Below are 122,375 nucleotides of genomic sequence, written 5' to 3' on the forward strand. Positions count from 1 at the left end.
GTTCCCAACCCAGCTCCCCCAGCCTCTCCTTGCACCTCGGCCTGGGTGTCTACCCACCATCCCTGGGCTCCCTCCGGTGTGGGGGTGTCCCAGTAGTCCCTGGGAACCCAAATCTGGATTCTGCATCGAGATGCAGCCCTGCCCAGTGCCAGGCAGAGGGGATAATCCCCTCCCAGGGCTTGCATGAGCAGCACATCTCTTCTGTCTGGAGGGGAGCTGGACGGCCGGGTATGGAGTCATCCTTCCCAAAAGTGGCCAAGCCTGTCCAGGAGGAGAGCTTAAGGAGGTGGGGCAGGGGCTGGACAAATAGGGGGGGAAGGCCGAGGGAGAGCCGTGGGCTCGCGGCTTGTCCGGAGAGGCACAGAGGGGAACGGGAGTTTTGGGAGAGGAAGGACCTCTGAAGGACCAAGAAAGGTTTATCAGGCTCCCTGCAAGCCACTGAGGGAGATGAAGGTGAGCCTGGAGGCCAGAAGCTGCTTGTGAGGACACAGGGACAGACCTGGCTGAGTCCTGGCTGCCCCTCATGGGGAGTGTCCCTGGTGGGGTCTGGCTTTGCTGTACCTGGCGCGTTCTGGGGAGGAGCAGAAGGTCTGTGCAGCTCTGTCTGCAGAGTTCTGTGCATCTCAGCTCTGGTGGCACCAGGGGACTCTGGGGCTGTGTGAGCTCTGCAGGGAACCACGGCATGAAGGTCGTGAGCTGGGCTAGGGACAGGCAGGTTTTGGGGAGCAGCTCCCCGGCTGTGGGGCTCCGGGGCGGTGGGAAGGAGCAGGTGACCTCGGGGGGGTCACGGGATGAGTGTTGGATGCCCAAGCTGGAGTAGCAGGGAAGCTGAGGGAGACTCTCATCATTTCTGCTGGTGGAGGCTGCCCCTAGGTCAGGTTGGAGATTAAGCCTGCTTTGTTCTCTGGCACTTCTCAGCATGGGTTTTGCTCTCTTTCCTTGAAGGAATGCCCGACTTTGCCTTGTCAGGTCCGTGCCCGGTGCTGCCCGAAGGGTCCATCGGGGCAGGGAGCTCCTAACCCAGCATTGTGCCACCTCTCAGTAGCTGTCAGCAGAGCAGCCTCCTTCCTGCAGGACCTTGGCTGGGGGTGGGGAACAGCACCCAAAGGCCCTGTAATTAAACAGAGCTCCTGCCACATCCTGCTCTTTCATTAAATCCAGGAAAAAGCCCAAACAATAATTCTGCTGGTGAAAACCACAACAAAAGTGTGTCCATCCAAGCCAGAGGCGCTTTGCACTGACAGAGGAAATACTCTGCTCAGCAGTGATTCCACCCCAAACCAGGGCGAGCAGGAGGCTGGGATGGAGATTCCAAAGGTCCCTTCCCACCATTATTGCTCTCCTGGCAGGAGGAGGGGTGATGGGTGGGGCTGGAAAATGTGGTTGAAGGGGCCCATGGACTCAGAGCCATCGTGGAAGGCTGATTGTCACCCCTGCCCACGGGAGACTGGCTTTGCACCCTTTGGATTCCCACCCTTGGGATGTCCACGCTGACAAAACTCAGTCAGTGTCAGGTGAAAGTGGTATTTCTGCCTCCTTACCTGGGTGAGATCTGCCCTTTTCTTTCCAGCCCAAGCGTGGTCCCTGAGCCCTGTCCCTGAGCCTGGTGCTCACACGCTGAGCTGGCAGGTGTCACCAGCAGGGACCTACACCTGGCAAGCCGGGATGAGCAGCCTGGCAAGCCCAGAGCACAGGCACAGCAGCTGCAATCCCTCTGCCAAGGAAGGCCAAAAGTGCAGCTCCCAGCTGGAAGACGCCACAAGGCCTGTGTGATCCCGGTGATGGGGACACTGCCCAGCCTTTAGGATGTGGCTCTTTGCTGCTGAGCTCCCGGGGGCTTGGGGTGCAGTGTCCGACTCATCGGGCTGGAGAGGAGCACTGGGCTGTGGGACTGGGGAGGGACTGGGCTTCCTGGTGTTGATGGACAAGTCCCAACCTCTCTGGGTGTCTTTATAAGCCCAGAGGATTGGTCCCCTCGATGCCACAGACTGGTTCCCTCGGTGCCACCAACCCCTCCGACTGCACGGAGGGCCTGGAGCAGCAGGTCAGGTCGATGAGCAGTGTCTGCTCTCCTTCTAGCCCAGGCTGGTGCTGAAAGAAAGGATCCCAGCCGAGTGAAGAGGCTTTATTTTCCCTCCAGCTGTGCATTTCGTGTGCGGAGAACTTGGTGGTCAGACGTTTTCCTGGGTCTGCATCCATCTGGGCTCTCTGAAGGGGATGGGGTGCAGGGACTTGCTTGCATTAGCCAGGGCTGGTGCCTGGGGAACAGCAGCTTTGAGGAGGAGCAGGGACCACCTCTGCTCTCCTCCACCCTGGCTGCCTGTGCCCTGGGACACCAGGAGGAGTTGCTTCTGTCACTGCTGAATCCTGGCTGCCAGTGCTCTCTCTGACATCTGTGGGCTCTGTGGCACAGCTTGGTGTGCCACTGTAACATCTGGGTGACGCTGGGGTGGGCAGCAGAGCCTTCGGCATGGGGGTGACCTCCAACACGTGGGAAATCTCAGTGCCAAAGCTCAGGAGCTGGGAGAGGGGGCATTGGGAGGGGGAAACACTCATCACAGAATGTGCAGGAGCCACAGAAACCACAGGCCTGGCATGGGCTGTTGCAGGTCATGGAGCAGAGGGAGGTGTCCTTGTATGTGGTGAAGTGCAGGGTTGGGTGCAGATCTGGGGGAGATGGACCACAGGGGCAGAATCTGGCAAGGATTTGATGCCTCTCTGGGCAGGGGATGTGGCCTCAAGGGAAAGAAGCCCTTTCCTAAGTGACAAGCTCAACAAGAGGATGCAATTGGTGTGAAACTCCTGTGGGTTTAGCAACAAGCAAACAGCAGCGAGGATCATGTTGTTCTGGCATCTCCTGATTCCTGAGCAGGCCTGCCTCCTCCGTCCCTTGTAATCCACACTGAAGTGATTATTTCAGCAATTTGGTCAGTCCCTGATGTCCCCAGGCATGGCCTGCAATGTCTTGCCTGCGTCTGTGTGCAACTCAGCTGGGTGAGGAGGCGGCCACTGCAGCTCCTGCTTTCCTGCTGTCCTGCCCACCTTCCTTCCACACGCAGGTTGGAGAACCAAAAGCATCTAAATGTGGTGATTGGCACTGAGCCCAGCCTGCAGTCGTGGCCAGTGGTGTTGGGCAGCTGGGCAGGACAAGGGGAGGTCAGGTTTAGTGGTGTGGTTTGCCTGCAGGAGCATGGGCAGTCCGACCTCTCCTCCCCTCAGCCACCAGAGCAGCTTCACCCCAGGACATCCCTTCTCACCTGCACGTGGAGATGGAGGCACCGAGGTGGTGGTGGTGGGCTGGAACACAGAGCAAGGCCTGAGTTAGCACTTTGTTTTCCTGGGTGAGAGGGAGCTTTTCCTGTGACCCACATGGTGCTCTGCAGTGGGGGGGGGGGGGGGGGGGGGGTGTTCCCATTTTCCTGAGCAGCCCAGGAAAGCTTTCCATGCAATAAGGCTACTGGGAAAATACACTCTGGGAGGCAGAGAGCCATCTTCAGCTCCTGCGACTTGATCATCAGGGAAATGGACTTCGGAAAATCTGTCCTTGAGTCTGGAATGCCTTGGGCTGGGTGCTGTGGTTGGCAGGGCGATCCAGGAGCACCTGGCAAGGAGCTATAAAGCATCCAAGGCAGGGATGGAGCAGGGAAGCTCCTGCAGGATGGAGCTCTGACACTGCCCCTCCTTTTTGGGGGAGGATTCTTCCCCTGAAATGCTTTTCCTGAAAGCCTAAGGACTTCCCTGGGAGCACCCTGATGCTTATCCCAGGCAGGGGGTGGCGGGAGGCTGCTTGTCCCACACTGCAGCTGGAACTGGACTGAATGGGAATGGTCAGCAAGAGAGGCTTGGGGTGGGTTCCAAAGTGCACAGGGGGTTGTAGACACCTGCTCCCTGTGGCAGCATCAGGCTTGGGCTGTGCTGGGGCTGCACGGTGTTCCTTGTGCCTCTGGAGCACCCACAGCCCTGCTCAGCCGGCCCCGCTCTCCCTCAGGTGCTGCGGATGGGTGAGATGTGGCTGCTGCTGGTGGCCCTGTGCCTGGCCCAGGGGCTGGAAGATGCCATCCCAGGTGCTGAAGAAGTGTACAACCCTGAGAGGTTCATGAACATCGTAAGTGCTGGGAGGGCCACCACCCCCTGCAGGACCTGTGTGTGGTGTGCCCAAAGTCCTTCCCAAGGGACCAGCTCTGCTCATCCCACCCCGACAGCTTTACCTGGCCTCGTCTGGGGGGCTTGGGACATCAAAAATCCCCCATATTGGCACTGGTGTCACTCACTTCATGCCCTCAGCTTGGGCTTGGCCTCTCCCTGCTCTTCCTCTAATTCCTTCCGATGGAGGTGACACCAGGGAACATGGGTGACACCGGGGAATGTGGGTGACACTGGAGAATGTGGGTGACACCAGGGAATGTGGGTGACACTGGGGAATGTGGGTGACACCAGGGAACATGGGTGACACCGGGGAATGCGGGTGACACTGGGGAATGTGGGTGACACTGGGGAATGTGGGTGATACCAGGGAACGTGGGTGACACCGAGGAACGTGGGTGGCAGGAGAGGGTGAAGCTGAGGCAGGCACAGGGAGCTGGGTCCCCCTCTCCCCTTGCACCCTTGTCCCTGCAGAGCCAGAAGATCCTTTTCCATGGGTATCCCAGCGAGGAGTACGACGTGATGACAGAGGACGGCTACTTCCTGAGCCTCAACCGGATTCCCCATGGCAGGGGGGACCCCAGGCCCTCAGGTGGGCTCAGCCTCACCAAGGGGGGACCAGCTGTGACCCTGCCCGCTGCCCAGATGCAAGAGGAACCAGTGGGAATGCCTGTGCCTTCAGGCATGGTTTGGGCAGCTGGAAGAGGGATGAGGTGTTTTTTCCTGGCTGCCTTGAGCTGTCCCTGGGGATTCAGGAGCTCAGCGTTGTGTTTTGCTGCACCTGAGAAGGGGCAGTGTGACCCAGCAAGCCCCAGTGGCTTCTCCCCTGCAGCAAACCCCTGGTCCAAGGTCCAGGCTCAGGGCCTGGGATGGCAAAAGCCCCCCAAACACAAAAAAACACTGGCATAACCAGGGAAACAATGGGAGAAGGGAATGTTTAATGTGCAGCCTGCAGAAAGCAGTATCAAGATGCACAGGGGTGTTTTATTTCCATATGGGAAAGGCGTCTTCTTCTGTCAGCTACCTGATATCTCCTCTTCCAGGATCCAAGCTGCCTGTGCTGATAGTGCATGGGTTTTGCCTGGATGGTGGTGACTGGGTGGACAATTTCCCTGACAGCAGCCTGGCCTTCATCCTGGCGGACGCAGGATACGACGTCTGGATCGGGAACAACCGGGGCAACAGCTGGTCCCGCCGGCACCTCAACCTGTCCATCGCCTCCGAGGAGTTCTGGGATTTCAGGTCAGAGCCCACCAAGGACGGGGCTGGGGTGCTGGGCTGTCAGCGCTGAGCCCCTGGCATCCGTGAGGGGTTGGGAGGTGGGAATCTCCTCCAGGCTCTCTCTTTGCCACGCAGCTTCCACGAGATGGCCATGTACGACCTCCCGGCCATGGTGGGCTTCATCCTGATGCAAACTGAGCAGGAGAGGCTGTTCTACGTCGGCCACGCGCAGGGCAACTCCCTGGGTGAGTGAGGAGGGGGAGGAGAGGGCAGTGGGGGGGAGCAGGGCAAGAGGCATCAATGTCCATCCCAAAGTGGAGGCTGTGTGGGAGGGGTTTGCCACGTCCTGCCCGTCTATCCCAGGCTGTGCTGGCACCCAGGAGTGGTTTTTTTGTTCAAACCCTGCACCTCAAACACGGGGTCTGGGGTGAGCTGGGGTTCTTGTTGTGATCTCATCCTGCTTTCCAGGTTTCATAGCGTTTTCCAGCTTGCCACGCCTGGCTGAGAAAATCAAACTCTTCTTTGCCCTGTCTCCTCTGTACACCTTCCACCACGTCCGGGGTCCCCTGCTAAAGTTAGCCTTTCTGCCAGACCTGGCACTGAAGGTACAGGAGGGGTCTGTGTGTTGTTACTCCCGAAATCCAGGGGCTTTTGGCAACTCCTGCCCCCTGCATTGCCACTGTGCACTGACCCTGCGCCTCTGGTGGGTGCTGGAGCTCCTGACATCATCCCTCGTGCTCTTGCAGGGACTGTTTGGAACCAGAGAGCTGGTTCTGGTGGGGAGGAGGGAGAAGATCCTCCAGGCTGAGATGTGCAGCAAGCCACTGGTAGCCGAAGCGTGTGCCAACGAGATCTTCCTCGTTGGAGGGTATGACTGGAAGAACCTGAACCTGGTGGGTGCACCAGACTCTCCGTCCAGGTCACAACCCTCTCTGGTCTTCCCAGACACCTGGAGATAGTTAATGAGACACAAAAATGAGTGTAAATCCCCAAAACAAGGTGCAAAAGGCAGCGGTTATTTGGAGATTTCCTCCAGTGGTGTCGGGGTGTTAAACCTAACAGAGTCTTTGCTAAGAGAGAATCACTCGTGCTCTCGTCCCTTAGGGAAAGGAAACTCCTGCCTCATTCTCAGCTGACATGCAACAAGTTTACAGAAGAAAATAACCAAAGAATGACTGGACCAGTTGTATTTGTACTCTAAAATACTGATTAAGTGGCTTGCCTTTGAAAGCTACTTGTAGCTCTGAGCAGAATAAAGCTGCTAAAGAACAAAGAGCATGTAACTTTTATATTGCAGTGATAGGGAGAATGTTTGAGGTTTTTTGCCTAGACAGATTCTCATCCTTCCCAACTCACTTTGAAAATACTTTCTTTTTCCCGTAGAGCCGGCTGGATGTATACATATCTCATTTTCCAGACTACACATCAGTAAAAACTCTTCTGCACTGGGGACAGGTAGAGACTCTGATTTTATAACTACTTTAACTTTTCTTTCTTTTCATCTGTGAACATGGTATTTTCAAATGCTGCTTCATTCACTCTGGAGACGGGTAAGGAGGTAGAATCAAAGCCAAGAGATAAAAGGGATTTTTAAGCTGCAGCACCAAGGTGTCTCAAAAGCCACAGCTGTCGAGGGGGCTGATCCAGGGCATTACCTGGATTAACCCTTTGCCTCTGCCTTCCAGACTGCCAAAACTGCGGAGTTCAAGCAGTTTGACTACGGGCTGAGAAACATGGAGAAGTACAACCAGGTGAATGGGATGGGGCTGGCTGGGATCGGGATGGGCGATCACATCCCATCCACCAGAGCCCCAAATAACAGGAGTGCTTTTCTCCTTCCCAGCCGATACCGCCCTTTTACAGGATCGAAGCCATGAGGGTGCCCGTGGCCCTGTGGAGCGGGGGGAAGGACCGGGTGAGTCCCCCTGTGGAGACCCAGCTCTTGCTGTCCCGCCTCACCAACATTGTCCACCATGAGCACTTCCCCGACTGGAACCACTTTGACCACCACTGGGGCCTGAACGCCCCACAGCGCATGTACAGGCGCATGGTGGCCCTGATGGAGGAAAACCCATGAATCTGTCCATGAATCCATTGATTGAATCCATTGATTGAACCCATCCATGAATCCATCCATGAATCCATTGATTGAATCTGTCCGTGAATCCATTGATTGAACCCATCCATGAATCCATCCATGAGCCCATCCATGAATCCATCCATGAATCCATCCATGAATCCATCTATGAATCCATCCATGAATCCATCCATGAATCCATCCATGAACCCATCCATGAATCCATCTATGAATCCATCCATGAATCCATCCATGAACCCATCTATGAATCCATCCATGAATCCATCCATGAACCCATCCATGAATCCATTGATTGAATCCATCCATGAACCCATCCATGAATCCATCTATGAATCCATCCATGAATCCATCGATTGAATCCATCCATGAGTCCATTGATTGAATCCATCCATGAACCCATCCACGAATCTATTGATTGAATCCGTCCATGAATCCATCTATGAATCCATCTATGAATCCATTGATTGAATCCATCCATGAATCCATCCATGAACCCACCCATGAATCCATCCATGAATCCATCCATGAACCCATCCATGAGTCCATTGATTGAATCCATCCATGAACCCATCCACGAATCTATTGATTGAATCCGTCCATGAATCCATTGATTGAATCCATCTGTGAATCCATCTATAAATCCATCCATGAATCCATCTATAAATCCATCCATGAATCCATCCATGAATCTATTGATTGAATTCATCCATGAACCCACCCATGAATCCATCCATGAATCCATCCATGAGTCCATTGATCGAATCCGTCCATGAACCCATCCATGAATCTATTGGTTGAATCCGTCCATGAATCCACCTATGAACCCATCTATGAATCCATTGATTGAATCCATCTGTGAATCCATCTATAAATCCATCCATGAATCTATTGATTGAATCCATCTGTGAATCCATCTATAAATCCATCCATTAATCCATCTATGAATCTATTGATTAAATCCATTCATGAATCCATCTATGAATCCATCCATGAACCCATCCATGAATCCATTGATTGAATCCATCCATGAGCCCATCCATGAATCCACTGATTGAATCCATCCATGAATCAATTGGTCGAATCCGTCCATGAATCCATCCATGAATCCATCTATAAATCCATCTATGAATCCATCCATGAATCCATCTGTGAACCCACCCATGAATCTATTGATTGAATCCATCCATGAATCCATCGATTGAATCCATCCATTAATCAATTGGTTGAATCTGTCCATGAGTCCATCCATGAATCCATCTATGAATCCATCCACGTGCTGCCCCAGGATGGAGGAGCCACCCGTTCCCACCTGCCTGGGGACACGGGCTTTGTGTGAGGGATGCCCTCCTTAAAAATGCCTCCTGTGCCTCTGTTCCACACTGATTCAATGCTTTTAAAAGCAATGCTGGGATTTCTGCCCGCCCTCTGCGAGTATTGAGATTGCAATAAAGTCTTGCAGCACGGCCAAGCTCCGGCCCTTGGCTTGCTGGGCTTGCTGGGTTTGCAGGAGATCCGCTGTGTTGGAGTTTCTTCTCAGCCTTCGCTGGCTCGGAGCATTGCCAGTGCGAATTTTAACTCCAGGAATCGAGCGCGTGCTGCGGTTTGTGGGTTTAGGCACGGGAGGGGAGGAAAGTGACCTTGTGACAGCCACTGGTGGAAAGAGGCCACATCTGGCCCGGGGGGCTCTGAGCTGGGCACAGCTGGCAAAGGGCAGAGAAGCAGGAGATTCTCCTCACCAGATCCTCCTCGCTGCGCTGAGTAAAGTTCAAAACCTGGTAATTTGCTGGTGATGAAATGTGCGAGGAGAGCTCAGAGAGGCCGAGCCCTTCCTCACCTCACAAATCCACCCAGCTATCCCTCTCCAATCGCACAGCTTCTTGCCAAGCTTTTCTTGCTCATCCTGTTTAGCTCCTTACTGTTGAAATGAAAAAGAAAGTCAGGGCTAGAGGAGTAAATTTCAGCCACTCTGTTTACCCTGGAGGGGCTAACTTGTTACTGACTCTCTGGAATCAAAGGTATATATGTTTTCATTTTTTGGCCTAGATTTGTGCTGCATTAAACAGGGCAGGAATTGATAATGCCATGACTTAGTTTTGAGCTCTGGGGACAGCTGGCAAGGCTGAGCATCTCACTTTCTGGATTCTACCTTATCAGCAGGACTGCTCAGAGATAAACCCTGCAATCACCAAAGCCATTCATCTCCCAGCCTGTAGGAGCAGAGCAGCCCAGCACCAGGATGGGTGAGTCCTCTGTCTGTGCCTTTCACCTTGCCAGGGATGGGAATGGCAGGGTATTGCCAGGGCTGGCATCAGAAAGACCATCTGCATCAACAGGGCATCCTTGGTGCAGCCCAGTGACCAGAACTGAGCTACCTCTATCTTGTCAGCAACTCCAGGACTCTGGAGAAAAAGCTCGGAGTGAAAACCCGATTAGGTGGATGATCAGAAAGAGCAGCTCTAGGTTTTCCAAGACACAGAGATGCTGGTGCCATCTCCCCACCTCGCTGATGCCTGCCCAGCCAGCAGAGCCACTCCTCAGGTGTGGTGGGCACGCTCGTGTTCAGCCCAGCAGCCCCATCTGTTCATTATATGGGATTCGTTTATTCTGTTTATTGCAGGTTATTTATGTCAGACCCATCTCTCTATTACACGTGCTGGCCAGCAGTGGTTTGTGGAGCTGTGCAGGATTCTGCCTGCAAGTCTCTGCACGTGGCAGATGACACCCACAGCAGAAGGTTTTAGGATCTCCAATCCAAAGAAAATAAAAATGCTGACGGTCTGGGCGGATTAAACCTCAGTGGGATTAATTTGCAACCTCTGCATCCCCCGCCTTTTAACAGAGAGATAAATATGTTTAAAGGATAAAGCATTGCTCTCTAACCCAAACTGACGTCAGCTGAGCAGCTTGTGGGGCTGCAAAGCTGGGCTCAAAGCGTCATAAGATCCCCGTAAGGAAGGCAGCTGGTGGTGCCACCAGCACCAGCACCAGCACCAGCACCAGCACCAGCACCAGCCACACTGAGGGGCTCTGCACAACACTGAGCCCAGCTCAGGCTCTGCAAAGATATTCCAACCTCTGACCTGAAGAGGGAAAGGAGAGGGATTCACTTCGAAGTCAGTCTGCCAATAGATTGCCTAATAACAGGTTGGCAAAAGTAAGGAATTGGCACACGGGATTGGGAGGCTGTTGCCAGCGATTTGCAACACAGTCCTGAGGCTGAGGAGGGTGGGTCACACCTGTGTTTAAGGCTGCACCTTCAAACAGCACACTTCAGGTGCCTTTTTCAAGTGAAATGAAGCCAGGCTCGTGTTATTCCACCCACAAACCTGTGAGAACTCAGAGTCCCGAGCACTGGTTTATATTGCTTCCCAATTCTTTCACAAACGAATCAACCTGCTCACCGCACCAGAGAAGCTCAGGAGCCCAGGGCCAGCAGGTCTGGCTGTCCCGGGTGCCGCATCAAAGCCGGCTTGCTCTCCCAGGAGCCCCGTGGCAAAAGGCTGTCTGTTTATTTCTTTGTTTAGCCTTTTCTCTGGGGACGCGTTGGCCCGCCAGCCCCGGGACAGACCTGCTGGCTCAGCAGGTGTGGAGCCAGCCTTTCCCACCAGAGCAGCCTGCAATGACAGAGCTCCTGTCCCTCTGCAGGGCGGTGATGGCCTCACTGCACTGCCCTGCGGTCCCTGGTGCCTTCCCAGTGCTCCCAGCAAGGGCCAGCAGGCCAGACTGGGCAGCTGGGCAGGAGCAGGGTGGCAGCCCACGGTGGCAGTGTCACCGGACCTGCCACAGGAGCGGGGCTGGGAAGAGGTCAGGGCAGCCACGGCCCCTCCAGCTGGGACGGGACCACGCGGGTGCCAGGCACTGATGGCAAACAGCATCAGGAAAACCCTCCCAGAGTGGTAATTTGGGACTTTTGGTCTGCACTGTGTATCCCAGCTGCCCGGGTGCCCATTGGGAGCGGAGGCAGGGAATGCTGTGTCACCCTGGGGTGTCCCCCCCATACAGTCCTGACCCCAGGGGACGATTTGGGGGTTCTTCACTCATTTATTCCTACACCTCCTGGGTCCTGCCACGTGCCACATGTCTCATCTGCAAATGTCTCCCGCTGCTGGCAGCTGATTTATTTTCATTCCAGCCAGGATTTGGGTCACAGCTTTGTTTCAGGCTTTTAAAAGGGAAAGAAAATGTTTAGGCACAGCAAAAGGAGACAAAGCAATCAAGGAAAAGCCCTTTTGTCCCCATGGCAAAATACCAAGCGAGGCCGCATTTTAAAATTTTTTTGGTTTTTGGCTTTGGGCAAATTGTTGCTGCAGAACTGGAAAGAGAATGGAAAAAAAAAAAAGAAGAGATGTGTTTAAATAGGATTAACTTAAGCAAGAATTTGTACTACAGAAAGATGCTTAGAGAATCTCATAAAGACAGAAAAGCAAACAATATCCAAATCCGATAATCTGATCACCCGATAAAATTTACAAGTAATTTTCTTAGTAGAGAGAAAAGTATTTACTGGAAATGGACTGTCTTGAACAAACTGAATAAACAGATTAGGTGACGAGCATTACCTAAAAAGACAATTTTACAGAAAGCTTCCTGGAATGAGGCAGAAGCTGCATACTTGGGGGGAAAACGGGTGGAAAAAGACCAAAATCGTGAGTTATTTGCTGCCATCGACGTGGCTTTGTGATACACCAGGACACTGTAACAAATGCGAGCTTCTTTGCACAAATAAATGTCATCAAATTCTCATTTTGCTTGCTGCCTTTGCTGCTCAGAGGAGAAAGGCTTAGGGCAGGGCAGTGAGGGAAGCAGCAGGGGAACACGGTCCCCCTGGGAAGCTTGTCCCCAAAGGCCACTGCAGCGGTCAGCAAGGCCAGCACGAGGACGTCCAGCACCAGGGAGGAATCTCTGTCCTTCGCTTCAGCCAAGCAAATTATAGCCAGGAATTCTGGCAGCAAAAATAACCCACAGCAGCACTTGGAACGGCTGCTCTCCTCCAGGTTTATTTTCTGGCGTCCCCCAAACCTCTCACTGATCTACGCTGCTTCTCAGGGCGATGCCGATCTTCCAGGAAATTTTAAAGGAAGCACAACAGACCGAAAATCCGACCCTACACCAGTGCCTGATTTTGAGTAATTTCTCCATGAAATATTGCTTTGCCTCACAGCTGGATTCTCCCTCCCTGAAAGCAGCTGGTTCTTCTGCTGGTCGCACCACTGAGGGGTTTATCTGAGGGCCTCAGCATTTTGGCTGACGGGAGCAGCCAAATATTTTATTGCTGTAAAATAACTGCCCTTCCTTCAGGCTAAAGAAAATAATCATCGACACATCACGGCACCTCTGAGATCACCACTCAATCTTATCACCTCTCAGATAAACCCTAAGACGCAGACACTTTGTGAATACCCTAACCCCCCTTTTTTATTTGGACTTTACTCATTCTGCACCAGAATCACATGCTGGACTGCCTGACTTGTAATTTCTCTTCAGGATTCATTCATTTCTCACCTCTCGGTCATTGAAAGGAAAAAAAACCCACCCAAACCCAGCCACATTAAAAATGTGATTAATTACAATTTTTATTGAATTCAAAACCACTGGTACTGTTTTATCTCTAGGGAGATGTACTTCTAGTACCTGAAGGGAGAAAGATGGAGAGAAACTATTTAAAAGGGCCTCAAAAACAGAACACAGGGAATGGCTTCCCACTGCCAGGGGGCAGCGATGGATGGGATATTGGGAAGGAATTGTTCCCTGGCAGGGTGGGCAGGCCCTGGCACAGGGTGCCCAGAGCAGCTGGGGCTGCCCCTGGATCCCTGGCAGTGTCCAAGGCCAGGCTGGACATTGGGGCTTGGAGCAGCCTGGGACAGTGGGAGGTGTCCCTGCCCATGGCAGGGGTGGCACTGGAAGAGTTTTAAGGTCCTTCCAACCCAAAACATTCTGGGATCCTAATTCTGGTGTTTTTTACCACAGATCTGCTGGATCTCTTTCTGATCCACCTTGATGGTTTTAAGCATAACAGTGCCAGACCTGAGACAGCAGTAATGAACTTTGTGTCACTGATAAAGGCACAAAAAAAAAAAAAAAAGAAAAAAAGAAAATAAAAAGGAAAAAGAGGAAAAGAAAGGGGAAAAAGAAAGGCAATGCAGTGCCAGCCAGGAATAGCACGAAGGCTCCTCCCTCCACTGTAGAGGGATTCCTTGTGGACCAGGGGCATATGATACCCCTGAAAAGAATGGACAACCCAGGGTTGCTGAGGAAAAGCCCCTGAACAGGCCCCTGGCTGCAGGCAGCTCTGAGTCCTTGGCAAGGTATACAGCTGCCTGGCTCCCCCTCTGATTAGAGGCCAGCTAGAGGGACTGGGCGTGAATCTTTGCAAAAGTAGATATAAGTTGGCATAGTTGAACAATAAGGGGAGAAGGATGCTTAATCCTATCGGTGTACGTGTCCTTTATGTGGCCAGCTCTCCGGACTCAGTCCCTAACGCCCCACCCTGTCACTGCTCCAGTTAAAAGCAGAATATTTTAATCAACTATATTCAGGTGTTCCAAATAGAGAGAAATTTCAAATACCCCCAGAGACAGCACTAATCTTATGAGATAAACCAGCAAAAAAAAAAAATTGTATCGAATCAAACCAGCATCTTCACAGATGCTTCTTCATGATGTCAAGGATTTCCTGGTACAGAACCTCGGTGGCATCGAGGCCCAGCACAAAATCCATGTGGTTCCAATGGGGAATCAGCTTGTGGTGGACCAGGTTCTTGACCTGGGGGAGGAGGAGGGCGGTGTCCTGGGGGTCGGCCAGGCAGTCCAGCCCCGCGCTCCAGATGGCTGTCGGCACCTCCATGTCCTTCACGTCGTAGAGCGGCGGCCCCACCTGAGGAGATGGAGAAGGAGTTGCTGCTGGAATGCACCAGATGATGCACTGTGCAAGAGGCATCGCTGCTCTTTGGGCACAGAGGGAAGTAAAAACCGGATCTCCTTTCTTCCAGAAAGGAGAGAAACTTCAGTAAAGATGCAGCGTGGCCTTGTGAGCTACAATTTAGTGAGCGAATTTAATTAAAATTAATTAGCCAATTTTTTCTGCCCGGCTAGAAGTTCTGGTTCTGATACTACAGAAGGATTTGATGAGGAGGCAGAACTCTGGCTGCCCTGATCTAATGCTCTTGGATCCTCCTGCTCCCAGCAGGAGGTTGGGCTGGGGACCTCTGCAGCTCCCTCGCAGGCAGCCCTGCCGGGGTTTGTGGTGACACCTCACACAGTCACCAGCGCTTCCTTCAGCCCAGTGACAGCAGGGAAGTGCTTGGCTGCAAGTTCTTGACATTGAAACGCCTCTGGAGGGCTGTTTCAGCTCCACACCCTCTGGAGGGTTGTTTCAGCTCCACGCCCTGAGGACTTGCCGTGAGGTGATTTGTCAGCAACATCTCTTGTTACCTGAGGTGTAATTAATCCAGTTAAGCAGCACGCTGCGTTCTGAACAACTTTTCCCGTTTAAGGAAGAAAGAAGCTTTTTTTTTTCTGTTCTAAGGCTTAACCACTATTTCAGAGACGAAGTTTTTCCCAATATTCAGCCTGGTGTAACCTGAGACCGTTTCCCCAAGTGGAAAGCGTCTAATGTTTCATCCCACTTGAAAGGTATTGCAAAATAGAGCTGAGGATGGAAAACGCTGTTTTTCCAAGCAGAGATCCTGACTTGCAGCTTGTGAAGAGAGGAACACATTAAAAGGAGCCACAGGAGGCATGAATGGGAAGAGACCAGGGGAAGGGAAGGGTGTGGCCATCAGAAGCACCTCACCTGTCTGTAGCGAAGGCTGTTGTACATGTGCCCCCCGTCAAAGGCTCTCAGTGCCCCTCCATGGACTCCCTGCAGCAAATTCAGACATGCAGTGGTCTAAGTGAGATCACAGTTCCCTGGGGGTGCAGTCAGCCCTCAAAAGTCAAACCTCAGAAGCTGGGTTTCATCACTGAACGGGCAGGGTTTTTCAAGTGTATCTCACAGGTCTGGCCCTAGGCCCAGAATAAGTAACTATTGTCATGGTTTTGGACAAATGGACAGACATTATGTTTCTGATGTTTGTGGGTAACACCAGGATGGGAAGAAATCAAAAGGTTATAGAAAATGGGTTTGGAACCCTAAATATTCCTTGTGGGCTGGAGAATTGGCCTGAATTGCACAAGCAAAGGGGAAAGGAACCTCTGAAGGTCTCTTGTCTAACTGGAACAGGACTAGCAGCAATACAAGGTTCAGGGTGGCTGTGGCTTGATCCCTCCTCTGAGCAGCAGCACTTCAGAAAATGGAGTGTAGGTTCTTGCTACAAACCCCACGAAGTTCTTCTGGGGTTCCTGGGCAGGGATTCCACCCTGGGAAGGAGCTGTGCCCTGAGTACAGCCTGTGGCACACGCCTCAGAGAAGGTGCACGGACTGAACCCACGAGCTACAAGAAATTGTGCAAATTTTTAGCTTGGGCAAGAGAAAGGAGAACACAGCTGCAGTGTCAAAGGGCTCTGGTGGTGACTGTTCTCATGCCCACAAGGGGAAGAAGGAGAAATAATCAGCTTTATCGGTAATAAGCTTGATTGGCTGCTGTCCAGAAGAATCTCTGCCACTAATGGCACTTGGGCTGCAGGGCAGGAGTGGAGCTGGTCTGAAACGAGACCCCTGGAATGTGCCTGCTGTGGATGCAGGGTACTCAGCCCCAAGTGTTCCTCTTGACAGATCCACTCCTTTGGCGCCTCTCGGCTCAAAAATCTGCCGAGCGTTTTGTGGAGGCGTGAAAACAAAACATGCAAAGATCTGACAAGGGTGTGTCTCGCAGCAACCAGCACAGCAGGCTCCCCACGAGGGACCAGTGCCACTCTGTGTGGCACGGGAAGGAACCTGGGAAGGCTTACCTGCAGCCAGTGGATGATGTTCTGGACTGAGGACCCCGCCGGGCTGTGTCCCGCGTACACATCGAATCGGCTCTGCGAGGACACGAGCACATTTTACAACAGGATTCACCTGGCTCTGCAAAACAGGGCACTGCCAAGGCTTTGTCCTTCAGAAGGACCCTCTGCAGATTTATTCCCACATACCATGTTTGTGTTCTTCCAGTTAAACCCGAAAATCATAGCCAGGATGCCCTTGCAGACCTTTGAGCAGATGCAGAACCTGGAGAGGAGCAGCTGCCCCAGGGCAGTGTGTGGTAGGAACTCCCTGGTGCCGAACATCTCCTGTAAAATTGCAAACGTTCTCATCAAAAAGGAAGTCTGGTCGTGCTTTTCCCCAAGGCACCACCACTTTACAACTTCTATTTTGTCCCTGTGTTAAGGTTGCCCGTAGCGAAGCCTCCCTTGCACCCCATTAAATGCTTCTGTTCCTTGTTTTCCATGGGCATGATCTCTTACATTCATGGCAGGGCTCAATCCACAGCCTCTGCATCAGTTTTATTCCCCAACATTTTGGCTCTGATTCTGCCAGAACATTCTGGGGAACAAATTCAGGACAGGACTGGAAGGTTCTGTAGTGAGATGTGTGTTTTTCTTCATTACGAAAGCGGAGCGCAGAGCTCCCCTCTCTGTAAACAACCTGAAATATTCCACAGGTAATTTCACAATCCCCATGAAAAACTACATTTTGGCTGGGCAGAACATAGTGCAGACCAACCTTAAGCCCGTAGTCGGAAAAGAAGGCGAGCTTTCTGAACGGGCTCTGAGCAAATATCACCGTGGTCACGGGTGCCAGAGCCAAGAACACCTTGATTTTCTGAGCCAGCTGGGGCATAGTGGAAAAGGCTATAAAACCTGGGAGGGGGAGGGGGGAAGCAGAAAAAAAAATGGTTTACTCTTTCAAGGCACTCATGCTCACAGTTTAATTTCAGTGGGTGATGTTACAAATCTCAGAGGGGATGGAGATATCTCGTGCTGTGGTCAAAAGGACCCACTCACCTATGGTGGTGCCTTGGGAATGGCCGATATAATACAGCTGTTTCTGTCCTGTTTTCTGCTCGATGAAGCTGATCATGGCTGGGAGATCGTACTTAGCCATCTCATCGAAGCTGCAGAGGGAAGAGCAGACATCCTGCTGAGAGGGGCAGCACCCACACCTGCACAGCCATCACCAGCAAACCACAAAACCAGCAGGGAGGGCAGGACCACCCCATGAACTTCTTCATCCTATGGAGTTTTCACATGGGGTTTTCACTCAAAATGGGTTGGATGTGCTTCAGTCCAGCCTGGTACACTCATCCCCCAGCTAGGGCAGCGTGGCCCTGACAGAATTCAGCTGTTCCTGAGATCCTCAAACGCATTTTACCTGAAAGCCCAGAATTCATCCCGTTTGGGAGACAGGGCCAGGTGTCTCCTGGACCAGGTGTTCCCTCTGCTGTTTCCTATCCAGACGTCGTAGCCAGCATCTGCGAGGATGAAGCCCAGGCTGCTGTTGGCCAAGTTGGTGATCCAGGAGCTGCCTTCTGCCAGGAGACCATGCTGCAGGAGTGCCACGGGTCTCGCACCTGCAAGACAGGCAGCACGATGGCTCTCTGCATTTTTAATGCTGTCTGGCACCTTTTGAGATAGTTTATGGAGTGCTATCCCCATGGCAGCCAAAATCTGTGGAGGTTTGTGTCGGTGTTCCCTTAGATTTCATTTAAAAAGCAACTGCGCCATTGTCTTGGCCTTTAGCCCCAAAATCTCTGGGAGTGCTGGCAGAACTTGGGCTGCCCGGGGAGCTCTGCAGGCAAACACGGAGGAGCCTGGGGATGTGATGGGAAAAACGCACTTTCTCATGGATCTAGCCCCCTCTCCCGGTTACCACCCCTCACAGGACAAGAGGATCCCCTGGAGGCTCCTCAGGGAGCACCAAACCAGTCTGCTGACCCATCAAAAAGCTGCAGGAGCACGTTTTGGGAGCCAGGCTCCCAGGAAAAAACCCCAAGCTTTATGACCAGGATGGACGGGCTGCCTCTCTCTGCTGGGATTCCAGCCTGACCGCCAGTGCTCAGGGCTCCATGAAGGGTGAGGGAACATCCCCGGCAAGGGATCAGCCTTCCCTGCAAATCCTGGTCCGTCAGAACTGATGCTACAGATGCCAAGCCTCGGGGAGCCTTGCAAACCCTCTCCCACCAGCCCCGGTGTCCCAGTGAACGGCTCAAGGTGTGGGTGTCCTGTATGGCACCAGTTTTACCTTGGCAGCCGGCGTTCGCTCTCCCATGAGGAATCCTGTTCAGCTGAAGGATGTAGCCATCCTCTGTCACCACGTTATACTCCTCGCTGGGGTAGCCCCAGAAGGAGACCATTTCACTCTGCAACGAGAAGAAAGCCAAAACCGCCGTTTTCAGGGCTCCCCCAGGGAAATCCCTAGATGTAACACTTAACTGTCGTTATTTAATGCTGGCTGTTTCCCAGACACTTCCTGCCTCTGCTCCAAAGCCATCACACTTACGATGTTCATCCCTGCTTCCGGATTCTTAGGAAATCGGGAATTCAAGGGGCATTCCCCAGAGGCCATCCCGTGGAGCACGGACACCATAGCTAGAGCCAGCCACATCCTCGCTGCGCCTGGAACAACACACCCCAGAGTCAGTGCCAGGGAAGCAGGGGCGATGTCCAGCAGGGAGAGGAGAGATGTGGGCAGGGAAACACCCAGGTAGGACCCAGACTTGGCCTGGTGGCCTGGATGACCACTTAAAAGCATTAATGCACGTGGGGTGGCTCAGGAAACACACCTCAGCAGGGATCCTTCCACAGGGAGGTGGGACAGACCTTCAGGAATTCCCGCAAGAGGCCAGGCAACAATCCTTGCAGTGCTCTGCAGACCACTGGGAAATGCAAGAGGTTAAAATCACGGAATCACAGAATGGTTAGGGCTGGGAGGGGCCTTAAAGCCCCTCTCATTCCAACCCCCTTCCACCACCCCAGGTTGCTCGGAGCTCCATCCAATGTGGCCTCCTTCCAACACAAAAGGACGTGGGGTGTTACTTGTCCTATCAGTGACCGTGCAGCACCACTTCTCCACTCTCTCTTCCCGGGAAAGGGGATGGCCAAGAGGGAGAGCTCTGTCCCATCACCCTGCTGTTTGCATCACCTGTTAACACCACTGCCCAAGCCTCCCCAGGAGGGAGAGGGAGGACGAGTAAGATCCAGCACTGCCTTCTCTCCCTAAATAGAAATAAAATCACGACAAGAAAATCTCTAACTACTTGCCCTTCTTGGTCATTGTGAAAAAGGTGAGAATTGATTAAAGTTATTTCAGAGAAGGACATTTTTAAGTGCAAGTCTACATGCAAAATGGGGAGAGATGTATTTTCCAGCAGACCTAGACGTCCCTTAATGATACTGGGTTTAACACAGCTTAAAAACCCCTCACTCAGCGTGCTGGAGACTGCAGCTGCCACAGGAGGTGGTGGAGGCAGATGGGAGCAGCAGGTTCTGCACGCAGGTGCGGGCATCAGGTATCCCAAACAGGTACGGGAAGGTCTGGGCAGGGTCGCTCGCTCCAACAACTGTAGACATCAGAGACCACAAGGCCACTGGGCAAAGAAAAATCGGGCTGGACCAGCCTCTAGAACTGACCCAGCAAATCAGATTGGGGTCCCCTGTTCCGAGGCAAGCATGGGCCCTAAGTGCCATGAGCTGAGTGCCATTCCCAGCCAGGCTTAGGCCTGGCTCTGCCCAGGCTTTTCCCCCCACTCACCTGCACAGAAGTGAAGGCAGCCAGCCCAGCTGAGAGGCGGCACAGCTCCCGCAGGAGGACACGGGGAGATGTCAGCCCCTGGGGAGGATGGGCAGTGCAGGGAAGAGATGGCCAGCCCGGAGGAGATGGTGATGTGGCACACGGCGGTGGCAGAGGATGGGCTGTCACCCCTGGCTGGTGCACGGAGCAGTGCTCTGCATCCCTCTGGAGACAGCCCTATTTGAACTGGCTGCAGGGTGGGGTGGCAGGTGTAAACACCCTGAGATACAGAACATATACATCATTAGGTAACACCACAGTTTAAAAAGTGCAGTTGCCCAGAATTTGTTTGTGGAGGCCGGTTAAATACTGTTTAGGCAGAGTCAAATAACTCTGGATGTTCTGAAGTGATTTCCATTGATAAAGTGGTTTAATTGGTATTGCTGAAGAAAGTTTCCAGCTTCCCATTTCAGTGATGGTTTTATTTATTTACTACAAGAGACATAATTAAGTTATTGCAAGGGAAGATCAAAGTCTAAAATGCATTTCCAGTAGCAGATCTGGTTTAGAAGAGATGTTTCTTGTTATACAAAGATGCCACATGTGAGATGGAGATTAAATCCCAGGCAACAGACTGGAAACATCTGTACTGGGTCAGGCTGGGATGGAATTCCCATTCTTCATAGCACAGGGATGGGACACAGCCAATTTGCCATAGCAACTCTCCATACCTTCTTTCACTCCACCCAGTTTTCTCGCTTTTGCTCTCCCAGTTCCCTCCAGCTGTCCCACTTTGGGGTGAGGGATGGAGCCAAGGAGCAGCTCCGTGGGAGCTCAGCTGTGGGCTGGGGTCAGCCCACCACAACACCCTTGTTCTTCACACCCTTACTGGAAGGTATGAGGAGTCATATCCTATAAGTGCCTTATCCTACAAGTCCCCTGCCAACAGGGAGAGTTATCCCTCTCCATCAGCAGTGCCAGGGCTGGGGCTGCCTCCTGCCCTCCCTTCCTAGATTGTTTTGCTTTGGAAATCGCGGTGAAAGGTCAGTAGGGAAAGGTGTCTTCTGTCTGTCAGCCTGGAATGGGCCTGAGATGTGTCCAAGGCATGCACCCAGATTTGGCAGTTTGTCCCACTTGTATAAACATGCAGTAGAACAGGGGTTCGTAATTCAGAGGTCTGGAGGTCGAGGGTGACTTTTTTTTGGGCTACTGAAGCCACGCTGCACCGAGTAAGACACCTCTGACCTTCACCCTCTGAGGAAGCAGATAATGGAAATCTACACTCCAGGGAAAGGGCAGAGCAGCTCTGGTTGCACTCATCTGGAGGCACTGAAAGGGGCAGGAGCGAGGCTGCACCCCAAAGGAGTCCTGTAGCACCTCAAGAGCGGGACATCATCGTAGGTCTTACAAGATGCTCTGGCCTCCCAAGGGTCATGTGCAGCTCCTGCCGAAGCACCACCGCTGTAGGGCTGAATGGGATCCAGGAGAGTCCCTTGAACTTCACTGCATGGCCAGACGTGTAAACCCAGCTCCGTCCTGCTGCAGGCTCGCTGACAGTTTGCCAGCCCCCACGGATCATCTCCACATCCCTCTGCCCAGGCATTCCAGAACTGGACGTGGCCTCCAGATGTGACCTCCCTTGCACCAAACGGCCGGGGTGACAACAACCAGGCGGCCCCTTGTCCTCTCCTGTGGGCAGCCTGGGGTTCTCCATCCTTGCAGGGAGAGCACATTGTTGGCTCGTGTCCGGGTTGGTGCCTGCCACCCTTTCCAGAAAGACTGTTGTGCCACAGCTCCTAATCCGTGTCCCCATGCCCTGCCCTCAATCCAGGGCCCCCTGCCACCAGCACATACTTCGGGTAGGTGTTTAGCCCCAGAGCAGGAACATGTCACACATCCAGAGTTCTCACCCAACTCCTGCAGCCCTCTCTTGCATCACCCCTGCTTTCCTTGCTGGCAGTCCCCACGTGCTCATCAGGTGAGCACAGAGCTTTTTCAGTTGCAGTGGAACCTTCAGCACTGCCCATCATGCTCAAGTTTAATGATCAAGTTTTCTATAAAATTACTGCCAGGGATTCTGTCTTAATTCTTGGTATTTGTCTTTTGGCCTCAGTTCTTTAATTGTAATAATGTCTTAATATTGGTCTACATCTAATAGGTGTTAGAAAGCCTTCAAAGGACATGAGGTGGAAGGGTCTGGAGGAGCCACACGAGGAGCAGCTGGGGGCACTGGGTTTGTTCAGCTGGAGCACACCGAGGTCAGACCTCACTGGGGCTGCAGCTCCCATCTCTGCTCCCTGGGACAGGGACAGCACCCAGGGAGCAGCTGGAGCTGGGCCAGGGCAGGCTCAGGCTGGAGATCAGGGAAAGGCTCTTCCCCCAGAGGCTGCTGGGCACTGCCCAGGCTCCCCAGGGAATGGGCACGGCCCCGAGGCTGCCAGAGCTCCAGGAGCGTTTGGGCAGCGCTGCCAGGGATGCCCAGGCTGGGGTTGTTGGGGGGTCTGGGCAGGGCCAGGGGCTGGATCCATGATCCCTGTGGGACCCTTCCAACCCAGGATATTCTGTGGTTCTATGACTCTGTGACTGCCTTCCTGCCTGCTTCTACACGTAAGAAACTCTGCTGGACTCACCGGCACGCTGAGCTGGCAGTGAGGATCCAGGGAACCACTCAGTGCCATCACCCGTTCCCCAGCACCTCTCCCACACAGAACCGCTTGGTGGCCAAAAGGCCAAATATTTGTGAGGTTTGAGAAATCTCCTTTTCACAAAGACACAAGCAAATGGTGGTGACAATGCCCTGCCCAGCCAGGCAGAAGTACAACCCCACAGGTCCTCTAGGAGACAGCGGAATCTGGAGGAAGGGATCCACAGCAGGCAGGGAATAGGGCGAGGTGCCAGCTGGTGTCCTCTGCAGGAGGTGCTGAGGAGGGGACACAACGTCCTGAGACTTCTTTCCAGGGCAATGGTGTCAAGAAGAGAAAACCTCCCATCGAATGGGAATTCCCAGCTGTGAACTCTTACATGTTGGAGGGTCACTCACACAGTCAATCTTTTATTTTTCTTAAAAGAAAGCCCCAGACTGAACACATGTTCTCCTCCATGACTGCCCCACAACACAAGGGCAGGGGAGACAGGGGCTCCCAGCTCTCTCCAGAAAGTCCAGGTCGCCATGGAGCTCCCTTTGAACATGAGCATCACCAACACCTGCCTGTGCCTCAGGCACAACAAGCTCCACAGAGGGGACTTCACACCACACCTCTGCCAAAGTGTCGGGTTCTGGTGTCCCCCATACTGCAGTGATCCTGTCAGAAGATCTCTGGAACGTCTCGTCCCACCCACGCAGCTGGGTAAAGGTAGCAACCCAAATCCTTCCCCCAGCTGCCCACTCTCAGGGCTCTCAGGACGGGAGTTTGTGTTCCCAGGGCAGAGGCATTGCACGCGGTGTCACCACCCCTCAGCACTATCTGCTCTGCGCCCAGCATCCCGCTTTCCTCACACCGAGCCGTGGCTCCTTGCAAAACACTGGCCAGGTGTTGGAGACAATCCACCAGCACCTTCTGGAAGGTGCCACAGCCTGCTGGGTGGCACCTCCAGCTGGGCAGGGTTTGATACAGCAGAAGCTGTTCAGTAAGGGTGGGTCAGACCCGGCTCTGGAGCATGCCTGGACCACTGGCAGGAGTGTGTGACACAGGGATGTGTGTGTGACACAGGAGTGTGAGTGTGTATAGGTGTGTGTGTGACACAGGGATGTGTGTGTGACACAGGAGTGTGAGTGTGTATAGGTGTGTCCACCATAGGTGTGTGCCCATACAGATGTGTCTGTCCAGGTGTGTGCCCATACAGATGTGTCTGTCCAGGTGTATGTGCCCAGCACAGATGTGTCTGTCCAGGTGTGTGTGCCCAGAACAGATGTGTCTGTCCAGGTGTGTGCCCAGAACAGATGTGTCTGTCCAGGTGTATGTGCCCATACAGATGTGTCCACCATAGGTGTGTGCCCATACAGATGTGTCTGTCCAGGTGTGTGCCCATACAGATGTGTCTGTCCAGGTGTATGTGCCCAGCACAGATGTGTCTGTCCAGGTGTATGTGCCCAGAACAGATGTGTCTGTCCAGGTGTGTGCCCAGCACAGATGTGTCTGTCCAGGTGCATGTGCCCAGCACATATGTGTCTGTCCACGTGTGTGTGCCCGTACAGATGTGTCTGTCCAGGTGTGTGCCCAGCACAGATGTGTCTGTCCAGGTGCATGTGCCCATACAGATGTGTCTGTCCAGGTGTGTGTGCCCGTACAGATGTGTCTGTCCAGGTGTGTGCCCAGCACAGATGTGTCTGTCCAGGTGCATGTGCCCATACAGATGTGTCTGTCCAGGTGTGTGTGCCCGTACAGATGTGTCTGTCCAGGTGTGTGCCCAGCACAGGCGCGGGGTGTGTGCGTGGCCTCCCCGCCCCGCCCATGGGCGTGGCTCTCCCCGGGGGCGGGCAGCGGCGCGGGAGGCCCCTCCCAGCGCGGGGCGCGTCCGTGTCCATGTCAGTGTCCAGGGGGGTGTTCCTGGGCGTGTCGGTGTGCATGTCAGTGTCCAGGGGGGTGTTCCTGGGCGTGTCCGTGTCCATGTCAGTGTCCAGGGGGGTGTTCCTGGGCGTGTCCGTGTCCATGTCAGTGTCCAGGGGCGTGTTCCTGGGCGTGTCCGTGTCCATGTCAGTGTCCAGGGGGGTGTTCCTGGGCGTGTCGGTGCCCGTGTCGGTGTCCAGGGGCGTGTTCCTGGGCGTGTCCGTGCCCGTGTCAGTGTCCAGGGGCGTGTTCCTGGGCGTGTCCGTGCCCGTGTCGGTGTCCAGGGGCGTGTTCCTGGGCGTGTCCGTGCCCGTGTCAGTGTCCAGGGGCGTGTTCCTGGGCGTGTCCGTGCCCGTGTCGGTGTCCAGGGGCGTGTTCCTGGGCGTGTCGGTGCCCGTGTCGGCGGCGTGCGGCGGCCATGGCGCGGGTGCTGGTGGTGGGCGCGGGGCTGACGGGCGCGGCGGGCGCGGCGCTGCTGCGCGGGGCGGCGCGGGGGCAGGTGACGGTCTGGGACAAGGCGCGGGGCGCAGGTGGGTGCGGCGGGGGCGCGGGCCCGGCGTGTCCTGCGGGGTGTCCTGCGGGGTGTCCTGCGGGGTGTGGCGTGTCGCGGCGGTGTCTGACCGGCTGTCGCGCAGGGGGCCGCATGAGCACGACCCGCGCCGACCGCGGCAGCGCCGACCTGGGCGCGCAGTTCGTCACCTGCGAACCGGAGCTTGCGGGGCCGCGGCTCAGGTGAGACCCGCCCCGCCCCGCCCCGCCCCCAGCGCTCCGGCCCCGGCCCCATCCCTCTGATCCCGGCCGTGCCGCGGGTGGCGAGCGCGGGCTCGGCAGGGTGTGGTGGCCCGGCCGGGGGGCGCGGAGGGACCCCGGTGCTGGGGCTCGCTGCGTGCACAGGTGCCGTGCTTTCACCCCAGCCGACACCCAAAGCCCCGCAGCCGCCCGCTCGCTCCCCCGCCGGCGGAGTCGGGGGGAGGAGGGGAGGGGTGAAAGCTGGAAAACTCGCGAGTTGGGATGGAAGAGGCAGGGGGAGTAGCTGCGTGTAAAAAGGCAGCATTTGCGTGGAAAGCAGGGCAAAGGCAGGTGCGTTCCGGGCGCCTGTGTCCAGCGGCTGGAACGCTCCTGCGCTCCCCGCTGGAGTTTGTGCTGGCGTTCAGAGCTCTGGGGAGCTGCATCCATTCCTCTGCTTCCGGGTCACAGCGCTGACAGATCCATCACAGGGAGCCCTGCTCGCGGTAAAGGGCCGGGCCCAGTGCAGTGGCAAGGTAGTTTGTTGTTTTATCGCTGTATTTGTGCATAGCCAGCCTTGAAATGCAGCCTGCTAGAATTCGAAAGTCAGGCCGGTCTTAACTTTAGTCGTGGAAAACGGAGCGACTTTTCTCACTTGTGTGTTTGTTCCTTTCAAGCTTCTACGAGGAGCTTCTGTCTCACGGCATCCTGAAGCCGCTGACCGCTGCCGTGGAAGGGATGGTGGCGAGAGAAGGCTCCTGCAATTACGTGGCACCCCAGGGCATCTCCTCGGTTGTCAAGTACTATTTAGAACAGTCAGGTAATGCTTTTTGGATGCCTTTGTATGAAGGGAAGGATTTCAGTGGTTGTGTTTTTGACGGTGCCTTTGAATGGTCTCTCGGATTTAAATCCCTGAGGAGGGTGTTTAAGTTCCTTGTTTGAGGATGTTTAAGTTCCTTTGTTTGTTTATGTGTGCCTGGAAGCTGCTGGGATGGTGTCTGTGAGCTCTGTGAACTTCCAAGTCCTGCAGATATAAAAGTCTCTATACAAACAGAACATCTGCTGTGTAACTGGGGGCAGAGGGATGAGCTGCACCCTATGTTTTGGAGAAAGGACATGAGCCTGCTGGGTGGAGAGTCCTTTGGAAAAGGAGTTTAAACTTTCTGACTCCTGCCTTAGGTGTCGTGGGGCAGAACCACGTGTACAGTTCAGTGACTAATTTAATCCTGCTTTGAAAAATTTGAGCTGTAAGAGTAGTCAGGCTTTGGTCCTTCCATGCAATTGTTTTCATATTTTTTTTTAATTGGCTGGTTTTTTAAAGCCTAATCTTGTAAAAAAAAATAGCTATGTTCCTGCCCTCTGGCAGTGGGAAGCCATTCCCCCTTGTCCTGTCAGCCCATCCCTTGGAAATAACTCTCTCTCTGCCTTTTCCCTGTGGAATTCACTGCCACGTGCATTTAACTGCTGCTTTTTCCACGCAGGTGCAGAGGTGTCCTATGAGCAGCACGTAACTCACCTCTCTCTCCGGGATGGGAGGTGGGAAGTCTCCAGGAAAGCGGGGCCCCCGGAAGAGTTTGATGTGGTTATTCTCACCATGCCGGTCCCACAGATTCTCCAGCTGCAAGGTGACATTGTGAACAGTAAGTTCAGACCTCCAAATTGCAGGTATCTAATCCAGAATGGCAGTTGAGCATCTTACGTGGCAAAAAACTCCCTCAACAGTCTGAGCTGCTTAATTATCCCACCAGGACAGGGTGGAAAATGGTGGGAGGTGGGTGATTTCAAGGCCATATGTGTGGTGTGTGACCAGTAGTACCTTGACAGCAAAACCATCTAAATAGATGAGTCAGTTTTGAGTGTGATCTTTAATTTTTTTGCTGACTGCTAAAGCAGGGCTTGTCTTTGTGCAGCTTGAAAGAAGTTACTGGATTGAACAAGTTTTCTTGAGCATGTCTGTAAAGAGAAGTGTTTTCGTTACAACCTCTGACTTTGACCTTTGTGCCCAAGTAGGTAAATCTTCTCTAAGAACAGGACTTCTCTGCTAATTGCTGTTTTGTGAGCCCTCTCATTTCCCCTGTCCCTCTGCCATGGAAAGCAATGGTGGGCCTGGCACATCCTGTCTTTGCTAAGGTGGTCTGGTTAATAGTGAAAGAAATAAAAATAGAAAAATAGAAAATAGAAGAAAAGCAGAGGGAGTGTTTTTTCAGAGCCTTCCCGAGGTTCTGCTAGTTTGCATCTCAAGGCCTTCCCCAGCTGGCACTGGTATCTTTGCAGATTGTTTCTCTGGGGGTAATTAAATCCTTTCTTGTCCAGAAAGCAGGCAGGTCCCCTTCAGAAGATGTAATTAAGGTGAACAGTTCATTTCACTTGCTCTGGGGAGAGCTGGAGCTGTCAGATGCTTCCCACGACATCGTCTCTTTCACCGTCTGTGTAACTGCAGGATCGACTTTTATCTGAGGGAATCCAGCAAGTTTTGTCTTCTCCTCCCCTTCTTCCTGTTTCTCTTCCCCTCTCTGCCTGTTCCCTGTGTGAGACCAGCTTCCAGATGTCCTGCCAGCTGTTAATTCTGGATCTCAGGTTGTGGGAGTGACTCCCCATGCCCCGGAGTTCCTTGGCACGGGAGCTATCGGCATCTTTACTCCTGTTTCTTTGGGCTAAGAACTGAGGGGAAGAATAGGTGAGGGGAGTGTTAGGAGGGTGTTTCAGAGCCTGAGCAGGGTGCAGTTTCAGGTCTGTTTTGACTTACAGTGGGTCAGGTACATCACTGGGTGTTTAAATCTCAACCTGATTCCGACTGCACGTCAGAGAGCCGAGTTCTGCTGGCAGGGAAGGTGGCTTTTCCTGGACCCACCTCACTTGGGATTTAAGATGGGATTTCGTGACAGCTGCTGAGAGGAATAGGTGTTCTCTCCCCTCCACACTGACACTTTCTTGTCATTTGTATGCTCTGGTCTCCCAAATCCGGGGCAAAATCTGGCGGTTCTAACAGGAGCCGTATTTGTGCGTTCCCGGTAGCGATTCCAGCTGCTCCTGGAAGGGGAGGTTCCTGCTGCCTGTTGGAAACTTCCCCCCAGCTGTAACTGCGGGCAAGAGGGCTCCTGTTGCTGCTGTGGGATGGAGCAGGACATGTGCAGAGCTGGAGGAAGGAGGGGGCTTCCTCCTGTGTGGCCAGCGAGGGTCACGTGTGGCCACTCGGCCGCGGCGGGCAAGTGGCTGAAAGGGCAGAGTTTGGGAATACAGCTGCCTTCCCTGCTGGCCCTTACTGTGTAGAAGAAGGACTCTGGAGCTAAATGAGAGATGTGCCTGGGCAGGGCTTATCTCAGTCGCTGTTGTGGTTTGGGATGAGGAGAGTTAAAGGAGCGAGTTTTGGCTGTTCCTGCACAGCTCTGCTTTTCAGCCTTCGCTGCTTTGGTGTAACATCCCTGCTCTGGCAGCTGCTTCGCCAGGGGCATGGATGGGTTTGAACCTCCCCCACATCCCCCATGGTCTCCCTTCCCTTGCCCCATCTGAGGGTGCTCTCTGGGGTGCCTTTTGGGGGTCGGTTTTGCCAGGGGTTGAAGTGCTGGCTGGGGGCCTCTTGAGCCACTGAGGTGTACCTGGGTCTCCCAGCTCACAGCCAGGTGAAGTTTGAAATGGGTTTTGCTGAGGAGTTGCTAGCATTAATGTGTGGATAAAGGCTGTGAGGGAGGAGGAGTGAAGGAGCAGCTGGGCAGGGTAAGGGGTGCTTTGATCCATCCGTGGGGGTTGGAATTAGCCTTTGACGTTGGTGGGTAAAAGAGCCTGAGCTGGAGAGTTCAAATGACTTGCCAGAGGTGGGAGTTCACCCCTCCAGGAATTCACCATTTTCCTGTTTGAGGGAGGGGGTCTTCTGCCTCCCACGTGTTTTTGAAAACAATTTTCACTTATTTGCACGATATTCGGAAACTTAAGATTTTGAAATAACCTCTCAAATTTCACATCCAGTGGCAAAGTTGCTGTTTTAATACTTAAACTCGGCAGACTAAACTAGACTGGATGGTTTTTGTGTCCTTTAACCTCTCAGATGAGCCTGAACATGATGTCATTGTGAAGCCAAGTGCATTTAGGAGAAGACAGAATTACGTGGCCTTTGGCAACCTAAAATTACCATTTTATATGGGCTGTGTGGGAAATGATTGTTGCAGATTTGCTTCTCTCGTGAGTGAAAAGCCAAGTCTGAGATTAATGGAGAAGTTAGTGTGTGAACACACTCAATTTTTAAAAATAGATATAAAACAAAGAATGTAATAAATAGTGTGTTTATATACATATATATATATATTTTAAATCACCTTAATTTTCAACCTTTATTCATTCTTTCTACAGTTATCACCCCTAAATAGATGCAGCAGTTGCATATTTAGCAGCAGCAGAGCCAGAAGTACTTCCAGCATGACTTCTAGTAGCTGCTGGATAAAGGGTTAACTCCTTGCAACATGTTTGGAACAACAATAGGTGGCAGCAATCAAATGATGTTTAGGACATTCAGCTTGCACAGCTAAATTAAATTTACTGCACTGATTTGAGCTTTGCATATGCTGGTAGTAAATATTGGGGTTATGCAGGAGATAAAAGGGAAATGAATAAACGTTTCTGAGGTTTGTAACATCAGTTCAAGGAAAGGAATACATTTACTTAGAAGTAGGATCTTTGCAAATGAAAGGACAAGATTTTGTAAATGTTCATCATCCAGTAGTATTTCCGAGGTGCTGGACTGTTACATTGGCTGCTGATGTTAGAAGAATCCCGGATTTATATCCCAGATTCCATATGATCACCAAGCACTGTGGTTCTTTCTGTGCTTTTTCAGATCAGCTGGACAAGCCTTCCTGTCACTTCTGTTGTTTAGCTCGAGGCTTTTGGCAACACGGCAGTCTGAGGTCGCGGCGATTTGCCGTAGTTTTTTTATTTGTGTGCTCAGAACGTTTTCATTATGTCTCTTCCCCTGGCATTTCAAATTACACTTCTGCACGTTTAAGCTGCTAATAAAAGAGGATGGCTTGGCTTTTGTTTCGAGCCTGACCTATTTTTTTTTTTTTTTCCCCCATCTGTGTGAATGTCCCACATGTTTTAAATAATACAAGCTGATGAGAAGATACAAGTGAAACAGAGCTGTATTTGCGTGGGAAGGCTTTATGATGTGAGTTAGGAAAGCACAACTCTGATAATTTTTCACGAGTCACAAGTCCTTGCTGAGTGGATGTGTTTATTTTTGGATAGCACGATGATAAATTTGGAATTCTGTGGTTCCAGTTCCAAGCAATCTGAGCAGGGCTTATCCAGCTTGGAGCTCTCATTACCTAACAGATCTGAAATGTCCAGTGTAAACATGTACACTGATTTGTTAGTCGCTTATCAGGGAGCTGAGGCCACAATGTGGGAATATTTGGGCTTTCTGGAAACACAAGGGGTTCCTGGCCATGGTCCTTTTCAAACCTGTCACCCATCTGCACTGGGAGCACCCCAGTTCTGCCTGAGGCTGTGGCAGGGGAAGGGTCTGTGGTGAATTCGGGTGATCCCTGGGATGGGAGTGTCAGAGGTGGTGGCTGTGTTCCCAGGACTGCAGCAGGAACAGGGAGCATCCCTCTGCAGGAAACCCTCCTGCCCTGCCAGGCTCTGTTTGCAGGATTTGGCCCCCCTGAGCTTTTGGTTTGAAGCCGTTCCCTTGTCCTGTCCCTCCAGCCCTTGTAAAGAGTCTCTCTCCATGTCTCCTGTAGCTCCTTCAGGCCCTGGAAGGCCCCAGTGAGGTCACCCCAGAGCTTCTCCTCTCCAGGCTGAACAATCCCAGCTCTCCCAGCCTTTCCTCCCAGCAGAGCTGCTCCATCCCTCGGATCATGGCTGCGGCCTTCCTTTGGGAGGTTGCTTTTCTCTTGGTCGAGGATTTGGATTTGCTCCTGGAATGGTCTGACAGGCGTGAGGGAGGCAGGGAGGAGAAGGTGGGACTGCACATCTGGGGAGCAGGGGAGTGTCTGAGGAGGAGCAGCTGCCACCAAAACCTCTCTGTCAGCCTTCAAAGCAGGCAGAGCCCCTCTGTGTTCACTGCCTGCTGCAGCTCGGGTATAGCCTCTCTGAGGGAGTACTGCTAAAAATAAAGGCTGCTGGGGCTGGAATTGCACATCAGGAGGAAAAAAATCAAAGTAGGCCGTGTGTGTTCTTAAGCGTGTGTTTCACTTAGTCTGTTTTTAGGTGGTTTTTTAATATCTAGAGTGCTTATAATGGGCTTATTCTGCAGTTACTGAGCAGCTTGGAAGCCTATCAAACACACTGATCCCAGAGACCCTCTCCATCTGGGACATGTGGGGATTAACCCCCGTGTGTGTGAGCACGAGAGGCCTGAAAAGGAGAGTGAAATAGAATCTGTATTAGATAAAGGGCTACTTTGCATTTTGGTGTTGTCAGCTGGGGCTGCCTGCCTTGGGTGGAGAGCTGAAACTCTGATTTGACAGATCTCAGGGTAAAACAGAAGGAAAAAAGCCAGATGCAATGCTGGAAGAGCAAAATATGCAGCTTCTTGTCTTCAGGCTGGGTTCCCACTTCAGGGGAGCTCATCCTTTGGCCAGACCGGCGTGCCAGCTCCTAAAAGGAAACTCTGCAGAGAGGGTGAGTCCCACTCTGCCACAGCATCACCTCTTGGTGCCTGGAAACGTGGCCAAAGCATTTCTTCCAGCAGCCTGGTCCTGCCCTGCCTCCAGCTGCAGCAGCACCCCTGTCTGGGGGACCACAGACACACGGTCCCCCCGCCTTTCCCCCCAAAAAGGGGTGGGGGAGTTATTTTTAGCAGGCTCAGTGGTGTGATCCTCAGTTCACCATGTGGCCCACAGACTTGCTGGCACATTCTGCTCTTCCAGCAAGGGTAGGGGAGCAGCTCAGGGGCCGGGCGAGTGGCTGAGCCCTCTGCATGCTCATGATTCTGCGGTCGGAGTCCTAAGCTTGGGTTTCCTGTGCGGTCCCAGGAGGGATTCCAGAGCACCTGCACGTTAAACTGGCAGCAGGTGGTGCTGATTGAGCTGAGCTGGCTTGAAAAAAAAGTTACTTCTGACATGTAAGGCAGTGCTGCTTTTGTGTGCTGATGCTTTTTAAGTCTGCCTGACGTGGCTGTTTGCAATTCCTTGAAGCTGGACCTGCTTCTCTCCCTGGTTTGGCAGGGTCCTTCAGCACTGGGCACTTGGTCACAGACCTTTGTCGAGCTCTTTTGTGTCATTCCAGTCCCCAAAATAGAGAATGGGACCACAGACATGCTGGATCAGCTGAACACGAGCCCGTGTGCACAGACTGGGGTTTTTTTTCTGGATACTAAAGGTGATGGTATTTGAACACAGGACGTACTTGGAACAGAACAAATAAATGCTCTGAAGTTTGTTTATCCCAACAATAAACAGATACCTCTCAGTGTTTCCCAGTCTTTGGTTCTCTCCAGGGATTATGTTTAGATGGAGAAATCTTTCCAAAGCTGCTCTTTGCCATGAGCCTAAAAGGAAGGGGGGAAGAAAAAAAAAGTTCCTTGCCAAAAAATGAGACCAAACTGAGCAATTCTGAAACTTCTTTATTTGTGTCTTGTGGGACATGTCTTTTAGGAGCTGGTGGTTTCTGTGTTGTAGGAAGCTGGGATGTGCTATAAGATCTTATTCTTCAGGAAGTCCAGTTAGGGCATTTTTACCAGCCTTGAATTTTCAGATCCTGAATGTGAAGTGGTTTTGATGGTTGGTTTTGGGAAACAGTGATAATGTTATGTGTCACCTCTCCCTTTGAGTAAAATCCCTTTTTGGTTTGTTTGTTTGTTTGGAGTTTTTTCACTTGGGTTTTTTTTGAAAAATGTGTTTGGGAAAGCTCTCCCTCCACCAAACCTTCTGGGCACGCTTGAGAGAGAGAAATGTGCAAAGGTGACCACAGGCTGATTGGGATTTTATAGCCTTCTTTTTGATGTGAAATCTGCTGCTCAAACTACGGCTTTTATAGAGCTGAAAACGTTTGAAAAGTCTGGTGCAGGTTTGCAGGCAGTCTTTACATTTAATTGCTTGCTTTGGGATTTATTTATTTTTTAGTGCTGCAGTCAAATAGGCAGACACAAGTCTTCACTGGACAGCGCTTTTTAGATGTGTTCTCATAGCTTAGGCTGTGCCTCTGGACTGGATGGGGCTTTGTGGATTTCTAGAGGATTATTTTAATGGTTGCTGGCCACTCCCATCGCTGTAATTGAGAGCATTCTTTACAAAGATTATCTTTACCTCCCACGGACGCATCTGTGAACTTCTCAGTTATTTTTGCAGTCCACATCTGGATTAGAGCAGGGAGAAAAAAATATTAATTTTAAACCTAGTGAGGTTTTGGCCCCATTGAGTCAAACCTAAATTTTGCATGGAGCCTGCTGTCAGCTTTCCACACTTGGCATCATAACTTCTAAGAGTGTTGGTATGCTGTTGTATTAAAAAAAGCTTCAGGAATAACTTACCCTCAGACACCTTTTGTAGAAACCAAGTTCTGTTCCTTTTCCTGAGCCATCAGGCAAGGTGTAATAGATGGGTTGGGATTTACCTGGGCTGCCTTGGAATTTATTACTGACTGCCTTGCTCTTCCTTAGGGTTTGAATTCCCTGCTCTACCCGCCTTGTCAGAGATACTCAAAGCACTGTAACTGTTCTTTAGAAAAGGGAGAGCCCTGATTAACTCTGTTTGGGGACTGGTGCAGTTTAGGAAGCGGAACAGGCTGGGTGAGAAATGAAGGTGGGATTGGTCACCTTTATTGACTTAGCTGATGCAGCACCTCATGTTACAGCGATGGACTCAGCTGCTACAAGTTATTTAAAGTGTAAAGAACCTACTGCCTTGTTGAAATGGATTAAAGCTATCTCTTCACTTGATTTATTGGAAAGAACAAGGGACATGCAAATAAGGCTTTCCAGAGTCAGTCCTGGTACACCAGTAGCCTCTGATTCTACTCCCAAAGTCATCCTTTAAGAATACAGCTCTGCCAGGATGTGGCTGAGTGGTGCAGCTCTGCAAAGGCACAGAGGATAAGTGTACACCTCTCCATAAAGAGGGATTTATTGCTCTCTTCCAATTGGATTTATACTTTAGGGAGAATGGGGTGGATGCCTATGGAAATCTGGGGAAGTAAATTTTATTCAGTGAACTGTGTACAGGCAGCAAGTGGTTTAAGTGTCTCACAGGCTGTAAAGTGACTGCAGAAGGAGAAGATGGTGTTTGAGTGTGTAAAGCACAAAAGAAATGGATTTGCTGTCTGTTGCCACGTCCACTTCTCTCTGCACAGCAGGAGGTGTGTTTAGGAACACTGATGAGAAACCCTTTCATCTATTCTGATTTAAGCCACGCTGGTTGCAAAGCCAGCATTCACATTTTCTAATGGATATTACGCTCAAAACCAACTTGAGAGCAGGAGAAAAATGTTAACTTTGAAATGACCACTTGTCTTCAAGTGGCTGAACTATAGCTAGGATTTGTGTCCAACTCCATGGAAAAGATGGGACACTTTCCCTAAGACAGAATTTAGCAAAAGCTTAATTTTCTAGTCTGAAGAAAATGCCACATAATCCTTACTGAAACAAGGAAATTTGCCTCAAATTTGGGGTGTACATGTAGAGAATCATAGAATGGTTTGAGAGGGACCCTAAAGGTGATCTTGTTCCACCCCCTGCCATGGACAGGGACACCTTCCACTATCCCAGGCTGCTCCAAGCCCCAATGTCCAGCCTGGCCTTGGGCACTCATTGTAATAATTAAATACTGACGTTCCTTCTGTCCAAGATGCTGGCCCTTTGCAGATGTTTCAGAAGGCATCAGATAGTAAATGATACCTTTAGATGTCAGTGTAAGTCTGTTTGCCTCATGCTCATGCTGCAGGATCCTGGCCCCGTTAGCATCTGCACCCTTGGAAAGAGGTGAGCTAATAAATGACCTGTCTGTGTCAGAGTGCTGCCAGGGAGGCATTCTGGTCTCAGTTTGTGCTGCTTAACATACTGGGAGAGGTCATGGTTGTGGCAGGCTTTTCAAACTTCACTCCTCCAAGTTTTTGCCCCTTGGTTCAGAATGCTGGGTGGTGTCCCCAGCTCTCCCCTGTCTGCTGGTGACAGTCACGATGCCGTGTTTGCTGCTTCAGGCACTGAAACGCCAGCAGGTATTTGGAAAATAAATGTAACACATCGGCTCTTTTTTTTTGAAAACCCTTAGGAGGTGGTAAAATGCCTCAGCAATCCCACGGGGAAGGGGTCTGACAGTTCCTTGTGAGTAGCTTGAGGCTTGTTTGGGAAAAGGTTTGGCTTTCGTGTCTCGGAGGTGCTCAAAAACACGGGGTAGTTTTGGAACCAGTCTAAGGGGGATTTTCAGGTGGTTTCCTGGCCTGAGCTGGGGTTTACATCAATACTAATTTTAAGGGGTTTGGCTTTGTGTTTTTTGAGCCTGTGTAAATCTTCTGGCAGTGGAACTGTGCTGCTGATCTGTGTGTGTTTATAGGCAGTGAGAGACATTCTTACTTGGCTTCTTTTAAATTAGCATTTGTTCTTCTCTGTTTCTTTTTTGTCATGTTGCCTTCAGCCATACATCTTATCTCCCCACTTTCTGTTTTTTTTTTGTTATCTCTTGTATTTTACTGTAAAGTCAAATGTCAAGGTATTAGAAATTAATAACAGTTTGAGGGGGTTTAAGGTTCAATTTTAAGTGAGTACCTGCGTGGGGTTCTTTTCTTAATGGGATTTGCAAGGCAGGTAAGTCTGGACCGTGTTTTATTACATCAGTTTTCCTGCTTTGTATTTTTTTTCTTCCTCCTTGTCACATTTAGCTGTTAGAGCCAATCAATATGCCATCAATAAAGGCATTAAGGATTTTCCAAGAAACAGTTCCTTGTAGCAGGAGGAGGGGAGAGTTTGGCTTTAGAATACAGCATTTGGTATGATGTACTAATATCAAGGATTTTTTCTTCCATCTGGTATTTTTTTTCAGCCTCTGGTAGGTTGCAGCTGATCTGTCAGTAACTTTCAAGGAATCCTATTCTTATTTTCCCCCTCCACTGTGTCACATTTTGAGCAGTAGGATTTGTTTGCTGTGGCTTCCCTTCTTACAAGTGGAGACTGGAGAACCAGGGTTTTTAAGTTGTGCACTGGACTGTGTGTCTCATTTATGGAAGTTGCCAAAATGACGGCAGAGGAGGGGCCATTGGCAATCAGGTACAGCCTGTTTAGTTTATCTGTGCTTCCAGAGCGCGTGCTCTGCGTGCTTGGCGGCGTGTCTCAGTGCTTTGGAAAGGAGAGACAGGACAGAAAGTGAAAGAACATGTGATAAAACAAAAGGAACAAACCAGACAAGACACCCAGAACATGTGATCCAGTCGGAGCCACGTGAAACTGATTGTGGGCGAAGCATTACAAGTGTACACAGCTTGAATTTTATTTTATTATTTTAGCCATTGCTGCTAGTGATTATGTTTTAGGCAGATCTGAATACCAGGCAAGGAAGGTGCTTGAAAAACAAGCAAAAATCCCTGTTACTAATGGAAATTTAGTCATTTAACAGCATGGAGCTGTCAGAACGCTGCAGTGGGACTGTGGTTTGCACGACAGTGCAGCTTCAGCTTGGAGGGAAGTTCACCTTCCCTTTATCAGTGTCTCAGCCTGGGAGTCAGTGCTGACCACAGAGATAAACCCTGAGGAAGGTTTGATGAGGACTCCTGAATAACCTGCCCCTTCAGACGTGCTGCCTTGCTTTCTCAATATTCGTTTTTCCATCATTACACAGCTGCAGCACTGGGAAGTGTTGCTTTTGGGTTTGCCCTTTTTCTTGGGAGCAACCTGAATAACAGGTGAGATACCAAAGGAGAGGAGAAAAAAGGTAACACATGGTGGGCTTTGTTTTGTCCAAAATGTCTGGTGCAGGCCGAGGGAGGAAAACTGCTCGTGGGAGAGATCACTGCATAACCCAGAACTGGAAATTAAGCATTAGACAGAGCAAAGCTGTGGCACTTCCCCTTTGGTGTGTGTTTGATCGCCAAAAGAAGCCCTGCTACGAGGGAGAAATGAGGTGGTTTATCTTTGCTCCCCACGTTCCTGTGTCAGCCTCCCTCTGTCACCGAGGCACGCATTTCGACAGAAAAGAAGGAAGGAAAAAGAAGAACATGGGTTCAGTTATGGCCACGGCATGTCACAGGCATGTTTTGCAAAATGTGACAAAGAATTACATTAAATTGTGTTGAGTTTCATAGCTGACAGCCACACAGGGCATTGCTAAAGTTTTAGCTGGGAGGGCAAACTATAGAACTGTCTGACCAGCTCTAGAATAAATCTATTATTAAGTTATTTTTGCTAGAACGGTGGATTAGTGAATTGTTTTGGCTTGTTTTGTTTCCTCCCCATCATCATGAGGTGTCTGCTCTGAAAGTCATGGAAGTATCGGGCACTAAAACATCACAGGTACCAGCTGACACCAATTCACAACTGTTTCAAGGGAGAAAACAAGAGAGGAAACCAGATCATAGAATTCTTCAAGTGAAGGGTCCTGTGCATTGACCCTGCAGAGTGAATAAAGAAATGACCGTGTCTTTTATCAGTTTCTCATCAAACCTTTCTATAAATGTGTTTGCATTCCGAGCCGAGCAGGCAGCAAAAGGGGAGAGAGCTGAAACTTTTCCTTCCAGAGCATATGGTTTTATTTAGAGTGTGTTTCACAACCGTGACGTACAGAGACAGCGTTTACTTGTGCTCCACACTCCCACTCACCCACGCCACAAGGAAAGCTGCGCTCGGGCTTCTAATAAAAACAGAAAGAGTGCATGGAAGGAGGTGGAGATTTCTTCTGTCAAGCTGGGGATAAACATGACTTCACCAAACGAAGGAAAATTAACTTCTGTGTGGTAGGAGAAACCATACGCTTCTTGAGCATGCTGCTTTGCATGGTAGCAGGTGATTTCTGGGTGTAGAACAGTGCTGTATTGTCATCAGAAAATTCACTGATGATGGCATGGGAATGCTTGGAGAAACTAGTCCAGACATAGATATTGCAATGTGTGCGTGGACTGAAAAATCTGTCCTTGGATGAAGTTACTGCTGGCATGTTTTTTCTGCCACGTGATGTTTAACTTCAAGATGCTGATAAGCCCCAGCCTCTGGGTCTGATCACATCCACGTGCTGCATCTCTTGGTGCTGCTAAAACATCTTTTTTTAAGATTGATGGTTTAAAAGTTGTTTGTTTGTGTTCCCCTTTCAGCCTCCTTCAACATTTATGCATGTGACTGAACTGATATAAGAAGGGAAGTACAAGTACCTCAAATACAGATGTTGGTCTTAAACCTGGTGACTTTTATGTGGTGACAGTTTCACAGTGTTGGATCGTGGTGGAGGCACCGGGTTTGTCATGTACCTGTGTCCTTCCCAGAGTGTTCCAGTTTATAAATCCAGGTGTTTTCAGATTTATTCGGTGCAGGTGCAAAAGTGAATTCTCTCAGCTACCACTGTCTCATACTCACCTTTTTTTCTGCAATTTTTTTTTTTTTTTTTCCCATTGAGTGCAGGAAAACCAGAGTCTTACCCTGGCCTCTTCAGCTCGTGTAGGACAGGGTGGTGATTTGCAGTCTCTCTAAAGCCAGGGAAATTCCCCATGGAAGCAAATGGAGCTCTGGTCACATTCCAGACAGTGGATTTTCGCCACTTCCTGTGCAATATGGACTCTATTTCTCCATGAAGACAAAAGCCTTTGTTCTGCTGAGTCACACTCCAGAACAATAGACAGCTACAGAAGAGTTGATACGCTCTGTTTCTAGTTCCAGTTTTGACTTTGAAGTTCTCCCCTGTAGTCGCTTCTCTCTTTTTTTTTTTTTTTTTGGTGGATTGGGGTTTTTTTGGTTTGTTTCGGGTGTTTTAGGCCAGGGTTGCAGTGTGGTTCAGCAGGCACGTATTTTCTGAGCTCTGCTGCTGTAGTTCTCTGGTTGCAGAGATCACATTGACTGCCACATGCCCGCAGGTTCTGCCTCCTTCACCTAAAGCTGCCTTGGGAAAGTGGGAAGTGGAAGACAATGCTCAGCTTTCACGAGGCCGAAGCACAGCATCTCCCAAGGGGATGAGTAATAAGAAATTGTTATTTTTGAGGTGCCTCCTTCCCTGGTTTGACTGCTTTGGAGTCGTTGGGACACGTGTGAGGGGTGCAGGTTGGCAGCTGTGAGGGTAAGAGCAGGATACGATCCGTGAAAAAGGCTGTGATGAGGATGGTACAATGTGCCTGCAGCCAGCATGAGGAAATACCATTTGAATCTTTGGTAATATTTTTGGTAGTATTGCTAAAAACTAAAGCCAGTGGCAATTACAGCAGATTAGAAAAGGGTGTGAGTGTGGGAAAATGGCTGGGGGTGAGAGATGGGAAAAAGGAAAGGCCCTGTGGGTGTCACCTCCACGCTGCAGAGCCCAAACTTGGGGCTGATGCTCGCAGCAGCATCCCAGTGAAATTCGTGTGGTCAGTTCAATCCTGCTCCCTTCCCTGGAGGCTGAAGCCCATGGTGAAATAAAGCCCCAGATTAAGGTTTGCGCTCAGATGCTTTAATCCAACGTCTGCATGAGGTGGAGCAGATTGCAAATTATTCCCAGAAGAGATTTTAATGGGGTCTTGAGGGCTTTATCAATTTCTTTTTGAAACTTCTGGCACCTCACCTTTTTTTGTTACAGTGGCTGCTTGCAGCTTTATGATGTTATGTGTTTAGCTCTAGGAAAATCTATACTTGGAGAGGGTTTTTTTTCCCCTATTAACATCATTAGTGGGGTTTAATTAGAATTACTGCTCATGATACTGTTGGGCTAAGCTGATTGAAGCTCTTTGAATCAAAGGACAAGGGCTATTTTGGACTGCAGCAAGAAGCAAGACTGTGTTCCTGTGGGGAGGTATTTTGAGCTTCTTCCTTATCTCTTTGTCACTTATAGCATGTCCTTCACCAAAAAAGTGCCCTCCAAGGTTTGGCACATGTTTAGCTGCGATTCAGGGATTTGTTTTACTCAAAAATTAATTTTAAATTGAGTGCCTTCCATTGTTTGAGGTGAAGTTGGTAGGAGACAACACTGACCGAGTAACTGTGAATTCCTGGGTTTGGGTAATGATCTTGTGAGAACTTTGGTAAAGGAAAAAAAAAAAAAAAAAGCTCCAACAAAAATCAGGAACTATCCATGCAAATTAAAAAAAAAAAAAAAAAAGGTCCCAACAGAAAGAAGAAGAGGAAATGAAATATGGAATCCCTGAATTCAGGAATAGAAGGAAGAAGTGAGAAGCAGTCAGCAGAAAAAAAAGTCTGGTTATTAAAATTGATGGAAAATTAGAGCCTCTGAAAAACCCCAGAAGGATTTGCCAGTACATGCTGGATATCTACACAAATATGCAGTAATGCCTTCTCAGAACCCTGATGAAGTGGGGGTAAGAGAACCCTGGAAAAAGATATTAAAAAAAAAAAATCTAGATTTACCTTTAAAACTGTGCTGTCACAATTTGATCAGCAGCAAAGGAGGGGGATCTTGGATCTAGCAGTTCGTGCAGCTCATCCTGCTCACAGCTGATAGCCAAATTTCCACTGACTCTTCTATCATAACTAGATTTTGCCTCAGTTGTGCTCTTCCACCATAATGAGGTTTGAAGGGTGCAATTGCCTCTTTATCCTGGAAAGCCAAAAGAATGAATGAAATGAGTTTTGCGGAGCTGCTGAGAATAGTAAGGATAAATGAATCCAACTGAAGGTGGGGACAAGAAAAGTTGATTTTTTTTTTTTTTTTTTTTTTTTTGGCCCCCCCCCCCCTAGAAAACAAGTAGCTAAATTAAAGTCCAGAGGCTGTGTCCTCCTAAACCTGAATGTCACCTGTGTCACCACGGGCAGGATTTCAGTCAGTTGGAAAGCAAAAGGAATGGATGCCTGTGTAGTGAAAAGGTTTTGGCAAAGAGGAAGATGATGCATGTATTAGCTTTGCAGAAGAGAGAGATAATTACTGTTAACCATCTGATTTTTCCTTTCTTTTTCCCCTCCCCAAACTGTTACTTGATTAATATAATCAAGTTACAGTGGGAGCAATTGCTCTCAATTAGTCCTTGGTTTGCCAATTACAGCTTCCACTTCAGACTTGATAAAGGCAGGGGAGGTGAGTGAGCCTCGAAGTGTGTCTGTTCTCTGTGTGCAGGATCTGCTGAACTAATAGAGGGGATGGCTTCTCTCAGCAGCGTTGCCAAGCTTATACCCTGAGATGATCAAAGGCACAGCGACACAGTTATTTAAGATACCTTCATGTCTGAGAAGATTTAGCACTTTTATTTCTTGGCACAGTTCTAAATCTTTCCTAAAAAGACACTTCAGAGTAAATAAAAAAAAGCTAATTTAGTAGCCCTGACAAAACTGGTACAAAAGATGGCACAGCTGTGAGCTGGTTTGAAAAATCCCTTTAAAAACAAAACGTGCGCACGGTAATTTGAAACTTTAGTTACTAGGACGAGCAAGCCCCTTCTGTGTTTCTCCATGTGAAAACTCCTAATGTGTCAGGGTTTTGTTGTTTTGCTTTCCACAGTGGTAAGGCAAGAACTCCCCTGTCCATTTCTCAGTCTCAGCCTCTGCCCTGGGTGGCTGCAAGATTCCCAGCGCAGGGAGCCGTTCCTCACGGGCTGGCTGTGCTTGGTGCAGCACCCTCCTTCCCAGGGTTATTTTGATGCTGCCACTGCTGAGCAGCCGTGGCTTGATGTTAGCAAAATCCCAGGGCCACGGGATGGTTTGGGTTGGAAGGGATCTTAAAGACCATCCAGGAGTGGGGTTCTTTGTCTTGGCTGATGTTTGCCTTCAGAGCACAGGATTGGCAGAAGCTTATGGGATTTCATCAGAGTGTCAAACCCCCTCATTGACTGGGTTAGCGCTCTCTGCAGAGGAAATGTTTATTGTTGTTCCATAAACAGTTGTTTTTCCAGCAGGAACCTGGAATCAGAGACCTTTCAGTCTAATGGGCCCAAAGTTAAATTCTCAGAACCTGAGGGACTAAGATTTTTTTTTTTTTTTTGCTATTACAATAGCTACTGTTCAGTGAAAGGCCTGTGCCAAGATACTGCCAGGAGCACTTATCTGTCCTCAACAGCAAACAAAAAGTGGAGGCGGAAGAGTGAAATTAAAAAAAATATATATATTGTTCAGTCGAGATAGATTAATAGTGGTGCACGCAAGGCACACTTCCTTGTGGGTTATATCAGTTCTTTGTATTTCTGTATGATCTAAAAATGTCTTTCCTTGCCTTTTTTTTTTTTTTCTTTTCCGTTTGGGGAAATTGGATTGAGTGTTCCCTTTCTGTGGGAACAGTTGGTACCAAAAATGCTTCATTTTGCTATGTATGAACAAAAATGTTCATTTCAGGGCGGTGCAAATAGTGTGCCTTGACTGAGTTTTAGCGCTTTATCAGGGTTTTTTTTCAAAGGGGGGGATCTTTTAGGCTGGGGAGAACAGGGATCTCTGAGGAAGCCTTAAATCAAATGGCTCACTGGGGGTTGGAGTGCCTGGGAAGCTGAGGTGAGCTGTGCACAGTGGCTGCTGTCAGCGAGTCCCTCTAGCAAATGAGAGGTTTTGCTGTTGCCTTTTTGTGTACTGGAAGGATGATAAGCCTGTCCCTCATCCTGGAGTGTCCTGAGATGCTGCGGAGAGCAGTGGAAATGCCACCTGTGTTAATTAGTGCCCAAGGCAGAAAGGTTGTAAAAGAAGGGATGTGGACCTCTGGAAACAGGAGCCCTGGGGATATCAGAAAATCAGGGAGAATAAATTCAGCTTTGTGTAAATCCAGTGTTCTTAATGCAGAAGGCTGCAAAGCTTGGCCACAGGATGAGGTCCTCGCTGGAGGAGTCATTTTGGGCGTGTCTTGACCTCCCCAGATGCATCTCTAGATGGGCACTGATTCCACACACACAATTCTGCGTATTTTCTCTTGTTTTCTGGTGGTGCAGGAAGTAACCCAGCGCTGCACAGGGGTGGTTGTGTGTAAAATGGCCACATTTTAGCATGCTTTTATGAATTGTTCATTCCCACGCTGGGTTGTGCTCCTAAACCTCTCAGTGCAGTTTGTAGCGTGTCTCTTGTCTTTAGAGATGATCCTTTGTGAGATGTGCATGCATTGCAGGGCACCTAAAACATCTCCTAAAAGCTAAGTAATGAGCTGTAAATCTTCCACTCTGAACAGAAGACAAAACTGCCAGGTAGGAATCTTTTTTGTGGGGCCAGTGCTTAATTTCACTTTCAGTACTCCGAGTATTTTACTAGATCACTTGTAGTGGAATGGAAACCTTCTGCTGAGTTGTCATCAATAACGTTCTTTTTTAAAAAAAATTAGGAATCCTGGTAATTCAGACACTTCTAATTAGGCCTCATATCTCTGGTTCTATTTTTGGGAGGCATTTGGCTAGCTGAAAGTGAGTGTGCATAATTATCATGCCAGCTCACCCCTGGCACTGGTTTTGATGTCAGCAGTTTCACTCACTGAGGCTACAAGTCGTGAGTCATCGATTGTTTTAGGATTAGAAATCTTGTGCAAGGTTTGGAGAGGTTCACTCCGTGATTTGTGACTTCCTCAAAGTGTTTTTAGAAGGATGAAGACAATCTTGTGTGTTCCTGTGCGCAACCAGCACGGGGGATTGAGCATTCTGGAAGCTGTGCAAAAACCATTTTCTGGTTCTTTTTTTTTTTTTTGTCTTTTCCCTGGCATATTCAGGACTCTTACTGCCCAAGAACCTCAAAATATCTCCTGCAAAGTTTTCTCTTATTTTAATTACTTTTCATAATTTGTGGGGAATAGCATGGGCAAATCTCTTTCGGCTTTTTGCTAAATTTTATTCTGCCAATCCCAATATAGGGAGCATGCTAGAAGTGATTTTTTTTTTTTTTATTTCACTTTGTCATGGGAACTACTACTTTTTTTTTTTCTTTTTTAGCTGAGATGACTTTATTTGGTTGTGCTGTTTTGAGTTTTTCTGTTCAGATAGGTCATAAATTGTCTATTGCTTATCCTGAGCAGACCATTTGAAACAAAGTCCTGCCTTAGAACCCACACTATTACAATAAACAGTGCTGATGACTTTTGCTGGATAGCACAGGAATGCCGAGCAGGGAGAATCCAGCTCAGTATTTTGAAGGTGAGCCCCACCTGTGGCTTTAGTTTTCACTGGGGCTTTGTTTTTATTCTTTTATTCAAGTTGGTAAGGCACAGCTGTAGGCTAAACCAGATGTGATCATAGCAAGCTTTCAACTTTAGGCTATTCTGAAGAGAATGCAGGAAATTTTGGAGTGAATCCAGTGGGACTGGGGGAACAATCCAGCGATCAGGATGGAGGCTTCACTTTAGAAGGAGCTGAAAGATCAGCCTCAGATTTATTCATGCAGCCTTTAAATGCAGGCCTGTTTGGGCAAGTAATGAGAACTTTGAGCTGCCTCAGTGTTCCCTCCATCATGTGTGTGCACAACTTGAAAGCAGCAGTGTTATCTGAGGGTGCAGGCCTTAAACTTAAATTTTCAGTTGTTGATAATACCATCATTTGCATGCCAAGAACTGCTCAGCAAAGCCTGTGATGTTCCGGGTCACCTGAATCCCCTTTCTACTGGTCAGGTTTTGGGGTTTTGGAGTCTTGTCCACAGTCAGTTTGAAATCTGTGTCTTAGATCCCTCCCCTTGAAATTAAAAGGAATTCTGTGAATTGACAAGGTAGGGATCTCAGTCAAAGGTTGGACTTGATTTTGGAGGCCTTTTCCAACCTAATTGATTCTGTGATTCTAAGTGTTCAATTTTATTATTGGTTGATATGAAAACATGAAATAGCTGAGACTGTTTCGCCCCTGAGATCCCTCATGTAAATGTACAATGTATAAGTCAGGGCCAGATTGACTCTTCACTAGTTTAAGCCAAGTGCAAGTTCTCATAGAAAATTTAAAATCAGGGGTTTAGTGTAATTTACAGCTCTTCCAATGCTTCTGGGTAGCTTTTTGTATTTCATAGCGACCCGGAGGAGGTAACCTGGAGAGCTGTTGAATTAAAACTCCGGGCAGCTCTCCTACACAGTGTGAAAATAAGGCAGAAAGGGTGAAAACACTTCATGGTTGGGACCTTCTGGAGCAGTTAACCAGAAAAGCCAGCCAGCCACCCCGATTTAGGTGAGCAGCGCAGGCGTGGCCCCCAGGTGACAGTGACACTGGCAGCCTGGCTTGACAGGCAGCTTCTCTGTCTGGCAGACATCCTGGGGCTGCAGGAGCCTGAGGCTTGCTCAGACTGAGCTCTGTCACCCTGAAATGGGTGTTGCAGGGGTCAGGGACATCCTTGAGCCCTGCACAGGAGGCTGCTGGTGGCAGTCCAGTCTTCCACCATTCCAGGCTCCAAGCCCCAATGTCCAGCCTGGCCTTGGACACTGCCAGGGATCCAGGGGCAGCCCCAGCTGCTCTGGGCACCCTGTGCCAGGGCCTGCCCACCCTGCCAGGGAACAATTCCTTCCCAATATCCCATCCATCCCTGCTCTCTGGCACTGGGAAGCCATTCCCTGTGTCCTGGCCCTCCATCCCTTGTCCCCAGTCCCTCTCTGGCTCTCCTGTAGCCCCTTTAGGCCCTGCAAGGGGCTCTGAGCTCTCCCTGGAGCCTTCTCCTCTCCAGGTGAGCACCCCCAGCTCTCCCAGGCTGGCTTTGCATCACTGGGTATTTCTCAGGATGTTTTCATAAAATTCAGGAGCTGTTTTGTTTTCCTTGCAGGGCTTTAATTTGGAAGCTGGTTAGTATATCCGTGTGTGTATTAGTGAGCTGTCTTTGTAACCTTTGTAACCACCAGGAAGATGGGGCTGTGGAGGTTTTTCTCAAATAGCCCGGGAAGGTGAGCTCTGTGGAACAGAGGGACAAAATGAGCCCTGTCCCAGTGACCAGCTGAGTTCCCCCAGGGGGATTGCTCACCACACCATAGCCTGATGGTGGAATCCCCCTCCAGGGCCTTTCCCAAATCCTTCACTCTGACCACAAAAATAAAATAAAAGAAATAAATCCCTTCCCAGTCAGGCTTCCAGGAAGCTTGGGGCAGCAGGATCACAGGGCCGGGCCCTCCCTGGCTGGGCCAAGTCCCAGGTTTTGGCGGTGCAAATAACCCAGATTCTCTCCGTGGGCTGCCTGGCTTTCACCTTTCCATGCTCCCCACACAGAGCTCTCTGGAGGAAACGTGGTTGGGGTGATGCTGCCATTCCTCCCTCCTTCCCTCCCTTCACAAACTGGATTTATTTTAAACGGGGGCTTAGGCTGGTTAAACAGCTGCGTTTGCACTTCTCTGTTTTCAGGAGGTTTTTTTCCCCAAACTGTGGAATTTCTTACTCAACACGAACACAGCTCACGGGCCTTAAATCTACTGCAGGGACCATGGAAATTTGTTAAATGCATCACAACTTCCCCACAAAGCAATCAGGCTGTTTCTGTTTTTCTAGCTGAAGTGAGAGAAAATAATTATGCAGAATTTGAACGGCAGTAGGGTTTTTATTTTAATCTTCTCTTTCTGAGGCACAGATATGTGTTTCGGGGAGTGATTTGCATAATTTTTGTATTTAGTTTCTCTTGGTTACAGTGGAGGAAGTTTGCAGTTCATGGGAATCCCGGGCTGAGCGAGCAAAGGGTGGGAATTGTCTGGTTACAGAGCTGCGTGAGGCTGAAATCTGTCGTACAGAAAAAGACGTGGAATGTCACAAACTCCAGCTTGGATTATTATTCCAGTCCACTAAGCTATTGCTCCGAAGTAATGAACTCATAATGTGTGTTTTTGGTTTATTAAAAATGTATGTGACTTTTTGAACTTTTAAATAACACGCACACACGCTAGACAAGCCTTTGCTGTGCTATCACAATCTGGCCTCGCTGAGCTATTTATTGTTTGTCTGGCTGTGAATATGCTCTTTATGTGTGTTTAGTTCTTTCATGTTCATTGTAAAGGAGCTCCCACTCAGAAGCTCACGAAGCACAGACATCAGTGGTTTAAAAGAATGACTGTCTGTCCCTGCAGCGCTGCCTTCCAGAAAAACTGAGAGTAATTATACATACAGCTCCTGTGGAATGAGAATTGGGCACTTGATATTTCGTAAACAGAGATTTGCTTATCATATGAAAAGTAGGAGGCTGCTCAGTATTTTCACTTCTACTCCTGAGTTGCCCGAGATTCGGAATTAGGTTGGTTTTTTTTAATACAGTTTTTATCTGGGCTGTGAAATGTCCTATTAAGATGTTCGTTAATGTGTCTTTCATTTTCTGGAGCCCCACTGGATAAACATGAGCAAATGTTTAGTTTTGTCTGTTTTTACAAGTGACTTTGATCGTTTCACCGTTCCTGCAGTTTTCCACTGAGCTAACTTTGTATCAGTCAAATTTCTTTCTAATTACAGAATTCTTTTCAAGGAAACACACAAGACCTTCTTTTGTCTGTTGATTGTGGGGAGAATTGGAGAGAGAATAGGGTACTCATGGGAAAGAAAACAAAAAAGCATTCTTGGCCCAGGTAGATTTATTATTATTATTTATCATAAAAATCTAACCAAACTTCTTGAGTGGCCTGGCATTGTGGGGCAGGTAGAAGGAAGAGCCACTTGGCCACCTCCACTGTGGCAAATCCACAAAGAATTCAAAGTGGTGGGAAGCCAGCTGAGACCAGTTCAGTGCTGAGAGCCTGTGCTCAGACAGGGTTACTTCTTCAGTTCTGTTCTCGTTTTACACACCAGAATTTGTCAGCGGGACGGGGAGATCTGGTATGTTCTTAAACATGATGTCACCAAACCCAATGTGAATAAATATGTATTTCACTGCCAGGCTTTGGGGGGAAAGTGATGAATGGAAAACAAAAATCTCGTGGCTGGCTGAGGAGCAGGCCGTCCTTAGCCGTTCCAAACAAGTAGAATTACTGCATTTTCTCAGTAAATCTTAATTGTTTGATCCTTGTTGTGTGTCTCTTGCTGTGTCATCTGATGAATGCCATGAATTAAATATAGTGCGTTCATTTAAACCACCCACAAATAGTCCTTCCTCCCTATCTCAGCCCAGCCAGCTTTAAAAATAAGTGCTATGTGCTTTTATTTACCACATCCTGCACCGCATGACACTTCCAAGGATGGAACCAAGGAGAGCACATAGCAGCGCTGTTCCATGATTGGAAATTAGATTACAGATTAGAAAGCCCAGAGGGACCACTCTGACCAGATAAAACAGTCCCCTGCAGGCCATCAGACTGTTTTAATTGAGGCCAATCTAGAGAGAAACATCCAATCTTGGCATAAACACTTCCAGTGATGGATGAGCCAAAGGATGCTTGGTATGTTTTCGTGGGGAATTGCTCTGACTTGTGATTTTTCAGCTTTTGGGAAGGGCAAGAGGTCTTCCATTCCTTGCCTTTGATTGATTTATCTCTCCCTTTAAATCCTGCCTTGAGAGAAGCCTAGATTTAGCTGGCCAGTAGGTCTTGCTAGGCTTGCGTCGGCCGGAGTGAAAAGTCCTCTGTCAAATGTTTGTTTCCCAGACTTATGCAATCCCTGTGGGATTAAGTTGTTCCTTGGCCTTCTCTGCGTGGGCTGGACAGAGCACAGCTTTTCATCTGCAGGCGTGGTTTCCAAAACCCTTCGTGTGTTCTGCCCAGGGCTCCTTGCGTGTGGCAGCGCTGCGCTGCTTTCACCGGATAAACCCGGGTTTAAGTCACGTGAAGGTGTGCTTTACATGGCTGCTTCTCCTGCCATACTGTGCCTGCTGTCCTGCACGTTCCTGAGGGGTTTTGCTGGGGGGAAGACCAAGTACAAAAAGAAGTTGGTGATGGGGGCATTTGCAGAGACTGAGGGCAGACTGTGCCTGCGTCGTACCCTGGAAATAAAACCACTAAGCAAACGCCCTCTATTCGAAGAACCTTCAGCCTCTTCCTCACAGCAGGCTCCTGGCACAAGCCCCTGTTCCTTAAAGCAAAGCCCCCTTTGCTCCCTCCTCCCCTGCAGCTCGCAGTGACACTGAGGATGTGGCTGCATCCCTGGCGTGGCCACGCAGGATCTTCCCACAGTTTCCCCAGGGACAGGCGAGTTCTTTTGCAATTAACATAATTGACTGGGAAAGAATCCTGTTTGCCTGGGGATAAGGAACTGTGGGATTAAACCTAGACACATGGTGCACACGCTGGAATGAAGGCTGCAGAAGGACGGGAGGCTCTGGGTTTTGGGAACATTCCTGCTTGGAATAGGCGCCCTCAGTGCGTTTTACGCAGATTCTCGATTTCTTGGATAGAGGGACACTGAGGTGGTTTTTGCATTCACTAGACTCTCACTCTTGACCCATTTTACCTGCATAAAACAAATTCTTGTCATAAAGCATCGTTTTTCTAAAAGCCTCCTTTTTTTTTTTTTTTTTTTTTTTTTTTTTTTTTTTTTTTTTTTCCTGATGAGCAGGTGGTTCCCTGGTATACTTTGGGCAGAACCTGGGCTCTGAAGCTGTGGGCAGAAATGACTTTGGTGAGGCCAGGGTTTCACCCTTTATGAAAATCATGAAATATTGCTGACACGAGAGCTTAATTCCTCAGGTGCTGTTCCATCTCTCGTGGTGCTGCTCCGTGGGGAGTGCAGCGGGCTATTCCAGTGATCCCATTCCCAGGGGGCCACTGGAAAGGGTGGGATGGGGGAAAAGCCCTCCATGCCCAGGTCAGGGGTGCCTGGTGTGCTCTGCAGAGCCCGTTTGTTGTGTAAGCAGCAGCTCCACTGTTGTGGCGCCTGCTTTAATTAAGGCTCTGACAGTATTTCCATAATAAACCGTATTTTAAAAGGGTTTATTACTCAACTGTAAAATCTGCTGCAGGCTGGGACTTGGACTGGGAAAACTTCGTTCTTTAAGTGTTTCCTGGACTTAAAAAACTATCTTTTTTAAAAGTATGGCTGCAAAGAAATCTTTCTTTGATCATATAAATGAAACCTTTATTTATAAAAAGAAGAGTTTGCAGTCCTATAAACAATGCCTGTTGAAGTGGCTGGTGTTGACTGCGTTGCTTAGGGTATTTTTAACCATGAAATATCCATTATGGTCATTCTGTAATTTGATGTAATTTGAGTACTGATGTATTTTACTGTCTGTGTGATGAAAAGCAAAAAGCCTTGCTTAGGGCTGGGGCTTTAGTGCCTGATGGGTTTCAGACAGCAGCAGAAGAGAGGATTCCTGCCTGTTAATAACCTTCCTGTAAATCAGCACAAGGGTAGGAAGGGACAGTGTGTTAATGCCAAGCAAAACTGCGACTTCTCCCCACGTTTAGGATACACTTCTCCTGCTGTGCTCTGCTCTCAGCCAAAGGCCAAAGTCAGAAACTTAGAATAACATCTTTTAATGAGGGAAGTGCATTATGTATGAACTAGCAGAACAGACCAGGACATGGTTCTTGGGAAGAATTTTTTTCCAGATAACTGGCCAGGTTTCCCTTGTTTTGTTGTGTTATTCGGTTTTTTGGTTGGCCTGGGTTTTTTCTGGCTTCTGGTTAGTCAGGTGAGAAAATCCCTGCATCTTGGGGCTGAGCTGTAATTGATTTTCCCTTCAGTAACTGGTTGTTGAGAGGTTTCTGTAGGACCAGAACGTGTGCCAGCAGGATTTCAGCAGAATGCTCTGAAGCACAATGAGATTTTCCTGGTGTCTTCATTCCTCCAGAAGAAGTTTCCTATTTGGTTTGGCTATTTAAGTTGAAAAGCTCTGCTGTTATTTATTGTGAATGTGATAACGTTTAGCTGCTTATTCTGGATTATATTTAGACAGACACAACTTGATCGAGGGAAGAGACCTAATGCCCTGGAAGCCCAGACCACTCACTTAATGGGTTTCTGATGCCTTTGTGACAAGCCCAAGTCCCACAGAATGAAGGGATTTGTCGAAAATAAGTCGTTTCCAATCCTGGTGATTGAGAGTGGGGCTGCAAGAGTTTTTTTCTCTGGCAGTTTTTGTCAGAGAACTTTGATTATACCATGCAACTATTCAAAACTAGAAGTCTTGTTTTTGCAGCTATCATGATAGTATTTTTCATGTGGTTACAGTGGTATCAGTTTTATTCTGCAGCATCTGGGGGCTTTGGTTTTGGTTTGTTCTGTTTGGGTTTTTTTAAATCCAGAGTTAACAAGTCACCTTAAATTCTAAACTGCTTTGACCATGTCTGAAAAATTAAATATTGTGTTTTGTTTGCTAATGAGAGAAGCTGAAAGAAATGAAAAAAATAAATCAGAAGGCAAACATGCTTAGTTTCAAAGCCTGACCTGGGAGCTGGATGTGCTGAAGTTTGATGATCATGGAATGGTTTGGGTTGGAAGGGACCCCAAAGCCCACCCAATGCCACCCCTGCCATGGGCAGGGACACCTTCCACTGTCCCAGGCTGCTCCAAGCCCCAATGTCCAGCCTGGCCTTGGACACTGCCAGGGATCCAGGGGCAGCCCCAGCTGCTCTGGGCACCCTGTGCCAGGGCCTGCCCACCCTGCCAGGGAACAATTCCTTCCCAAGATCCCATCCAGCCCTGCCCTCTGGCACTGGGAAGCCATTCCCTGTGTCCTGGCCCTCCAACCCTTGTCAAGAGTCTCTCTCCATGTTTCCTGTAGCTCCTTCAGGTCCTGGAAGCCCACAGTGAGGTCACCCCAGAGCTTCTCCTCTCCAGGCTGAACAATCCCAGCTCTCCCAGCCTTTCCTCCCAGCAGAGCTGCTCCATCCCTCGGATCATCCTGGAGCCTCCTCTGGCCTCTCTCCAGCAGGTCGATGTGCTGCCAATTTAACAAAACAATCACAGAACCACACAGATTGGAAAAGCCCTCTGAGATCACCGGGTCCAGCCCTCAAACTAAGCCCTTCCCAGTCCAGCACTGCCCCACGTCCCCACGCTCCGGGGCTCACCCAGGGAGGTAGGTGGTCGGTTCTGCTGTGTCCCAGCGCTGACATGCGGCTCTCCTGCAGCAGATGGCAGTGCTCCCAGTGCTCCCAGTGCCTCCTGCACAGCCTGTCCTGCCCCCAGCTCGCCGTGCCTGCCTCCTGTCCTGGCCCTGTGTGCACATGGGCGATGGATCGCTGTGTTTCCCGTTCCAGGCTTTGCCGTGGGAAGAACCAGCGCTGCTCACGGGCCAGTTAAGGGAGTGGCACTGGCCTGCCTTAGATCCAGGGCTGGAACTGGGGAAGCTGTGTTTGGATCTTGGCGCACATCCAGGCTGGTGCAGGAGGGTGAGGGAGAGGGTGCTCCCCCCATGCCTCCAGAGTGAAGAGCTACTTCCTAATAGCTACTCTAAGCCTAATATCTAATTGTAACCTTCCCTCCTTCACTTAAGGCCGTTCCCCCTTGTCCTGTCACTCCATACTCGCATGAAAAGTCCCTCTGCAGCTCTCTTGGAGCCCCTCTGGGCTGCTGATATCACAGGAGAGGCTTGGCACAGGTCTCAGAAATAGTTTGAAGTTTGAAAGCAATCCAACACGTTTGATCAGTGTCTGTTCACTGACGTGTCCCAGGCTGTCCGTCGCGCTCTGTGTTGAGCTGGGTCGCTCAGGTGACAGTAAAGCACGTGTAGGTTCCCCTCTGGCACTGCACCAGAGAAATTCATTCAGGGTTTGCAGAAACCATCAAAGATGGAGCCCCTGTTAGTTAACCACCTGCTTTTGAAAACTTTTCTTTCCAGTTGTTGCCTCTTGAAGTGTTTTTCTGGAGCTGGCTGATCCTTTTAGTGATGGGAATTCTCTGTCTAGAGAAGTGCTGAGCTGCCTTAATTATCTCATCTCTCGGGCATCTTTTTCTTCCAGCTCCTTTTTAAGGTCAGAATTTGTCATTTCAGGATGCATCTGATGAGTATTGTACACAAATTTAAGCTCTCCTCCTCCTTGCTACTCCAGCTTCCTGCATGGAAGGTACAGATCGTGCAGGGCTGCCCACTCAGGCAGACTTTGTGCCATTAGCAAATTTCCATCGCCATTTACTTTTCAGCAATCAAACTGTTTGTACACTTTTAAGCTTCTTACCAATCTCTGCAGGAAGCCACTAAAAATACCCACTGGCAGCTCCTCACCCATTTCATAGGATCAGGGAACCACAGAATGATTTGTGTTGGAAGGGACCTTAAAAATCATCCCCTTCCAACCTTCTTGCCATGGGACAGGGGCACCTTCCCACCAGACCTGGTTGCTCCAAGCCCTGTCTGAGCTGGCCTTGAAAATTTCTGCATTTGCTGTGTTTTTAGTGTATTTTAGCATCTCTCATCTCCTGGTGGGCCTGAATCATTTTTCAGGTTGGGTTGTTTATTGCCTCAGCCTTTTTCTGAAAAGGTAGAATGAACTCAGAACTCGCTTGGGACTGGTGGTGGTGCAGAGCATTCAGTTACAGAATATAATAACTTTTTAAGGTACTTTTGGTGGAGAGATCTGTCATGGTTCTGCAGTTCAGAAGAGTAAATAAAACACAGCATATCTGGGAGGAGAACAGCAGCTCTCTGGATGATTCTTTTCAGCAGTTGCAGTGGAAATCTTTAAAGAGACTTTCAGACATTCAGCAGCGGCCAAGGCAATGTTAATTCTTAAACCGCGTAATCGAAAAGAAAATACCCTGCCAATTCAGTAAAAGGATTCATCCCATTGTTCCTTCTAAATTTAGGGAGACACAACATCTGGCATGGGAACGCACAGAAGTGTCTGTTAATCTCAGTTGTGAGCCTTCCTTCTAGTCTGCCTCTCTCTGGAAACCTCAGTTCTGTGCTTTCCTCGTTTACTTCAGGTTTCTCTTGATCCATCTTTCACTTGCTTTTTGAAAACTGGTTTTCCCCAAACTTTTTTTTTGTTTGTAAATCTGTTAACTCTGCTGTATTTTCCACTGTCTTTTCCTCCTGTCCTAGGGCCTTGTTTTTAATGTTATTTTCCCTCTGTACCTACTGCCTTGATTCCCATCTGCCCTTGTGCTTATCTCCCTGCTCCTTTATCCAGTTCCTTCCCTTTTCTCTCCTGCCTATCCCTTTGTATCCACTTCAGATTCTTCTGTTTGCCGTGCTGGAACACATCAGAAATTATGTTTTCCCCTCTCCCTTGCCCTTTTAGTTACTGAAATATGCACATAAGAATTCAAATGGGCTTCTAAAAATAGTAAAAGGATAAAACTGTTTGTTTCAGCTTTTCAGTCCTTGCTTTATTAGAACTTCTGGGAGGAAAGGCCCAGAAAGTCCAGAACTAATTCAGCTGCAGGGAAAAAACAACAACAAAAAAGTGAAATAAAACGCAGAAAGAAACGTAGCCATGATCTGTATGATTAAAAACCACCCATAATAAAACAAAAGCCCTGAATCTTGTGTGTGCTCTGTCTATGGGTAGTGTCACTGTGGCATGTGTAATCCTAAGTGGCGTTTTATATCCTGGGTCTCTTTATTTATGTGAGGAGGTTTGTTGTGTTTTTCACAGTTCTGGTGGTTGATATTAAATTAGTGAAGAATTGGTGTGAGTTCAAAAAAAGGAATGGTTTAACAGGGCTGTTTTTAGACAAGATGAGAGTCACGTAAATTGTAAAAAATCTGATGGATGAGAATTTCTTCCTGCAGGAAACGTCTGTCTAGGCTGGCAGTTGTCAAGTCCTGGCATTTTCTATTGTCCAGTAGATTCTTCTTCCCCAGCAAGAGGATTTGCTTTATAAGAGTGCTTAGGTGATTTTCAGATGACAGAAAATGGATTTGATTTTTTTTATTACCATCCTGTGCATGATATTATGGATGTTAAACTTTAAAATCCATCCAGATTTGGATCTGTAGATGTTTGTGACGTGATTACAAAGATCCCCAGCCCTGTGATGCTCCAGTGTTACGCAGCTTTATCTCAGGATGAGGATTCCTGAAACTGCGTGTCCCAAATTCTCCTGAACTAATTACTACAGTGCAGAAACCTTCTAAAAATAAACTTTCTGATTAGATACTAGGTTTCATAATAACTTTTCTCTTCAGAAAAGTTGTATTTTCCTCTTGAAAGAATGAAGTTTTATGGCTTTATTTCCTTCCCCATAAGTACTGGTAAGGCAGACAGGCACATTTACTGGCTGCTTTTAAAAAGTGTTTGGGGTGAATTAAAGGCTGACACAGGGAGCTATTGGACATGAGGAGGCAAACGATGACAATCAGAAAGCTTCTAGTGCCAGGTGGTGGAGTTCTGTGTTTGCACAGGCGCAGTTGTGGCGGGCTGTATTCAGCAAGTACTTGTTTTCTCTGGCGCTTCGGAGGGAAATGAGTGTCTGTGCCTTGCGTCACCTCTCTGAGCACCTCTCTGCCTCATACCCTACTCTCTTCCCTTCAAACCTTCTGCAGCTCCCTCCTGCTTGTCTTACAGGTATTGCCAAACCAAGCACAGTTCTCTTGGCATTGTCTTAGTGAGGTGAGAGCTTCCCCTCTGAAATCATTTGTATGCCTTTGGAAGCACCGGCTTGAAAGCCTCATTGGGAGTTTAAATTACATTTAAATGGATTCAGTGTTTAAGCTCGTGATGAGAGGATTTCTCCCAACAGTAGAAAATCACAGACTTCCTCCACATATAATTTAGTCCTTTTTTTTTTTTTTTTTGCAACTGTTTGTGTGTGATTTGTCATGAATTTTCTAGCACCGCTGGCACGTCTCTGTGCCAGTGCCTTTCCTCCCTTTCTCATCCTGGTCCTTTTGCCTTTTACTCAGGGGTCACATTCCACAGCAGGTGGTGACATGAGCAGTAGGATTTGATACTTCTTGAGTGTTCAGCTCACCCATCCAAGGGAGGGGACAGAACTTTATCAGATGGGGAAAAACAGCTTCTTGCTGCAACTCTGCTCTCCTGAGGGGCTTCAGGATTGTCACAGAATCATAGAACATTAAGGAGTTGGGAGGGACCTTGAAACTCATCCCATTCCATCCCCCTGCCACGGGCAGGGACACCTTCCACTATCCCAGGGTGCTCCAAGCCCTCATCAGGATAGAGTGGAAATGAGCAGAGCTGGTAGAGGACCCATCTGAGGATGGTAAAAGACAGAGGCAACTTCAGGCCAAACCCCTGAAACGAAGAGAAGCAGCCTGGAAGTGTTTAAGCTAAATTGTGTGACAGATAGAAACTCACAGTCATTAATAATACTGAAAAAGGGAGGCTGTTTATGATGAATTGAGAAAACAAAGCTTAGCACTGAGAATTAGCAGTAGAATAGACATCCAGAAATTCCCTACAGATGTCTAAGGTCACTTAGTTCCCCAGCAACCATTTTTCTTAAGTAAGTGAAGCAGCAGACAGACCCTTCAGTATTTAACAGTCTTTCCTTACCAGTAAAAACCATATGGGAACCATAGCTGGACTGTCAGGGAGGGGGGGTGGCAGCAAACCACTGCTGGCTGTGCCTTCCACTTCAGCTCTGGGAAGCACATCATGGTTTGGTTTGAACACTAGAAAACCTGTGCCTGGGAAGGTGACCGGGGTGCAGGGCAGCGTGGAGGGAAAGGAGGTGGGGCAGAAGTGGCCTCTGGGGCTCCTCTGGGGTTCCTGCTGTTGGTGCAACCCCTGGGGGTGCTGGGGCCACCCTGGTGTGCCTGCAGTGCATGCAGCGTGCCAGAGGCTCCAGAGGTGCCATGCAGCTGTGGGTGCAGCGTTGGCTCCAGAGGTGCCATGCAGCTGTGGGTGCAGTGTGCCAGAGGCTCCAGAGGTGCCATGCAGCTGTGGGTGCAGTGTGCCAGAGGCTCTAGAGGTGCCGTGCAGCTGTGAGTGCAGTGTGCCAGAGGCTCCAGAGGTGCCATGCAGCTGTGGGTGCAGCGTTCCAGAGGCTCCAGAGGTGCCATGCAGCTGTGGGTACGGTGTGCCAGAGGCTCCAGAGGTCCCATGCAGCTGTGGGTGCAGTGTTGGCTCCAGAGGTGCCATGCAGCTGTGGGTACGGTGTGCCAGAGGCTCCAGAGGTCCCATGCAGCTGTGGGTGCAGTGTTGGCTCCAGAGGTGCCATGCAGCTGTGGGTGCAGTGTGCCAGAGGCTCCAGAGGTGCCATGCAGCTGTGGGTGCAGCGTTGGCTCCAGAGGTGCCATGCAGCTGTGGGTGCAGTGTGCCAGAGGCTCCAGAGGTGCCATGCAGCTGTGGGTGCAGTGTGCCAGAGGCTCTAGAGGTGCCGTGCAGCTGTGAGTGCAGTGTGCCAGAGGCTCCAGAGGTGCCATGCAGCTGTGGGTGCAGTGTTGGCTCCAGAGGTGCCATGCAGCTGTGGGTGCAGTGTTCCAGAGGCTCCAGAGGTGCCATGCAGCTGTGGGTGCAGCGTTGGCTCCAGAGGTGCCATGCAGCTGTGGGTGCAGTGTGCCAGAGGCTCCAGAGGTGCCATGCAGCTGTGGGTGCAGTGTGCCAGAGGCTCTAGAGGTGCCGTGCAGCTGTGAGTGCAGTGTGCCAGAGGCTCCAGAGGTGCCATGCAGCTGTGGGTGCAGCGTTCCAGAGGCTCCAGAGGTGCCATGCAGCTGTGGGTACGGTGTGCCAGAGGCTCCAGAGGTCCCATGCAGCTGTGGGTGCAGTGTTGGCTCCAGAGGTGCCATGCAGCTGTGGGTGCAGCGTGCCAGAGGCTCCAGAGGTGCCATGCAGCTGTGAGTGCAGTGTGCCAGAGGCTCCAGAGGTGCCATGCAGCTGTGAGTGCAGTGTGCCAGAGGCTCCAGAGGTGCCCACAGAGTGCACGGCCAGGGGCATGGAGTGACTTCTCGGCAAGGGCTGACTCAGTGGCCTGGGATTCCTCAGCCTGGAAGGGATGGCTGCGTTGTGTTAGGAGTGCACAGGCACTGGAAAGCTCAGTGAGGCTCTTTGGAGTGACTCAGAAAATGTTTTAAAAAGCAGAGGTCCAAATAGAGGTAATACTATTAGTCTGGCCTGAATGGGGGGGCAAAACAAAATCCCCTAAAAGTCACCCCAGGGGGGTTCTTTTCAAAGTTGAATGCTGTTCCTGTGACTTTTTGATGTGCACAGCTCTACCCTGTATTCCTTCCTTCTGCATGCTCCTGGTAATGAACCAGATGCACTTTAAAAAGAGAATAAAATATGTTAATATCTTGTCTTAAGTGGAAATTTCCAGAGGCCAGCTGAATCCTTCCTCAATAATTAATGCCTGAAAGCATTTTCCTCCAGTACTTATTTAAATGGAAATAGCTTTGGTGTCCGATATTGTAAATCTGCATTGCACTGCCTGCTTCAAAGGGGCTGACCTGAGCTGGGAAACAGGGAAGTGTTTCCAGGAGTCTGTCTTTACTGGGACCCTGTGGGACACTCCCAGTTGCTGTGTCCCAGCCCTACAGGTCGTTAGGGTCTTCCACGAGGAGCTGCAGCCCAGAAGCCACAGGCACCAGGCAGATCTAATTCAATTTATTTATGTGTTTCTTCTGCCTGAGTCACAGCACGGAGCAACAATCCAACCTCTTGCTTCGCTGCCTTGAAAAGCTTTTAATGCTATTTCAGCAACTGGTGTAATATTTAAAGGAAATAAATCCTCTTGGCTTTATTATTCAGCTCAATGCTGTGTACAGTAGGTGAATAAGTTATTTGCTAAATGTTTTATGATGGTGATTATGTAAGTAATGAGCTTTTACATTTTGGCACCAGAGAGTACCAGAACTGCGTGTAGTACTTCATAACTTGATGTAGGAAGGAAGCTTAATTTGCAAATTAATCCAGCTTCATCTTCCTGCTGTGCCGTGTCATTACAGAGGACTTAGAAGAGCTTCCTTCCTACATCAAGTTACAGAGTAACTTTTGCAAATTAATCTGCAAATTAATCCGGGGGAGATGTGACAATGAGCTTTATTTTTTTATAGCCAAACTTTTCCAAGCCTCTTACCTCAAAGGTAAGGTCTTAAATCTATGCAGAGATCCCTGAATAAATCACATTTTCTCCAAGATATCTTCAGTTTCTGTCCACATCAGTGCCAGCCATAGGAACTAGTGGGCTCTGTGAGAATAACACACTAAAAATGGGTTTCAGTATGGAAACTGGATTTGCAGTCCTGCTAATCAGAGTGACAGGATGGCCTGCCATGTGTATAATCTGCATCTCCCTCTAAATGCTTGCAGAGCAGGAGCTGGAGAGGACATGTGCATTTTATTTCTAATTTGGCCTTTACTGACTCATTTCTTGGGGTTCTTTCTAAGTGGATCTGATTTCAGGCATGTCCAAAATCTCCTGGAAAGTTCTGGGGATCTTAACTCCTTGCTGGAAGGAGTTACTCTGTGCTGGTGGCTCCACAGCCAGACAGAACTGGAAGAAATTTCCCAGCTGAAATGTGGGCACTTTGAACCACGGCAGGACTGGCTTCCTTTCCCCAGGCAGGTTGTGCTGTAACCACAGGGAGGCTTTGGATGGTGAAAAACACTCACTTATTGTCTTCTCCTGTAGTTTTACTTGCGTGTAAATGTCATATCCTGTTCTTCCCGGGGTGGAAGCTTAGCAGAGGTTCATATTTTCGAGTGCCATTGACTCTGGATCAAAACCATGGATGCAGTAACCCGCGGGGAGTGGCATTTCCGTGCTGTGCTCTGTGGGCATTGCAGTGCCAGATTCTTTTTGAGTCTTTCTTTTTCGGCTTGAGAGACAGCTTCTGCCCTCACAACCCAGTCCTCCAAACAACCAGGCTGTAAAGTTATTTTCTTCATTAGTAGAAATAGAAGAAAATGTGAATCTAATGGCAGCACCTGCATTAAACCCACCTGAGAGTGAGCACGCTGGCTGAAGAGAGCAGTGTGGAGCTCCTTGGCTGTGTGTAATGCAGGGTAAAAATAAACTGTGGCATTGGGGATGGAGGACAGAGGTTTGCCAAATTTAAAGAATTGAATTGACTATTAAAAGTAACAGAAAATATTATCGCTTTGGATGAGAGGGGGTTTTTTTTGGTAAAAAGTATGAGTCAAGTGTATAAGTGTTTGGCAGAGATCCCATGGAGCATCTCCCCTGGTTCCTCATCCCTCCTCCTCTTTGTCCTTCCTCCAGGAGACAAGAGTGGGTGGCTCTCAGCCCCTGTGCCAGCTTTGCCCCCTGCTCTAGAAAAGCTGTAGTTCCATTTCTCTGTTGGTTCAAAGGTTCACTTGAACATGTGCAGTGCTGCAGGAGATGGGTGTAAATGTTTCTTGTGAAAATACCAGGTTTTAGTGTAACACTGAGTGAAATACTGAGGACAAGGAGCAGTGGCCATAAACTTAAACACAAGTTCCACCTCAACATGAGGAAGAACTTCTTTCCCTGGCGGGTGGCAGAGCCCTGGCACAGCTGCCCAGGGACGGTGTGGAGTCTCCCTCTCTGGAGACATTCCAAGCCCACCTGGAAGTGCTCCTGTGTCACCTGCTCCAGGTGACCCTGTCTTGGCTGGGGGTTGGACTGGATGATCTCCAGAGGTCTCTTCAACCCAAACTCTCCTGTGATTCTGTGAATTCCTAATAATCTCGTCAAGAGCAGCTGGTGGACAGTTATCCAGGCTTAGCTCTCAAAATCATAACATAAAAAACTCGTGCTGCCTTTTTTTCCCCCAGCATCTCTTTTCCACTTCATCATCTACATTTCTGAATATGCCTTTCCTTCACGTGCCACAGACTTCAGATAAGGAAGCTTTGTGCCAAGTGAGCCAGGGCTGCAGTGATTTGAAGTAATTATTCAAGTCCTTATTGTTGCACACAGACACAGAGGTGAGCGATGGATTATCCCAGCAGTGGGGAGAATATCACAACAGATACCTGTGTTTAGTGACCCTTTCAGTGCAAACACAGCCATGGCTGTCTTTAACTGTTATGCTGCCTTTTAAAAAAAACCAACTTTCTGAGCTGTTTGATAAGGAAGCTGGACTGAAAACCGAAGCCTTTCTCATAACCTCTGCTCCCTCCTACGCAGAGCAGCAGCAGGAACAGGCTGCATCTTGAAGCGGTCCAGCGCGGTGGCAGAGGGCCAGTGGCATGGTCACTCTGCTGAGGGGGTGGCCTGCAAGGCCTGTGCTTTGTCCCCACGCAGCTGGAGAGCTCAGGGCAGCAGCTCCTGGCTCTGGAGAGCAGTGGGAGAGGCCCCTGCCAGCCTGCTGAGGAAGGAGAGGTGGCCATCCGAGGAGGCTTTGTTGTGTGAAGGTCGGGATGATGTGCCAACCTGAGTAAGCCACCTCCCGAGCAGAGCTGCGGCAGCTGTGATCGTAAACGGCCCCTGCAGGTACTGTCTGAGCTGCCCATTCTGATGGGTGAATCTCTTGAGATGCCTTAACTTGATACCTCAGCTAAAAATATCTTTGTAGCCGTTGAACCACAGTTTCCTTCTTAGCTTTTAGAGTAGCAGTGGTCACTGGGCACTCGCAGATGCCCCATCACCAGCGGTGTCTGAGGGATGCCTGGGGATTTGCTGCAAGTAAAGTCTTAAGCAGAGCAGTCCAAGGAAATCACAAAGCCTTTTGGGGCACAGGATCAGTGGTGGGGTTACTGAGAGCATAGCTGTGAGAGAGGCGGGTGCTCACTGAGATAAAGTATGGGAAAAAATGAAGAAAGTGGAGGGCTTCAGGTCCTGAAAGCTGCAGGGTGGCTGGGCAGTGACAAAGTCACAAAGTTCAGGCCAGGCTCTAATGGTATTCCCACCAAAGCTGAAGCTGATGGGTTATTAGAAGAATAAGAAGTTTACAGTAGCAGAGGTTAAGACTAAAAAGAGCAATCTTCTCCTGAAATAAAAAGTCCAGCATGCTCTTATTTTGCAGTTTTAACTGCACTTTCATTCCTTAAAAGTACTGCTAAAGGGTTTTTTTTCCTTGCTGCTTCGGTGGCTGGTCGCATCTGTTTATCTCTAGATTTACAGTCACCTTGGCAATACCTCAGTAAGTGGTTTGGAACATATTAGGCAGTAGCTGCTGTGCACTAAAGCACAGGGTAGTTCTGGCTGTTTGTTACCTTTTCCTGGAGCTGCTGATCATTGGGATGCAAAACCCCTGTGCCACTCGGCAAGACTGGCTGGTGAAACAAAGGGTTTTCCCTCTCACCCCTGGCAGTCTTTCAAACCAGGATCTCAGTTTCTTTGCCCAAGTTTGCCCACACACCCTTGTGGTCATGCAAGAGCTGGGTACAGGTGGCCTGGCTGCACTCTGATGTCATGTGGTGGCCTCAAGGGGAGATGAGTCTCTGCAAGCTTTCAGCAGTACTGAATTAGCAATAGTGAAACTTTCCAAAACAAGCGTTGTTTTAAATACATCTCACATCGCAGCATCTGTTTTTCCCTGCAGTCCTGACATGGTTTCTCCCTGCCCCCAGCAGCCTGAGCCCTGCACTGTCCATCGTGTCTCTTGCCCATCTCTGCTTGCCCAAAAGCGCAGTTGGGAGCCCAGCCCTTGCTGGAGCCTCTGAGAACTGCCACAAGCTGGTGGTGAAGGATCCAGGTGTACAGTCCTGCAGTGCCTCTCTGCAGAGAAAGGTGTCTTCAAACTGCCAGAGGGCAGCGATGGATGGGATATTGGGAAGGAATTGTTCCCTGGCAGGGTGGGCAGGCCCTGGCACAGGGTGCCCAGAGCAGCTGGGGCTGCCCCTGGATCCCTGGCAGTGTCCAAGGCCAGGTTGGACATTGGGGCTTGGAGCAGCCTGGGACAGTAGGAGGTGTCCCTGCCCATGGAAGGGGGTGGAAAGAGATGATTTTTAAGGTCCCTTCCAACCCAAACCAGTCTGTGATTCCATGACATTGCAATCTCCTCCTGCACTTTCTGGCAAAAGAGTAAAAGTCCAGGATTAAGCCTTGAAGGCCCCAGTCGGTTCTTGGCCGTTGGAGCAGCTGGGTTTATTTTTGCCTCCCTGGCTCTGTGGTGGGAGGCTGGGCTCCCTCCTGGATGCCTGGATGGCAAGGTGCCCGTGCTCCCAGCCTGCCAGCTCCAGCCTTGGCTCTCCTCTGTCCTGCTGGCCCTAATGGGATCTCTGGGTCCGCTCCTTCCCACAGCACGAGTGAGGCAGTGAGGTGACATTAAAGCCCTGGAACGGCAGATAAAAGGCCCTGGCTGTATTTATTGAGTGCTACAGATAAGTAATCCACTCTGCTGTCAGTGTCTGGAGAAACAGCAAATAAAGTATACATGGCCCTTTGCTTTGATGTGATGAAATCTCCAGAGGACACTCACTTCAGTGGCAATCGCAGTGCAGCTGTAGCTGAGTCTTGCAGTGGAAAATACAAGATTTTCATGTCTTCATGCATTGCTTTAAAAATATCACTATGGTTGTATGCTGGGCAATCCTGTGTTCTGAAAGCTAGGGTCGGTGTGGTTTTTTTCCAAAATGTTATTAAAATCATCTTAACCGTTTTTGTTGGAAGGGGAAAAATTAATAGTTATTTTGTGGTTTCATACCCAGCGTTAAAACAACAGTCTGGTTTTCATTTAAACCAATAAAAGTATGGAAATTCAAAATGAAGGTTCTCTCCATGTCCTTAGATCAACTTGTTGGCCTTGCTGAAATGCATAATGGATGGAGCAGGGGAAAAACCTCAATCTTACAACTCTTAGCTTTGTTTTTGCATATAGCTCAGCTTTTTTTTTGCTGGATTTCAAATTTGACGTCACTGTCTTGCCTGTCTTCTCAAGCTATAAAAACTTCCTTGGTTTGGTAAATGTGCAGCTGCTTAGAACCCAGTGAACTAGAGACATTATTTTTTTAAGAACCTAAGCAGTAGTGAAGGAAATTAGTTAGCAAACACACGTCAGTAACTGAACTAACACACTTTTAAATTTTGTGGTATAAAGATGACTGTTTGGGATGATGGGTTTTAGTCGGTTCTGGTTTATGGTGTGATCAGAAAGAGACCAGAGGCTCAGCTGGGGCACAGAAAACCCCAGCCAGCCCCAGGGAAGCAGCCCTGCGATGGGGCCCTGTGTGGTGGGGGATCCCCATGCCCAGAGATGCCCTGACACAGCCCCAAGGACCTGGTGCAGCTGCCCAGAGCCTGAGCCTGGCCATGAGCCCTCCTGTTTCTACCCAGCCAGTTCCCTCCTAGCTCTGGTTTACCTGGGACAGGGCAGGGCTGAGTCTGGAGGAACCTTTTTTCACAGAAAGGGTGCTCAGGCCTTGGCAGGGGCTGCCCAGGGAGCTTTGGAGTGCCCATGCCTGGAGGTGTCCAAGGAAGGGCTGGAGGTGGCACTCAGTGCTCTGGGCTGGGGACAAGGTGGGGATCGGGCACAGCTTGGACTCCATGGGCTGGGAGGGTTTTTCCAGCCTCAGTGGTTCTGTGACTGTGTGAGCTCCTCAGTGTGTCTGGGGTTCACATCTCTCCAGGTGAGCAGCCTGTCACTGTCCCCAAAACACCTGCAGGCTGTCCTCAGCCTGGCTGTTATCCCATCTCCTCCAGGCTTGGAAAAGTCACTTCTTCCCGAAGCTGTTCCTTCCCTGGCTGCTGTGAACGAGCTGCCCTGGCTGTTTACAGCCCTTTGGCCGGGGCAGTCACAGCCCTGGAGCTGCCTGCCTCCCCTCTTCTCCCCTCTCCTGGGCTGCTCAGCTCGGCTTGTGCCCTTCCTTCCTGTACCTCCCTCATCACTCCCTGGCCTAGCTCCACGTGTGGGTGTGTATTTACACCTGACAAAATCACAGCTTATCCTCGATCCCCTCCCTGCTGTCCAGCATCCATCCCATGACCCCTAACACCTTCTGAAGCTGTACAGCTTGTGGAGACAGCTCCATAATGACATGTGAAATCTCAAACGAGGTACTTCAGAGCCAACTGGCCACCTCAGCTTTGGCAGCACTGAGTGTTGTGAAGGTCAGACATGCTCAAGGGCTCCCTGTAGTAAACCTGAAGCAAATTCCCACCCTGAGGAGCAGGGAAGCTCAGCTCCATCACAAGGAATTTGCTCCACAGGCTAGAGGAGGTCTCATTTATTTTCCTTTCCCCAGGGGAGAATGAGTAGCCAGAGTAACCTGGACAGAGAATAGTGTTTTAGATGGGATGCTACAGCTTCCTATTTGCTTGTTTATAGGACTTCTGTACCCTTCTGAAGCACAGCAAGAATGTGCAATACTTTGTGATTGTTTGTGGTGGCTGTGAGAAAGGGGCCCGGTGGTGATGGATGTGCCCAGCTGGGCACAGCCCCTTCCTGAGAGGGGCCAGGAGGGGGTTTGTGGTTGAGGTCTGTCCCCTCTGCTGTGCTTGATGTGTTCAGCAGCAGCTCTCTTCCCTGTCTGGGCTCCCGTGCTCTGCCAGGAGGAACTGGGACGAGCCCCAGGGAAATGGCTCACGCCGCTGTTCCCGCTTGGAAAAGAGCCCCGGGATGGTTCCCGGATGCTGGCACCGCGTTAAGCTCAGGCCTTGAGCGGGAACTTAGGCCAGGGAACATTTCCAGCAGGGCGGGATGTGCTCCTGCTGGCATCCTTTCCTGCAGGGCAGCCCTCCAGCCCGCCCCACGGCCCTGCTTAATCCCCCTCCTTCCCCTCCAAGCCACACTATGAAATCCCCCCCGTCCTGAGGGCTGCAAAAGCTGGAGGGAAGCTGTGGAAGGGGGCAGGGATGGAAGAGGGTGGGGGTGAGCTGGGGGGGTCCTGCCAGTGCCTGGGTCAGCCTTTGAACAGCACGGAAAACCGGGATGAAAGCCAGTGCCCTGCCTGGGGCATGCCAGGCTGCTCTGGGCCTTTGGCATGGAGCCCCCGGCACGCAGGAGCCCTGGGTGGCCTTGGAGTAGATCCTTCTTGGAAAGATCTGAGTGCAGGGGTGAGGTGAGAGGCAGCTGGACCCCTCAGCACCTTCTTGGGGGGAGAACTGGAGAGGGAAAGGAAGCTTCTTCAAAGCCCCTCTTGCTCAGCCAGTCCTGCTTCCTCCCTCCAGCAGCTCCACCACCACCTACTGCCAGATGCCGTGTTTCTCCTCCTTCCCCCTCCCCAGGTGTTGTGGCTTGGTCACTGTTTCTTTCTGCTCTCCCCATTTCTCTGTTCCCCAGCATATTTGTGGGGAAGATATGGAAAAAAACTCCCCACATTTTTTCAGGTTTCTTTTTTATCTTGGGGACATTTCAGGGTTGGTTTCTGATGGGATTTGGGGTGGAATCCGACTGGTGTGCTGGGCATTAGGTCAGGCTGGTGGGGGAGAGCAGCCAGGAGCCTCAGCTGGGAGAGCTGTCAGGACACAATCCTGTGCCGTGAGCTTTGGGATGGCCTTGCTGGGGCACCGTGCTCCCTTCAGCCCAACCCACTGTGGGATGAGCTGTTCCTTTCTTCACGCAGCATCAGCTGAGCTGCTGTCTCTGCGTGTCCTGCTCTGGCTCACAGAGGCCTTGGACATCCTTTCAGTCATGGGAAGAGGGATGTGGAACTGAACTCCACAATTAGCCAAGCTGTTGGATTTCTCTGTGGTATGAAATTAAATAGTATTTGAATGCACGCGGTGGGGCTAATGCTGCTTTGTGCAGCTTTCTGTGAAGATTATGAAATCGCAGCAAAAAGCAGATCTTACTGTAATTAGAAGATAGAAGAGTTAATCATAGGGAGGAATTAGGATTCATACTTGCTCTGAAATTTTCTAAACTGCTTTAAAATACCTTCAGCTGAAGGAGCTGAACTTCGCTACGAACCTTTTGTGTGCTGAAGTGCAGAGTTTTCTTCATTCATTTGAATTGCAGCACAGAAGTCACAGGGCTCTTTTCCCCAGAGGTTCAAGAGTCTCTGAGTTCATTTTGTTGATATGTGAAGTCATTTTGGTGTTTGTCGAGCCATACAACCATTTACTTGATGTCCTTGAGGCAACCCAAGCATTTTATCGCTATTTATTCGCCCTCTGAGAAAAGATTTGAAAAAAAAAAGTCACTGAAGTCATCAAAGTTTCGAGTCAGAGGCAACTAGGGAAGGGTTGGGAGCAGCTGGGGGAGGGTTGTGTGTGAGGGACACATTCTGCATAACGCACCATTAAAACTTCATGAAGAGGTGTCCCAGAAAAAAAATACTACAAAGCACTAAGCTTAATATTAAATTCTTAGTTTTAGCAGTCTGGTCATTTTCAGGAAGGATTAATCAGCTTAACTGCAGCATTCCCATATTTGATGTTCTGAGAGGAGAGGGATTGTCTGATTTTCTTTTCTTTTCCTTTTTTTTTTTTTTTTTTTTTTTTTTTTAAATATTTTCACAGTAATTAATGAAAGCCAAAAGCAGCAACTGGAATCTGTGAGCTACTCATCCCGCTACGCCCTGGGACTGTTTTATGAGGCGGGGACAGGGATTGCTGTCCCCTGGGCTGCTCAGTACATCACCGATAATCCCTGCATACGCTTCATCTCCATCGATAACAAGAAGCGCAATATAGGTCAGTGCTCCCATTATTCCCCTTACACACAGCCACAATGGAGGGTGTAGATCATGAGAAATGCTGTTTAATTGAGTGTTGCTATTCTGAACAGAGCGAGTATTTAGCTCCAAGCCGCAGCGGATGGCGTTTCATGTCACGTTTGGCCTGGAGTGAAGCACACAGTGAGAGCAGGCCAGCCCTCAGAGGATCAGCCCCCAGCACGTGGCTTGTGTTACTGTGGTTATGAAGCCCGTGTCGGGGGATTGGAGACATCAAAATGTTGCTATTCCAAGAAAGAGCTGGGGTTCCTTTGTTTAAACACCGATCCATGCACGTGCCAGCTTGTCTCCCGCCACCCGTTACTCTGCAGCTCCTGCTCTTTCCACCAGGCTTGGAAGGAGGAATGAGCTGGGTAATTGGGGCTGCTCAGCCCGGTCCAGAGTTAGCCAGGGTGCTTTTATGCTCAGGGAGAGGCCCTGAAATGGCTGCACGTGCTTGCTGAGGTTTGGAGAATATCCCCCAAGACAGACCCTTCTCCTCCCTTTCTGGAAGATGCCAGTTGAGGAAGCGTGTGTTTATTAACTGAGTTTCATGTGCGGCAGTGTGGTGGCATGGACTAGCTCAAGAAAAAACACTTGCAGACCAGTCAGAGTCACAGAATCCAGGGTGGTTTGGCTTGCAAGGGACCTTAAAGACCCAAAGTTCCACCCCCTGCCATGGGCAGGGACACCTTCCACCTGTCCAGCCTGGCCTTGGACACTGCCAGGGATCCAGGGGCAGCCCCAGCTGCTCTGGGCACCCTGTGCCAGGGCCTGCCCACCCTCCCAGGGAGCAATTCCTTCCCAATCTCCCATCCATCCCTGCCCTCTGGCACTGGGAAGCCATTCCCTGTGTCCTGTCCCTCCATGCCTTGTCCCCAGTCCCTCTCCAGCTCTCCTGTAGCCCCTTTAGGCCCAGAAGGTGCTCTGAGCTCTCTCCAGAGCCATTCCTTCTCTGGGTGAACACTGCCAGCTCAGCCTTTCCTTGTAGGAGAGGTTCTCCATCCCTCTGTGCGAGCACAAATTCCTTGTTTTCCTTATGAATTTAGCCTGTTGATCTGAAAAGAGTGAAAAGAAAACAGAAGAGTGGCTGGACTGGCCAAAATAAGGATGTATCCACCCTGATGTGCTTTCTCCGGCAGGGACTTACGGTGAATATGTTAAAAAACAAGTGTAAGGAAAGCCAAATATGAGTGATCTTTTTTCTCTGGCATTCTCTCCTTGTTGCTGACAGTGTTCAGCTGGAGTTTTTCTTGCATCTGAGATTCTGTTGCCATTGTTGTGTTCATCAAAAAGTACCTGGTAGCTAATAGCACCTACTGATATTATCCTTACCAGTGTCGTGGAGAAGTTCACCCATCCTTTCCCAAATTCACCCACCCTTTCCCCACCTCTTTGCACATGTGGTTTCAAGGCCCCAGCACCAAGAACAACAAATACGGAACTTCAGTGGTATTATCAAACAGCTTTGCTGTCTCTGGATGCAGTTGAACCAAGTACAAAGCACATTATTTGGGGCACATTGATAACAAATGCATAGAAAGCACCAGAACATCGGTGTTGACGCATACCTTTCTCACTGAAATTTCCTTTGAATTGGGGAAGAGTTCTGTTTGTGTGAGCAAATTTTTCCAAGAACAAATTGTGTGTGTCTCTTCTAGGAGGCAGCCTTTAGACAGCACAGGCAAGGGAGGCTGAGGGTGAAATTTATTTACATGAGAAGTCCTGCAACCAAAACACATGAATAAAAAGTTCCTTTATGCTTGTTTCAGCACATATGCAAGTATTTTGCATCTGCTTTTTTTCTCTCCGTGCTTCTGACTGCCCTCCAGAACATTTCAGTGGGAGGCACAGCAGCACCTCGCTGTCCCTTTTATCTCCACTCCGCTCATCGATCTTCCCGTTCTTCCGTTCCTCAACCTTGGTCATTTGGATCCATCTGAAGAAGAGGGTGGTGACAACCAAAAAGTAAATGTTTGGAGAAAGCAGAACTGCTGAGATCTTCCAGGACAGTCATCATTCCCCAAAAGCCGTCCCTTTCTCCGGTTGTTTCTTCACCTGATGCGTCCACAGTTAATGGAGGCTTCTCTCACCCTCAGTGCCACCTCAAACAGTCACTTTTTAATAAGCAGCATTGAACAATAGAGAGCCAGAGGAAAGCTGGTGGTGATCCCCTGCAGGGGGGGGTTGGAACTGGATGATCTTCAACCCATTTGATGATTCTGTGATGCTGTGAGCTTTCTGCTGAGGGACTCATATATGTGTATGTAACACCTCCCTAAAGCAGGTAGTCCGCCCCTCAAAGACCAAAAGGGAAAGTGTGGCCCTCTCTGTGGAAGCCCAGACTGTCCTTGTCACTTGTCTGAGACGTGGCAGTCCCTGCTTTGACTCAGTAAAGCAGAGACATCCCACTCACGTGCGTTTCACATTTCCCCGGTGGAACACAAACCGGCCTTGCTGTTAAAGGGGGGTGGGTGTGATGAAGCAGCTCCTCTGATGCCACCAATTCCTGGTGTGTAATCAGGAGCCTCCAGGAGGGAAGGCTTTTTCCACCAGCTGAGGATCCCAGCTGCTGTTGGTAGAATCCCATCCCTGCCTGCAGGGGTGACGTTACGTAAGGAAGAGCCCACGAGAAGCGTGTGCTGAATTCCCCGTGTGGTGCGCATGAATATTAAACACTTTGTGGGATTGGCTGCCTCGAACACTCCATCCATATTTATACCGGCTCGGGGGGACAGTGGGAATTCTCCAGTATAAATTATTTCTGGAATACCGCAGTCTTTGCATCTCCCTGCGTTCCAGGAGGACTAAAGATAGATGACACATAAAAGTGGAAGTGGTTCCTTTCTTTCGCTCCAGGATTGCGGGGTTATGTAATTTAAAGGGAAGATCCGCCTTACAGGGCTTTAGCATCCGTGTAATTCTCGAGTATCCTCTTTAATTTTAAAATATAGATTCCTTTCCTTCCTGAAGTAAGAATTTTTAGGAAGATGGAGGAGTTAAAGAAGTGTTTAAGTTTTTGCCTCGCTATGCAGCCAGTTGTGCCGTAATCCCCTGCCAGCCCTGCCTGCCTTTCAGAAAAATAATCAGAAACTGTTGGTAAGGCTAATGAAATGCTGGGTTTCTGAATATAAAAAAGTCAGTGCTATTCTTTCCCTGACTCCTCCCAAATGTGCTTTGTCAGACAGAGTAGATTTTATTCCAGGGAGAATATGGGACCTTAGGGACCATGGGAATTTCTGAGGATAGCTGGGGAAGCTCACTAACCGTCCTTCCGAACAGCAGTGTGGCATTTTGAAAGTGAACCTCCATCTCTTCTTGCTTTCTAGGTGTAGCAAAGTTGATCACTGCTCTTTTTTAAACTTTTAGATAGGGTTTTATGAGGCCTGCACATTGACTTCTCTTTTGCCGTGTGTGATGCCTCCCGGGGAGCAGGGATGCAGCTCCAGCCTGTCCAGAGGTGTCCAGCTTCTCTGCTGCCCTCCACACTGACCCAGCAGCATTTCCTTCTGCCAGGGTTTGTTTGGTGTGGCAGAAGCCCTTTCCCCTCCCCTCCTGCTACCCAAGACCAGAATGGGGTTCAAATACCAAAACACATCTCCCCTGGGAGATCAAAAATTCCTGAGGGTCAGGAAACAACCGCATCTCGGTTTCTGTCGGGATCTGTTATGGCTCCAGGTTTTGGGCAGCAACGTGAGACAAACACTCCCTGCTGTTCCCCTGAAAGGAGGAGAACATTTCTGTGGGAGATGCGTGCCTCTCACATCCACAGACAGTTCTCTGCTGGAGACTAGGTTGTAACCCTTGGCACTCCTGAGCGCTCCAGCAGTCGTGGCAAACGATCTGCCCTTGAAGCTGGCCCCACTTTTGAGCAGGAGGTTGGGCTAGAGACCTCCAGAGGTTCCTCCCTCCCCCCCTGAGTTCTGTGACTCTGAGGCAGACAATGTTCTGGTGAGGATTCACTGAACACACTGATAAACGAACTGGGAAGTGAATCTAAGCAAGCCCCTTGGCAGTTCTTCAAGCCCTGTCCACTTTTGCTGCCCAGCAAGTTTTAATGTTAGCACAGCTGAACCAGTTACAATCTTCCATCCTCTCTGTGCATGTTTTGTGGGTGCATCTGTGCAGCTTGCAAATTGAACTGCAGGTTGTGGCTGCTTGCTTTTATACCTTTATGAAAGTAGATCTCCCTCTCTCGAGGGTCGGTGGGTCTGTGAGCTCTGCAGAGTCTGTGAGCCACAGATGTGCTCTACAGTGGCCCTCAGACATGATTTTCTCTCCTAGAATATTATTGTTTGGGCAAATCCAGGTGTCTTTTGCTTTCTTGGGGATAGCAAGAGTTATAGCTGCTTCTCCCTGTCTTTGCCAAGACTCCTCTGGCAGTCAAAGAGCAGGTGGGTCCTTCTTAGGGTACCCCATTAATAGAGTCCCAAGAGCACTGTGCTCCGTCCCCGTCCTGGCATCCTGAAATCCCTCTTACCTGCCAATTCCTCCATTTCCACAGTTCCTTTTCTAACTTGTCACATTCCCAGAACACGATGGATACCATCCTGACCATTCCCAAATGGACCCTGTGGCTTTCAGGCTCTGGTGGTGTTCTCTCTGCTAAGGGAACTTTAGGCCTCCGTGGATCCCAGGGATCACACCTCCTCTCTAAAATTCCTTTTGCATTTAGGGACTCTGGACCCTGACCTTGGCATAGATTCACCACAGAAAAGTGGATTTTGTGTTTTGCAGGAAGAAGGTTTAGGTGGGCGGGTGCTCCCCCGCGAGCTTTCTCCAAGAACACGTCTTGTTTCACTGTTTTAGTCATCATTTCGTATGGTTTATTTCATCGTCACTGCTCTGTCTCCCTCCTTCCCCAAGACTGATGGTAAGGAGGACGTGGCCACCACAGGAGCTGACTTTACACCCTTAGTGCCACCTGAGAACCTGCCAGAGCAGGAGGAGATCCCTGTGGGAGGACTTGGCACCATGGGCTGTTCATGTTCTCACTGCCTGGAGCAATTCACCCACGAGCCTTTTCATGGCCCTGTGACAGTGACAGCAGCTGGACCAGGACACCACAGTTCTGCACTGAAAGTGTCACTCAAACCTCAGAGCCACCTTCCTGACACCAGATGTCCTTGGGCTGCGAGCTCCTGTGCTGGGGGAGTGGCCTTGGGCTCTGTTCTCTGTGCTCTTGTCCAGGGCACCTTTTATTAGCCCCATCCTTTTTCTGGAGGAGAGTACTCCCAACAGGCTTAACCCTGTGTGAATTCTCACTGTCAGCAGTCTGTCGTTCCCTTTTTCCACACAGCCTGTGTGGTTCCTCCAGCTGGGAATTGATGACGAATGTTGAGACAGTCCCAAAACGTTCAGAAGCTGATAGCTCCTGCCTTCTGCTCACAATCCAGAAACCTTTCCCCTCATTCCCAGGTTCTAGGTCAAGATGCAGTTTTCCACCACTGTCCCAGGGGTGCTCTGCTCACACAGGAAGGGGCTGTATCCTCATGTCCAGCTGGGATTTTCTCCCGTTGCAGTTGTGCCCAGTTTGTCCTGTTGCTTTGAGCTTCCGAGAAGAGCCTGCCTCTGCCATCTCCGTCACCTTTCCTTTGGGATGTGCAGGATGCAGTTAGAGCCTCACTTTTCAATCCCCCACTTAATTCTGCATATATTCAATCTCCTGTCTTTGCAATTCCTCCGTTTCCCGGATCCCTGTGTGTGGTTGCAGACCTGCTCAGAGGGGAGGACACTTCTCAGGGCGCTGATCAGACTGATGGTCCCAAGCTGGCTGCTCCATAGGCCCAGCTGTGCATGCCAGTGAAGAGAAGAGAGGTTTGAAAGGAGGTGGGCGTTGGCTGGAATCGTTGGTGAAATCGTGGGTGGGATCACTGGCTGTAACAAGACCCAGCAAGCAGTAAATACTTATTTTATTAAAATGCTTTGGCATCTTTTAATGAGCCTTTTCGTCAAGTTTATGCGGAAGAATTTGCCAAAATACCACGTGCACTGTAATAAATCCCAGTTAACCTCATAGGCTTCCCCACTTGGTCTTCTGTCCCTCACAGTGTCTGTGGAGAGACAACAGAATACCTGGTTTCTGCCCCAAAAAGGGGAAGGAAAATCTGAGTAGCGTTGGCGATGCTTTTCCAGACATCTGGAAAAGCCGATGCCCACTGAGATACGTCCTGTGGTAGCTGTGAAACCAGGAAACATCTTCCCACCCTTTTTGCCACATTTTCACAGTTTTCAAGAGCAAGGGTTGGCTGAGCTGGCCCACCCAAGAAAGAGACTCAGAGAGGGGATCCTTCCGTAGGAATTCAAAGCTGTGGCTTTCACGCTTGCAGATCTGGCACTGCTGCACCTCTGAAGTGGTCAGACCAGGACAGAAAGCTCGCCAGAGAAAGGCATTTTGGTTGCCTTTGGAAGGCTGGAATGTGCCATCTTCCCAGAGGGCATCTCCAGCTTGAGGAGCTGGAGAGAAAGAGTTTATCAAGCTTGGTGCCTGGCAGCCAGAATGGTCGGAACGTGTTCAGCCTCCTCTTTCTTTGTGGGTGCCTCGGTCATAAAGCGCTCGTTCGCCAAAGCGCAAATCTTTGTCCAGGAATGCGCTAATCCAAGCAAAGGTTTAACCAGGAAGGGCTTTCTGCTCCCCAAGGAGGGAGTTGCTGGGTAAGGGAGTGAGGGGGAATCACTTCACTGAACAGCCAGCTCAGCTGAAATGCAGCATAACCCAGGTCGTGTCCTTGCTCCGTCCTGCTCGTCGGAGTGGGAATGACTCACACGAGGATCTGCTGGGTCCTCATCCTGCCTTGGCACGGGGAAGTCGCTGAGCCCAAAAATCCCCTAATCCAGGCAAATTCTCTGGCTGCTGGTTGTTAGGCCACGTCTGTAAGGTGACAAGCCAACAAGCCAGCGGGGACAGGAGTCACCTGCTGCAGAGAACCTGCAGCAAGCCCCAAATGGAACAAAGCCTGGCCCTGTCCAAGTCTGCTGGGATCAACATCAGCACCTGAGCTATGATTGCATGTTCAAAAGATGAGAACAAACTTTTGCGATAGGACAAGGGGTGATGGTTTTAAACCGAGGGAGGGTCGATTTAGATTAGATAAAAATCCTAATTTTTTTACAATGAGGCTGGGGAGGCCCTGGCACAGGGTGCCCAGAGAAGCTGTGGCTGCCCCTGGATCCCTGGCAGTGTCCAAGGCCAGGTTGTTGCAGAGATTGTCCTCCTTGACTTGTGTTCCTGTTGTGAACAACCTGTGTTGTTACTCCTTGTGCTTTTTTCTTCCCATCTGGAAGAACAGGGGGGTACCACAGATATTTTTGTCCCTACTCACTCCTAGGCTGGAGGCACAATTGTCAGCACGTGGGGAAGGCAGGCATTAATGAGCAATCCTTCAAAAGCTGCTCTCTCCTTTCTCTCAGAGTCTCCTGAAGCTGGGCCCTCGGTCGTGGTGCACACGACTGTGACCTTTGGAAGCGAGCACCTGGACTCAGACCCTGCAGAGGTGCAGCAGATAATTCTCAGTCACCTGCAGAGGATTGTGCCCTCCCTGCCTAAACCAAGCAGCATCAAGTGCCAGAAGTGGAGATACTCCCAGGTACTCCCTGGTGGGACCAGTCAGCTGGGAGGGCCTGCTGGGGCTGTGCTCTCCATCCTCAGGGAGCAGGAGGGAAGGGGATGGTTGCTCAATACCTGTAACACATTGCTCCACACAGCTGTGAGCAGCATCCAGGGCTGGCCAACAAAAGCCAGGTCATTTTTAGCCATTTTTTAACATTGTGGGCCTGGCTCAGCAGTGAGTTATGCAGCTCTCCTGGTAAGCAGGGGTAGGAGCAGCGTGCAGGAAGGAAGTAAATCCCACGTAATTCGGTGGGATTTTTGCTGGGATTTAAAAAACATGACTCAATCCATCCCTCTGCATCCAGAAGTATGTGGTATTACTAGCAGAATTCCCACCCTACCACAGAAGAGCAGGAGTACAGATGTACTAATTGTTATTATTTGATTTGGCCCAGCTCAATTTAACAGAATGTTATGTGAGAAGTATGCTAAAGTAAACTACCTAAGAGCAATAATAGCAAAATGTGTATATTTTGCAGTCCTCTTCTAAAAATCTGAGGAAATTGTTGGTGATTTCCTAAAATTTGGAGTGTATCTCCACGTTTACCCAAAGCCTCTCAAGTTGAATTACATCGGTGAATTTGAATGTGGAGGTTGATGCAAAATACTTACTTTTAAAGCAGTCCCCTAAAAATTTTTCCTTTTTTGAAGTTGCTGGGGATGGCTGTTGTAGAGTCTGCTCATACCCCTTGATCTGCATGCAATTGGGGAACCTGGCCTCGTTAGCACAGAGCTCATTTTCCTGCGAGTAAAGTATTGGTGGATTGCACAAGCGACCTTAGCACGGGTATTAATAGTTATACAAAACACATCAAAGTCGTGGTGTGTTCTCTGAGTTCCTCTTTATCGGTTCAGGGGGATATTTTTGGGGGGGAAAAGCAAGTGTCACTGTTAAGGTTCCCTGGTTGTGACATGTGGTCTCTTCTCCTGCCTTACCTGCTGAGAACTGCCAGTGATCACGGGAGCTGCAGGGGGGAGCGGGGAGAGGAGTCGGATCCAGCTCTGGAAGGGGTTCCCAAATCCCATCCAGCTCCTGCTTCTGTTGCTGCTGCCAGCCAGGGCTCTGACTCCAGCAGCTGCTGGTGCCACAGGAGGAATTATCACCAGCCTGTAATTTGGTGGATGAATGTCAATGTGTCATAGGTTGCAAATAAGTCCCTGTAGGTCAGACCCGTTATCTCAATGAAGAGATCTCTAATGCCACCCTATAAAGTAATCACTGCCTAAATTAAATATCTGGGCAGAGCTCCCTCTTTCTCCTAAAGCTCTCTTTACTTTCAATTATAATAAGCTGTTGCCACAGAGGCCGAGGGAGCTGATAAGATGGGTGCATCTTTCCCCTGCCTCTTTTAGATGGGATTTATCCTACTTGTTAATTAAATCCGGCTGTAACATCCTTCACATGGCCAAACACAATCCTGGGATTAAAATGCAGACATTACAATTATCCATGGCAGATGAGGGATTAGGACTTCCAGAACTCTACTGACACTGCTTAGCAGCACAGCTGCAGTTCTGGATCCCCTTGCTCTAATTATGGTGAAGGCACCATTAGCATTCAGAGCCAACAGCTTCCCAACCCACCGTGTGTCTTTGGCAGAGCCACTTTACAGGGAATTACTGAGGCTGGAAAACATCTCCAAGATCATCAAGTCCAACCTTTGACCAGGTACCAGGAGGGGTAGGAGCTGCTTGGTAGAGCCAGCATCAAATAAACACTGGGTAGCCAAGAGGGAAGGAAGCTCAGAAAGCCTTTTTCTGCCAAATCTTTCTGCATTGTTCATACTCTGATCGATCTGTGAGAAAAATTCAGGAATAAATTAAGTACTGACTTAAAACTGGTCTGAGGGAGGGGCTCTGTCTGGATTTGCCACACCTGGATAGACTCTTCTGTTAAGCTGAATAAAGGATAAGGGCTTGCAGGTGGTTATTTCAGCTAATTTCCTCTTTGCAGAGATGCTAACACCCAGTAACAGAAGGCGCAGCCAGCAGCATGAATGTGGGTGCTTTGCAGCTCATCCACCTTTGGCAGTGGCACAGAATGGCTTGGCAGTGGCCAGCTGAGGGGACATTTGAATCAGTGGAAAAATCCCCTGGATTTAGCAAGATTCCTTGGAAGCTGACGGTCCCACCAGGGGATACAGCAGTGGTTTACTGGGTGGAAATCCAAGAAATGAGCAGTTGTACTCTTCTGTGTTAGGCTTTAGCAGGTTGGACAGCAGCAGGAATTTCTGCATGGAAAGGGTGCTCAGGCCTTGGCAGGGGCTGCCCAGGGAGCTTTGGAGTGCCCATGCCTGGAGGTGTCCAAGGAAGGGCTGGAGGTGGCACTCAGTGCTCTGGGCTGGGGACAAGGTGGGCATCGGGCACAGCTTGGACTCCATGGGCTGGGAGGGCTTTTCCAGCCTCAATCATTCTGGGATTCTGTGATCCCAGAGACAGCAGGTTCCCTTTCCTGTGTTGAACCTGTCTGGGATTTTCCAGGCCCTGCTTCGCTGATGTGAGATCACCCTCACACCTTTCTAGATCTCTACACCAGGGCCAGACAATTCAGTTCTGCTGAGACAGGCTGAGAATAAAACAGAACAGGCTGTGAAGTTTCTCAACTTTCACACACAGTGAAGTTTTACTCCGATTATTTAACTCCCAGAAATAAGTGTTTTACTGTGGTACTTTGATGGTTAATGTTTGGATCTGCCTTTTGGGATGGGAGGCCGAGCTGGATGGGGTTGGAGATGCCTGAGACAGTGGCAGGTGGCCCTGCTGATGGCAGGGGGTGGAACAAGATGATTTTTAAGGTTCCTTCCAAGCCAAACGGTTCCGTGGTTCTGTGATGTGCTTCTCAGGAACACAGATCTTTCTGGTGTGACATTCAGGTAAATGAAATACTCTTCCCACTCCCTTTCTGTCTGTCATTTTCAGGTTACCAGAGCTGTACCCAATTGCCCAGGACAGATGATTCTTCACACTCAGCCTCTCCTGATCTGTGGGGGTGATGGATTCACGCGTTCCAACTTCGACGGCTGCATAGAGTCTGCCATGAGCCTTGCAGAGGCTGTGAAGCCTCACTTACAGCAATTTCAGAGTCAGGCTGCTAAACCTCCTCTAGATTTGTTATGAATGTTGCTGTGAAGGATTGAATTTAACATCAACATCATCTTGCAAAAAAAAACAAATAAAGGAAGATGTATCGATGGGCTGGAATAATTATTGGGATGGAATTACATTGAATTTTCCAGGATCTGTGCTGGGAGAGGTTACTTTGATTGAAGTAAGGCTTTCCCTGGCTTTGGGCAGAGGCACGGAGCTCCAGCATTTTTGCCAGGTCTCCTGATACTTCTACAGCCCGTGAAAATTATGTCAAGGAGAGGAGCCTGACTTGAAGCAGCACAAAAATCCATGAAGCTGCAGAGTTTATTCTTTGGAAACTCCTTATTTACTCCTTGTCCTAGTGCTGGGACACAGGGAATGGCTTCCCTCTGCCAGAGGGCAGGGAGAGATGGGATATTGGGAAGGAATTGCTCCCTGGGAGGGTGGGCAGGCCCTGGCACAGGGTGCCCAGAGCAGCTGGGGCTGCCCCTGGATCCCTGGCAGTGCCCAAGGCCAGGCTGGACATTGGGGCTTGGGGCAGCCTGGGACAGTGGAAGGTGTCCCTGCCCCTGTCAGGGGTGGCACTGGATGGGCTCAGAGATTACTCAGAAATCCTTTATTTATTCTAAATTTGATTTTAACTTGCCCTTCCTCTTAAATCACGTGTCACAAGTCTAGTACCTCTGTACCACGGCACTAAAAATAACAAAATGTAGCAGACAGAATTTAAAGCATTAGAGGAGTACAGTTCAGCCTCTGTTTTTCTGATTTTACCCCTGCATTTCACCCAGCTCTGACATCCTGTATCACAGCACTGACCACTGTGATTTACTGCTGCCTTTGACCATTTCCAGCAGAGTATTTTAAGTGACACTAAGAATTTAAGATTTGTTAATTTTAAAAGTAGGCAGAAAACTGGGTGTGAGGTGTCTTTGGCTCAACACTGTGTTGCTCCTCTCAAATGGTCGTTCTCTGAAGAGCTGTGATGCTCTTCCAGGGGCTTTGCATCAGCAGCAGCCTCTGGTACCACAAATGACAGATGAGTGGAGATGTCTCTGGCTCTGTCCTTTCAGCAGTCTCTCAGCTTTGGTCACCCTGATGCCTCACAGTACCTGTTCATAAGCAAAGCACAGGCTCAGAGATGTTTTTTGAGTCATGAGATCTTTCAATTTGGAGGTCTTTTGAATCCTGGTGAGTCTCAAATTGCTCCTTCCTCATATCCCAGAGTCCCTGAGGCTGGAAAAGCCCTCCCAGCCCATGGAGTCCCAGCTGTGCCCGATGCCCACCTTGTCCCCAGCCCAGAGCACTGAGTGCCACCTCCAGCCCTTCCTTGGACACCTCCAGTCATGGGCACTCCAAAGCTCCCTGGGCACCCCCTGCCAAGGCCTGAGCACCCTTTCCATGCAGAAATCCCTGCTGAAAGTATCACTCCAGTCTATCAAAATGCCTCTGCTCTGTAGCTTCCCTCCAGATTAAGATGGTTTAGATGGAAACTGTTTGGGTTTTTTTTTAAGGTGGAGGGGAAAAGCTGCTGGATGCGTTGCTCTGGCTGCGCTCCGGGCAGTGGGAAGGCTGGGAGCAGGGAGATGTGGAATTCCCACACAAGGGGTGACGGGGCTGAGGCTTCAAAGAGGCCACTGTATCCAGAAGGGTGGCAACAGAAGAGACTTGTCTGGTTGATTTCCTGGGATTTTCCCTGATTTTCGATTAACTGGCAGATTGGTCCGTTCCAGCCGCTCTTTCCTCATTCCCAGACAAGGGGGATGGCTGTGTCTGCTCTCCTCCGTGCCACGGGCCACAGCCACTGCCTGAAGTGGAACTGGAGCCTTCCAGCTCCCACACCACCACGTTCTTTGTCTTCCTCACCACAAGGAAAGCCAGGGCTCTGGGTTCTCCAAGCCTTTCAGCTCCCAGCTGTGGTAGCTTCCAGCCAGGGAACATCACTTGGCAGGGCAGGCCCGTGGCATCCTGTGCAGCCACTGCCCTTGCAACAGGATCAGGGAATATGGGAACAAGGCTGTAATGGATGGATCTGCCAGTTAATCAAAAATCACGTCTGTCCAGGGAAAATCCCAGGAAATCAACCAGACAAGTCTCTTCTGTCTCCAGAGACCTGGGCTGTGTTTTTGCACAAGCATATGAAAATAAATTAAGAGATTCATTTAGTTTTGGAGAGTTGGGTTCTTTTCTCAAAATTATTTTTAAAAGGCAGCTGCAGGTGGGAGGTGCTGCCCAGCTGAAAGCACGTGGGGGGTTTCCACAGCACTGAGCTGTGAAGCATCCCTGCAGTGAAAGCCACTGGAGCAAGCCCTGCTCTCCTAGGATTTCCTGGGGATCTCGCTGGCTTGGGATGTGCCAGCATTGCCACACCTGGCTCTCCTGGTAGGCACGAGGAGGAAGGTGTGGAGGTGTCTGGCCTGACCCTGCTCCCGGCAGGACCAACACCAGAGCTACGACAGGTTCTGGGAAAGCTGGGGCATCCCCACCCTCCCCTGCGACCACGTTTCCTCTGGGTGGAGGGACAGCGTTGTGCTGGAAGCCCCCGACTCAGAGCAGAGGTCTCTGACCAGATCAGGGCGTGACTGGCGGAGGAGTTTCCTCCTCGAGTCCGTGCGAGGAAGAGGAACCCACCCCTGGGCCACCGAGCCCGTGCAGTCGTGCCTGGGTCACCGGTGCCTGCCCGGCGCCAGGGGCTGTGGCAGCCGTGAGGAGGCTCTGCTGGAACCAGGAGCCCGGGTGCTCCCAGGGCAGGACCAGGGCGCTCTCTGAGCCGCCCAGCGAGCACCTTGAGCCCCTGTGCAGAGATTTGCCGCGAAGCCAGAGCCGGTTCTGCCTCTAATCCAGCCTCTGGCTCAGCCGTGCCGTCCTAAGCCTCTTTGTGCGGCAGAGGCGAAGCCCCGAAAGCGCGGAGCCTCCTGCTGCCGCTGTGCCCCGCTCCCTGAGCCTTGCTCCCGCGTTCGGGTGGCACCTCCGGGGGCACGGCTGCGGCAGAGGCAGCCCCACAGGGCATGGAACAGCCCCTTTGCCGAGGAGGAGGGGCAGGGAGACTGACTGGCTTCCTTTTCAGGAACAGCCAGGCAAAATTCCTCCCCTGGAGGTAAATAAATGGGAAGAGGCGAGAAATAACCCCGGGAGCGTAACAGCTCAGCCCCAGTGGAGAGATTTTGTGCTGAGCAAAGAGGGTGCAGGGCAGGTTGCTGTCATCTTGGAGGTTGTGGTGCTGAAGCCCGTGGAGACCCTCGGGAAGCCTCGTGACTCCCGTCGTTTCCCAGTTTTCGTCCCATAACAGCCGAGCATCACCAGGGAAAACCCCAGCCGGGTCCTTCTGCGCCGCGCTGTGTGCGGCTGTCCCCGACTGCCCCGAACGCCTGGGCAAGGGGGTTTAGTGCCGGGGGTTCAGCGCCAGCCAGGGCCACACGGGCGAGCAGCCAGCCCGGGCCCGCCCCATCCCGGCCGTGCTGTGGGAAAACGATCCCGTCCCCCCGTGCCGCTGCCACCCGGCCGCCGAGCGGGTCACGGGGACGCTGCGGTCAGCCACAGCTCAGCGCGACACTATCTGCGCTGCACAGGGTTCCTGCCGAGCCGAGCGGCACCTCCTCCCTCACCTGTGCCGGCCCGGAACACCCTTCCTTTCTCAGCGCTATCAGCGCTCGCATCTCCCCTCGGGGCGGTCGCGCTCGCCACGTCCGTACAGCGGAGCACGCCCTGCGAGCGCCGAGCGCTGCTTCCCCGGGCTCCTGCGGGCCGTGGCACTGATGGTTTGACCATCCTTTTTCAGCCCGGACCAGGGGGCAAAGAAAACGGGTAAAAAAGTGTTGGGCCGTCAGCGCTGGAATATAGGTCAGCCTCTGTGCCGGCAGCTGCCTCCCTTGCCCGGAGCGCAGGGAAAGGGGGTGAGCTGGCAGGAGACGAGGGGATCCGCCGCTCTCCTTCGGCCCCTTCTCCGAGCGCAGAAAATCCCGGCTCAGCGCCTCGCAGCCCAGCGAGGCACGGCCGCGGGGCCGCTCGCAGCGAGCCATCTGCACGTGGCCGGCCCCCGGCACGGAGCGATGGAGCCCCGGGAACACGCCGGGACAAAGGGATGATTGTTCTCGAGCTGCTCGCAGATGTGCTGCTGCGGTAGCCACGGGCTGTGCGCGGGGACTGCTCTGCCCGGGGAGGGCTGGAGCTTTGGGTCTGCTCCAAACCCTGGCTCATCAGCACCCTGCATCCTGCCTCCCTCAGCACCCTGCATCCTGCCTCCCTCAGCACCCTGCATCCTCAGCCTCCCTCAGCACCCTGCATCCTGCCTCCCTCAGCACACCTGTGTAGTGCAAATCCCGCTTTCCTTTGATTTAAAAGGCGGTCCTGGGGGCCGGCTTGGGAATGCAGGACGGGAGCGAGTGTCAATAAAGCCCGTCGCACATCACAGCTCCAGCCAGTCCCCGGCCCTTGCCAAAGGACTCGCCGAAGGATTTTTGAGCAGCTCTGCGCTGGGGACAAAACTGGGGTTTATGCCCCAAACGTGGCCGGAGATGGTTCCCGGCTGTTCCTCCAGGTAAAAGAGCTCATCTTAATTCCACCCACGCACCGTGTGCTAGAACTGGGAAGTGAAACAGCAAATGAAAGGGACCCATCATGCACCAGGTGCTGGCCCCTGACTCACCCTTCATCAACCTCCTGCTCTGGGGTGGATTCTCTTTGGGTGTCCTGGGCTTTTCCCTTAGAACCAAACTCACAGGTTGGATTGATGCTGAGCAAGCAGCTCAGCTCCAGAGAGAGGAATCTGGCTGGGCAGGGAGAATTTCAGGATCAGTTCATGCCCTAGCCACGTGGTCAAGTGACCCTTGGCTGAGAAGGGGACATGGTTTGGAGGAGTGTGTTTTTCTTTGCTCAAATATGCCTAAAAATAGGTGAGTTTTTCTTGTGGGACTTCTCTTTTTTTGTCCTTCTTGTCTGCAGGTATTATTTTTTAACTTGGTCAGTAAGAGAACGACATTTTTTTGCATGGATAATAAAAAAAAATTATTATTTTTTGCTTTTGATTTTCCCTGGGGGTCATAAGTGGAGCTGAAAATCCCGAGCCACAGTTGCTGATGCAGTGTACACGCAGAGGGCTTTGTGTGAGGGTGCTCAGCCTGGCCTGGGTCCAGGCGGTCATTTTGAGAGGAATAAGATATCCAGCTCCTAAACTACTGAGAAAAACAGAGCTGGGAGACTGTGAGGCAGATTTTCTGCCTGCATCTGTGAGCACAGGGTGCTAAAGAAATCCCTGCTTCCAGGGAGCGGCCAGAGGGTTAATTTTGGCTCCCTCTGCCTCACTTTATTCTTTGGATAATGAAATTAGTTGTTCCGAAGTCTTTTGAAGGGCTGAGCTGAGCCTTCTTGCAGAACAATACATGCTGTGCTCTCGATGTGAGTGCCCTTATGGTGAACTTTGAGCTACACATCTGCTATAAAGAAGTAACTCTTATTCCCAGTTGGCCATGGCCAGGAAAAGATTCCAGCTCCCTCCACGCCTCGGCACAGCTCTGTTTGCTCCATGGAAGCCTGGCCTCGGAGCAGAGGGGTAGGAACCGTTTGGAAACCTCGTTAAAACGCCCCGGCACGTTCAGCACTTTCCCCGGGCGAGGGAGAGCTGGAGATGAGCCCTGCAGGAGCTGAGCACGCGACTGAGCTGCAGCCCATTCCCAGCAAAGCCCCTAAATCCGGCATTAACTTCCCAGCTGCGCCGGGAGGCTGCACCAGGAATTTCCTTGGGATGCTTTTGGTCAGTGTTGCCGATCTGAAACACTCGCTCTGGGCGACTGTAGGTGGATTTACAGAATCCCAGGATCCCTGAGGCTGGAAAAGCCCTCCCAGCCCACGGAATCCAAGCTGTGCCCAATGCCCACCTTGTCCCCAGCCCAGAGCACTGAGTGCCACCTCCAGCCCTTCCTTGGACACCTCCAGGCATGGGCACTCCAAAGCTCCCTGGGCAGCCCCTGCCAAGGCCTGAGCACCCTTTCCATGGGGAAATTCCTGCTGCTGTCCAAGCTGAGCCTCCCCTGGCCCAGCCTGAGGCCGTTTCCCCTTGTCCTGTCCCTGTTCCCTGGCAGCAGAGCCCGACCCCCCCGGCTGCCCCCTCCTGTCAGGGACTTGTGCAGAGCCACAAGGTCCCCCCTGAGCCTCCTTTGCTCCAGGCTCAGCCCCTTTCCCAGCTCCATCAGCCCCTCCTGGGGCTCCAGACCCTTCCCAGCTCCCTCAGCAGCTTTGACTTTATGGGAAAGCTGTTCCTGCATGCTTCACTTGACCTGCTCACTTTCTTACCCCTGTTCTGCTGGGGCTGAGGGATGCCCAGGATGGGGCAGAGGGGAGGGTAGCAAGGACAGTGAGGCCCTGGCACAGGGTGCCCAGAGCAGCTGGGGCTGCCCCTGGATCCCTGGCAGTGGCCAAGGCCAGGTTGGACATTGGGGCTTGGAGCAGCCTGGGACAGTGGGAGGTGTCCCTGCCCGTGGCAGGGGTGGGATGAGACAGGCCCCTTATCTTTGCAAACCAGAACAAGCAGGATGGAGGTGTAGGAAGGAGACTGAAACAGTGAGAGCACAAGGTGTGGTGGCATCTCCCTGGAGACCCTGGTTCCCAAATGGACACACCATTTGTTAGGTACTGTAGGCAGCACCAATGGCATCAGTGAAAACCACCAGTGGCAAAATAAGTGGCAAGCTGTGGGTGTCACAGTATCACCTTCAGCATCAGCAGGTGTCTGTGTGGGATGATTCATGCAGTCATAGTGACTTGGTCACACGAGGTGTTAGATCATGTGGTTTCTCACACCATCTCACAGAGTTCAACATTAAAAGAGACAAATTCTTTTTCCTCCTTTGCTTTTAGGGTTGCTGTTGGCCGTGGATCAGGACTGTCTCATCTGAAACGGTTTTCCCCTCACAAGCATCACTTTTGACCCTCGTCCTCTCAGTTGCTCTTCTTGGTGCTGGTGGCACCTCCATCCCACATCAATATCCCTCAGCACCTGCAGTGGGAGGTTCCGTGCCCAAAAATAAGGTGTTCTCTCCAAAACCAGCCCTTGACCACGTGCTTTTTATCCAAGCACCCAAATTTGAACTTGCTGAGTGGAAGTCACAGTGGAGAGCACAGAAACATGGGGTCGGGGGCAGTTCAGTCCTCTGGAATCAGGGACTCTTACATTTCCCCCACATATTGCAAGAGGAGCAGCGTGGGCTCATCCCAGGATGCTGAGAAATGGTAAAACCGGGATTTCACGCAGTGCTTGCTTCATTCCTGTGTCTTTTTCCTAACGGGACCAACTGCAGCTTGAAGGCAGCAGAACCTGACAGGCCTTTTGTCCCTGCCCCAAGGAGCCCATCGGAGCACCGTAATTCCCTTTTCAACCCACGGCGAGGAAACTGCTTCATAATCTTCTTTTCCAAAGCAATATAGGCCAAGCGTCTTGATCCTTTCCTTTTCGGCCTGGATCACGGTGGAGATGCTGGACAGGGCTGCAGGGCCCTGTAATCCCCTGGGATGTCTGGGAGCGTGCACCCTCTGCTCTGCACGACTCAGATCCGTGCACAGATCAGGATCCTGCTGCAGCACCTGCCCAGAGCCCTGGCTTCGAAGGGCAGGATCTGAAGGGGGTCCAGGAGCTGAGCAGCTCCAGTTTCAGCAAAGCAGCCAAGTGGGGTCTTTTTCCCCAGTGGAAAAACCACTGGAGATTGCTGCCATGGAAAAGCAGAGTTATTGCCAAACACGGAAATGTTTCCTGATCTGTTTACTAATATTTGGTGCTCCTTTCTGGATGCTGTTCAAACTGAAATCCAACCACACGCGTCAGCAACTTCCTGCCCTGCTCCCCACCCTCGGCTCCTGCACCCGGGGGAGAAGCAGGGATGGGAAGAGCTGGTGAGAGGCGAGGAGGGAATTGGGTTGTTGTTCCCATCATCGCAGGGATGCTGGCGCCAGGCTCTGCTCGGAGGGGCACAGGGACAGGCCAGAGGCGTCTGTTGCATGCCATGGTCTCCGGACGGGTCGTGGCAGGAGGGCACGGACGGGCTCTGCCTGCCCAGCCCCTCGGGCAACCCAGGCCCGTGCCAGGCCTGTTCCTAATGGCAAATAAATAGGATCTTACAATTGTGCCTTTATGATGGGGATGTTTACAGCTGTCCCAGGCTGTGGGGGAGGGATGGGAGGGACGCGGGCTCGCAGCACCGAAAGGTCAGCGCAGCTCGTGGGGCTGCCGTAACCATCCGACTGCAGCAGGCCTTGGGCTGTCTGCGGGATCAGCCATCCCCAGCCCAGACTGAGCAACACTCAGCGTGCCTGTTGTTCTTTGCTGAGGGCACTAGCTGTGCTAAAACCAGGGCTTTTTGCCTTTTACTCTCCTTGCAGGTTCTTCAGTGTTTGAGGTTTCAACATTTTCCTATCTGGCCATAAGGCAATGGGATCTGGGGTTTTACTTCCCTGCTCTGCATGAATCATAAAACTGCAGACAAAGAGAAGGGTTTGGGTTGGAGGGACCTTAAAGCCCATCCAGTGCCACCCCTGCCATGGGCAGGGACACCTCCCACTGTCCCAGGCTGCTCCAAGCCCCAATGTCCAGCCTGGCCTTGGACACTGCCAGGGATCCAGGGGCAGCCCCAGCTGCTCTGGGCACCCTGTGCCAGGGCCTGCCCACCCTGCCAGGGAACAATTCCTTCCCAATATCCCATCTATCCCTGCCCTCTGGCACTGGGAAGCCATTCCCCCTTGTTCTGCCACTCTGGTTCCTAATGAAATCCCTCTCCAGCTTTCCTGTAGCCCCTTCAGGCCCTGGAAGGAGCTGTGAGGTCTCCACACAACCTTCTCACAGCCCCAGCTCTCCCAGCCTGGCTCCACAGGGGAGGTGCTCCAGTCCCCTCAGCAGCTTGGTGCCTTCTCTGGACCTGCTCCAGCAGTTCCACATCCTTCTTTTCTTGGGACACCAGAACTGTGCACAGGAACTTCCCTGCCCATTCACACTCCTCAAGGGAGCTGCTGGCTCCAGGGCTCATCTGAAAACCCACCCTGAGCACTGGTCAAGAGGGCAGGCACCCTTCTCAAGTCCACACCACTGGGCAGATCCATCCTAATCCGACCTGTCCCTGCCTGCAAGATGAGCAAAGAGCAGCATTTTGCAAAGGACACTCGTTGCTCCACTGGTATCAATGCTTCCAGGGCAGCTCCCAGTTCCAAAGGCTTCAGGTCTCTGATAATAACTTAAAGCTCACTGTGTTCATCTCATGTTCCTCTTTGTTTGTGGCAGAAATCAGCACCGAGTCTCCAAAGAAATTGTTGTCAATAGAAACTAAAGGTCAAACCATGGGAGCTGAGCCTGTGGTTCTAACTCAGTATCTCTTTATATTTCTGCTGACGAGTATTAATAAAAGTATTTGTTTGGCCAAGGAGGCTTCACAGCTAAAACAAAGGTGGCCATGCAGTTGAGAAGTGGGGGGAATAAGCCAAGCCTCCCCTCAGCAGAAAGCACAGGGCGAGGGAGGCTTCACGACTGCAGTCACCTCATAAATCCATCTACACCGACCAAGCTGTGCATTCTCCCCTACGGCTGCAGCCCAGCCAGGCTGAGGCACTGCAGTCCTCACAGCAGTACCTCCTGAGCCCTCCAGCTTCTTGGGCAGCTCTTTACACCTCTACAAACACATCTGTGCAGGGTCCACTGTAGCTTTTGAATGACAGAAGGGCAAAAGAATACACCTGGGGACTTTGAAAATAGCCCTATCTGGCACAACAAACAACTTTATCTGGCTTCCAAACTTACCAAGAGTTTTGGATGTTTGGCTTGAGCAAGGCTTTGGGGTTTTTTTCACTTGTTCTTGTGCGTCAGATTCTAGTTTCCTCAGGGCAGAAATTGAGGGAGGGGAGGAAAAAGCATCTGTAGAGTCAAAAGAGGGTTGCACTTTTTAGATGTTTGAGCCCTCTCACTCCACTATGTCCCATCTCTGCCAGACCATGCCCAGGTCCCCAAGCAGTCTGCACCAAAGTCCCTTCCTTCCTTGTTGGAAGAGTTGGATTGGAAAAGACAGGCTCAGGTAATTTGGAAATGCATTTGTGATGCCTGGGTAATGGTTAAGAGCTCTGTACCATCAATAATTAAAGCCCACTTGTCTCTTCCCAGTGAGGAACTGAGATTGTTTTGCTGAGTCTCCATCGACACCAGCCACGGGCAGACCAGCGTGTCAGAAACAAGGACTCACTGGAAGGAATGAGACCTGCCTCAAACTGGGAAAAAAAGAGCGTGGAGGTCTCGTTCTGAGACCTCATCTGAGAAGTCATCTGCTCAGCACCTCTTTGGGTTCAAAGGGGGCAAAGCTATGAGAGACACTTCAAGAGCATCACACGATCCGTTAGCACGGGGCTGTGAGTAATTCCGAAACCCTCACCTCTCAAGTGGAGCCAAATGACACAAAGTGAATCACCCAGAAGCCCGAGACCCTTTTCTGCTGGCAAAAGAAGCTGTGAGCAGGTTGCAAGTGGCACAGGTTCCTCTGCTTATTCAGCATTTGGGCTCGCTTGGCCTTTATCCTGCCAATATCGCTCAGCGGTTGGATCCCGAGACAGCCTGAGGTTCTTTTTCTCAGAAACCTGGTGACGCAGGTGTTCTGAAACAGAAGGGTTTGGGGGGTTACATTTTTCCACCCCTCAGCCCCTGAACTCTGGGCTTCATCATCAGGTGCTCAGCTTGAATGAGGATGTAAAGCAGAAATCACTTGCTCATCACATCCGTCCTCACCAGGGAACGTCTCTTTGATTTCCTGTGTCAGGAGAATGTGAAAATATCTGTGTTGGACAAACCCCCTGAGCCCAGGATCCCTGGGCTTGAGCTCTGCCCAAAAACCCAGGGAAAGGTGTAGGAATGAGGAAAGCATGCAGGGAAATTTCGCCTGGGGGCTCTCACAGCTTCTGGTACAGGGATTTTACGAAACGGGTCATTTTGTGACACTGATCGGGCTGTAATTATGCCTCTCCTGTTGGGAGAGATCTTTTAAAGTCCTTGCCAGGACTTTGAGAGACAAACAGGACTCTCATCCTTCGCTGCTTCTAGATAGTTGTTTATTAATTCTTATCAGAGAAACAGAGTCACTAGCATGACCCAGACATAGCACAAAGCAGGGAATGCAGGAGAAAGCCCAATTATCAAGATTACATGGCCTTTTTAAAGGTAAATTAACCAATGGTTACTAAAAATGTACATTATTTTTACTTTTCTGCCAACTATTCAGTAACACAGCCAGGAACTGCGGAATTCTTTGTCCAGTCATCCCAAACTACTTTTACTGCAGAATATGGAATAGTAGAAGAAGAAGAAGAAGAAGAAGAAGAAGGTTTGGAGAACAACAGCAATCCTCCATTTTGATGTTTTTTGCTTTTGTCTATCTACTACATTAACAAACCCAAAACCTGTAAATTTTTCACCCTGTGAGAATCTTACATAGTAGTCTGTCACCTAGTTTCCACTAGTGTAGTTTCTAGTTCTTCTCTAAAAGTAGGCAGTTTTTTCCAAGGACGGAGGTCAAAACCAGTGGTGTTCAGGGGGGTTAAATCCCTCAAAACAGGCAGAGAAACACTCTCTGCACTCTGGGCTCCCATGTTTTGGAAGCCATCAGCACCCCGGAAGGAATTCCTCATTCATTAACTCATTCATCACCCTTTCGAACTCACAAAAACTCCTCACATCCCCAAAACCAAGGGACTCTGCAGGGGAAATGTGTGTCCTGAGAGCAGCACCCTCCTCCTGCCCAACCTGAACCTGCCTCCAGCTGAAGCTGGTGCCATCTGCCACACTCTAATTTCTTGCAGCAGGACCTGTCACATGCAACCCGACAGACCTGGCTTAAACAGCTCCTCCTATGAAGCCATCCCAGTTCTTTCATCCTCCCCGAAGCTTTCCCAGCTCTGTTACCTCCCTTCTGAGATGGGAAGACTGAAACTGCTCCCAGCACCCACGACGCAGGGGCGTGGTGGGTTTGTGCTGCAGCATCGTGGTGCTCTCCCTTCCTTCACTGGTAATTCCTTACGGCATTTTGGCTCTTTTTTCTTGGTGCTCCTGAGCAGTGGATTGGTTCTCTCCTGAGACTACCCAGCAGAATGTTGGGATCTCATTCTGGAGTGCTGATAGCAGCCAGAGCCCATCACCTCACTGGTGGCATTTGGATTGTTTTCCCTTTGTGAAGCACTTTGCACCCAATGAATGGATTCCTTCACTTTGGCCCTCAGCTTTACCGTCCTGCACATCCCTTTTTCTTCCAGGTAGACAAGGAATGTGCTGAAAAGCCTGCATTTCAGTAATGTGGGGGTTCCCGTGCTGCAGCCTGTGCTGGTGAATCTGAGGCTCTGGCTGTGCCCCTCTGAGCAGAGTCCAGATCCCAAATCCCTCTAGAATTACCTACATCCCTGCTGAGCTCCACCCACACCGGCACCAGGGGCTCCTGGTGTCCCCGGGGCACGGCAGGGACACGCCTGGAAATGGAGATGGAAGTGGGGATGCTGGCTGTGTTTTGAACATTGCTTAAGTCCTGAGCAATGAGCCTGGAGCTCTGGAAATCTGCACTGACAAGGAAATCGCTTGGTTTTGCCTCACACAGAGGCAGCGAGCCAGGGGTTTGCCCTGCTCAGGGAGCTAAAATGCAAATAAAGGAAATATCCTCATTCGTGTAGGATTCCTTCTGTTTTCCGTCAGGGACAGCTTGGTCTCCATCCCTCAGAGGTCTGTAAACCTGCTAGGACTGAAATAACAGCGGGAACGTCAGTGCAAGGAGATGAAGCCAGTATTTTATCGCCAGTGGATGTGTCCTCATAGCCAATATGGGACAGTGGGACACTCAGGGCAGCTTCTGTGGGTTTAACCACCCTGTGACTGTGCTTTTCTAGGAGCATGCCTGGCAAGATGCTGGAGTTTAGCAGCTGGGAACTGAAATCCCGGTAGCTTTTCCTGTGTTAGCCCCTGCTCTGTGCTCAAGGAGAGGGGTTTTTGCAGAGACACTTTTGGAAAACCCCGGGAAAAGCAAATGCTTTTCTCACAGGCAGTGACACAGAGTATTCCCTTACACAAAGTATCTGCTAAACACCCGTTCAGCTTGAGCTCTGCTCAACATTTTTGGGGTCCCAGGAGGTCCTGACATCTCCAGTGGCATCACCAGAGATTCTCCTGCCCCCTCCGGCAGGCCCCGTGTGCCAGCCCTCTCCCCTTTGGTGGGATTCCTGCCCATTCCCACTCTTCTTCCAGTCATGAAGTCCTTTCTCCAGTCCCACCTGCCCTGCCTGGGGACTGGGACAGATGAAGGGAGAGGAAGGATTGGGCCTGCCTGCCCCTACTTCAAAGGGCCGTTCAGGGATTCCTTAATTAGCCTTACACCCCACTTAGGCAGCGTGGAACACCATGAGGGCACCAAGGCTGCTCCCCGTGGAGGCACAGCTGGTTTGTGCAGGGTACTGCTCCTTTTCCCTGCATGGACATACGGGCTGTGTTAACATTCTGGCACGTGGCAAGAAGTGCAGGGAGGTTTCTTCCTTCTGCCTCCTCCTACACCATGGAGGATCTTTCCCCTGGACCTGGATTGATTTGGATGGGGAGTATCCATAGGTTTGAAAGGGGAAGTTGGAGACCTCAGGCCGGCTCACTCCATGGATGTGAATTTTGCACTGGGAATTAAGCCCTTGGCATGAGGTGGGAGACCAGCCCCAGGAAGGAGGGAGGGAAGCACCTGGAAATGAGCAACTCTCTCTTGTGCCATCCTTGACTCAGGCTGGTTCCCACCTGGGTCTCCATGGACACAAGGTAAAGCCCTTACTGCGATGCACCTCTGTTGAGCAGCAGGAGGGCAGTTTATGGCTCAGATCTGGGTGTTCCTGTGTTTGTCCCTTGGGGAAAGTTTCTGGAAGAATTGCAAAGGGGAAATGGAATCCCAGGATGGTTTCGGTTGGATGGGAATTTAGAAAGCTCATCCAGTGCCACCCCTGCCATGGGCAGGGACACCTTCCACTGTCCCAGGCTGCTCCCAGCCCCAATGTCCAGCCTGGCCTTGGACACTGCCAGGGATCCAGGGGCAGCCCCAGCTGCTCTGGGCACCCTGTGCCAGGGCCTGCCCACCCTGCCAGGGAACAATTCCTTCCCAATATCCCATCTATCCCTGCCCTCTGGCACTGGGAAGCCATTCTCTGTGTCCTGTCCCTCCAGGCCTTTGTGAATAGTCCCTCCCCATCTTTCCCATCTGCTCCTTCAAGTTGCAATTGGATCACCCGGGAGCTTCTCCTCTCGAGGCTGAACAATCCCAGCTCTCCCAGCCTTTCCTCCCAGCAGAGCTGCTCCATCCCTCTGCTCATCCTGGAGCCTCCTCTGGACTCTCTCCAGCAGCTCCAGGTCCCTCCTGTGCTGGGCCCCAGGGCTGGGGCAGCTCTGCAGGTGGGGTCTCACCTGAGCACAGGGGCAGAATCCCCCCCTCCCCTGCTGCCCATGCTGGGGGCTCAGCCCAGGGCATGGGGGGGTTCTGGGTCCCAGCTCTCGCCCACAGCACCCCCGGGTCCTTCTCCAGGGCTGCTCCAGCTGCTCATCCCCTGGATTGATCCCGGGAGTTGCCCTGATCTGGGTGCAGCAGAGCACTCCATACCTCATGAAACACCCCCTGTTTTTATGCCAAGCTTTCCCCTGGCAGGTCAGTGTTGCTTCCACTGCAGCCCAAAGGAAAGGACTCATTCAGAAATCGGTAATTTTACTTCTGTTGTGCCATTATTGTCATCTTTCACCAGCTGAGGGTTCCTCCCCGTGCCCCGGGGTGCCCGCGGTGCTCTGCAGACTGTGGTTGGTGCTGTTCCTGTGCTGACGGGGCTGGCAGGAGCAGAGCCTCCCCACAGCCACCTCCCCCCCTCTGTGAGAACTCCCTCATCAGGCTGGTGATCAGAATCGAGGTCATGACGCAGGTATGTTTGAGAAACCCTTTCAAGGGATCAGGGGTGGGGAAGAGCAAAAATCAGGGCTTGCTAGATCAGCAGGCTCTGACCTTGCCACGGAGAGGAACCAGGTCTGTAGCACAGCCTTTAGCAGAAAACTGCTCCATTTACGCAAGAAAAGTGACTTTGTCAAACTAAACCCATGAGCAGTGGAAACTAAACTTCAGCTTTTTGGGTTCCCACACTTCATAAAATACATCTGTGGGGGCAATGGTTTGTGAGAATGAAGAAATGCTGGTCATGGAGGATTTTCAATACCAGTTGTTCAAACACACCCTGAAGTCTGCAAGGGCAGGTGCAGCTTCCCCAGGAGCCTGGGGGGCTGGAGGAGGTCTGCACCCAGCTGCCCCTGTGCCACTGCAGGAGCTGACCCCACTTTGCAGCCTGGCACCATCAGCCATGGGGTTTTTTCGATAATTTATGGATGGTTCTTGCAGACTGGACCACTCACCCCTTTGCTCTGCAGGCTGCACCTGTTTCCTTCACCTGTGTTTTCTGCAGCTGATGCTGAAGAGGACTCTGACTCGAAATCAAGAACCCCCCTGATTTATGGCCATGGAGTCTTCCTGACAGGAATTTCTTATCCTGCCTGTGTCCTCTTTAGATGTGGTGTCTGTGCTTTGAGACATGCAGAGGATCAGGACAGGCGCTGTTAGTGGGACTCATTCTCTATCAGGCCATTTTTAATTAAAAACCATTTCTTTTGGGTGTTTCCAGAGTAGAAACCAGACCTACCTTGACTCATAATGGGATAATACTCAAGTCTACCAATCCAGGTAAGCAGGGTGAAAACAAGAAAATGAATCAATGGATATTTTGAGAGATGGCAAAGGTTGGCAACCCTCAGATCACAGGATCGAGACAACCTTGGTTTGTGCCAGAAATCTCCATCCGTGGGTGGAACTGGGCCTCACTTTGGAAAACAAAAGCGTCCTTCCTTTTAGCTGGTGGCAGTGGCATCTCCAATTGTCGTTTAAGTCCAGTTTTGCAGGCAAATTTACCTGTGCAAGGACCACTGGGATCTCCTTCCAGCCTGAGCTGAGAGTTAACCCCCTGACAGTGTCCCTCCTTTCACCCCCGTGCTTTTGCTGCTCTCCTGTCCCCACAATGACAGGTGTTGCTGTGATTTCAAGGGCAGGCGAGATGTGAGGTGATGTTTATGGCCCTGGACACGTGTCCAGGTGCCCAAGGAATGAGCTCCACTGCAGCCAGCAGAGGTGATGTTAACACTGGAGACACACCCCCAGCGGTTGGTCTGGGTTTATTCTTCTTTCAAGCAGTCACTTTTAATAAAAAAAAAAGGAGCCTTTTTTCTCTCTTATGGGATCTGTGAATGCCTCATATGGTCAAGACACGGAGATTCTTCCTGACCATAAACACCACGGGTAATTTCTGCTCGTTGTAAGTGTGGCCAGATGCTGGCACTCCGCATGCCCATGGAAATCAGGGACTCTCCTCTTCCCAGCCTCTCCAAGAGCCTCAGCACTCTGACTCACAGTGAAGGCGGGGAGGGGGAAAAAGGAATGGAAAGAACGCAAAGCAGCTGCTCACAGTATTTTATTTCTCCTGGATCTAGTGGAAGGGAAGGAAAACTTTGAGGCTGAAGACAATAGAGGTTGAATAGTGATGCTGAAGTGTTCTTTCTCCTTGAACAACACTGGGATTTTTCTGTTCCTCCTCTTTTCAGCAAGCAGGAGTCTGTGGCTTTGGTTCAAGCCACTGTTGGGAGGAGCTCTGAAAGCCAAACTAGTGAAGATAGAAATAAAAGCCAGAGGTGAAGGTTTCTTTGGAAACCAAAGAAGTCTCTCTAGATTTCAGCTCTCAAAAATTTGCCAGAGCTAAAAGCACGAGAGGCAGGCAGGTTTCAGCAGGGCTGTGTCCACAAACAGCCCAAACACAGCTCCTTGAGAGTAAAGAAGATCAGTAAAAGATCACCTCGTTCTAAACCCCTGCTGTGAACAGGGGCCCCTGCCAATAAACCAACAAACCAATACCTTCCAATAAACTGTCCAGCCCGGCCTTGGGCACTGCCAGGGATCCAGGGGCAGCCACAGCTTCTCTGGGCACCCTGTGCCAGGGCTTCAGCACCCTCACAGAGAAAGATTTTTTCCTGATTTCAGCTTGAAACCTCCTCTCTTCCAGTGGGAAGCTGCTCCCCTATTACTACACACTCTTGTGAACTGTTGTGTGGTCCCTGCTCCAGACACCCCAAACCACGAGCTGCTGACCCTTCAGTGTCCCTTGGGCTGGCACAAATCCCTGGTGCAGGTGCAGGCTGCTCTTCCATCAGCTCCGAGAGAATTCCCAAGCACCGCCACTCTGTGGAGAGGGAATTGTGGATCAAAGAGCCCGGTGGGTTTCCAGCCACTGCCACGCCAGCCCTCGGATCTCCGGGATGCAGTGGCACACCCGGATCCAGGGGAGCGGTGCCGGCTGCAGGCTGTGCACAGGGCAGTCAGCACCACCACAGACACAGCGTGCTCCAGGGGAGCTCCTGAGCATCAGCCAAGCAGGATGAGGCTCATTCCAAGCTCCTCACGCACCGCCCGCACCCCCTCGGCACACGGCGATGCTGGGAAAGGTAGCTCGCCCTCCCTGAGCCAAAATTGGAAAGGATTAGCACATTTTTCATCGCCCAGAGGGAACAGGAGGCTGGTTTACCTCTGGAAAATGGGTTGTAGTCGCTGACTGCTGCCTAGGGGATTACTCGGCACGCCTTGTCCGTGCGAGTGGCTTTGGGTAGGGATCCCCACCCAAGCACTCCACAAATAATTTCCCAAATGCAGAAGAGAGGCAGCGCAGCGATCCCACCCCCAGCACTTGCAGGGGGTAACGTTTTGTTGGGAAACACGATGCTGGGGAAGCTTACAACTTGTCCTGGGCTCTCCACGGCACCCCAAGGAGGGGCTGCTCACAGCCAAGGCCTGCAGAGGCAGCTGGCACAGGGCACCACAGCAGCAGCCCCTGCTCCTGGGGGATCTCCAGGGCTCATTTCCTTGCTCCTCCTTCACCCACGCCTGCCGTGCCACTCCAGGATCACGGCTCCCAAGGTGAGGGTGAGCTTGGGAGCCTGGTCAAAGCTCCATGGCCAAATGACCTTTGCAAGCAGAAGGGAGGTTGCAACTCCAGCAGCAGAGCCAGGAGTGGGGCAGGCAGTGGATGTTTTCCCCTTTCTCTCTGCCTTGCTCCCCGCCCACAGCTTTGGTTGGTGGTTTTGGTTGGGGTTTTTTTTTTAAATATCAGCCCGTTTCAAAGCCCAACACTGAAGAATTTCCCCCCTGTTTAAAAGCCACCCCTGGGTGCAGAAAGCTGAGATTTGGCAGGGAAACTGAGAGAAATTCCTTGGAGCAGCCTCCTGTGAAAGGCTTGGGACTTCAAAGTTCCACATCAAGGTCTCACAGCACATTTTGCACCCGTTGTGTTTCAAGGGGCCCACAAACGACCTGCCCAGGAAGATTTCTCAGCCCAGTACCAGTGCTGGGAGAGCCGAGGTGTGTGGGTGTTCTCACCCTTTGGGCAGAGGAAGCCAGGTTTGCCCAATTTCCCTGGAAAGCACTGTGGCCATACGGGAGAACCTGCACCAAGGAGGTTTCCAGGGACATTTTACATCTCACATCCACAGCCACACCAACAGGAGTGGGCACAAGCTCCTAAATTCCCATGAATGGGAAAATCCTCAAAAATGAAGCTCTAACCAACAGTCCTCAGAGATCCCAAGAGCTCAGCCACAAAGAAGAGAAGGTCTGGGGTCTTTCCTGCCTTGGCTTGGGGTTGGTTTTATGCTGGGTTTTAGACTTGCCTGTAGACCTCGTGTAATCAAAAATAGAACTGTAAATTCATCATCTGCTTTGTTCTGTGCAAGTAATTCTCTATTCACAGCTCACCCTCATCCTGCAGAGCAACTCACATGCTCTGGTTTGTTACGCCAGCATAGTCTAATTCCAGAGATCACAAAAATAATATTCCAAGTCTAATCCCAAAGAAAGGATTACCAGGGATCAAATCCATTATTTCACAATAAATCCCTTTTATGTCTTTTTTTTTTCCCATCAGCAATCAAAGCAAGTGGATTTCAGCTCTAAAATGCTGCTGCTGTGCAGCAGAAGAGATCCTTGCTCAAGGCACAAGGCTTAACATTTACTTGCTTTGCTTTTTTTTCTTTTTTCTTTTTTTTTTTTTTTTTTTTGCACAGTATCAAAGGAAATTTATTTTTTCCCCCTTGCCAAAAATAAAGTCTGGTCTAGATTCTCAGCTGCAGCTGAGAGCACTGGGAAAGAAAGGAGCTACAGCCCATTTTTGCATCTTCCTAATCTTGTAGGACAGCTCCTAATCTTCTCAAATTGTCAGCAGCCCATCAGTGCTGTTTCTTCCTTTAGAGTCCAAGCTGAAGAGAGAAGCTCTGGCTGCAGCAAGGGGAGATTTAGAGAGCACCAAAGGGGCTTTTTCCCCCCCCTCTAAACACAAGGGCAGGCTTAGCTCACCAATTGCAGTGGTTTTGTCATTGGTACTGCCCCAGTTTGCTGCATGAAGCTCCAAGCCACACAGGATCCTTCAGCATCCCACTGCCTTGGGGTGGGACGCTGCAGCTTCCATCCCTCACCTGCCTGTTTCCCACTAAAAGCACAGCCAGAGCCACCAGCCCCAGCATTCCAGAGCTGCTGGCCCGGCTGATGTGGGCAGGCAGAGGCAGCCACCTGCTTGCCCTGCACCACATCCCATGGGAGGCAACTGCAAACCAGCCCCGGGCCAGCTCCCAGCACGTGCCACAGACGAACAGCACAAACTGGGCGCAGCAGACTGTGCCTCCTCAGGGCTGGGAAGTCCGGCTCCTCATGGCTCCTCCTCTAGCTGGAGCATATTTTCAGTCCTCACCTCAGTCTGTTGGAATTAGCTCTGCTGAAGGCAGCAGACTGGCACAGGTCAGATCAATGGTGGTGAAAAGCTCAGCTATGGCCGTGCAGCACTGTAGAAAGGGCTGAGCTCAGCTTATGGCTGGAGAAACAAACAGCACAAATGCCCCCACACTGCGAGGCCCTTCAGTCCATCAGCACTTTCTACATGGGGCACGATGAGAGGAGGGGAAGTGCCATCACTTGTCCTTGTGAAAAAAATCACCAGCTCTCAAATGTCCCTCTCTGCTGCCCTCCAAAAGACCAGGGATCATCTCCTTGTGGAGGCTGCTCGGAACACGGAGAGCCTTTCAGGAGGTGGAGTTGGTTGGCCTTGTGGCGTGAAGATTTCTACCAAAAATCACAGAATCATTAAGGTTGGAAAAGAGCTTTAAGATTATCCAGGCCAACATTCAACCCAGAAACACCAGCGTTATAAAAAACCAGATTTTCCCTCCATTTCCTAAAAAAAAAAAAAGAAAAATTAATATCTTGTTTCCCTAGGGATGCATCCAGTCCTGGGCTGGGACTTGAGCACCTGAGCACACATGCTGAGAAGAGGGATGCTGCCTGTGCTGGAGACTCATCCCTTTTCCCAGGAATGTGGGCGAAGTTCTGCCCCTCTCGGAAGCAGCACTGAAGCAAAGCCTGCTGATTAATGCATAAATCCTGCAAAGTCCAACAGAATGGAAAACTTCCCACTCCGTGCTTTGGAGTGCCAGGAACCAGGCCTCTCAAGGCAAAAAAAATAAATGGGAAGAGGAGGAAGATCTTGGTAAAGAGGAGGTGGGGTGAAGGTCGTGCCATCACCCCCCTGGCTCTCCTTGTGCTTTCATCCCTTGGAGCAGGGATTCCAAAGCGGGATGTACAAGATGATCCAAAGGGCAGCAGGAGGAAATCCTGGGATTGCAGTGGCATGTGTATGTAATTTATAAACACACAGACAGCTGAGGTGCATGCTTAAAAACGGTTTTTGCAGAGGGAGGAGCACAATAAAAAAAGCTTGGAGGTCACTGACCCAGAGGAATTGCCACTCCTGCTGGAGTTTCAGCCCAAAAAGCTCAGGAAAATTGGCTGCCACAGCAAGGCAGAGCCCCTCAGCACCCCCTGCAAAGCTGAGGGAGGGTTTTGGAGCCAGTCATAGGCTGCTTCCAGGGAGAAATAGCGTGTCCCAGGATTCCCTTTCAGCCTGGAATGGAATAACCACCAGCACTGGAACATGCAGCAAAAGCCTCCGAGAAGTTGCCATCAACTCATCACGAAAAATGACGATAAAAAAAGCCCTCGGTGGATTGACCAGTGTTCAAAAATACATCCAAAGGACGCTCTTGCACGTCAGCCTGCTCTGGCACTCTCCTTCTGCACAGGCTTCCAGATGGTCCATCCTTTTAGCCCTTCCTTTTTTTTTCAAGTGGACAGCCTGAGGCACAGCAGGACCATATCACTGCTTTATTTGAGAGCAGGGAAAATGAAAGTTCTCCCAGCAAAAAAGAAATTATTTTTCTAAAAATAATTAAAAGAAAAATAATCCTCAGGTTTCTTTCCATTCTCGTTATCCTTCCCCACACAAGCCCACGGTTTTTAGAGAGCCCAGCTCAGCAGAGGTTTAAAGGAGCCTCTTGGTGGTTGATGGTCCCTGTATTGCAGTCACTGATTCACAGATTAATTTATTTTTTGAGTCTAAAAATATGGACAACTTCAAGTGCAGCAAGAGAAAGCCTATACACTATGGATCGATTTATTAGACAGTTTCCAAGGTTTTCCAAAAGGAACCTGTTAAAATGATTTCACATCCTCTCTCAGTAAAAAAAGAAAAAGAAATTAATTTCTCAGGGTCTTCTGTGGAACCAGTTGAGTTCAGGAGGCAAACCTTAAATCTCGATAATTATGTGCTGTTTAAGTGTGATACTACAGCAGGGAGGGGAAAACCCAGCCTTGCACGTCTGGGGCCTCTGGGGCTGTGAATTGAACAAGTTGCTTTTCCTGCCCCCATGTCCTGAAAAAAGGAGGGGAAAATCATCCAGAGGAGCAAGCACGTGCAGTAGGAACCCAACTGCTTTTTACCATTTCCCTCTTTTCTCTTTCAGAAAGCTGCTTGATGGGACATCAGCAGAGGGGAGGGAAAGATCCCCTGATGGTGCCACCAGCTCCTGGCTGTGACCGTGGTGTGCCTCTCTCACATGCTAAGGCTCCCTCCAAAAATGTGCGGCTTCAGCACACACCCAACGAGTCCTACACCCCCAAAATTAAAGAATCCATTGGTTTAGGAACCCAGATTGAGGCCTGCTCACATCTGAGCCTGCCCTGTGCCTCCTGGCCCTCCATTGAGAGCTCATCCTCGGAAGATGCCAAGGGGAGCAATACGAGTCAATCAGAAACACAAAGCTACTCAGCCTCCAAAAAACCCCTGGATGGGAGTCAAACAATACAAGTTTTGAGAATTATTTTAGACTAAATTCTTCCTCAGGACATGATCTCCAAGGGTGAAAGCTCAGCCCCACGGAGGCCAAGAGCAAAACTCCTGCAGACCTCAGCAGGACCTGGCTCCCACCCAAAGCAAACTTTTCAAGTCCCAGTCAAGCTCCTCAGCTGCAGACGTTTATTTCTATTATTTCTGCAGCCTTTTTGTCTCACCAAAGGGATCCTTCCGTAGTGGCCATCCAGAAGCCGCTGACAAGACAGAAGAAATTTAATTTGCAGCTGAAAAAGACGTCTATAGATTTCTTTTTTGTTGTTGCTTTCCCAATTAAAACCAGTGTGTCTGTGACACGGCCTCCAAGCGTGGTGGTGTCAGTCTGGCTGGTGGAGGAGTCTGACATCCCTCAAACCCTTTGGGGACCGGGGTTATGCCCCGTTTTATTCCTGCACAGCCCCTCACCCTACAGGGCCCTGCGTCTGCCATGGGAGCCTTCCAGGGACCATGGTAAAAGCAATTATAAACACAAGCATTTCGATTTCAGCCTTGCTGCCTCTCCCTGTGCCAGCATTGTTTGTCATTCCCAGCAGACCCACGGCATTTTCTCCTCCCAGGGAAGAGCCCTGTGACAATGATGTTGGAAGTGCTCGCTGCTCTGACATTTGGAGTCACGGTAACGAGTAAAACATGAAGTCTCCATTTTACAGTGAGTTCTGTGACTCCTGATGATTTGTTTTAAAGCTCCTGGAAACCAGAAGTTGCACCAGTCTCCATTCTCGCTGTCAGAAGGAAACATCCACGTGGCCACAGAGGATGGCTCAAAAACATGGCTCTGGGCATGCCAAAGAGCTGGGAAACAAAGAACAGCCCATGCTGGACTGGTTTTGTTCTTGGAGATCACCCTGGTGACCAGCCAGCTCACCCTGTGGCTGGCAGGGATGAAGACCCACCTCACACCACCTCCACAGCCCATGGCCACATGAGCAGAGGTGACCACAGCCTCTGCCCAAGGGCAGATAATCTTCTTCACCCAAAAAATCAATGCCAACAACCACAACCAACCTCTCTTCCCTTTGCTCCCTGCATTAAAATGCCAAGAAATTCCGTCACAAGAGGAATTCCCCACCCCGAATGCCGCAGGTTCAGACCCCAGCTCTCTACCAGAACCCCGAAATTTTCCCCATATGCTGGTGCTTATGGAATCGTTCTCAGCAACCAGAAACACAACAGGCTTTGGGAGGAGAGAAAATAAACCAGGCCTTGCTTCCACCTTCATGTCCTCTCCACAGGCTCTGACGTTTTTTGTGCAACGGGAGCGGGGCCGCGCCCTCCTCGTTCCTATATATGCCAAGTTGGTGACTTGCCACACTTTGGGAGCCCACAAACCTCGGGCTTCGTCCAAGGAAGGAAGTCAGGCTCCGGCAGAGGCAACTGCACTGAACTTGCTCAAACATGCAGATTTCCAGAGCTCTCCGCTGCCACAGCCCAAAGGACGTTGCAACACCACCCCGAGAGCCTGACATGCCAGAGTGGGCGCTGACCTCCAGCTTAGACCCTTGTAGTGACAAGAAGATGGGAATTTTAGACCCTGGAAAATGCAGGGCTGCAAGAACCTGGAGGATTTCTGAAGATTTTCCCTCAGGACACGGGAGAATCGTGAGCTTTCATTTCGTTTTCTTCACTCAAATTTTTCAAGGAAAGGCTGGGAGAGCTGGGATTGTTCAGCCTGGAGAGGAGAAGCTTTGGGGTGACCTCACTGTGACCTTCCAGTGCCTGAAGGAGCTACAGGAAACATGGAGAGAGGCTCTTTACAAGGGCCTGGAGTGCCAGGACACAGGGAATGGCTTCCCAGTGCCGGGGCAGCGATGGATGGGATATTGGGAAGGAATTGTTCCCTGGGAGCGTGGGCAGGCCCTGGCACAGGGTGCCCAGAGCAGCTGGGGCTGCCCCTGGATCCCTGGCAGTGTCCAAGGCCAGGCTGGACATTGGGGCTTGGAGCAGCCTGGGACAGTGGAAGGTGTCCCTGCCCACGGCAGGGGTGGCACTGGCTTTGAGGTCCTTCCAACCCAACCATTCTGGGATTCTTTGATTCTAAAAACTAGGGGAACCACATCCAGCTCTTCCAAAACCCTTCTGGTCCTCCAAGAGAGATATGAGCAGGAGACAACAGGGCAGGCTTGAAGACAGAGCTCCCACAGACATAAATAAGTTCCTGTAGGATGGCCTGGATGCACAAACTTAATTCTTGTTTTGGAGGGGTCCTCACAGCAGTTTGGCACATTAAATAAAGGTTTTGGTTGCATTCAAACACACATCAGGAAATGCTCAGTTTGCTGGACATGTTGGTCCTCTTGGCTTTCCTACCTTTAGAATCATGGAATATCCTGGCTTGGAAGGGTCCCACAGGGATCATGGATCCAGCCCCTGGCCCTGCCCAGACACCCCAACAACCCCAGCCTGGGCATCCCTGGCAGCGCTGTCCAAACGCTCCTGGAGCTCTGGCAGCCTCGGGGCCGTGCCCATTCCCTGGGGAGCCTGGGCAGTGCCCAGCAGCCTCTGGGGGAAGCACCTTTCCCTGATCTCCAGCCTGAGCCTGCCCTGGCCCAGCTCCAGCCGCTCCCTGAGTGCTGTCCCTGGTTGCTGAGAACTGAAGAACTTCTGGGAATAATCTGCTGCAAGCTGCTTTACCAGAGAGAGAATTTCACAGGCAAGTGACTTCTCCATCACCCTCGAAGAACCAGCCCAGAGAGTCAGGCAAGATTTCTCCTTCCTCCCTCTCTCCTCACCTCAGACCAACCCCGTGCAAGGAGTCTTTAGCTCTGCAGTCATCTGTGAGTCACTCGTGGCACCTACACACACATGTAGCCACCTGAAGCAGCTCCAGCAGAGCCAGGCCTTGTGCTGCAGGGAGGACACCGTGTTCCCTGGGCTGCACGTCCCCCTCCCTTGGCAGCTGCTGCAAAGGCTGTTCCTTCTGCTAGGGACAGCAAAGAACACTGGAAAAAGAACCAACCCCAAACTTCCATCGAACAAAATGAAAAGGGGGAAGGGGGGGAGGTAAACTTCAAAAGTGTACCAAATAAATATAAATCATGGAACCACTGAGGTTGGAAAAGCCCTCCCAGCCCATGGATTCCAGAGCACTGAGTGCCACCTCCAGCCCTTCCTTGGACACCTCCAGGCATGGGCACTCCAAAGCTCCCTGGGCAGCCCCTGCCAAGGCCTGAGCACCCTTTCCATGGGGAAATTCCTGCTGCTGTCCAAGCTGAGCCTCCCCTGGCTCAGCCTGAGGCCGTTTCCCCTTGTCCTGTCCCTGTTCCCTGGCAGCAGAGCCCGACCCCCCCGGCTGCCCCCTCCTGTCAGGGACTTGTGCAGAGCCACAAGGTCCCCCCTGAGCCTCCTTTGCTCCAGGCTCAGCCCCTTTCCCAGCTCCCTGATGTTCCTTATCACACCTGTGCTCCAGACCCTCCAGCTTCAGCAGGGATAGATGGGATATTGGGAAGGAATTGTTCCCTGGGAGGGTGGGCAGGCCCTGGCACAGGGTGCCCAGAGCAGCTGGGGCTGCCCCTGGATTCCTGGCAGTGTACAAGGCCAGGCTGGACACTGGGGTTTGGAGCAGCCTGGGACAGTGGGAGGTGTCCCTGCCCATGGCAGGGGTGGCACTGGATGGGCTTTAAGGTCCCTTCCCACCCAAACCACCCTGGGGATGCCGTGGTTCCCTGCTAGCTCAGCTCAGAAGCAGGGGATGTCTGCGCTGTACCAAACCCAGATGCCCTGACAGGCGCTTGCTCAGGACCACGAAATGAGCTTGAGAAACATCAGCTGGGCTTAGGATTTCCCTGGAAGGAGCAGCCATTTTCTCTCCCCACCAAAAAAAAAAAAAAAAAAAAAAAAAAAAAAAAAAAAAGGTGGAAATACAAGAACTGGGGGAACACGACGAGGGTTATTTATGAAACACTCCTGATGAGGAGGATAAGGGCAGCTCACGACTCTCCAGAGAAGGCAGCAGAGCAGCCCATCTGCAGGAACAAGTGCCCAGGAGACATGTGAGGATCAAGAATGGCCCCAGGCTAACAAACTCTCACACCAAAACAACCCACAGAATTCTAGTAAGGAGTCCCACCCTGCTGGAAATCGTCTGTGCTTTTCCTTAACTAGTTTACGATTTCAGGTACTTTTTGAGGATTTTTTTTACAGCAAAATGTTGTTCCTGGAAAAAAATTATATTTATTACAACTGAAGCTTTTCACAGAAGCCTGCAGGAACAAGCCTGGTGCTTGGAAACCTTCTGGGATGACACTTAAATTCCCCCTATTATTCAGCCCATGGATCTGAACCCGGATTTTCCACCTTCACTTTACTGCTTGCTCTGGAACATTGTCTCTCTGGGATCTCTTCTCTTCTTCCCAGACTGAGACCCCCCTTCTTGAGGCCTGTGATTACATTTAAATTATTGACCTTGGCAAGGTAAAATGACCCTTTTCAGGATTTTCACACTGTGAGGCCTCTGATCACCACAGGAAGAGTTCCCAAAACCTTTTGGCTGGTGATCCTGTTTCCAGTTTCACTTCCACGCTTGTGGCCCCACTTCCACAATCCCTTAGGCTCTGCTGTCATCTGCAAAGCGCCGTCGAGCCCACCGGGCTCTGAATCTTCTGCTTGGGAAACCACTCCCACTGAATTGCTTTGTCACTGGTCACCTGGATGGCTTGGAGCACATTTTTCCCTGACCTGCTAGCAGTAATTAATTCCTTTTCACCCAGCCCAGGTTGTGAATGGTGTTTCTGATGCCAGCCCTGAGCCTTTGTGGTTTTTCTCGTTGTGGCATTTGCCCGCCGTGCGTCAGACGCAGCAGCGCTGTGCCCTGAGCGTGTAAGAAAAGGCTTGACGCGCTCTTATTTCCACACTTCTGGCCACGGCACAAATTCTGGTTTGTGGTTTCAGATTAGGTCTGCTGCATGTGATGTGTGCAGGCAACACCCACACTGCTCTCCCAGCAGAGTACTGATGCTGAACCATGGAAATCCTGGTATGGTTTGGGTTGGAGGGACCTCAAAGCCCATCCAGCCCCACCCCCTGCCATGGGCAGGGACACCTTCCACTGTCCCAGGCTGCTCCAAGCCCCAATGTCCAGCCTGGCCTTGGACACTTCCAGGGATCCAGGGGCAGCCCCAGCTGCTCTGGGCACCCTGTGCCAGGGCCTGCCCAACCTCCACATTTGTGATAAATTGCTACAAATTTAGTACAATTGTTAAACACAGAAGCCAGTGAAGTCCATGTAGCTCTCTCATCAGTGCACACACTTCAACACCCCACTAGATCACAATCTGAACCTGCATCTTTGTACCCATCCATTCTTTTGAGATGGCAATCAAGCGAAGGGCAAAGATCTGTGTGCTCTAAATAACGCGTGTTTAATCTGGAAATCATTACAGTGTGCAGGAGCTGTGACTCTCCCAAAAACGAGGTAGGTCCACAGTGCAGCATCTGCTCTGCTACCTGGATTAGGGAGGATCCAGCAGGAGACCACAGTGTCAGCCTTGGAGCAGCTGGTGACAGCATCCAGCAGCGTCACTCTCTCTCCATGCGCTGCCCAAAACAAGACTACAGCAGGTCTCCGTTAGAAGATGCTGCCCATGCTCAGCCTGGAGCTGAAGTTGTCCTGCCTGGTGGCTCTCTGCAGCTCCCACAGTCTGCTCGTCCTGGCCTGGACAACAGGGCATTCCTTCTTCCCCTAAATCCACGGGCAAACGACACATTTCCCTACACCTTGTTAATTCAGCCTGGCCTGGCGACAGCAAATTCCAGCCTGGGAGGCCCGAGATGGACTTGGGCAATCTCCTCATCACCAGAGTCTGCTCCTGGCAGAGAACCAGAGCAGCTGTGGCATTTTCTACCCAAGCAGTGAGGGGGCACAGAGATGCCCTCGGTCTCTGCATGACCGTGCCAGGACGCTGAAGTTTGTGCCCACCTTTTCTCCGTGGCCAGCTCGAGGTCTCCAGGTCTGTGGCTGTTCTCCGTGTTCACCAAGAGGTGGAAGCAGAGCCCCCTGACCCTGCGGCACTCATACTAAAAAATACCTCAAAATTAGGGTCTCCTCACTTGGGGAGGTTTGTCTCAGCATGCTCAGGCAAGGCTCCCCACATCCTGATGCCTGCACAGGCAAAGCCAAGGGGTTTCTTTCACAGGATGCCGAGCACAGCCTTTACTTGCACCCTCCAAACCCTCACACTGGAGTGATGGGCAAGATTATTCCCTGAGAATTATTAAAAATATTGAGCTAATAATTCTTTTTTTTTCCTCAGGAAGTGATCTTGAAAGGAGCACTTGCCCACCACAGGTGCTTCCCCGTGGTGTTTGGACAAAGGAAACAAGTGAGTTCAAGAAACTAACCTGGACCAGCCCCACTCCTTGTCATCACTTCACATTTTTGCTCAAAAGGCTTTGTTTGCCTTGCTCCCCGCAAAAAAATAACCACCCAAGACAATTCCTGTGCCACAGAGAGCTCTTTTCTGAGCCTCCTGGAGGAAGAGAGTGGGTCTGTTTTACTCAGCCTAGGAATTAACAGCACGCTGCTACTACAGGTTTGCACACAGGGTTGAGGCTGCAAAACACACCTTTAAAAAAAAATTGTAACTAGAAGCCGAAGTTACCACTGAATACTGAAGTTGCAAAAGTTTCAGTCATGCAAGCACACATTTCCTGGGTGTGAGCATCTGACAGGCTGTAAATGAGGTGGAGAAGGAAGTTAATAAATGAGCACAACCAGAGCAGTTGGAAAGTAAGTGGATTTGCAACTTTCTAAATAAAATCAGTCATTCAGAGCTCCGGGCTCGCAGTCAGCCCACAAGGCATCTCGACTCCACAGCTGTGCACAAATGCTGGCAAGCACCTCTGCAAGACATGGCAAAGGGAGAAAAGGCATGCACAGGTCTCTTCGACTTTGTGCAGGAAAAATGGGTGTTGCAGGAAGGGTTTCCTTATGTCCCTTTCAAAACACGGTGCCTGCTACCTGAATATTTAGAGCCTCAACCATTTATTCTCCCCTTGAAAGGAAACCCTGGGCTGCTCTCCCTCCTCCCCATTCTCCACAGGGCCCCACACTGGACTCCAGTTTGCAGGTGCCTCTCTGGTTCTGGGGACACCAAACTTCCCGGTGTCCAGATGTGGATTGCCAGTGATGAGCAGAGAGGATCTTATTTATTATTTGAGCAAGCTGGTCTAGGGGGTGGCACCCCTGCCCGTGGCAGGGGGGTGCAATGAAACGGTCTTTAGGGTCCTTTCCCACCAAGACCAGTCTGTGATTCCATGGTTCTGTGATTCTGCCTTCCCCACCCCCTGGGAGCCCAGACCCCCTCCAGTGTCACCCTCCTCCTACCATCTCCTCATCCCTTCTTTTCCTTTCAATACTTCCCAAGTGGATCCCATGCCTGAAGTTTGTCCTACGAGCGTATTCCACCTTTGCCACCTTTCCCCTGGGTCTACATCACCACAGCCTGTCTGTAAGAAATGGCATCAGCTTCCCCTCTAAGGACAAAGTCTTTTGGGGAGCATCTCAGTGGAATTTAGACCTGCCAGCTTCCCAGAGAGCAAGTCCAGTCTGCACCCTCAGTGCCAAAACCAAGCCAGAGGGACGAGTCCCTTTAGATTTTAGCAAGCAGGGAAATAATTCTGCAGCCAGCCCATGATTTACTCCAAATTTCCTGAATATTTGGGGATTTTTCTGGATGGCTGGAGCTCTTCATGACTTTTCATCCCCTATCACCGCTATGTTTGGAAGGCAGACCCTTACTTTGCCCCAAATTCCCTCTGAGAGAAAATATTTCAGTGTGTTGGTTCAAGTATCAAACCACACTGAAGCTTTGAGTGCCTCGATTGGGTCCCTCTTATCAAATTCAGTAAAAAACCCCCTCACAGATCTCCATGGCCAAATTTGCTCAAGAAAAAGTGACAACAAACCAAGTAACAGGAACTCCCCATCCAAAAATAACCACATGTCCATCATTAGTGGTTTGGTTGCTCGTAGGGAGTCACAGTTCAACAAGGTCATGCTCAGTCACTGCACGAGAGCAGATTTAAGCAGGACTTTTAAGCTCTTTGTGGAATATAAACCACAAATTGAAGTGTTGGCAGTGGTGCTTCTTGGTTTATTATTACCTGGGCGCCATAAGCACTGACTGGGAAAGAGGGATTTTCCCTGTGGGAGGGAGCATCCCTTGGCTGGGTTTCCAAGCAGAGGGGGATCTCCATCCTCAGGGATGCCAGGACTCACCTGGATGTGGCCCCCAGAAACCTGCTGGAGGTGCAAGGTCAGCCCTAGGGACCCCCAGGGGGGCCTCCCTACCCACGCTTTGCCATCATCAGACTTTACCCAGGCTGCTGTCGTGGCAGATCCTGCTTCTGTCCCTCAGAACACTCAACAAGGGACTCAGCCTATCCAAAAATGCCCATTCAGTGTCCATTTAAAGCTGATGTGAGTGTGGGATGCGGCCCAAGCAACCCCCATGTGGAAGTTCAGCTGAGGGCACCCATCCCACCACAGGGGCTTTTCCCTTTTCCCTGCCCCGAGCTGAGTCACAGCCCAGGGGCCCTGAGCCGGGCAGGAGGTGGCAGGAGATGGCTGGACACCAAGGTTTGCCACATGAGAGGTTTCTCCCGGGGTTTTCCAGCCGAGGAGGTGCCTGTGGCAGCAGAAGCTGCAGCCTGGGCCTTCCTCCCCGCCCTGGTGCAGCCATGGCCATCAGCAAGTGTTGGGTCCTGGTGTGCCTGGATTTCCTTTTATTCTCGTTCTTTTTTTCACTTTTTCCTTTTTTATTTCAGGATTAGCACCTGGTTGGCTTGCTCCCAGGGCTGCTATTCAGCTCCACAGCAGCGGCAGCCGACAAACCAGGCGGCTTCAGCAGCACCTGCCCAGATTCCAAATCATTCACGTTTCCCCAGCACTATCTTAATTGTATTCACAGGCAACCTCTTATTTACATGACCACTCCCATCGAGCTTTTTGCTTTTTTTCCCCCTCGATTTCCAGAGGACTTTTTGCCAAAGCGAGGTGGAAGAGGAGCAACAACAACCAGCACGCGTTGTGCGACGGGACGGCCGAGGACCCGCCAGTGACCCCACAGCCCTTCTGCCACGGGGCTGGACCAGCACTGGGGAAAGCTCAGCAGCACAAAGGAAGTCCATGAAAGCACAACCACCATGCAGGCAAGGCTCTTCCCCCCCAGAGCAGCCCAGAAGGGTAATGCAGATACCACCAGAATTTTTAATGCTTTTTTTTGGTTTTTTAATAAAAAAGAGCACACGGCCAAGACAGCCCAGACCAGAGGCTGGCTGTGGGAATCGCAGCCTGGGACTGGTTTCAATCAGAGGCACGGCCAGACCCAGCAGCCAGTTTCCAGCCTGTTAACGTGTGCCATGCACACATTTAGATGTCTCACATTCAGTCTGCCTTGAAGGACAGAAATAAGCCCTTGAGCGGTGCCAAACGTCTCATCCGCACGAGATTCAGTGTTTAAAGCCTGCCAGTCCTGAGCAGAAAGGGCCAAACCAGGTGTTTTCCTGGGATTTTCCACCGTGTGGGATTAATGTTCCCCCTCGTTGCTGCCAGGGCTTAGGGCAACCTGCATCTTGAGCTGTGTTCCTGCAGCCTCTCTGGAAGCTGCCACCATCCCTCTCTAAAAGCTCCTCAGCCTTCTTCAAAGCTGCCAGCAGCTACTTATCCAGAGGCCAAAGGTGTTATTTTGGCTGTTTTCCATTCAGATAGTGACACGAGAGGACATTTCAGTGTTTGCCCACCAGGCCTCTCCCCCACAGGGTCCCAAAGCAGATTTTTCTGACTTCAAGAACTTCCAACACCTTCCTGGTCAGTTTATCCCACCGAATGGCCTGGATTGGAAGGGACCTCAAGGCCCATCCAGTGCCACCCCTGCCATGGGCAGGGACACCTTCCACTGTCCCAGGCTGCTCCAAGCCCCAATGTCCAGCCTGGCCTTGGGCACTGCCAGGGATCCAGGGGCAGCCCCAGCTGCTCTGGGCACCCTGTGCCAGGGCCTGCCCACCCTCCCTTCCTGAGCAGGCCTTGGAGCATCCACTGAAACATCCTTGAGCAATTCCCCACGAACTGGGACCAAGGAGCAGCTAATTCCTACAGCCATGCCCAGATTCATCTGGTGCCGAGCCCTTGTTTAATGGATTTCATTTGCACCGGGAGACTTTCCGAGGTGGAATTACTGTCTATAACATTTAGCAATTCCAAGAGTATTTTATAATTCTGACAGCCTGCATCACCCTGGAGCCTGCCATGGTAAACATGCTCTCCTCTTTCCCTCTCCTGCAGATGGCAATTTAGGCAGTCGGGGAGATTTCATGTTTGTTCTCCGGCGTGAGCCAAACTCCATTATTCCCTTTTTTTTATTTTCCTGGAAGGACACTGACCTGCAGGCATTGGAGAGGATTTTGCCCCCTCCCTCTCCACATTTTCAGTGGTATGGTGACAGACACTGTGTGGTGGTTTAGCAAAACTTGATTTATGGAGGCAAAATTAAAAAAGGGGAAAAACAGCTGCGAGAGGCAGGATCCTGGAGGCCAAGTGCCTTTCTAGGCAGGGCTTTGAACTCGGCAGTCGGGCATCCCAAGAAAGCCATCCCTGATCCCAGTAATGCCACTGGAAGCTCAGAGCACTGGCACCAAGCAGCTTCACAGCTGGCATGGCACTGTGTAAAGTTGGACTAGAGACCCCCAGCAGGCTCTTCTGACCCAAATTATTCTCTGATCCTAAGCCCCATCCTCTCTCCTGCACTGGACATTTCACCAGATTACTCCTCCTTGTTCTCTCCCCTCACGGGGGATGTGCCAAAACTCCTCGATAATTTAGAAACCATCTGAACACAACTGGTTTTCTAGAGATTTAAAGAGTCACGGATCTGTGGCACTGGGTTAAAAAAATTAATGTTTTTGAAGGTGCAAGAGATTGCACCTTTAAAAGAGAAAAACCAGCCACAGTTGGACTTTACCAACTTCCTTCTCTTTCCAGGAAGACAAGGGTTTCACACACTCTGACAGACGCTGCTTTTCCACGGCAGGACGAACCAGCGAAGGATCCTGCAAAATGCAAATAGCACAACAAAGAGAGTTCATAATTAATGGTAATGAGGAGCAGGTTTGAAGACTGCAGAGGCAGCAGTGGTGACTTCTGCGACGCGATCAGCTCCAAGGGGTTTCATTTTCCTGCCTTTTGTCCCCCATGCCCCGCAGTGCCCTGGCAGGAGCCCATCCAGAGCCATCCACAGCAGCTTCCAGGGACACCTGGAAGAGCAGCATTGATTTTCACCCCTGGAAAAGGCCTCTGTTTCAAGAGTAACCCCTTACCAGGCAGCACAGGAAGCCACCACGTTCCTCCCCAAATCCTTTGCCTGTCCATGCCTTTGGTTACTGCATCCAAGCGCAGAGATGGCTCAGGAGCCCTTCGTTCCCCCCGGGTAATTAACACCAGTTCCACGGCCCGGCTGCGGCACGCGATGGATGAGGTGTGAGGGTTTCTGGCTCCAGGAACGGCTGGGCTTTGCATCCAGCAGCAGACAGGGAGACCCTGGCTCTTCCAGGGGGGATCTGTGCCTCACTGAAGTGGCTCCAGGGAAGTTAAGCCACTGCTAAGTGACTTCAGGTGCTACGGCTGCTGGAGCAAAATGGGAAGAAATTAAGGAGGGACCTGGATTTGGGGGGTCAGAGGTGCAGGGGCATTGAATGACTTCTACTCAGAAGGTGATCCCAAATTCGGAGGGAGCAAGGAGTTTCCCATAGTCCTGCCAGGGCTAGGACTCCGTGCTGTGCATTCACACACACCCCCCCTCCACGCTCCACCACCACCGCCCCATCCAGCCCCTGCTCCCAGGTCCGAAAGGAAATTGTCCCTAATCCAGGGCAGCCACGGCGTGGGCTGGAGGCCAGGGGAGGAGAGGCACTGATGGGCAGAGCAGATGTTGCTGCAGTGGCTGCAGAAGGTGAGCCCGGGGCCAGGGCTGAGCAGGGGCGGGGCTGATCCAAGTGGGAATGAGAGAAGCTCGGGAGGTGCCACAGGGTGGGATTTGTCCTCCAGCTTTGCCTCAGGATGCACCTCCAGGAGAACACGCCGAGGCTGCTCGTGCTCCCCAGGGACGGGGACGCACCTCGCTCCGGGAACCTCCGTGAACCAGGGCCTCCTGCCACTGGGAACTGGGAACCTCCACGAACCCAGGGCCTCCTGCCACTGGGAACTGGGAACCTCCACGAACCCAGGGCCTCCTGCCGCTGGGAGCTGGGCAAACTCCAGCAGAGCCCCAAAAATCCACAGCCTCCGCTGGCCTGGCCTGTGCTTATGGCTCAGCCCGGGCTGGACGTTCTCCTGAAAACTCCCACAAAGCCCAAAGAGGAGGAGCAAGGAGCAATGGGAAAGCCTGGATATCTCCCCCTCTGCTGTGATGGAGCGAGTCATGGCTTTCATTATGTGACCCACAGATGGGTGTTCCCCAGTTTTGGGTTCCACTGTGTGGCTCACAGATGCGTATTCCCCAAATTTTAGGTACAATGCACCGAGCTAAAAGAGGTGGGAAGCTGGAAACCCCCTTCTTTTTCTTTGCTTTATTTGTTTTGCTTTCTAAAGCCACGAAAATTAATTTTTCTTTTAAACTCCATACCCAGACATTGGCCTTACTTAAGACAAACCCAACGTGGGCAGCCTATGACCGAGGGAAGCAGCCTGGGACAGTGGAAGGTGTCCCTGCCCGTGGCAGGGGGTGGAATGGGATGAGCTTTAAGGTCCTTCCAACCCAAACCATTCTGTGATTCTATGATTTTATGATTCAAAAAAAAAAAAAAGGTAACAAGCATAACAAAAATCAAGTGATCAGAATGAAGATCAACCAAAAGACAAGAAAGGAGGATAAAGGTTACACCTGCAGCGAGGAAAAACTTTGGAAGAGCCATTTATTTTCCATGACAGAGCACATTGCCCAAATCAACCATTAATCACCACAGCAAAAGAGTTCAGCTGAAGGTTCTCCCCCAGGAGTGTGGACCAACGAGGTCAAAACCTCTGCCTTTGGGCTTTACAGAGGTTCCTCACCAAGAAGAGACAGCTTGAACCTCTTCACTGTGATGATTTCATTTTAAAATATCCTGGGAAGTCGTTTAGATGTGAACAAGGCATGGAAAATGTTAGCCTGCTGGAGGACTTGGGAGAAAGACAACTGAAAACAGAAGTGAGAAACGGGGGAATTTCAGACTGTGGCTGCAACACCACAGCATTGAGGGATTTCATTTTTTTTTTTAAATATTATTATTATTGCTACTTAAAAAAGAATTTTATGAGCTGCAGCCAATAAGGTTTGGCTATTTTATTTTCCCAAGTCTGTGTGAAAGTGAGCTTGAGCTCTCAGGAAAGAGGAAAAGCAGCCATGCCGCGACACAGAGAGGAATTTTGGTAGGGGCAGCGCGGACTTTCAGGAGCATGAACCAAACCACGCTCTTGCTGCTCGAGCTGCCTCCGAAGCAGCTGTTAAAACACGCTGGAAGATATCAAAGCAGCTCTAATTAACTTCCTGCTTCAGCCCTACTTCAAAGTGTTTCTGAGAGTTCTCAACCCCGAGCCTGTGCAGGGCAGTTTCTGAAGGAGAGCGGTTTGGGGCTCCTTCGCTGCCGACTCCAAACGCGCTGGAGATTCCCCAGTCTCTGGTTTTGTTTAAAGAGTGGGCAGAAAAAGGCTTAATCCATAAACCACTTTAACCCAGGGCATCACACGTCACAGGGGAGGAAAGCAGCAAAGCACCAAAGCAGTGGAATCCTTCCCTAAGCCATCACCTACTGATGGACAACCCAGACTGGCCCTTCCCAGGGATTCCAGCTCCATTTTACCTGCAAAGCTCAAAGCAGTTTGGGGTCTGTCCAGTTAGAGTCACGGAATCCCGGGATGGTGTGGGTTGGGATGCGCCTTAAAGACCCAAAGTTCCAGCCCTGGCACGGGCAGGGACACCTTCCACCCTCCCAGGGCTCCCTGTGCAGCCCAGCCCAGGACACTTCCAGGGATCCCAGGGCAGCCTTGCAGCGCCTTTGCTCACCCAGGGCCACCTCAAGCTCTGGAATGATGCTGAGTTTTGATCCAATCTCATTTTATTTTTCCCAGTCTTGAGACACATGCTCCTCTGTTTATTTACCCATTTGTTTTGATCTTTTTTTCCTGCTCCAAGAGACATTTTCCCACACATCCACGTCTGCCTCCACTCTGACACGCCAGGATCTCCATCACCATCCGCTTAAACTGCAAGGAGAGCAGTAATAGATTCCTCCTGTCCCTGCCTGCAGCTCTGCCTCGCTGCAGCCCCATCCCACACCACTCAGACCTACACAAACCCTTGCCACGCTTTGTTTGAAACTTCTTATTCCCAGAAAAAAAAAAAAAAAAAAAAAAAAAAAAGTTGTCACAGCCAAAAATAGAATGTTTTTCCGCTCTGAAGAAGCAGCAGCATTCCTGGGAATTCAGACAAATAGCATTGGTCAGGAGGCGCCTCACAGACACCAGCAACATCCCCGAGCTGCTCCGGTGTCCTGTGAGGAGGGAAAGTGTTTGGGATCCCTCTGCTCCCACTCTATGGGATGAAATCAGAAGTGACGAGCCTGTTTCTGCCTCATGCTCCATGGGAAGGGGTGGCTGCTCTCCACAGGGACTTTTTAATTTATGGGTTTTTTCATTTTAAGGAGAAAATGTCTCCTGACTAAAATCGGATGCTGTTTAGAGCACGAGCCTTCACTGAGCACAATCACCAACTCTGATATTTTTTACCAAGGGCTGCATTTTTGATTTCCTGTTAGGATTTAGACAGCATTTCACCTGGCTGTATGTTACCTGTAAGAGTGGTTCTATACATAATAGTGAATAAAATTGCATATCGCTGTGAAACCGTGTTCAGTGGTTTGTGGAGAGGAGACACTCTGGGAAATTTTCAGAGAGCTTAAAATACCCAGTTGGATCACCATAGGTCCCCTCCGACTGAAAATGCTCAGTTCCAGTCAGTCACAAATCACCCAGTTTGGGTTTCACCGGGAGCTGCTCTCAGTTTAATTGAATTTCTTTAGCAACATGGGCTTGGGTTACATCAAGGCAAACGGAGAGCCTCGTTTTCAAAGACATCTGTGGTGTTTTGGGAGCCTTTGGGCTCTATTCTGAGAGGGAGAGGAGGGGCAAATCCCAAATTTCACCGACCCTCAGCCACACTGAAATCCCTCCAGGCAGACTTGGGTGCTCGGGAGCTGTACTGGAGACTTCATGACTGGAATGTGGGAAACCTCTGGCGTGATTTTGGGCAGAGCATCACCAGCACATGGCACAAAGATCACCCAGCAAAAGCCTCCCCTGGCTTTTGGGGAGGGGGGTAAAGGGGGGGGTAAAGGGGCACAGCCTCTAACCCAGCTGTGGGGGAGAGCTCCCACCTTTGAGCGCTGCCACATCCCCAGGGCAGGAGCAGGCTTGGAAACCACATCCCTCAGCAGGAGCCCTCCATGTGGCTCAAGCAGACGTGCCTGGATAAGCCCCTGTGATTCCCAGCAGCAGCAGGTCCCCTCAGGCCGCTCTGTGGGGTTTAATTCCCCCGTAATCTCCTGCTGCATCAGCTCCCAGCCCTTCGGCTGCAGAGGCTGCTCTGCCGGCCTGCACACCCTGGACCCTCCTCGTCTGAACTGAATTGGGAGTAAAAAGTCTACTGCCAGCCCTCTCTGGGAGGTGAAAGTACCTCCAAATACCTCCTGAAAAGATCTCCATTTACTGGGGGACCAAAAAGCTTCCTATTCCATTCAACAGACTTGTGGGCAGATTTTACAGCACAGCCCGGAAGCTCGCTGCTATTAAACTCAACAGGTGAGGAATCTTTCTAGCTTAGGATTTATTTTTCTTTTGATGGGGGAAGACAAAAAAAAAAAAAAAAAAAAATCACTGATTTGGCAGCAGTTTCTCATGGGAAAACATCCATTTGAACAGGGATTTTCTGTGCAAGCAGCGGGGTCATTGGCAGAGTGTCACAGGGAGAGGAGGGCAGGAGGAAGAGCAAAAATATTCAGCTCAGGGCACTTACTTAGGGTCTAACTCATTGAATTATTAATAATTATGTGCTACCAGGAAGCCAGCTAAATCAGAAAAGCAGGGAAAACTGCAAGGGGGAAGATGGGAAGGTGGAGAGGACGCCAGGCCTTGGGAACAAAACACCCTGCGGTGGGAGATCAGCGGCAGTGGGAAATGGCTTCGCTCCTTGGCCTCTGCTGCCGAGAAGGACAAACCCTGTGCCCACCAGGCACATCCACGCAGGAGAGAGCCAGGCTGGCGGCATTTCCTATGGATTTAGGATTTGCTGTGGATCAGCACAGGTTTGAGGTCCACAGGCACTGGATTCAACCTTAAGTTTTCAGCTTTGGAGTAGGCTCCTGCTGTGAAAGCCCTTGGGTGAAAGCCAGGTCTCTGCCACCTCCAGGCTGAAATGCTCCAATATCAGCATATTTTGCCTCGGGAAGTGAGAGAAAAAGCCTTTAAAAAGATGCTGTAGCTCAACCTGAGGGTGCAGCTCCAGCTGGGGGAGGCTGAGCAGGTCAGATCACGGGGCTGCAGCTGACCACAACCCCAAAGGGATAAATATCGACACAAGGAGAGCGAGAGCAGCACACAGAGCACCGAGTGGCTCTGCTTTTATTCATTTGTGCTACAAAGGCTAAAGGAAAACAGGCTCTGTGAGACCACAGCTCAACCTGCGCCGAGCACGGTGGGGCCAAGGCACAAATCAGAGCGGGGACCACATCAGCTCGCGGTGAAAGACCACAGATCAGATAAAACGTCAGCTTCTGGCAGCAACTGGAACAGAAAAACAAGCTGGGGCCCTGGTGAGACACAGTGTCCAGCGACTGTAGCCTGTGCACACCCTGTTTGCCAGAGCATGGGGCACCTCTACGGACACAGAGAGGAAAATTCTCACCGGGGCTTTGCTTGGCAGCTGAGAACGGAGCACAAACATCACCCCTGTTTGAGACACCCCTGGCAGGGGGGGATTAACCCTTCCCCAGCCACCTGCACAGTGCCACAGCCACGCCTCGGTCCCAGCCCACCGGCACCCGGTGGCCCCCAGCAAGCAAAGGGAGTAAAAGCCTGGGTCACCTCACACATGCAGCAAAGAGGGAGAAAACAGGTGAGCACCCACTGTCATGTGAGGTAAAGAACCATTCTGAGGCACAGCACTGCTGAAGCAGCTCATTAATTCAGAGTGCTCATTCAAGAGCACCTGTCTCCCAATTAAACTGCTTCATGGGCTTCAAAAAAAGGAAACACGTGCTGGAGATGCTGGAGATAGAAAGTGCTGACTTTGATCTCGTGATTTTCAACCCAGCGCGCAGACCAGAGAGGAAAAGCGCTTCAGCGGTGAGCGCCAGGCAGCCGGGGCACGCACGGTGACACGGGCACCTGTGGCCATGGCCCACGCGGGGCTTGTGCCACCTAAAAACCCCTGGGAGAGCCATCCTCGCCCGTGTCACCACCAGAGCTCGGGTCACAAGGACGGTGATGCCAAACTGAGCTGCCTCTTGGGGAATGCAAAGCACGCACGGGTCCGGCGGCCACAGCTGCGCCACGAGGGACGAGGGGAATCACCCCTGCTCCTAAAAGGGGGATTCTGCATGGCAGAGAGCTCTGGAGATGGCTTTCCCCTGGAAGTGTTGCATTCAGGCTTGGAGAATTCAGCCTGGAGCTGTCTTTGCCAGAGATCTCCAGGAGGGCAAGCAAGGAGGAGGAGGAGGAGCGGGAGGAAGGACTGGCCTTCCGCTGCCTCTTCCAGCACAAGCGCTCCGAGGGGGCGGCTGAATTCAGGAGATGTTCCCTCGGTTCCCCACAGCACCTGTGAAACCCCTTGTCCGAAGAGGCAGAGGATGCCAAGAGTCTGTGCATCAGTTTGAGGGCGAAGGGGAGCAGTGCCCTGAGGATGAACGTGTGGGAGGTTGCTGAGTACACAGACCACTGCAGGTTCAGGAAAGCCCCTGGCCACCAGCTGGTTCTGGTGAGGGGCTGGTCTCGGATGTGCATCTACTCACCCCTGAACAGTCACCTCCAGCCACAGGGCAGGACACCCACTGCGGTGAGCCCGAGCGGTTGTGCGGATCCACAGATGTACGTTCAAGCTGTTACTCTTACGTTTGTAAGGCTTTACAGCAAGACATTGAGCTAAATAAAACCACAAAACCAACCACCCAAAGCAAGTAGGCAGCAGTGGGCCGTTGAGTTCCTCTCCTTCAGCTTTTCCTTCAGATGTTGTTATGTGGACATTCAGCTCCTTTTACCTCCCTCACACCTCCTTGTCCAGGCTTCTCACCTCTCCTCTTGCCTTTCCTTCTCCCTGCAGTTAAGCCAAGATTGCTTTGTCTGAAGGGCTTCAGCTCTTGGAAAAATCAGGAGGCATTAATCAAACGCTCTATTGTGCAACTATTTCCATCACTGAGTTGCATCTGGTCCCCGAGGTCTCTTAATTCTTCATTAAGAAAGTGCTCCATGTGGAAAGAGGCGAGAGAGGACTTGGGCAGCACTTCACAGGCTCTGCTGCGCACGGTTCCGCACGGTCGGAAACGAATCCCTGCGGCCCCACAAACAGATGTGCAGAGGAGCCCAGCACCCAGGGCTTTGTCACAAGGAAGGGACACAGCAGCAGCAGGGCCACCTCACGGCAGGGTGACGGGGAGGAGTCACCAGAGCTGCAGGTACAGAGCAGCAAAGCGAGGGCACACAGGTGTCTGAGCCCTGAGCACCGCTCCGGGGCTGAAACCGCGCAGGACCAGCCCAGCTCCCGTGCAAGCGCTGCAGGAAGTGGGCTGCTCTCTGAACAGCTCAGCTACAGATGAGCTGGGCACCGTGTTCCATCCCAAAAAGGTCATGAACTCTGTCTGAAAAATGCTTCTTTCAAAGGGAAGGCAGCTACTGAAGAGAGGACGCCAGGTCACGGCCACAAACACGTCAAAAGCACACCTTGAGCACCCTGGCAGGGACAGGCAGTGGGGTTTTGGGCAGCACTTCTTGGCCAGCTCATACCACAGCATCTGGATGAAGGTGCAGGTGCTGCCACAGGGTCCCCAGCTGCTCTCAGAGGACTGTCCTGTGCTTCACAGATCCCCAGATTATTTCCTTTCCCAGCCGTGCTGCTTAACCCGGCCCCTCTTTGGCTGGTGCGAGTGACTCCAGGGCATATCCACCCCGTGCTGCACCTGCCCACTTCCTTGCCAGGACCCACCTCAGGGGGAGCCTGAGGCTGTGTCCACCCATCCACCTCCTGCTGTTGTGAGCATGTTGCCAAATCCCTAAAAATCAAACCCTACCTTCCCAGAGGGGCCTGAAGTGCTGCCCTTGCACTGCTCTGAATCGAAGTGATCGAAGCTTCCTACTCTGAAGATTTTTTGCTACAAGGACAGGGAAGAAGAGGGATGAGAATGGATGGAGAGGGAAAACCTCTGCAAAGCACACAGGAGCTCCTGATCCCAGGGCTGGGACCTTCACCAAGGTACTCTTGTGCAAAGCTTTTCCTTCCTTTCGGCGCAAAAGAGACAAATTAAAAGCCAAGAGGGTGGACAAGCCGGGGTAAAAATAATCCCAACCCTCCTATTTAGCTTTTCATCATTGCTCTGTGTTTCTCAGCTCAGTGGTTCCCAGCTGCCTGCAGCCCTTTCCCTTTCCTGGGGGGCTGCAGCTCCTCCAGGAAGCCTCCAAGCCCCCAGCCCTCCCCACAGGCCTCAGCTGCAGGTTGGTTTGAAGGGTGCCCACCTGTGAGTGAGGGCCGAGCACCCCTGAACCTTCAGACACTCAAAAATCGTGGGCCAGAGCTGCTTTTCTGTACACTCGGAGCTCAGGAAAGATCCATGTCCTTCCCAAGCGCTGATATTCAGGGAAGAGGAATAACTCCTTCTTGCGCTGGTGAGTGGATGTTATCAGTCTCCCCTCACTGCAGCGTGATCTTTACCATCCTCCAACGCAAATTCCAACGTTTTCCTAAGCTGGTTGCAGTCCCAACTCCAGACTGGAGCTGTCAGCCCCCCTGTTTCCATAGCTTCAAACACTTTTTAAAGCAAAGGATCCCCAAGCCAACCTCTCAAACGCATCTCCCGCCCTCCAGATGCCTCTCAGACACCTCTCATCAGCTGTTTCATCCCATCCTTGCAAAACCCCAGCAAGTCTGTATAAACATGTGCCATCACCCCTTTCCTCACAAGTTCCATGCCTCCACCCACGAGGTTTCTCTCTCCCATTACCAAATCCTGCTTTACATTACAGCCTTTGCCGCCTTCTCCTCCAAAGTCATTAATTTCCATTTAAAAGGCTCATTCCTGCACAGATTTCCATGACAGAATAATTCCCGTTTCCTTCTGCCATTTTCCTCCTGCCACAGAAACGTTCCAGAGGATGGGGCAGCCCTGGTCTCTCTGTCCAGGGGGCTGGAATGCCTCAACCCAGCACTCCCCAGCTGCTTTCAGCCTCTTCCAAACCCCACATAACATCCACTCTGCAATTATTTTGTCAAAGGCCAAAAAAACACCAGTAGGGCCTGAAGCAGCCTGAATTATACAAAGGGCGTTTTAAAGCACAGGGCTCAGCCTCTGAAATATCCCCTTTTATCAGCTTAAAGCTCCTCTGTGAACAGGAGGTCACGAAGGCCAAGTGCCACCGACCTCGGGGCTTAGCGATGGGGCACAAAGTAAATTACCAAGCACAGGAGCCCCCCAAAATTAAAAATAAACCCCACTAAGGCCATTTCTTCTGTTTCTGTAGCCAGTACAGCCCATGTAGCAACACTTGCACCTGGAAAGCGCAGCCCAGCGGTTCGTGAGCGTTTTTCATTCAGGTTGCTCATCACAAGTCCAGCCCATGCGCTCATCGTTCCCATCAGGCCAGACAAACTCACCCAGGTTCGTGCAGAGCACCAGGAGCTCACCAAGGCAAACACACCTGCTGAACTTGCACAGCCCTGATGTTTCTCAGAGCTGTTCTTTCTTAAAAAAAATTTTAAAAGCAACCTAAAAGCGTTTCTCCTTGCTGTGCCTTCAGACTAAAGCTTGGTATAAAAAACAAACAAACAAACAAACAAAAAGCCCAGGCAGAAAATAATTACCTGTCCTATAATGCAACACAGAGCAGTGGCTGAAAAGTTTGGAAGCACAGAAGAAAAGTGGGGAATGAGAAGAAACACATGGTAAAGCAATGAAACGTCGTAAAAAAAGCCCAGCTAGAAAAAGTCTCAAAGAACAGGGAGCAAAAGGCAAAGAAACACAGTAAGGTTTTTATTTCAGTGGGCCCATCCGATCAAAATAAAGGGATTTTCTCATCTTCCTGGCACAGGATTGTATGGAAAAAAAAAAAAAAAAAGGGAGCAGAGTTACCAGGAACAAGTGTGGAAAGATGGGGTTTGAGAAGATACCAAAGAATGAGGGTGAGAAGAAGCCAGAGAAGCAATTCGTGCTCTGGTTTTGAGCAGACACTGAGCTGACTCCTTTTTTGACCTCCCTCCCTCTGTATCAAGTCTCAGTCCATAGGAGTGGTTTGTTGGGCTTTTTTCTTTCAGTCCAGCTCCCAGTGCACCCAGGTCACCTCAGGGAATCTGGTCAGACCAACACAAACATCATCACTGGCAGATGCCATCACCCCCTTCGGAGCCAACTGACTGCAGCAAACACAGCTTAAAATTCCCCTCCCAGCATCACTCCTGCTTAAAAGAGTGCAGTGTAGAACTCTGCTGCAGCTTGAAAAGAAGACACAATTA

The 122,375-nt window shown here is 50.7% G+C and overlaps 3 protein-coding genes across 3 annotated transcripts; 2 read left to right on the plus strand and 1 right to left on the minus strand.

The window, feature by feature from the left end:
* Positions 1-4,006: 4,006 nt before the first annotated feature.
* LOC309575391 (lipase member M-like) lies at positions 4,007-7,441 on the plus strand (the record flags this gene model as incomplete). Its single annotated transcript, XM_082285808.1, has 9 exons — positions 4,007-4,105; positions 4,618-4,735; positions 5,187-5,385; positions 5,500-5,609; positions 5,833-5,969; positions 6,111-6,257; positions 6,748-6,819; positions 7,050-7,115; positions 7,208-7,441. 9 exons carry the CDS (start codon positions 4,007-4,009, stop codon positions 7,439-7,441), a joined length of 1,182 nt encoding a protein of 393 aa, XP_082141934.1.
* Positions 7,442-14,101: 6,660 nt separating this feature from the next.
* LOC309575392 (lipase member K-like) lies at positions 14,102-18,985 on the minus strand (the record flags this gene model as incomplete). Its single annotated transcript, XM_082285809.1, has 9 exons — positions 14,102-14,335; positions 15,254-15,322; positions 16,351-16,422; positions 16,534-16,671; positions 17,105-17,241; positions 17,386-17,495; positions 17,753-17,951; positions 18,623-18,740; positions 18,881-18,985. 9 exons carry the CDS (start codon positions 18,983-18,985, stop codon positions 14,102-14,104), a joined length of 1,182 nt encoding a protein of 393 aa, XP_082141935.1.
* Positions 18,986-25,075: 6,090 nt separating this feature from the next.
* On the plus strand, positions 25,076-78,348 carry RNLS (renalase, FAD dependent amine oxidase; the record flags this gene model as incomplete). The annotated part of the gene is made up of 7 exons (XM_082286338.1): positions 25,076-25,187; positions 25,293-25,389; positions 26,061-26,203; positions 26,865-27,023; positions 67,429-67,602; positions 75,033-75,208; positions 78,151-78,348. 7 exons carry the CDS (start codon positions 25,076-25,078, stop codon positions 78,346-78,348), a joined length of 1,059 nt encoding a protein of 352 aa, XP_082142464.1.
* Between the last annotated feature and the right edge of the window lie 44,027 nt (positions 78,349-122,375).

This window comes from Coloeus monedula, assembly GCF_965178545.1.
Source record: "Coloeus monedula genome assembly, chromosome: 8".
NCBI lineage: Eukaryota > Metazoa > Chordata > Aves > Passeriformes > Corvidae > Coloeus > Coloeus monedula.